General features: G+C 40.2%; 2 protein-coding genes across 3 annotated transcripts; one reads left to right on the top strand and one right to left on the bottom strand.

Annotated features, from left to right (window-relative positions):
* Window positions 1-21,010: 21,010 nt before the first annotated feature.
* On the bottom strand, window positions 21,011-87,940 carry ANAPC10 (anaphase promoting complex subunit 10). Its single transcript, XM_040967095.1, has 5 exons — window positions 87,861-87,940; window positions 86,357-86,484; window positions 70,119-70,209; window positions 63,736-63,856; window positions 21,011-21,433 (listed from the first exon to the last, which is right to left on the bottom strand). The coding sequence occupies exons 2-5, from the start codon at window positions 86,469-86,471 to the stop codon at window positions 21,203-21,205; spliced, it is 558 nt and encodes a 185-aa protein (XP_040823029.1). The 5' UTR covers window positions 86,472-86,484; window positions 87,861-87,940; the 3' UTR covers window positions 21,011-21,202.
* Window positions 87,941-88,043: 103 nt separating this feature from the next.
* ABCE1 (ATP binding cassette subfamily E member 1) lies at window positions 88,044-117,527 on the top strand. Of its 2 annotated transcripts, XM_040967271.1 has the most exons (18): window positions 88,044-88,174; window positions 94,792-94,923; window positions 96,053-96,138; window positions 98,301-98,398; window positions 99,604-99,721; window positions 100,015-100,152; window positions 100,294-100,363; window positions 100,791-100,887; window positions 101,681-101,770; window positions 104,982-105,103; window positions 108,093-108,314; window positions 110,743-110,802; window positions 110,897-110,955; window positions 113,096-113,206; window positions 113,292-113,434; window positions 113,547-113,669; window positions 115,320-115,431; window positions 117,014-117,527. In XM_040967271.1, exons 2-18 carry the CDS (start codon window positions 94,821-94,823, stop codon window positions 117,059-117,061), a joined length of 1,800 nt encoding a protein of 599 aa, XP_040823205.1. In that variant the 5' UTR covers window positions 88,044-88,174; window positions 94,792-94,820; the 3' UTR covers window positions 117,062-117,527. The 2 variants fall into 2 exon arrangements, with proteins under 2 accessions (XP_040823205.1, XP_040823204.1); XM_040967270.1 differs by lacking the exon at window positions 88,044-88,174 and having other exon boundaries at window positions 94,595-94,923.
* Window positions 117,528-118,358: the final 831 nt, after the last annotated feature.

The raw sequence follows: 118,358 nt of genomic DNA on the forward strand, positions 1-118,358 counted from the left end.
GACCATTACAAAGTGAGGAAATAACAAAATGGAGTCACTCCTGCTGTTCGGCAGTTCTCTGGTCCCCGGCAGTACCCATCGGTATACATTTGGCATAGGTTGGGGGCAGAGCAGGCTGAACCAGTTCACATCACCTGCTGGCAAATCTGAGAACCAGAACAGAGTGTGGGTCGGGCCAGGTTTGGTCACATCACATACCAGTACACATTATGGCTGGGGCTAGGTGCTAGTTGGGCTGGGCTAGGCTGTAACCCTCAGCAGCCTGAGCTGAAATTGGGGGTTGGCCAGGCCAGCCAGGCTACAGCACCCCACTGGCAAATGTCGAGGTGAGGTGGGCCATGTTAGATTGGACCACAGTACCCAACCAGCACATATGAGAACAAGGAGGGGAGGGATCAAAGCTGGTAGAGGGAATGTGGAGGGCTCCCCTGCTGGACTGCCACACCCACTGTGAGTGTGAGTTGGGATGGGGGCAGACCAGACGAGGCAGAGAAACAACACATGTGGGCTTCATGTGAGCCAGATCAGGGAAAAGCCAGGCTGGGTTGACCCTTCCTACTGGTGCAAGCATAAACCAGAGTGGGTGAGGATTGGTTGGGCTTTGCTGCAGCATCAGCTGGCAGAGGTTGGCACTGGGGGCTAATTCTGTCAAGTTAAACTGCAGAACCACCTAGAGAAGGCATGATCTGGGAGTGGGCCCAAGAGGAAAATAGCGGGCACCTCCCTCTTGCATTACAACTTCCACTAGAAAGCATGAAAACCAGAGCTTGAACAGGCATAGTCAGACAGAACAGCACCCACCAGTATGTGTGTAGGCTGGATAGTGGGGCTTTTTGGGTTGAACTAGGCTTCAATGTCCATTGACATGTATGAGAACTGAATGGGCATGGGACAGACTGGAGCAGTTCGCTGTACATACTGGCAAGCATGGGAATCAGGGCAAGGGGCGGGCCTGATGGGGGTTATTTTGGGTTGCTCCAACTAGGCTGCAGTTTGCATTGGTTTATATGAGGGCTGAGTGTGTGGTGGACAGAATCAGGCTGTACTGCAACACCCAAGAGTTTGTGAGAAAGACAAGGCTGGAAACAGAACTGACCCAGCAATTGCAACCACCCGCTTACACTGGTTTACATCGGGGCAGAGTGTGTGGTGTGCAGGATCAGGTTGGGCAACAACTCTTATTGATTTGTGTAGAAGACAGGGCTGCAGACAGAACTGACCCAGCAATTGCAAACTACGAGCATGTGCATAAGCTGACTGAGACGAAAGACTGTGCTGAATCCTGTACTGGCGAGCACACACAAGAATCAGGTCTGAGATCACCTCAGACGAAGTTTCTTTAGGGATCCCTCCAACTGAATTGCTGATCTCAAAACCCCAAACATAAAGAGAAGTGTGGGTTCCATGGTCTGATCATGGAGTGCATGTGTCAAAGCTGAGCCTCTTCAGAGGCTCAGACGGGGCAGTGGACAGCATATTGAGGTGCACACGGAGATATGGCTGTCCATCAGAATCTGCAGAAGACACCTGGTACCACAACAGAGGATGAAGGACAGAACAAATCGATCAACTACCCCAGCTATGTGTTGGCAGTGAAAATCTGGGCAGAGACTCTAAGGTTGACTGTGTCAGCTAGTGGATTCTGGAGAGATTTCTCGTGCTTGGAACGGCGAGATTGGCAGCAATTCAGAACTGTTGAATTATCAAAACCACTTGAGCAGGACCCTCAGAGCATGCCCCCCATGGGGACCCTGGGTTGGGTGGGAGGTAGGGTGTGACTTCTCCCTTTATCTCCCCTTTACCCTAGATACAGAAAAAAAAATGTGGAAACAAAGGTCTTACCCACTTTCCTGTAGCCCTTGACCTTTGTGCCCTAATCAACTATGTAATGATATCAAAATAAATAATAGTTAAAAAGAGAGAGATCTGAATAAATTGTAAAGATAAGCAGACAAGTAAACAGTCATGTGAAAAATTTTCCTACAAATCTCTAACTAACTGGATAGAGCAAGCCAAAAAAGTTGTAGAATATAAAACATTGGATGATTCCACTGGCATTCCAGCTCTAATTGGCATATATAGCACACGAACTCCAAAATTACAGCACTAATGTTATTTTTATGACATGTTAATGAAAAATAGGCATGTTCTGGGCTACTAAGCAGGTTTTAACAAATTTCAAATACTGTCCCTTGATCACAGAGGAAATATTCTAGAAATCAATGATAAATGGATACTTGTAAATTGCTGTATGTTTTGAAAGAAAACACATCATAATAGAAATTAGAAAATATACTTGATTATAATGAATAATTAATATTGTATTTGATATATTCATTTTTGCATCAAAACATCCAAAGATGTGTTTGGTGGGAAATGAGCAATCCTAGGTGCACACTATAGAATAGAATGCTGAAAATCATTCATCTAAGCATTTATTTCACAACAGAAGAGGCCAGTTCAGTCCCCCAAAATAAAAACTAGTTAGATAAATTAAATCTTTGCAAAAGGAGAGGATAAAGTCAAAAGTTTGTTCTTAGAAAAGAGGGAAATTTTAAAGGTGCATACTTATTAAACATTTATAATGAATTGCATTGAATTTTTTCGAATGTTAAATCAACCACTCATTCCGAAATAACTTGAATTTAATCAGCATATTTCACTTCCTGGTGGTTAACTGGAGAATTTCATCTACATGGATTATAGGATTCTACCATCACAAGTGAAACTGACCTGTAAGATTTCTTTTTTGGGGCCCAGCGTGGTGGGGCAGTGGCGTAAGTGGTTAAGGTCCTCGCCTTACACGCCCAGGATCCCATATGGGCGCCGGTTCTGATCTTGGCAGCCCCGCTTCCCTTCCAGCTCCCTGCCTGTGGCCCGGGAAAGCAGTCGAGGATGGCCCAAAACTTTGGGACCCTGCACCCACGTGGGAGACCCAGAAGAGGCTCCTGGCTTCGGGATCAGCATAGCATCTGCCATCGTGGCTCACTTGGGGAGTGAATCATTGGACAGCAGATCTTCCTCTCTGTCTCTCCTCTCTGTATATCCGCCTTTCCAATAAAAATAAAAAATAAATCTTTAAAAAAATAAAAAAGATTTCTTTTTTGTACTTGCCTTGTCATATTTTTGTATTGAGGTTATTTGGCCCTAAAACATACCAAGTTTGAAACTCTTTTTCTTGTCATTTAAAGATTTTAATGGTGCTTTCCATGCCAAATCTGATGTCATCTTGGGCAGTGCTACATCTGAGAGTATTACGCTTTCTTCCTTCTGAGGGCTCCTTGTCGCTGTTTTAGGTGTGTGCGCAGAGGTCTTTTTTGAAATCCGACAGATTTATGAGTTCTTTCTTGTCTTTGTTTGCAAATTTATGAATATTCCATGTATTTGTGACACACAAATCAGTTATTCAACCGGACAAAGGCCAATGCCATTTTGACCTCTAACCAAATTGGAGCATTTGAAAACCAACCAAGCATGTTCATACACATCGCCACTGAAATTGCTATAGATACCAATGCCTGTGGTAGAGACACACTAGCTCTACTCTTTATTTCTTTTATCCATCAGGGAACTTTGCCAAGTTGTTCCATTGTATCCTAGTTCATTTCAACAACGACACATTTATTGTTTAACCATTTTACAATGAGAGGTCCATTATTTATACCGAATCTGTAACACATCAAAGTTTTCAGTTTCAGAGGACACTTGTTTAGTCTGTTTTCCGCATGGTGCCTGTAACCTTTATCCCTGAATTTCCGAAGGTATACCAAGAAGTTAAAGCCAGTGAATACATGGCTGGAGTAAAAAAATCTAGAAGCTATTTATGGATTCTCTACTACTTCGAGCATTTATGGAACAAAGCATCGCGATCATAACTTGTCAACAAGCAACCGTAAGTGGCGATGTGTTAGCTTGTCAGGCAGCTGTGTTTTTAAATACACATTACTATGCAGTATACCTTGTCCCAGTGAACTATTTACAAGACAGCTATTTTACAACCTTGATCATTTGAAACACACTGCATTCCTCAAAATAAAATTATTTCATTCTGCAAATCATTTTTGTGGATATAATCCTTAAATTACTTAACAGCTGTGTATGCAATCAACTGAACATTTCATGAAAATAACTTTGGAAGTAAGCTTATGCCATTTTCACAATGAATTTAAAAATATTTTAAATGCCCTGAAAATTCATGCATTACTTTTATTGAAAGACTGGAACTCTAAAAATATTATTAATTTCATTTTTATTTATTTGGAAAAATGAAAGAAAAATGAGAGTGATGTTTCATCCATTTGTTCATTCACTAAATGTCCACAATTGCCACTGCTAGCCCAGACTGAACCCTGGAGCCCAGAGCTCCATCTGGGTCTCCCCTGTGGCTGGCAGGGGCTCAAGCACTTGAACTGTCATGTGTTGCTTCCCAGGATGCAGTAATATGAAGCTAGATTGAAAGGGCGTACTTGGTACTCCTCCACAAGCCACAGTATCATTGCTGCATCATGACACCCAACTCCATATTTATTTCAAAATTACCATGAGTGGTATATTTACCAGCTGATTTTAGTTTTAATAACAGGTATATATATATAGGATGAGGAGTTAAGAAAGTGTGGTCTTGAAACAAACGGACAAATTGAACAAAGTGGGGAGGTCAAAAACATACTTCACATAAAAGACTATGTCAAAAAGTTTAGGAGTTCACTTTGGTGCAAAAAATTCTGAAATCCAAGTATGTAAGTATTCTTCAATAAGCACAAGGAAGAGGCTTGAGCTGTGGCATAGCACACTAATCTTCCACCAGTTTCTGGCCTGGGAAATCAGGAGAGGATGACTCAATTCCTTGGGATCCAGCACCCGCGTCCGAGACCTGGAGGAGGTTCCTGGTTTCAGATTGGCTCACCTCTGGCCATTGTAGCCATTTGGGGCGTGAACTAGGAAAAAAATGGAGGATCTTTTTCTCTCTGTTTCTCCTTGTCTCTTTACAAAATCCTAAAAAAAAAAAAAAAAAAATCTCAACAATATACATATTATAGGAAAAAGATTAGGTAGATCCAAAAATAACTTCCATAAAGTCTTATCTTTAATTCAACTTTCCACACACCTTTTCAAGTACTCCTGTCTATGCACACTTGACTTCAAATGATGGTGGTGTCATTACAGAGCATTAGGAAAAGCATCTTGAAAAAAATAGTACCGTGTACATGAATAACCACACGGGGAGAAACACTGTTAACCCCTAGCATCTGAAATGCATCACAGCCTTAAATTGATACAATGGAACTTCTAGAAGATAATAAATGAAAATATCTTCATGATGTTTAGGAAGAAAAAGCTAACTTAGCAAACATAAACTCTAAACATCTTGGAAAAGACTGATAAATTGGATTAAATTGAAAAAAAAATTCTGCTACTAAAAAGTTTTGTTGGAGTATAACTAAAAAATTAAAACTATATATTCAAAATATACAATGTGATATTTTGATTTGCAGATACATTTTGTAATTATTATAATCCATTATTTCATACAATTACTTTTTGTATGGATATGTGTGCTAAAAACAAATCAAAACAAAAAGCAAGCTAAGGCCCAGCGGCGTGGCTTAGCGGCTAAGGTCCTCGCCTTGAACACGCCCGGATCCCATATGGGCACCGGTTCTAATCCCAGCAGCTCCACTTTCCATCCGACTCTCTGCTTGTGGCCTGGGAAAGCAGTCAAGGACTGCCCAAAGCCTCGGGACCCTGCACCCATGTGGGAGACCCAGAAGAAGTTCCTGGATCCTGGCTTCGGATCAACATAGCATTGGCCATTGCGCTCACTTGGGGAGTGAATCATCGGACGGAAGATCTTCCTCTCTGTCTCTCCTCTCTGTATATCCACCTTTCCAATGAAAAACTAATAAAAATAAATCTTAAAAAAAAAAGTAAATTGATATGCACATATTGGATACTATCTAAAACACAAGCATAGGCATCCCATTGGCAGAACCAGCTGCTCCAGTTCCAACCCAGCTTCCTACTAATGCACCTGGGAAAACAGCAGAAGATGGCTCAAGTGCTTGTGTCATAATACCTATGTGGAAGACCAGGACCCAGGCTCCTGGCTTTGGCATGGCACAACCCAGCCATTGTGGCAGTTTGGTAAAACGAATAGTGGATGGAAGATTTCTTTCTCTAACTCTATCTTTTATACAAAAAAAAAAAAATCTCTAAAAAAACCCCACAAAACCATAAGCATAGCCTTTGAATTATATATTCAGGTCTTATATCCATATATAACAGAAATCCGCAGGCAGTTTGAGTCAAAAGATAATGCTAGATTTTCACAATCACAATTTAAGATAGCCTCAAACTGAAATCAATCACAATATCCAACCACAGGAGAACATGTAAATAGTAAATAAATTATGGCATATTCCTTTAACAGAATCTAATATGTATGTGATAACATATGTTACCAAAACCATGCTGAATAAAAAAATGCCTTCTCACACACAAAATATTTTCTACATTTGCATATATATATTTGTATGCATATATAAAATATATTACTTAAATCCATAGCATTTAACTTTAGACAGAGGTTTCCCTTGTAGAAGAGGAAGAAACTATTATTTGAGAAGGGACCCAAATGGCAGGTATGCTAATCTTTGACATGTACATGCAGGTCTACTTTTATTTATTCACTGAACTGATATTGGTGCAATTCACCATTTATACAGCTGACTGCACACACTCACACACACACACACACACTTAAAAGGACAAAAAGGGTATTAAAACCAGCAAAGAATCATAGTAGACAGGATTCAAATGCTCACATAATCACTTCTTTTTAGTTTGCAGATAATAAAAATTATTAACACATTAAATCTTTCCATTAAAATCTTTTTATTCACTAGCTACAGGAAGAGCCTATGTAAAATGATTAATATTATTTAAAACAAGAAACTCTGCTTACAATATATTTGTTTCTTTCAAATCCCTAGTATATTTCATATTCCAGTTGACATGCCATAAAAAGGGATTATAGTATAAATAATACTGTTTCAAAGACTTCTTCCATTTTGAAAGAAGGCTTTCTTACTTTGAATCCAAAAAAGTAATTAGACTTAAGAAAAGCACAAATTAGACCCAAAGGAGTCAAGTTGTGTGCCTATTAATGATGATTTTGTTTCAACACACAGCACAACATATTCCAGGAACTCACATTTTATTTTTGTAATGGCCACTCCAGAGGTTTATTTGGAAAAGTGTCTGAGGATCTTGCTTAGAGTGGATTTTTCTAAGAATTCCATTTATTATCTAACTCTCTGGAATGGAAGGATACTGGAACAATGGGCCCAAAATGGGTGGATGTTTCCACGACTCCACGGGCATTACTCTCTAGGGAGTGCCCTTTGGAAAAACACAGATTTCTACCTACCTTTCTACCCAAGGCACGTTACCAATGGCTTTGTAGATGGCCCAAATACAAATCATTTATATATGCCAAATCATAACTAAATGTTTTGATTTATGTAAAATGATTACATCAAAAATGTTATTATCCCTGTCTCTTTTGTAACTTCTAACAGTGTAAGTGTTGGACTTTCCGTTTTGTCGCTTGTTTTCACCAATGCTTCAGTATGTAAGTTCATGGCTACAAAATGGTCACTCCTCTATACAAAATAGGATAAGATTAATGTCACCCCACCTTTTCCACTTTGCCCTATTCTTCCCATTCTTAAGTTGGTTAACTTGAGTTGACATCCTGCTGCATTGAAGTCCAATTGTATCCATTTCATTTCACATATCTATTCATTTTCCATCCCTAACATGACTTCCTATTTCATACTTTGGTCTGCATGTTGCTCAGGAACTGGAGTGTAGATACAGGAAGAGTTCTCTCCAACTCCTGATGCTTCTAACATGAAGGAAATTCAGCTTGACTCTGAGCTTCTCTCTCCCAGTTGGTTCCGAGGGCAACAAACTCACCTGATACGTAAGTATAGATAGAATAGCAAGACTATGTGATTCAACTCATTTAGGAAGCCTCCCACCCCAGTGACCACAACCAGTCTTGATCTGAGTATAAGAATTCATTATTTATAAAGTGTTGTCTATCAGGTAGGAAGGCCATATTTTGACATTCATCTTGACTATCTATTTCTGAACTTGTATAGAACTTAGGAAGATGTCTTCAATGTAAACAAATTTCTGTTCTTTAACAATCTAATTGACTATACTGGTCATTGGTACTATCTGCTCTTATTAAGAGGATACCTACGCGTTTCATTTACTACCATCTTAATTATGTGTCAATGATTCTACATATTCCTAAATCATCATTACAGCTAGACTGTAAGTTATTTTCTGAATAAGAAGCATATTTTCTAATTTTAGCATATGTGCTGCCGAAGCAAGCACAACAAGCATATTTTCTACTTAATTGGACAACAAGTCTCTAGGAGCTCATGGAAAATGCACATTGTGAAAAAACTGCATGAGTTAAAAAATTTGTAAAAAAAATACACTTATCTTTTAACTCCACTTTGCTACAGACTTCTTGAAATATTTTATATTCTATACAGGATTGAATGCACTCAATTATAATATATTGATCACTTAAAATATGGTACAATATTTTGTTCCTGGAGACTATGTAAAATTGCTTCAAAAATCATGGGAAATTTAATTAAAACATTTTTATTTTGGTGCCCAAGTTTTTTCAAATCCATGCATACTCTTTTAAACATACATTTTCCATGAACTTTTTGAAGGCCTCTCAAATGTGCTATAATTTGTTATAGAACTGTGTTTATTTGATAAAGCTGACAAGTCAAATATCCTTAAAAATAAACTCTTAATATTCTCCCTTTTAAAATAAACCTCTAGAAAATGCACTGCGTTCTTTCTGAACTTGTTAAACTCCCTAAGCCAAACTATCATCTTTCTTCATTGGCTTACAGTTACTAAAATGATCAATTGTTTTCTTACTAAAGATGGACCCAATAAAACTTCCATTCCACTTATCAGAAAAAAAAAGAAAAAGAAAGAAAATTCACCCAAAGTGAACTGAGAAAGCAACATGGAAAGGAAACATGTTTGGATCTAGGAAAATAATGATGAAATTCCAAAGACCAAGGAAGGACAGAAATGAGAAAAAGTAGCTACCAATAGCTATGGTATTCAAGGCCTAACAGAGTGGCTCAGTAAAACTGTGCTGGAGTTTCCTTTGAGCCTCTTGTACAGTCTATTTCTGGGAGTGAGCATGTGTCTTAAGACTCACAGGGTGGTGTTGTAATTACTCCAATTTGCAAAATAGACATTTTTAAAATTAGGTGTACTTTTCTTTCTTGGTCAGACTGTAAACTCAAGATGTAGTTTTAGTATTTTGTGTAAGTTCAAAAGGAGAAACAAGCATAGTGAATCTAGTTAAAGAGGTGGGTTAAGCAAACATCTAAATAACATACAATTTATAAATTACTATTGCTATGCATGATAAGGTTCTGCATAATTGCTGTATTACAGTGTCATGATAGTGTGCAATAGATGGGAAAATACAGATGATGTAAAGGGATTTATTCATACACACAGAACAGTATAACTAGTTCTCATCTTCCTAAGTTCAGCAGAACCAATAAAGAGGGCAAATAACCATTACTCCCTCACAGATTTCTCAGATGCAAACCAACAATAACATCCCCAGGAACAACTGTCATCAAATATCGTTTGTCAGACACAATACTATGGGCTTACATTTATAATCTCACTTAATTCTCCAAGTTGCTATCTATGGATGAGGATGGCAAATCAAACCCACAAGCATCAATTTTTCTCTTGCAGAATGGCCATTATAAACAAGACAAAAGATAACGAAGGCTTGCTAGTGAAGATACGGAGAAAAGGGAATCCTAGTACACTTTTGGTGGGAATGTAAATAGCCTTATGGAAAACAATCTGCAGGTTCCTTAACAAATTAAAAATAGGACTCCCATATGATCCAGTAAGCTTACAACCAGGTATGTCACCAAAGAAAATGAAATAAAAATATGGAAGAGACACATGTGTTCCCAAGTTGGTTGCAATACTAATCACATGAGCCAAAAATGAAATAATCTAAGTGTTAATCAACTGACTGATGAAGAGTAGGGAGAAAAGATAGATGGGCAAAGGTTGGAAAAAAGAAATAAGTTCTTATATTTTATTACACAATAAGGTGACCACAGTAATGTACTACATATTTCAAAAATGTTGAAGATTTTGATTGGTTTCACTACAGAAAGATGGTAATGTTTAAGAAGATAGGTATCTACTCTAATTCAAATATTATACAAGCTACACAAATTGAAACAATATTGTACTTCATAAATACGCATAATTTAGTGTCAATTAAAAAACAAAAGAAAATAATTGCAATATGAAACATACTTAAACGACTAAAGTAGGGCTTTAGATTATTCATGAATAAATGCAATCTTGCCACAGTGATTTTACAAAAGGAAATATAAGATGTAAAAACATTTGTCAGTGAAAAGTTTTCCATAAAGAAATGAGCACTTCGTGCATGCTTCGGGAAGTTGAGAACTGAAACAACACAAATGTGGTAGATAACAAAGACAAATTTCTTGACTTCAAGAGTTTGAAATTTATATGGCAAAACATAAAATTAATATGGAATAGGTACATAAGTGCTGAGAGGATTTAGAATAAAAGAACAAGCAAAAACATAAGGATTAAACATTGACAAGAAAAGAGCTCCAGATAGTAATTTTTGAGTGATTCAAGTTGTTAGAGTGATGACAAGCTTTAGATAAGCATTGTGGTACAGCATATTAAGTCACTGTCTGTGACACCAGCATCCCGTTCGAATGCCCCTCCTTAGCAGCTGCTCCACCTCTGATTCAGCTTCCTGCTAATGTACCATGAAGAGCAGGGCTCATTCAAATATTTTTACCCCTGGCCCAAAAAGAGAGATACTAAGAAGTTCCCAGTTTCTAGCTTCAGCCTGACTGCCTGTTGCAACTACTTGGAGAGTAAACCAAAGGACGTAACTCCCTTTGAAATACATAAATGTTTTGGGCCCAGTGTGGTGGCCTAGTAGCTGAAGTCCTCGCCTTGAATGCCCCGGGATCCCATATCGGCTCCGGTTGTAATTCCTGGCAGCTCCACTTCCCAGCCAGCTCCCTGATTGTGACCTGGGAAAGCAGTTGAGGACGGCCCAAAGCCTTGGGACCCTGCACCCGTGTGGGAGACCCGGAAAGAAATTCCTGGATCCTGGTTTTGGATCGGCATAGTAGCAGCTGTTGTGGTCACTTGGGGAGTGAATCATCGGACGGAAGATTTTCCTCCCTGTCTCTCCTCCTCTTTGTATATCTGACTTCCCAATAAAAACAAAAACAAATACATAAAAATTTTAAAAAGACTTACTTTTTTTTTATTGGTAAGGCAGATTTATGAAGCAAATGAAAGACCCTCTGGTTCACTCTCTGAATGGCCACAATGGAGCCAGGAGCCAGGAACCTGTTCCAGGTCTCCCACATGGCTGCAAGGTCCCCAGGACGTGAGCCATCCTCTGCTGCTTTCCCAGATTGTAAATAGGGAGCTGGATAAGTATAGCAATCTGGACACAAGACATTGCCCATATGGGATGCTGGCACTTGCAGGTGGAGGGTTAGCTAATTGAGCTACTGTGTCAGCGCTTAATAAACAAATTTTACATATTAAAAAAGAGTGATGAAAAGATTACAGGCCACTTGATGTTATACATTCAAAAGTAAAAAGAATGAGGAAATTATGTGCTTAAAACAGACAACTGTATATGCTTGGCTACAGAAAACAGTCCGAGACTGAAAAACAAAAACCAAAAACAAAACTATAAAAAAGGCAAGTAAGGATGTATGGCCGTAAGGAAATACCAGAGGATTTGGGATTTATTTATACTGGCAAATTTACATCAGTAATATGGAATTAATATAGATACAGAAGTCTGTACGATGTAATAGCATTTGGATGACCTTAGTTTAGTAAAAACCAATAGTCCAGCAGCAGGCTTCCTGCAATTGACCTCAAATTGTGTAAAATAAATGAAATGAAGTGACACAAAGTAGAGAACGAATCTAAGAGGTTCAGGGCAACTGACCACAGACAAGAGTCAAAATTATCCCCCTGCCAGCCAAAATACTAAAAATCTCAACAGGAAGTGTGGAATTTTACTCTAAACTGTTCAGAGGACGAAAAAAGCTTCTGAAGAATAGATAAGTCACATTTCTTATGAACTACTGAATGCAACAGGCACTATTTTTTTCCTCAACCAGTAAAATTCCTTTGTAACTGGTAAACACCTGAGTATGTTGGAAAGTTAATAGGAAATGGCTTATTACTCTCTTTACCAAGGCTGCTTTCTACTTTGCTTTGTACCTGTTTAGCACGGGAGTCTTAGAACTCCTGCCAGCCGGAAAGCCCGCAGCTGGCTGAACTCTGCTTCAGTCCTCGGACACTTCCGTCCGTGAATGATCAATGTTTTGGTCCTGCTATAGTAAGAAGAGATCATCTGTCAAAATCTGGATCTTCAGCTACAGAATAATGCCAGTGTGAAGAGGAAAGTTAGTTCCATAATAGTCTACAAAAACAATTGAGGGAATTATTTCTTGGCCTGCAAGGTTGGGGAAAAACCCCTCATAACTCAATCTAAACGTCGGAAGAGTGAATGCATGGTGGAAGGCCATCTTAGGCTGGTCATAAAACTCTATCTGTGGAAAGTTGATGTCTACAATCTTGGTAATGACAGCAGCTGAGATGATAAATGTCAGAGCTTTAACCATAATGTGAAATACCTTTTCCTGCAATATAAGTTCACTCAGAAGTTTCAGAAGAAGGGAGAATAATTCTAAATTTATTAAACTGTAATTATGTTTATATTTGCAAACAGGATGCTTATTCTATTTATCAGGAAAGGCAAGGGAGACAAACAACGGTGAAGGAGGTAGCTATGGAGTAAAATGAGGCGACTTTCCAGCCAAATCGGAAAATGAACTAATAGCACTAAAAATAAACTTTTCATGATAAATTGCTGTGAATGATAAGACATTTTTATGTTGTGGGCTAAGGAGTTGACTAGCATTCCTTAAGTCCAGCACTACAGGGAGTGGGCTTGGGGCTAGAAGCACCTGGTCTCAGCTGTAGCCAATCTGCGCTAATGAGGGTGGTGGGGTAAAGAGAAAACAAGAAGTAGGTGAAAGGTCAAGAGAGAAGCAATAAGGGGAAGCCTCAGAGAGGCTTCGGGGAGAGACTTCCACCATCACTGGTCTCAAGTCGGTGCTTCAATCCCTCAGACCCTCACCGTATCCCACGCTACTGGGGCAGTTAGCCGTAACATTTTTAGATGTAAGATTAAGATTTTACTGTCAAATCAGCAAATCACCATCATGGACATCAACAAACAATTAATTTCTCCCTCATGATCTTCCTGTTTCCAAGGTTTTCTGAATGCAACTGTGCAAGAGACGCAACCAAAGGGCAAGACACACACAGCAGGTCCCTGCAAAGGCCTAGCAACCACGCTCCTGCAGTGACCGCTCCAGAGGCACATGGTCCAGGGCGCCAACGCAGAAGTTGTGGTAAGAAGCAGATAGTCTTGGTTTAGAAGGTGCTCAAGGTAAAAGCTCCCACATGGATTTTATTCCTTAATGCTTTCATGAACACACTGTGGGAATTTTCTCATTTGAAGAAGCCAATGAACTAAAACTAACAATACCTTACAAGTCAATTCAAATAGCCTATGATCAATATTTTAGTAGTTAACAATTTCATAGTGGATAATTTTCTAAAAACAGCAGAGAAATTAGCAAATGCTTTTTGTTTATATATATTTAATGCTATAATAGTGCATTAATCTGTACTAAATTAAGAGCCATGATAGCTAAAACAGAAGACATTGTGTCTAAAAGTAGTTTTTAAGATTTGTCTGTGTTTTAATCATTGGACCACTTCAAATAAAAACAAATGTACAAAACACCACTTGGTTCCAAATACACAAATCATGTTTCAAATTAATTGCTGCTATTCATAAAAACAAGGATAGCTTGAATTCAAAAACAGACTTGAAAAGTGAATAACCGGTTGATATTACAAATAGTTTTCCTTTCCAAAATTCCACATCTTTTAGAATGGCTTCTTTATTTACCTCTAACTTCCCAACAGGAAGTAAATTCTCCCCTCTCTATTCACCCTCTCAGTCACCAATGAAAGACCTTATTATTATTTTTTTTAATTACAAAGACTTGAATTTATTTTTATTAACATAAAAACAGGTTCCATGCATTCCACAGGCCCAGCTCCAGGAAGACACTCACTTCTCTCACTCCCATCTTCCCTCAACACTCCTCACTTCATCCTTCTTTAGCAGTATTTGCACATCATCATTTTAATCCACTCTATATTTGAAAGCTTAATTTGCTGCTAATCATAATATTCAAGAAGGTCACAAGAGCACATTTCCACTGGACTATAAACATGGACTTTCTATTTTTTTTCTGGTTTAGATGGTAAAGCTATCATTTCCCTGGTGGAGTGTGAGCAATTGGAAAGCATGACCTTCAGACTTATCTTGGTTTCCTTAGTACATCTTAATAAATACCCGATATCACAAAATAAATCACTTCAATGAAATTGGACCTGTTGGGGTTGTGCATTGATTAGCTTTAAGTATTTTTAGCTTTAATTAAGATTTTCACTTACTTTTCTTATTTGAGGCAGATTTAAAGAAAGACAGAGAATCTTCCATTTGTTGGTTCACTCCCCAAATGGCTGGAGTTGAGATGATCTGAAGTGGTAGGCAAGAACGTCTGGGTCCCCCCACATGGGTGCAGGGTCCCAAGGACCTGGGCCCTCCTCCACTGCTTTTCCAGGCTGGATAACAATTGGTGTAGCCAGAACAGTAACTGGTGCCCATATGGGATGCCAGTCACAGGCTAAGGATTAGCCTGCTATACCACTGCTCTAGTCCCTCTGTGTATTTTTTTAGATATATAATTTTTATTTTTGACACAATTTAGTTGGCGGTGGGTTCCCCCCTCCCCTCTGTTCTCTCTAGAATCATAATGTGTGTCCATCGTGAATTTTCCCAAGCCTCTGTGTATTTTTAATTTCTACATTTTAGGTAGTTTCTCATTTACTCAGCTAATAAAATAATTTCATAAGTATAAAAATTATATATGGAATTTTAAAATTAATGACATGATTTTTATAACTCATTATTAATAGTTGTATTAATTATTAAAATGGCTTTTCAAATCTTTTTGCTATTCTAAAGAATCTTATAACAATTACTTCAAATTTAGCATATTCTAGGTGATTCTTATGTAAAGCAATAAAATAAGGTCTTTTTACATTTACTAAGGTATGAATCTCATTATGAACTGTGTACCTACTGCCTATAACTTGGTGCATTGTAACTTATGTTAAAAGCTTATGAAACCATTATTACATTCATCCCCCCGAAAACAATTTCACCTTCATATGAACACATACTTACCTTTCTCTAGAGTAAATATGCAACAATGAAATGACTGATGATGAACTGGGTGGGTACTTACCATTTTAAGAAATTACCATTTTCCAAAGTGGTTACACACAAATATAACCTTACCAGCAGTATGAGGTCCAGTTCTCTCTACATCTTTGTCAATATTTGGGTTATCTTTCTAATTGCAGTAATTCTATTGGGAGATATAGTGATATTTCATGGCTTTAATTTGCACTTCACTAATGTCTACTGAAGTGGACATTATTTTTTTTTTATTTTTGATGATGTTTACATAGTTGAGAAGGATGCATGCCTATGTGGACCAATGATTGGTGTGGGAAGGGTCGAGGAATTGGGGAAAATGGATGAAACAATTGTTCTCATTTCTTTTTTTTCTTCCTGTATCTGCAGGGAGGGAGGAGAGAAGGGGAGTAGGCAGCTCGCAGCAGCCTGACCCCATCAGCCCTGGGGATGGGGGACAACCACTTGATAATATCCTAGGGGCCCCGATGTGGATGGAGCTTGTTCCAAGCATACTGCTTATGTGGTTTCAGTAGTTCTGAGATATTGCTTATTTCATTGCTCGAAGGGTGAAGAAACTCCTCCAAGGTCCATTGGTTGACATAGTCCACCTTATAGTCTCCACTCACCCAGAGATTTGTTAAATCTCGACCTGGAGAACTGTCCAATTTGTTCTGCCCTCCATGATCCTAGCCATTCTCTGCAGGCCTCAATGACCTGTCATGTCTTCCATGTGCATCCGGGCATGTTGTCCACTGAACAGAGTTCAGCAACCAAGAAGGCCCAGTTCTGTCACATGCACTTAAAGTGGAACATCTCTTCATGAGCTCACCTGCCAATCATTTATCTTCTCTGGCAATCCATTCAGTTTTTGCTCCCTTATAAATCATATTTATTTCCCGGCTTATTTTAGGATTGTAAGGAGTTCTTCATGTATTCTACATTTATTTTTTTTTTAACAATTTATTATTTATTTGAAAAGTAGGCTTACAGAAAGAGAGTGAGAGACAAAGAGAGGACTTCCATCCACTGGTAGACTCCTCAAATGACTGTAATAGCTGTATGGCTGTGCAGGGCTAAAGCCAGGACCCTGCAGTTTCTTCCAGTTTCCCAACTAGGAGTAGGGGTCTAGACCATGGGCTGTCCTCCACTACTTCTCTAGGCTCATTAGCAGGGACCAGGCTTGAAAGCAACTTGTACTCCTATGGGATGATGGCATAGCAGATGGTGCTTAACATGCAATGCCATTCTACCTTCAGACCAGGGATGGTCTCCACAAGAGGTGGCTGAACTTGTATGGACAATAAGATGCTGGACTCTATGCTTGGCATATGCTTGCAATGAGAGAATCTCAACTGAACTTGAACTGTGGCTATGAAGCAAAGTGGAGGAATCCACCATAGGGGAAGGGGTGGGGGGAATCCCAGTGCCTAAAAAACTGTGTCACATAATGCAATGTAATTAAAAAAAAATGCAATGCCACAACGCTAGTTTCTGTAAAACTAAATTTTTTATTGGATACGTAATTTGCATCTTTAAAAGTGAAACATGGGGCCCGACGCAACAGAGTAGTGGTTAAGGTCCTCGCCTTGCACGCACTGGGGTCCCATAAGGGCGCCAGTTCTAATCCCAGCAGCCCCGCCTGCAATCCAGCTCCTGGCTTGTGGCCTGGGACAGCAATTGAGGACGGCCCAAATCCTTGGGACCCTGCACCGGGGTGGGAGACCTGGAGGAGCTCCTGTGGCTCCTGGTTTCAGATTGGCTCAGCTTTAGTCATTGCACTCACTTGGGGAGTGAACCAATGGACAGAAAATCTTTCTCTCTCTCCTCCTTTCTGTATACACGGCTTTCTAATAAAAAAAAATAAATCTTCTAAAAAAAGTGAAACACAACTGCTATAGATAATTATGCTGTTAATGTAACGTACACTCTATCTATATTTTAAATGATCCTCATAATAACAATTTTTATCTATAATTTCTAGGCATTTTCCATGCCTAGAAAGAGCCATCTGGCATATAAAAATTAGGGAACTGGAGAAGCAAAAACCATAGTATTTTCTTGACACATTTTAAAAATCTTTTCTGATTCTAGAAGCTCCTTAGTAAGCCAATAGCAGACTGGGTCATGCAAATGATTAGAACTTCCCCTACTTTTTCTTTACATGTTTAAAAATCAGAGTGGTAATATTATTGCTTATAGAAGCTTTGATTTTCTAAGATATATTTTCAACTAAACCCTACTGTTTGTATGACTGAAGTATCAACACTTAGTTTGTATTTTTATTCTTATCTTCTTGATTCCTTTCCCTTCCTTTAGCGGACACCTATGTGTTTGCCTTTTTAATTATTATTATTATTTTTTTTACGAAGTCAGATATAGAGAAGAGGAGAGACAGAGAAAGATCCTCCATCTGATGGTTCATTCCCTAAGTGACCGCAACGGCCGGTGCTGTGCCAATCCGAAGCCAGGATCCAGGAACTTCTTGCGGGTATCCCACACGGGTGCAGGGTCCCAAAGCTTTGGGCTGTCCTCGACTGCTTTCCCAGGCCACAAGCAGAGAGCAGGATAGGAAGTGAAGCTGCCAGGATTAGAACCGGCGCCCATATGGGATCTCGGGGCGTTCAAGGCGAAGACTTTAGCCGCTAGGCCACCGCGCCAAGCCCTATGTGCTTTCTTTTAATAGAATGTTCTATCCTCCTTGGCAGTCCCCATCTACAGTTTACTTAATATGGTAGTTACAAGTAAGTTTTGATTAGAACTTTTTTGTTGAGTTACATATCAACAATGCTTTATAAAAAATTTATTTTTATTGGGAAGGCAGATTTACAGAGAGAAGGAGAGACAGAAAGATCTTTCATCCACTGGTTTACTCCCACAGTGGCTGCAACAGCTGGAGCTGAGCCAATCTGAAGCCAGGAGCTTCCGCCAGGCCTCCCACATGCAAGTACAGGGTCCCAAGGCTTTGGTTCATCCTCTACTGCGTTTCCAGGCCACAAGCAGGGAGCTGGATGAGAAGTGGAGCAGCTAGAACATGATGCAGCACACAGATGGGATCCTAGTGCTTTAAGGGGAAGCAGCAGCCAATTGAGTCACTGTGCCAGACCCCTACAATGCTTTTTTGATTAAATAATTATTATTTTCCATTACACTGTTTTCTAGGCATAGAGCTTCATAGCTTCATAGAGCATTCTAACCATCTGCCCCTGTGTGGGTACTGGTTTGTGTCCCAGCTGATCCACCTCTGATCCAGCTCTCCAATTATGGCCTGGAGAAAGCAGCAGCAGATGGCCCAAGCCCTTGGGCTCCTGCCCCAACATGGAGGAAGCTTCTGAATCCCAGCTGTGAATTAGCTCAGCTTTGGCCATTGTGGCCATTTGCGGAGTAAATCAGTGGATGGAATAGTTTCTTCCTCCATGCTTCTCTCTGTAATATCTGCGTTTCAGATGAAAATAAATCTTAAAAAAATATTCACCTGTTTAGTAGGAAGTTACGTATATCCTCAAATTTTTATTCCAACTGAATTTCTTTTGATTTTCAAGAAAAATACAATGGCTTCAAGTTCATCTAAAATAATATTTTTAAAAATTTTATTTGATTTAGTCTTTTGTTGTCATTTTACTGGGATGTTCTTCCCGTTTGCCTTTGGTTTTGTTGGGTGCTATTCCTCTTCTCTGTCAAGAGAACATCTTGCAGTGTCATTTGTAGGGCAGGTTTGGAAGAGGCAAATTCTTTTAACTTTTCTTTACTGTGGAAGAATTTTATTTCATTTTCAAAGACAAAAGAAAGCTTTGCTGGATATGTTATCCTGGGGTGACAATTTTTTTAAGAATCTGGAACATCTCACTTTTCTTGCCTGTAGAGTTTCCTGTGAGAGGTCTCCTCTGTGTTTAGTTGGCATTCCTTTATATGTCTACTGATTTTTTCACATGCACATTCCTAAAATGACAGGACCAAATTTTTCACAACCCATTCCTAAAATGACAGGACCAAATTACCACTCATACATATTAACCCTTAATGTAAATGGCTTAAGCCCAATCAAAAGTCATAGATTAGTAGACTGGATTAAAAAACAAAACCCATTTCTTGCCTACAGGAGACACATTTCACCAACAAAAAAATCAGTGGAAACTGTATCTCATGGATTTTGATGTATTTGTTTTTGTTAGTTTCACCTCTTCAAAACAGTTTCTTATGATTAAATTCGTTAATGACTCATAGATCATACAGTGGCATCATTTTCTTCAAGAAGGTTCTTAATTTTCTTTTTTCATTTCTTCAGCGACACATCAGTCATTCAGTAGCATGTTATTTAACTTCAATGTGTTGTTAATTTCTTTTTTCTTCCTGTTCTTGATTTTGTTTTGTGGCTTTTCATTTAATGGGATGTATAGTAGCTGTGTAATGGAGACTGACATATCTAGTAACATGTCATTTAACTTCATGGCATTGTAAATTTCTATTTTTCTTTCTGTTGTTGATTATGTATTGCAACTTTTCATTTGAGGGGATGTACAGTAATTGTGAAATGGAGACTAACATATCCAGATGTGAGAATGCAGTGTAGTATGCATTTCTGCTTCCAGACAAAGATGGACTTAAAATGAAACTGTTTACTAAATCCTGACAATAGGATGCTGGACTCTCTGCCATTGTCCATGCCGGTAATGATGGACATATGACTATGTATGAAGAACTATACTTGAGTAATGATATAGGGGAACTCAGTGGGGTGGGAGGGATTGGGTAGGGGTAACGGAAATTCTAGGAGCCTATGGAACTGTATCATAAAATGATAATAATAAATAAAATATTTATTTAAATAAATTTATTTGAAAGGTGGCAAGAGAAAAAGATATATAAACAGACAGCTCTTTTATCTGCTAGCTAATTCCCCAATTGCTGGCACCATTAGGAACTGGGTCAGGCCAATGCCCAAAACCTGGAACTCAATCAATTTTTGTCTCCCATGTGGGTAGCAGGTATACAACCACTTGAGCCATCACCTACCATTTCCCAAACAGGAAACTGAAGTTAAAAACAGCTGGGACTCAAATGCAGACAATCCAACAGGGATGTGGTCCTTCCTACGGACATCTTAACTGTTCTACCAAATGTCTGCCCCAGACTCACTTTTTAAAAAGATTATTATTATTAAAAATAATACTTACTTATTTGAAAGACACAGAGAAATAGCAAGACAGAGAGAGTCCATCCACTAGTTCACTCCTCTAATGTCCAAATAGTTTGGTCAGGGTTAGACCAAATTCAGATGCCATGAACTTGGCTCAGGTTTCCTACTTTGAGGACAAAGATACACATACTGCTGCAATCAGCTGCTGCCTCTTAGGGTGAGCATTAGCAAGAAGCTGGACAGGACAGGGAGTCTGGGTTTGAACTCAGGCACTCTGCTATGGGACACGGGCACTCCAAACAGGTTCCACACCACATTCCTCCCAGCAAGTACCTTTTTACATACATGACCTTCATTATTTATTAAAGAAAAAAGGTAATTTATCCAAATTGATATTTATCAAAGGTATAATACGTTTAAATGTTTACAAAAATGCAGAATAACTGAGGCCTTTTTAATAAAGATACTTGATATAATATTCAATAACTGGATAAAACAAAAATACGTTTAATGACATCTGTTCCATTTTAAAGTCACCTTATTGAACGATACATCATAAAATCAATAGTTGTACATCTAGGAAATTTACCAATGGAGCTCTCCTCCACTGGTGTGTATATTTTAATCTGTCTCATGTGGGTATCTCTTCCATTTTGGTGATTGGCTAGAACAGCAATCTGGATCATGAATGTGCGCGTTGGCTTCTTATGATTATCAGTTAAAGGAACATGTATCCAGCCACTTGGTTCCACCAATTCAAGTTGCTGCCAAGAAAAAAAAAAAGCTGCATTATGCTTTCATCCAATGAATAGCAATCAGAATGATGAATGTATTCTAAAATTAACTTACAATGAACAGTTTGCTCACTGAGAGAATGTCATTATGACAATAATCATCATCAACATTTGAGTACTTTTCTTGTTTACATAAACTTATATAAGTTATATAACATTAGAAAGTATGTTTCAGCAGCCTTTACAATATGTGAAATTATTGTATGATTAAAAAGTATGTATCTTTTATAACTATTATACATTTATTTAGGTTGTTCATACAAATAAAGCATTATGATGATGCTAAATGATACTGCTATCAACAAAACACATAATTTCTGGTTCTATATGTTCAGAAATGCAGGATGCTGTTAAATAAAAAAAATCAAGTTTACTGTCAACTAAATGGGACTGAAGACAGTTCTGTACCTATGACTTACTTGAACTTGGACAAACTACCCGTTCTGAATCATATTTATAAAAATGCAAATGATATTACCCATCTCATATGGTATTAGAAAGATTAAATAAGATATATACTTAAAGAAGTAAGTGATAGCTCTAAGTTGTATGAATAGGGTATTGGCATCCTGATTTTGGATGGCAAGTGTTAGCGAGGCAGAGGTGGATGAGGTATATTCCCAGGCAAGAGTTACACAGAAGTGGCAGTGGATACACTGCAGAGGACACAGAGACAGCATGGCTGTGTGGCAGTGGAGAGACTGGCCACTGGAGATCCGAGTTCTTCAGCTGAAAGATGAGATGAATGGCTGACAGAGGGGCAGGTGACACTCCCTGACATAGAAAACCAAACACCAGCCTAGACAAAGAAGGGATGTTGCCGCAGGTCTGTGTAGGAGAGGAATATACAACTCACTTCTCCTTACCCTTACAGAATGTACAGATTGGAGGGAAGCGGGCGTCATCTTGCTGGAGGCCCAGATTGACCATCAGAGCCACGAGATTAGTGTGGGGGACTCTGAAAAAGCAGTGACCTGGATGTCAGCCTGGGTTTGTGTGAGCAAGCAACTAGACTACCATACCATGGGACATCCACTTAACCCAAAGAGAGAACACATTTTGAAAGTTCTGTCAATAAAACAGGACCATGGGCCCCGCGCTGTGACCTAGGGGTTAAAGTTCTCGCTTTGAATGCCCTGGGATCCCATATGTGTGCCAGTTCTAATTCCTGGCAGCTCCACTTCCCATCCAGCTCCCTGCTTGTGGCCTGGGAAAGCGGTCAAAGATGGCCCAATGCTTTGGGACCTTGCACCCGTGTGGGATACCTGGAAGAAGTTCTTGGATCCTGGCTTCGGATCGGCACAGCACCGGCCATTGTACTCTATCTCTCTTCCTCTCTGTATATCTGACTTTGTAATAAATATAAATAAAACTTTTTAAAAAAAAGAAAAAGAAAACAGGTCCATGACTGGCTACCCTATTAAGCCACAGAGACACACTTCAAAGTTAAAAATTAGAGGAGAAAAACCAGAAGTTCATATTGAAATGCCCAATAGTAAAAGGAGATACATAAGCAACATGATTAAGGAAGACAATATGACTCACTAAAAGGAGCACAGAAAAACACTTTAATCTTAGAATGCAAAGATGAAGAGATTGAAGAGGTGCCTGAAAAAGAATTTAAAGAATGATTATAAAGCTATTCAAAAACAATGAGAAGCAAATGCAGGAATTAAGAAATCTTATACACAACAAGAACAAAACCTTTCCCCACAAGATGAAATGTTAGAAATGAAGAACGCAATATGTCAAATAAAAAATAGCAACAGACTTGGAGAGGCGGAAGAATCACTGAACTTGAAGACACATCTTTTAAAGACTCTCATTGAGACAAAAAGAAGAAGAAGAAACTACAAAAACCAAAAACAGTGCTAAATACCTATGGAACATTATTAAACAGCCTACACAAGTATCTTGGGAGTTCCTGGAAATGCAAAGAAAGAATGTATTCTTCAATATGGAAAAGAAAGGGATATCCAAGTACAGAAAGCACACAGAACTAATAGGACCAGAAAAAATCTACACCACAGCATATCACAGTCAAGTTTTCTACAGCAAAACATAAGAAAAAATTTAAAATATGGATGAGAGAACAGACAGGTTACCAATAGAGATTCTTCAATCAGACTTACAGCTAATTTCTCTCTAGAAAACCTACAGGCCAGGAGAGAATGGAAAAACATAATCTTTAAGGATTAAGTTCACCAAGAAGTAACTGTAGTAAATACATATTTACTATATATGTGCACACCCAATGTCAGACCACCTGGTTATTTAAAACAACTATTAATAGGTCTAAAGGGAGACATGGACTCCAATATAATAATAGTGGAACACTTCAACATTCTACTAACATCAATAGACTAAAAGTCAACAAAGAAACAAAAGAGCTAACTTATACCACTGATCAAATGGACCCTAATACAGAGCTACAGGAATTTCATTACACAGATGCAGAATACACATTCTTTCCAACAGTTCAAGGAAGCTTCTATAGGATAGAATGATAAGGGAATGTCAACAAACTCAAAAGAACCAGGTTCATAGCAAGTAGTGTCGGCATTACTTGCACCCAGATAAACAACCTATTAATGTTTCTCAAGGATCTAAAAAAAGAAAAAAAAAAAAGCAAACCAAACGTAAATTAGCAGAAAGAAATAATCAAAAGTAGATAAACAAAACTGAAACTAAAAAAAAGATAGAGGATGAATCCATCAGTTTGTTCTTTGAAAAGATTAACCAAAGTCAAAAATAATTGAAAAAAATTTAAAAAGAAAAAATTAACCAAAGTAACCAAAGAGAGAGGACCCGAATCAATAACATTGGAGATGAAAAGAGAAATATAACAAAGGACATCACAGATATACAAATAATCATTGGTGAGGAAGGGCTGGAAGGAATAGGCTAATAGGCTGCAAATGCCAGCATCCCATTTGAGTGTTGGTTCATGTCCTAACTGCTCCACTTCCCATCCAGCTCTTTGCCTGTAGCCTGGAAAAGCAGCTGAGGACAGCCCCAAGTCTTGAGACCCTACACCCATGTGGGAGACCTGGAAGAAGCTCCTGGCTCCTGGCTTCAGATCACTTAGCTCCCACCATTGTGACCACTTCGGGAGTGAGCCAGCAGATGGAAGATCTTTCTCTCTATCTCTCCTTGTCTCTGCAAATCTGCCTTTCCAATAGAAATAAATATTTTTTAAAAATAAGAAAATCATCAAGAGTTGATAGAAATAAGTAGTAATCATCTTAAATTACTATAAATATACACAAAAATGGAGTATGTAGAGGAAACATAAAGATGGACATATTCCATCTATTGAAACTGAGTCATGAGGAAATCGAAAATCTAAGGAGATCAATTAGGCTACTACCAAACCTGTCAAGAACTAATTTCAATTCTTTCAAATTTATTCAAACCAACAGAAACAGATGCATTCCTCTCAAACTTCTATGAGGGTAAACATCACCTTATACCTCAAACCAGAACAATGTAAGACAAAGAAAGAGAATGGTAGACCAATGCCTTCAATGAATATAGCTGCAAAAACCCTTAACAAAATATTAGCTCATACAATCTAACAACACATTAGAAAAAATCATTTACCTGGACCAAATGGGATTCATCTCTGTTATACATGGTTCAGAATATGCAAATTAATAAATGTGATATATCACATTAACAAGTTGAAGAATAAAAACCATATGATTATCTCAATAGATGCAAAAAAAGCACTGATGAAATAAAACACCCTTTCATGATAAAAAATCTTCAGCAAACTGGGTACAGGAAGATCATTCCTCAACACAATCAAAGCAACAAATGAAAAACTCAATGTCAGCATCATATGGAAAAAGGAAAAGTTGGAGGCATATCCACTAAGATCTGCAATCAGACAGGGATGCCCACTCGTACCAGGGCTATTCAATACAGTCCTGGATATCTTAGCCAGTAGCATTAGGCAGATACAAACAACAACAGAAAACAATGCTGTCACAAGGAATAAAGAAACCTAGCAATACGCTACTAATGTATTTTACTTCAAGGACTGTGCCTAATTAATTCACATCCAAATAAAAACAAGCTTTGTAGTATTTGTCATATATCCATTAAAACACTGTTGGGCTCCAAGGTTATTTCTGTAGCTTAACTACTGTGAATAATGGTTTCATAAAAGTGCAAACATAGATAACCCTTTAGCACTGTTTTAATTTCCTTCAGATATATGTATCTAGTGGTTGAGTTTCTGGTTCATAAAGTAGTTCTAGTTCTGTTTTTTGATTTTTATGTAAAAGGCAGCGAAGCATAAAGGGAGTAAGAAAAACAAAACCCATCTTTTCATAGGCAGTTGTTTTTATATTGAAAGATTTCCTTTATATTACAGAATAAATGATTAAATATCTTTCATTATTTTTGCTTATTTCTCCCTTTTTTAAAAGGTTTTATTTTATTTTTATTGGAAAGGTAGATATACGGAGAGGAGGAGAGACAAAGAAGAAGATCTTTGTCCAATGCTGCACACCCCAAGGGGCCACAATGGCCAGAGTTAAGCTGATCTGAAGTCAGTAGCCAGGAGCTTCTTCCAGGTCTCCCACATGGGTGCAAGGTCCCAAGGCTTTGGGCTGTCTTCAAATGCTTTTCTAGGCCACAAGCAAGGAGCTGGATAGGAAGTGGGGGTTGCTGGAATTAGATCCAGTGTCCATATGGGATCCCGGCACTCAAGGCGAGGACTTCAGCCACTAGGCTATGAAGCTGGGCCCTTGCTCGTGTCTTTATAAGACATCCATGGGTCTGGCATGATAGCGTAGTGGTTAAAGCCCTCACTGGGATCCCATATGAGCACCTGTTCTAATCCTGGCAGCTTCACTTCCCATCCAGCTCCCTGCTTGTGGTCTGGGAAGGTAGTCAAGGACAGCCCAAAGCCTTGGACCCTGTACCTGCGTGGGAAATCCAGAAGAGGCTCCTGGTTTTCGGACTGTCTCAGCTCCAGCCGTTGTAGCTGCTTGGGGAGTGAATCATCGGAAGGAAGATCTTCCTCTCTTTTTCTCCTCCTCTCTGTATATCTGCCTTTCTAATAAAAATAAATAAATCTTTAAAAAAAAGACATCCATTAAGACTAACTGAAAATGAGTAAGTCAAAAGAGCTGAGGTTTAGTTTCTGTTACTAATCCAGTCATAAGTAATTACTAAGTTTTAAAATGTTACTGTTTAAGTGAAGATAAGCATAGAAACATAAGTGTTGGTAACACACAGTCACACAAAATGGCAAACAAGTCTCTATAGTTCCAGTCAGTTTCTCCATACACAAAATGAAGGGACAGGAGAGAACATCATCCAACGTCTGTCTCATTCAGTGAGTTAAAATAAAAGAAGTGGTACGCAAAAATGTTGGGTCCACAAAGATGTCAATATCCTCTAAAACTTATGAAACTACTCATTTACACGGCATAACAGAGTAAAAGATACAATTATGTTAAAAACCATGAGATCAGAAAATGATCCTGGATCATCTGGGTGGGTTCAGTGCAAACATGAGAGCAAAAGGCAGGAAAGAAAAAGAGATGTGACAGTGGGGGCAAAGGTTGGAGTGGCACAGCTACAAGACGAGGACTAGGGACAGTCTCCTGAAGACTGGAAAAGGAACGAGACATTGTCTCCTGGAGTCTCCAAAAGAGAATCCAGCTGGCTGAATGGTGATTTGGATACACAAGACCATTTGGATGATTTAAAAAGAAAAAGATTTATTTATTTGAAAGGCAGAATAACAGAGATAAATAAAGATAGAGATCTTTCGTTTGCAGGTTCCATCCCTGAATGGACACACCGCACAGGCAAGGCTGGATTCATATGAAATGCCAGCATTGCATTAAGCATGTTAACCTGGATTATGGACCTCTAACTTCAGTGAATACATTCATTCAATAAATTTTATGTGAGAAACAATGTCCTAGGGCCATTTTATTCACCACTGAATATAATGAAATGTATTTCCAAAAAAATTACTTAAGGAAGTACAAAAGATATCTAAGTACACTAGCAATTCAACAGTCTTAAAATAGATCAAAACACTAGCTGGTTAAAGACCTTCTAGCATAGGCCATATATATTAGGCCACAAATCCCAGTTTCAAGTACATTTAAAAAGTCTGAAATGTTACCATGTATCAGACCACAAAGGAATAAAACTAGAGACCAGCAGCAAGAACAATGGAAGATTCACAAATACATTGAAATTAAACAGCACACTCCTGAATGACCAATGGGTAATGGAAGAAACCAATAAGAGTATTTTAAAAATTCTAGAAATAACAGAAAATGAAAACACAACATATCGAAACTTGTGGGAAATGGCAAATGAAGTATTCAGAGAGAATCTTACAGCATTATGTAATCAATTTAATAAAAAAGAAAAATAACCACCAATCTCCTTTAAATTCTGTGCGGAACTTGTAATCACTGAACAATGCTGACCACTGAATACCAGTCCATGCAAAAGCTATGGCTCGGGGTTTCTCTAGCAGGAGCATATCCTATTACCTGACATGATGATGACGGGTCACTTTAGGCAGGTCCATGACATCAACTAGCACATGAGAGAACCATATCCAGTGGTAGATTCTGTGAGGGATGTGTGGGCCAAACCCCATGGAAATACTAGCCCCACTGGTTAGCTCAAGAGTTGAGGTGGTGATGGACTAAGCTAGGTGTGACCAATGAGCCTGCCATCACTCACAGGTAAAGGAACCCACAACAGTCTGGACTGGTGAAGGCAGCAGCACCCGAATGTGCATCCTGAATATGGTGTGAGGTGGGTCGGGCTGCAACGTTCACCAGCTCATACAAGGCCAAATGGAAGGCCAGACTATGTCGGGCACTGGCCTAAAACCCAATGGCATGTATGAGAACTGGGTCTGGTAGTGGGTCAAGTGGAGGAACTTGGGAAACTCCCCTAGCGGGTCATAGCTCCTGCTGGTAAACACATGGTCCAGACCTGGGAGTCGGACAAGCTGGGCAAAGTAGCTCCAACAGCTGGCTAATGGGTGAGTTGGTAATGGAACAGTGTGGACTGGGCAGGACCGGACAAATCTTAGCCCACAAGCAAAGTTAGAAATCAGGATGGAGCACTGGTCATGCCGAGTTAGGCTATTGCAGCTACTAGTCTGCGTGAGCCAGGGACGCTAAGACACAGTGTCTAAGGCAGGGGTTGGCACAGGTTAGGGGCTGTGCCAAGCTGAGCCAGAGCAACCACTGGCATGTGTGCGATCTATGGCAGGGAACAGGCCCAGTTGGGGACACCCTAGTTTGGTTGAGATTTCCACCAAGGAGCACATGGCTGGAATGGACTGCGTTCTGATCAGGATAGAGCTGTAGTCTCACTTAGCACTAGTGGCCTGGGACTGGACACACCAAGTCGGCCAGACTCCAACACCATCTGGTGTTCTGGAGGACCGGGATAGATGAAGGACGGACTAGGATAGGTCTCAGCCCCTACTGAGCCATGTGGGAGCTGTGATTTTTCATCAGTAGCTTTCTCTACCAACCCAATTGCAATAGAATCAATCTTTCCAAATATGCTTGACTACTGATTTCCACACTCTTTTCTTTCTCATTATCCTATTGGGTAACTCTGATCCCTTTTGTACCTTCATATCATCCTATATATAATCATGATAATCAACCCTTTACACACTGAAATCCAATATTGCTCTCCTACTCTTTTACATTTTCTGAGGTGAACAGGAGGGAAAATTCTGACAAAAAGCAATTCTCTGTCTATTCTATTTCTATTAGATAAAAAATAACGAACCATACTGACTGGTCTCACATATACAGGAGCCTGCAAAATTCCTACTATATTCTTTTAGAAAATTTGCTTTCAATGTCTGAGACAGCTGTTTCTGATCTCCTCAAATTCTAGTATCTATTCTGATCTCTAAGTTGGTACCTTATTCCACTGATAAATCAGAAGCAATCAAAACAGTATCTCATTAGCTATTATACAGTACACAGGCTCTTCATCTTTGAAGCCAGTTCTTTGATTAATTCAAAAGGGCCAATCCCTTCTACTCAACCAAAAACACTCTTCTCACAATAAACAACCTCTCCCTCAAAATAACCTCTCTCCTTCATTGGAACACTACTGCCAGCAACCAAAACAAAACAAAACAACAAGAAAAAATCCAAGCTGTGATATTTGTCATTTTAAGAGGAAAAAGTAAAAATCTTTCTCAATCTTACTTCCTTCTCTACTTTTTGCTTGAATTCTCTTGTTGCTCTTTATAATAGAACTCTTTGAAAAGTTGCACCCAAAGTCTTCCTCTAATTTCATCTGCTATTCTACATTTATCACTTTCCAATCCAAAATTTAGTTCCTCCATTGAAGCTGATCTTGTCACAGTGACTGGTAATCTGCACACTGTCAAGTGAATGTCCTCTTGGAGTAATCTGTTAAAGATATCAAAGGTAATTGCTGGACCCTGGGTTTTACTTAACGATCTAATATATTTTAAAATTTAAGAATTTTTGCATATTTTAACTTAAATACATGATTTGGTGTACCAAATATATTACATGGCTTACTAAAGATAGTAAGAGATTTTAATTACACAGAAAGTAATAGATATAGATAAATGTATGAGTTAATTAGATTAAAATGTTAATGTTAAACTAAATAATCTATATAAAACTGTGCTTAAAAATATTCCTACCTTGCTAAGATGTCAGTACTATCCAAAAAAATCTACAAATTGAACACAATTGTCACAAAAATATCAGATATTTGTTGTGTAAAGAGAAAAACAAAGTTCTGACACAATTTTCTGATTTCAAATCTTACTGCAAAGCCACAAATAGTCCAAATAATGTGGTACTGACATAAAGGCAGAAAAGAGACAGTAGGACAGAATAGAGTCTAGAAATAAACTTTTATGATAAAAAGCTTGCCAAATGTTACACACAAATTGAAAGCCTTTTACTTTTGCTAATCATGTGTTCCTTGTAAATGAGAAACAGGTCAACTCCTTGGGAGTTCCTTCATGAAAGCTGTCCCTTGTCCCTACCCTTATTTCTTCTCCTTCACTGACCACAGCTCGGAGCTGACAAACTTCTGCAGTAACTCAAAAAGAGAACTCTCAACACACGAAGCAGAAACTTCTAGAATTTTAGCCACCCTTGCACTTAGAACGGAACAGAACTAGTTAACAGCAAGGATGACCTAGTTCTAGAGGAAAAAGAGTCTAACATGATCCAAAAGAAACTTCAGAGGTTCCAAATGTGTTAAAAGGAAGGATGCCACAAAAGCAGCTTGACAAGAAAGCAGCCAACTCAAAGGGCTCCCTGTGCAGAGCAAGCTCTTTGCCCTAGCGAAAAAGGCAATACCTCAGACAGTGACTTTGAAAATCAGAATTGGTCACCCTGCCACAAGTGGGCAAAACACTCACAAATGCCTTGCAAGTCAGAAAAAGTTTCTGTTCAGAGAAACTTCTCCAGAAGGAATTCCAAAGAGAAAATATTACACATATAGCTTAAGTCATCTTAGTTACCTTTTTAAGGCAAAAAACAAAAAAAAAGAAGAGCTAGACAGAGTGCTCTAATAGTTGACATGAACAATTCTGAGTGAATTTGAAGTCAACATCCATTTCAGAACATGTCATCAAACGTCAAGATGGTAAACACAGAATAAGCAATTACAGAACTCTTTGGACTACTTTCCAGGCTAATTACATTAATTGTTAATCATGATTAAAGATTAATATGCAAAAAATGCACATCTGCTTATTAAAATTTTACAAAAAGTCTCTATTTTAAAGTCTCTATTATGTTCAATTCAATATAACAATTTTGTTGTAGAAAATTAAAAAGTCCAATCTAAGTAAAAAAGAATTAAGATGGTTAAAAGAATGTAGTGCAGTGAATGTCTGCTTGTCTGATCGACATCAAGTCAGACAAGCAAAGACCTAGATGCACATTTAACTTCTAGACAACTTCAAATAAATAACTTGCACTTGCTAAACTTCTATTTCTCCATCTATTAAGATGAATCTTGTAAAACTGTCATCTGTGTAGGTTAAAGGATAAAACTAGGATAATTTTATTCCTCTATAATTGTCACTTCCCTCACAGGAATATTGTAAGTAGTAAGAATATATAAATTTCATAATAGCAAATCCTTGTGATTCTCTCTAGTTCAAACCTTCTGATCCTTCTTACAAAGTCCACGTAATCTTAGAGGAAGTGTCCTTCTATAGTGGCCTCTGTACCATTCCCATCTTCAAAGATTCTTCAAACCCCTCTCCTCTTTTCCCTGTCTCTCTGGAGTCTATTTCTTCAGTGCTCTACTCCTCACACTCCTGCCCTAGAAATACATTCACAGCACAGAGTTTAATTTGCATAAGTATCCTATCCCATCTTTTTTAAGTTCCTGACTTGAGGTACCTTAAGAGGTAACATGCTGATGTGTTAGTCCATTTTCTGCCATTAGGATAAAATTACTTGAAGTTCAGCACTTTATTAAGAAAAAGTTGATTGAGCTCAGGGTTCTAGAGGTACAATGATAGTATGACATTGGAACACTTGTCCTTATGATGACTTCACAGTAAAGGGCGTTACTAGTGTTGCGAGCAGTACATTAAAAAGATGGATTCACGGAGGCAGCGGCTCTCTTCTTAACAACCTATTCTAGTCTGAACTCATTCAGTCCCTCGTGACCTGGACTGATCTCTTCCAAGGGTGGTGTTGCCATCACCTAACTTCCTTCCAGCAGGCTCAGGTCTCAGCACCGGCACACAGGAGACCCAGCTCCAGAGATAACCCATATGCAAATCACAGCAGCTGATAAATCAACACTGCTCTCCTTTCCGGATGCAATACCTGAAGGGATGAGCAAGCGTACAAGGTTCTACAGGGGAGGTGCAAAACGGGATTCTTCAAGAGAAGCGACATGAAGAGCCTCTAGATTGCAAAAATCCCCTCTTATAAACTTAAGCTTGTTGCAAATCAATGCTTCTAGTGAAAATAACTATAAAGAAAACATTTTAGAACAACATCGTTTAGCGATCTCAGAGGGTTTCTGCAGTAGTGAGGACTAGTGGAAGCTAGGATTCTAGATAGGAGAGAATGTCCAAGAAGGCCTTTCTATACCCACTTGAACCATGGGAGCATTTGTTGATTCTGGAAAAGGGTACAATGCTGAGAACTGTAATTCTGCCCAGGTAAAAGGTTGATTATTGAAACACATAGTGCCATACTAATGATTTTATTATTTTTTTCCAGAACAGACTCAATTAGAGTCTTCAAGGGATTCAATTACACAGCCTATTTTCCTGTGGAAATAAGCATTACATTCTAAAGGTGTCTATGTTGGAAAGCTGAAGTATTAGGCAAAGAGTCTCTGAATCACTGCACAGCTCCTGGAAACTTTGCTGAACTGAGAGGTGAGGACTAGGAATCTAGAATCTGCCAAGGGGAAGGATCAGTGAAAGCACTCAGTGGTCATACAGGGTTAAAGAATACAACAGAAGAACCTTGCCAAAACAGCAAAGTAGACTGAACTCAGGAGGCAACAGGGAGAATCAACCTGCCTAGGAGATGAAAATGAACTCTCATTAAAAAAGAAGAAATCTTGTAGGACAAATCCGACCAAAAGAACAACAGTGTGGGACACAAATGCAATGCATACTGACTGACACTATGGCATAGCCGGTTAAGCTGCCACACTCCTTGTCGGGAGGTTGGCTCCAACTTTATCTGCTCCACTTCTGATGGCGCTTCCTATGCAGCAGATGATGGCCTAAGTAGTTGGACTGCTGGAGCGCAGATGGGAGACCCAGATGGCGTTCCTGGATCCTGGCTTCAGCCTGGGATGGCTGTGGCTGTGGTGCCCTTTGAGAATGAACTGGGCAGAATCAATCAATTAACCAGTCAGTCTCTCCCCTTTCTCTCCCTGTGTGTCAGCGTGCAGGTGTGTTATCTCGCACTCCGTCACTCTGCCTTTCAAATCAGTCACGCCATCCCTTAAAACATGTGAGCCATATATACGATTTAAAAATTTCTAGTAGCCATATTAAAATAGAATTTAGTGAAATTAAAAAAGTAAGTTTATATTTACTGTATCCAAAATATAATCAATTCAACATATTAGCAGTATAAAAAGTTGTCAATATTTTTAATTGTAAGAAAGATTTTCTTATAGTATTTAACAGACAGGAATCCTCATGGTTAACATTATTAAGAAATAAAAAACAAACATTAAAGAAATAAATGAAAAGATAAGGAATTTCATCTGAGAGCTGGAATATATAATTCAAGAGTTAAAAACAAAGTACTTGCAAAAAGCAATTCATTAGAATGCTTTAGTAGATGATACATGATCCAAAAAGTGGACAAATTCCTAGAAAAATAAAATTATTGAAGCTAGAAAAAAATAGATAATGTAACATACTTTAAAAACCTCATATAGCTACATATCAATTGATAATTTTACCAGCTGTACTGACTTCTTTCAGCCAATGAAGAAATAACATGATGTTAAAAAGGCTTACAGAGAATGAACAAAAACAACTGTCAATTATTTTTAGCAGCTCACATAACTTTGGTTAAAAATTTAATGATAAATTGTAAGAAAGAAAAATTATAGACCAAGGAACCAAATGTAATACTATTATAAAAAGGGTAAGATTACTTCAGGTATGCAATCAAGCTAATTCATTTTGTTAATAGTAAAAAAGAGAAAACTCGCATAATTATTAGCTCGCTAGATGCAAAAACAAATGAATAAATAAAAAGAAACCACAAAACTCAGTAACTATGGTTTTAAAACAAAAAAATAGGAAGAGAATTTATTTATCAGAACGACCAATAAAACAGATGAGAGTTCAGAAACCTACACATTGGCAGTCATCTGATTTCTTTCAAAGATAACTTGAAATGAGCAAAATTTCTTAACAGAAATGAATTGCTCAAAAGACAAGAAAATAAAGACATAAAACTAGAAGAAAAAAAATTTTTTTTTTTTTAAAGATTTATTTTTATTATTTTTTCATTGGAAAGGCGGATATACAGAGAGGAGAGACAGAGAGGAAGATCTTCCGTCCGATGATTCACTCCCCAAGTGAGCGCAGCGGGCCGATACTATGCCGATCCGAAGCCAGGAGCCTCTTCAGGGTCTCCCACGCGGGTGCAGGTTCCCAAAGCTTTGGGCTGTCCTCGACTGCTTTCCCAGGCCACAGGCAGGGAGCTGGAAGGGAAGCGGGGCTGCCGGGATTAGAACCGGCACCCATATGGGATCCCGGGCGTGCAAGGCGAGGACCTTTAACCCACTTGCGCCACCGCGCCGGGCCTGAAAAAAATTTTTTTAAGAAAGGAAAACCAATGATACAATACAGGAGGTAGCATACCTAACAAATGTGAAACCAGAAACACAGAACAGAGAGGAAAAAAACAAATTAATACATCAGAATGCCTCGCAGGCCTGAGGGACAGCACTCACCAGCCAGCATAATTAAGGCACTGTGTGCACTGTAAAGCACAGTATCATGGAATTTCAGAATACCAAGGATAAAGAGGTGCTAAGAGCTTCGAGAAAGAAAAACAGGTCACACACAAAGCATCAGAAGTCAAGAGCGGCACTGTCTTTTTCAACATTTACAATGAAAACCATGAGGCAATGGAGAATGTGCTTAAAGTCTGAGGGAAATCATTTTCAAGCTAGTCTTCCATACCCATCCAAATCCTCCCTCAAGGGGAAGATTAAAATAAGGTTTTCAGTCATGCCAGGTTCCAGCAATATACCTCCCATGTGGTACTTGTATTCCACCACACACATACACACAAAATGAAGTAAACCAAGAAAGATAAAAATCTGGGATCCAAAATTTAAGGTGAATGAGACCCCGGGGATGAAGCTGATGGAAAGGCAGCCTGAGGGGTCTGCTGTGTTAATCCAAGAAGCCGATGCTGGAAATGGAAGGCTTTTTTTTTTTTTTTAAGGAGAAATATTTGTGAAAGAAAATAAAGAAGGAGCCAGGAGAGGCTGAAAGAGTGGCCAGACAGCAATGTGGGTCTGACCTCAGGGGAAGAAGGCAGCAAGGAAAGCAAGCCGGGTTGGACATGTGTTCAGTCCACAAGCCTGCCGGTCAGAAGACTCCACGTCTCCCAGGCAGGAGCCTGCTGTAGTTACTGGCTGATCACATGGCCCTGGCAAAAACAATCTGGTGGCTTTCACAGAGCAGCAACTGGAACCATCAGTAAGTTTACTCCTTGTGATCACAGATCAGAGAGGAACATTCAAACTGCCACCTCAGGTGACTTTGTAACATGTTACACTGTCTTGTCTACAGGTCATTTCCAAGTTGCCCTCCCTGCTCTGTTTCTGTTTAGGTGGGGTACAGGGAGGCATCTTCATGCAAGAGGTGGGGGGCACAAGTAAAGCTTCAGCCAATTTGTTTTTGACACTCCTGTCGGGTAGAATGATTTATAGATCACACACATTGCCACCTTTCACTGGCTGACCTGTTGTCCCAGGGCAGCATGCAGGCCTCTCGCTGCTCCTTTTTCCCAGGATCTTCCTGCAGCATGTTTAACTCCCGGGCCAGGGATATGCTTAACTCTAGATGAAGGGCACCAGCTTCTTCCGCAGGACATACACAGCTCCAGGGGCGGCAGTGAGGACGGCCATCGAGTCCGGTTAGTCTTCTTGGGTTCTAGCTCAAGCTCATGACTTCTAGATTGTCTCTGTTCTCTACAACTCCACAGATATCTTCTCATCAACTGTCTGCTCTGTGGGCTTCAAGCTTATTTGTTTCTTCAAATATGAAGATAGCCCTATAGGATTAATTTAACAATTTCCTACTTGCAGAACATAAAATGCCCGGAACATATTCAGCATATATGATTCCACACAACAGTACTGCTTCTCTGATGCAATTTTCACTGACATTCTGATAGGGAGCTAACCTGGAGGCTAAAAGGCAAGGAGCTAGGGGGAAAATGTGGGGCTGAGATAGCGCGTATGTCTGGGCTGTTTCAAGGAGATAATTATATCATTTCAACAAATGTCACACACACACACACTACACTAGAAAGATAAAGAAATGGAAATCTATGAAAAGAAATGGTGCTGTAAAACTAAATCTTGATGTTTTCCAGGTATATGTTGTCACATTTTATACATACAAATATCACTTAGAATTACACACATCTGCTATGTAAAAGTAAGGGCTAATGTGGTAGCATAGCAAACAAAGCCTCATCATGCAGCACCAGCATCCTATATGGGCACTGGTTCATGTTCCCACAGCTCTACTTCCCATCCTGCTTCTTGCTAACGTCCTGGGAAGGTAGTGGAGCATCGCCCAGGTCCTGGGCCCCTGCACCCATGTAGCAGACCCGACTCCTTGCTGCAGCTCCTGGCTCCCTGTTTCAGATGGCCCAGCTCCAGCTTTTGCAGCCATCTGGGGAATGAATCAGCAGAAGGAAAATCTCTCTATCTCTTCTTTATTTTTTATTGGAAAGGCAGATATACAGAGAGGAGAGAGAGAGAGAAAGATCTTCCGTCCGATGATTCACTCCCCAAGTGAGCGCAACGGCCGATGCTATGCTGATCCGAAGCCAGAATCCTCTTCCGGGTCTCCCACGCGGGTGCAGGGTTCCAAAGCTTTGGGCCGTCCTCGACTGCCTTCCCGGGCCACAGGCAGGGAGCCAAAAGGGAAGCGGGGCTGCCGGGATAGAACCGGCGCCCATATGGGATCCTGGGCGTGCAAGGCGAGGACCTTAACCACTGCGCCACTGCGCCGGGCCCTCTATCTCTTCTTCTAACTCCACCTTTCGAATAACCATCTTTTAAAAAAATGAAATGTCGGGCCCGGCACTGTGGCCTAGCGGCTAAAGTCCTTGCCTTGAACACACCGGGATCCCATATGGGCACCAGTTCTAATCCCGGCAGCTCCACTTCCCATCCAGCTCCCTGCTTGTGGCCTGGGAAAGCAGTCAAGGACAGCCCTAAGCCTTGGGATCCTGCACCCACATTGGAGACCAGGAAGGAAGTACCAGGCTCCTGGCTTTGGATCAGCGCAGCACTGGCCATTCTAGTCACTTGGGGAGTGAATCACCAGACGGAAGATCTTCCCCTCTGTCTCTCCTCCTCTCTGTATATCTTACTTTGTAATAAAAAATAAATGAATCTTTAAAAAAAATTTTAACAATTAAAAAAATGAAATATAAAGGCAAATATCTCCCTCTCAAATGCGCTAAGATAACTAAGAAGATTACTCCCAAGGAATGAAGTGGTGGTATGAGACAGGGAGTCAGTGCTATTGAGACAGTGCTATTGTAACCCATTCATGTATTTAACCTATTGTACTTATTTTTACTGTAGAAAATAAATTTTAAAAGTAAAAATTACTATAATTGAAAATATAAGACTGAATCAACAAAAAAGAGGGAAAGATCTGAAAATACCATATCTGAATTGCACTGAAGTTCAAAAACAGGAATTGAGCTATAGCTTGGCTGCACACGCACAGGGAATAAAGGCCTAACGACATGTCCATAAAATGTTAGGGCAGCGGGCCTGGCGTGGTAGCCTTGCAACTAAAGTCCTCACCTTACACGCCCAGGATCCCATAAGGGCACTGGTTCTAATCCCGGCAGCTTTGCTTCCCATGCAGCTCTTTGCTTATGGCCCGGGAAAGCAGTTGAGGATGGCCCAAAAACGTGGAACTCTGCACCTGTGTGGGAGATTCACAAGGGCTCCTGGCTCCTGCTTTTGGATCAGCACAGCTCTGGCTGTTGTGCCTGCTTGGGGAGTGAACCAGTGGATGGAATCTGACATTCTAATAAAAATAAAATAAATCTTTAAAAACAAAAAGATGTCAACACAAGCAAAGGCGGCAGAGTCTAAGCTCAGCTTCTGAGCTGCACACATGGCTCTGTGTCTCACACTGAACAGGATCCCTAAGCTCTGTGTATGTGTTGGAGAGAGCTAAGTTCTAAGCACATAACTGAAAGAACTGCACAAACTCCAGACTACAGTTGCAGAACTCCTGCCGCGACACAGGAAGTTTGACTGATGCCATGTCCTTGATATTCCAGATAACAGAACCGTGTAAACGAAATACATGACAGCTGTTCCTTTTTTGCAAGTAAAAAAGTACAAATGAAAGTTCATCTTTTACTTTAGAGCAAAAAGGAAATAGAATTTGTAGGCAGGGTAGGCATAAATGCTTATATCTATATTTAGGTAAACATAAATTTAGACTTTTCACATGCTTGAATAATTAAGGAATAGCAAATTGAAAAGTACACTGTCTTCTTTTTTTTTTAAATTTGTTTATTTTTATTTGATGATACAGTTTTATAGGCTCTGGGATTTCCCTTCTCCTCTCCCCGTTCTTCCCATCACCCTCAACCAAAAAAAGAAAAAGTGCAGTTATTCTATCAGTATAAATTTTGAACAGTAAAGAAATATCTAAAACATGGAAAGAGGAAACTAGTATAATCAGTTCTGTATTGAAGAGATATGGTTATAGGTTGGTCTATCACTAGATCATAAGTCACTGAAAAATAGATGGAGATAAAGTTTTAGAAATCACTGTAAACCACTGTCTATGTAACTCATTTAAACACCAAAAAAATATTGCTCTTTAAGACCCAGTTGAATTAGAAAGATACATGAAAGTAATGTTCAGTATAGCAATGAAGGCTTTAAAAATATTATCACTCATTTAGGCTGCTGTGAAAAGGAGTGTTCAAATGTAACTAAGGCAGTACCTACACGCAGCAGGTGGCACAGCCAACAGATATTTTTGATTAAGAGACAACTCTTCCTAGAGTAAAAAATAAGTCATACGCAAAGCATCAGAAATCAAAAGTAGCACTGTACTTCTAAATATTTACAGTGAAAACTATGAAATCTTTAAGAATGTGTTGAAAATTCTGGGAAAAAGCTAATTGCAAACCAAAATTTCATACACAGTCAACTAACTGAAAGATTCTTACTTGCAAGGTTATCACAATTCCATGGGGGTAATGTGTAAATGTAAAATTGTGGTTGCAAAACTGTAATTCAAATTAGTTAATAAAAGAACTCTGAATGGGACTGAGCTGAAAAGTACAGGAACCATTTAGGAGTGGATGAAAGAGACATCCACCAAACAATTAAGGCTAACACCATGAAAATTCTCTTACTTCAGATTTTTAATTTTCTTTTTTTTTTTAACTTTTTCCATTTTTAAATTATATTTTTGACAATCTTTACGTAGTTAATCAGGGTAAAAAGGTTCAAGGCTATTATTTCCATATTGCTTTCTTCATGTATCTGAGGTAAAGGGGGACAGCAAGGGAGAAGCCCGACCCAGCCTCCCACCCCAGGTCCTGATGTGGGGCATATGGATTTTTAATTTCCTATGAGATAATGATGGTTAAGAACCACTAACACTTTCACAGCACTCTTTGCCAGACACTGTTTTTAGAATTTTACCAGCACTGATTGATTTGAATGTTTCTCTTTTTGAAAAACATTTATTCTTCTTGAAAGAATTATATAGAGGAGGTAAGACAGAGAGAGCTCTTCTGTCTTCCGGATCACTCTCCAAACGGTCACCTTGGCCACAGCTGAGCCAGTCCAAAGCCAAGAACCAAGAGACTCCTCTGGGTCTGCAGCATGCATGCAGGGCCCCAAGGACTTGGGCCATCCTCTGTTGCTCTCTAAAATCACTGGCAGGGAGCTGGATCAGAAGTGGAGCAGCTAGGAACTGAACCAGCACCCATATAGAATGCCAGTGCCACAGGCAAAGGATTATCTTACTACACCACCATACCAGTCCCTTATTCCAAATTTTCAATACTCCTTTAAAATACACTATTTCAAAATAATCTTCCTTTTAAACACAAGAAATCTGAGACACATAGAAGTTAATTTTCCAAAGTTCACGGTCAAGTGGCAGAGTAAGAACTCAAAAGCCAGGTGACTCCAAGGCCTATGTCCTTGGATATTTATCAGTTCCACACTTGATCCTAGCCAAAACGTGGAGAAATGATTGGATTTTTTCAATTCACTAAATAAAGGCATATCCAATTACTGAGAGTGGTTAAAGCTCTCATGGTTAAAGCTCTCACTTTCATGATATTACAGACTAAAGCACACCACCTTTCACTTTGTGGCCCTACAAATACATTAGCAAATGTCAAGGCTGTGCTCCTTTCAAGCACCATGTTCCAAGCACTCCACTTATTTTACTTCCAGTCATTCTAGCACTAGAACCTTAACTTAAATGTTGGGCAACTGAAGCTCATATGCTACACAGTCATCTCGCTAGTAAAGAAAAGACTCAAGGTTTGGAAGTAATCTTGCCCAAACATTGAACATCATGAAACAGTAGTCTTAATGTATGAGTGTGAAATAAGGATGAGAGTATATTCTCAGAGGAGTATATCTTGAGTAAATATTAACAACTCAAAAATCTCATGTATGCTTCACAGAGATGTGAGAATTTGGAAGGAAAGAATAAACTAGCTCAAGTGTACAAAAATCTTGCAATAGGTATCGTTTTCTATTGGGTACTGTTCACAGAAATAAAGTACAACAATAAAACCGTTGAAGTTCCTGATACAAATCTAGGCAAAGGTGAATATTCTTATACACCTATAGTTACAGTAGAAATTAAAACTTAAATATCTCTAGTATTCGCAATAATAGGAGTTCCAAAACAGCTGAGGTAGCCTCCCACCCCCAAGTTGCCTGTAAGATCTATGATTTCCATAGGACTCATATTTACTGCACAATTAGAGTTGCTTCTACAGGCCCAAAAATACTTTCCCAAACCCTCATAACTTGTTGTCAAATGTTTTGAGCCAAATCTACAGCATCTATGTGAAGAAGAGTTACAGTGAAATTACACAATGTACTTTGGAGGGAAAAACTATACGTTTTATTTTACATGAATTTTTAAAAGCATTAAACTGACTCCTTACTTATGGCTTAGTCATCATGAAGTATAATTTCATTTTGATGTGAACTATCATCCTTTTGAGAAAAAAATGTTAACTTGTTTCTTACAACTGCCATCACAACGAGTAGAACAAGACATTTCTGCTCTATTCTCACGCACCAGCAACCAGCCCAGTGGGGCAACGGCCCTGTGCCAGGTTGCCCTGCAGCAATTAGGCTTCATGGCAATCAGGCTCTTGAGGCCTCTAGAAAACTCAGTGCTTTACTTCCCCTCCCAGGAGGCAGAGGCAAGGTATATTTTGTTTAGATAACAATGTCTTCTATCCTCTGGACTGAAAGAAAGATTAAACCAACTAGAAAGAAGCAAATAAAGGAGGTCCTATAAAGGATCTTAGTAAGAGTCACTGTTCACTGGACCGAAGTATAAAATCTAATAGATGGCTACTAAGATGTACTTATCTCTATTCTAATGATCAGAAGAGCAACGATTAAAAGTATCATACCGGTGCTGTGAAGTACAAGGAAGTATTTTAATTGATCAGGAAATTCTGAGGCAAACAAACTTAAAATTATACCTTCATGCTAAACAGGGAAAATGTTCAAAAGCCAGCTCCAGAGAAAATTTTTTTTTTACTCTTTTATTAATGCCTACATGTAAAATTTCTAAGAAAAAAACTAAAAGATATTGGATAATTCCAAAAAGTCCTATGGGAGACTGTGGATGACTCCCATTTTTTTCCAAATACAAGCCTGAAGTTACCATTGTATGGTAAAAATTTCTTTTGTGTGTACAAAAGTTGTGCGTATGTATTTACGTGTATAAAAGTATATTAATCTGTGTGTGCAGAAGTGTATGTATTTGTGTGTGTAAAAGTCAATATACTAGACTACATTTTGCAAGCTTGTTGCAGGAGTCTAGTATGATACTGAACAGAAAAATAGAAGTAGAAATGAGTTAAATGAATACAAAAATGAAAAATTATTGTGAGAGTCCAATATTTGGCATTATTTAAAGGTTCAGTTGAAAAGTTGGATAACTCAAAACAATAGTGTAAAGGAGCCATATTTAAGAATTTGAACTTCAAATGAGACATGTCATTATATTATTTTTGTATGTATCTGGCCAAGAGACACTCTACTTTCTAAATCAGACTTAGCAAAAGGCAATTTTTAAATCAGTCCTACTTCACACATATCTTCAACAAAAGTTTCTTATTTCTCACCTTCCATACTTTTCTAATTTCATTCATTATTCTACAGTCTGTGAACATATGAGCCTTTATTTCTGGATGTGCCGCAGTGTAACATCCATCAGTAACAATTTGTCCTATAAACAGAGAGCCTCACATATTGAAAATATAAGGACCCACAAATGTTTCACTATACTCCGAAAGCAGTCTTTATTCTGAGAGCAAGTTTAAAAAAAAAAACGACGTGTGAAGAGCAGACACTGATGTTCACACAAGCGCACTGCAGACAGCCCAGCAGGCGGCTCTCTGTTTTTTTTGGATTGTGTGTTAGAGTTGCTGGCACAATGGAATTTCAATACCATAATTGCTTATTGCTCTGTGTATCTTTAAAATAACAGGTAAAGAAAAACTGAACCATAAAAATAACAAAATAAAATGTTTTCAATTCTTCTTTCAAGCTATGTAATTTATAACCATTACACAAATAGAGAGGAAGCACAAGGGGAGGGGGGGATGGAGAAATAAAGTCATGTTCCAAAGGTTCGGTTTACAAGGACCTCACACAAAGTTTTTTTTTCTGCAACTCTTACTAGAAACAGAGTTATTTGCTAAAAATGCACGAGCTGCCAAGAGCTACGGTCCATCTAAAGCAAAATGCTTAAGATAGAAATAGCATGTTAACAATAAAAGGGGGGTAGAAATTAACATACAAATTTCTGTGAAATCTATTAAAAATATGATAAAGCTTTGATTTTGATGTTTTTATATTCAAAATAATTGTAAAAATAAAATCTAGAACACTGTAATCAAACAAAAAGAAGTAACCAAACTTCAGACTTTCTAATTAAACCTTTTCCCCCCGCTCCTCTACATTATTGGGAATTCAACACTAGTCTTGGTTCACATGATAGAACAATGGGAAAATTTTCCGAATGGTTGAACACTCACCCTGACAAGTGTGGAGAGCCAACTACAATACATTATATGGTAGCATAACCTGCCACCCACGTTGCTGAGAGAACAGCTTTCAAACACATGCACTGGGCTGTCAAACCCCAAAATCCCTTATTACACACTGTCTTTCTTACTCTAGGTGAAATATACCATTGATTCTTTCCGTTATAAATCTTTTTTTATTACTATTTTTGAAGTTCACTTACAATTCAACTGTCATTTTCTGACAATGTTAAAGATGCTTTTTTTTAAAAAAAAAAAAAACCAAACGTATGACAGAAGAAAGTTATTACACTCCTACATAAAATCAGCTGTACATTTTCTTAGGGTTATTTTGGGGATCTATATCACCCAAAATGAGAGTTAAGACAAAACTCCTTTTTTCCCCCCTTTTGTACGTTCAGAAAAGAGCTCACTGCAATAATGTCTATCAACTACGCACAAAATAACCTACAATACAGAATATGAAGGGTATAAATGACAAAAACATGGAAAGGAATTACTTTTCTAAGATTCAAAAGATATCTTTTTTTTTGGAGACACAGGATGGCTACAAATATTTCAAAAATTTTATTTCTAATATTTTCTCAGATTAAATTCTCTCTAGAACATTTCCTCGTATTCTTTACATTACTTTCCCACAATTCTTGCCCACCAAGACCCACCTCCATCCACAGCTGACTAACTGAATCACAGAATTCCAGGACAGTTACAGTACATAACAGTTCTTCTGGGGTTTTCATTTGCAATCTTGTTGGCACAGAGAATTTTATTTGTAAGTGTTTCTATTATACTGACAGGGTCAGTTAGTCCTGTGAAGTACTGGTCCTTCTGCCTCATAGCTTGCTGGATTATTGAAGTGGGACCTGTTCAAAACCTATAACTGCATGCAGCCAGTTAACCTCAGAGGCTCAACAGTGTCCACCTAATGGAAATTAAAGTTTATCTTAATAAAAACTATATCAATGCCGTTTGCCCAAAACTGGTAGCCTATTACTTCACAGGAACTCCTTATTTCACCACATTGAACTTATTTGTAAGTTTTCGTACATAAGTAACACCAAATGATTATATTTTATAGCCCACCATAAAAAATGACATTCTGAGAACAAAATTCAGCTATTATGCCTACATTTGCTTACATGCTTATGCAAACAAAGCACATGAATCCTTTAGTATTCTATATGTCATGCTCTTAGCGAGATTTCTCCCAAGTTATAGAAGGCGCTGCTGTACTCCTGTAAACTAATATGAAAAAAAAAGTATGCTTTACTTCAGATGCTAAAGTTAAAAAAATTTCTAAGTTGTCCAGTATCGTTTATTTTTTACAGAAACAGAAAAACCTCTTTGTATTAATTATTTACTACATTACAGCTAATACATGTATTCGGCAAATTTTCTTTTCCTTAATTGTCTCAGACTCTAAGGAGACAGGTGTTTGTCATTCCTCTTCTAGGTGTAAGAAAGCTGATGTTTCAGGGCAGTTAAGCTTATCTCCAAGCACCACACAGTTAATCACAGGCAAACTTATGATTTGAAAACAGATCAGTCTAGTTTGCCAAACTGTGGTCTTTCAACACCATTTGACCTTAGGATGACATAACCCTTTGGACACCTCCCAATGTCATCTTGTAATAAGTGGATCACAGAATATTGCCAAACTCCAAAGCCATGCTACAAAAGAACTGTATGTAATTATTAAACTGAGTAACAACTTGAAGAAGATTAATGAGTAAAAGATATTCTGGTATTCACATAATTACATCAACACTGAAGTTTTATTAGTGCTAAAACAACACTCCATTTTTTTTTTCATTTAACTTCGAAACAAATACACTCTAAACATGTGAGTGCACACATCATCTTCTATACCTAGGCTCGCTCCAACATGTACCTGCTCATACTTTCATTCATTCACACTGTCACAGACCAGCACTCACAGTTTCCAAGGCAAAGTAATCAGCCATCATGCCAAGCCGCAAAGAGGTGTAGAGCTGTCTTAATGCCACAGGTGTTAAGTATCAACTTCTTTGCAAAAAGGGATTTTAAAAATAAGCTGAACAACTTTTTAATAACCACGATTCTTAAACTATCTGATCTAATATGCCAACTTAATTTATGTTTTAACAAAAACTGAATTTTGATTACCTCTAGTTTTGCTTTAGAAAAAATTTAAACAGAAGTAGTTTTCTCAATTATTACGCCAAACTGTGCTGAAAACAAATGCCGATGGCTGGAACACACCATGACCATTCCTAAAACACAACTAACTTCCCTGCCTTCACATAGGCTACTGTACTCTCGGACTTTCATTCACCAAATAAGAGAAAATTTGGAAAACCACTTGTATAAATATAATAAGATATGTCCTGAAAATACTGGCTTAGCTAAAAGTCATGATAGTTAAGAAATACATATATATACACACACATATGAGTATATATATGTATTACACTTAATTATTTTAAAAGAAAATATCCCAGAGAGCAAGTATCAAGACTAACAGAGGTAAAACTCCAATGTTGTTCATATAATCAAGCAAACTTTACTCATTTATTAGTAAATTATATAAAAAATGAGTTCCAGAAACATAAAATTCAAAAACAGAAAATAAAATAAAGCTTCTAAATCAGTTAAACTATGTTTAAAAAGAAAGATCTCATATATTGACACAATGGATCAACATATTCATCAGTGGGCTTTACAACATTAACTAGATAATATCAGAATATTTTAAATCACACAGGAGTTTGCATTAGCCTACCTATTAAGATGTCTACCTCCCCTATCCAACACCTGCGTTTGCTTTAGCACTTCAGCTCCTCACTCCAGCTTTCTGCTAGTGTGGACCCTGGGAGGCAGAGCTAATGGCTAATGGCTCAAATGGAGACTGGGATTAAATGCCTGGCTGTGGCCCACGAGCCATGATAACCAGTCAGTCAGTGGGAGCTGTCTGTGGCTTGCTCCCTCTCCCTCACCTCTAACTCTCACTCTTCTCCCTCTTCCTGTGCTTTCCTGCCTCTCAAACAAATATAAGTAACTTTTCTGTGCTAAGCTATTACTTTACATATGCCACATGACAATAACACTAAGGTTGTAGCCTCAAAGTATTAAATTTGTGTATTTAATGCAATGTTGATAGAAATTTCACTAAAAGACAAAGGATGCTGAGTCAACCCACAGGGCACGTTACATTCTCAGTCCAACTGTGGATAGATACTGAAATGCCACATACCAACATTAGTAAGAAATCCTCATTCTTAGATCTGATAGTGGGCAAATGAATCCAAAACATCCTATCTCCTCTTCTTTTTCACTAGCTCATGTTTAACATAGGTAACACCATCGTCTAGCACTTTCCAAGTTTATGGATGATAGATGAGTAAGGATAAAGCAAGCAGCCATTACAAAGCTAAAGGGGAAAAGCACTGTGCCAGAACATAAGCATTGGCTGAGAAGCTACTCTGTATCTACCGCAGGTATCTTTGCACAGTACCATGAAATAATCATCACTACACCCCGGACATTGTGATGCTCATCTTTTAAAGGAAATAACCAGAGATTCAGAACAGACACAGAATTTGCCATGCACCACAAAATTAAAAGGTGACAGTACTCAGATTCCAACTCTATTCTGACAACCTCCAGACCCTATGATTACAGCAGCATGTGGCAAAGACGATCCAGAAACATTTGCCTTTCTCTGGCTTAGGACTCATCCTTCTGCTGCGCTTTGAAAACAATATTTGAAACCCAGATTGCAGATTATGAAACAGAATGGGTTTTCCTCCTGTAAGCCAAGGTTAGAGAACTCGGCGTTCAATAGTGAGCACAATATGACTCTGGGGGAATATCACCAAGCTTCAAGTGACTAGAGCCTCAAGTTATGAGGAATTCAGTGAGTCACGGTAATTCCACACTACTGATAATCCTGGTCTTAGTCAACAGAAAACTTTCAAATTTGAATTCCATTTTTTGTCTTAGGCATTCCTTCCCAATGCAAGGCAATTTTTCACATAAAATTAATACTTTAAATCAATGCTTTTTGTGGATTTCCTTCAGAGAAACAATAAAAATTATTTAACTGATACTGGTAACGTTTAATAACTAGGTTTAACAAACTAGTGGAGAATGATTTTGACTTGATTGTTGGTGGAAGGGCCCAAGAAGGAAGAGACTTGTCAGTTTTCAGTTTGTTCCTACTCTCTCAAATGCCTTCCCACCCTACTAACTCTGAGCTTATCACCTTGGGCTTAAAAGAGGCAGGTTCTAGTCTCACAGATGTACTAGACTACACTGCATCCCCTTTAGTCATGATTTTCAATAAGATCACATACTTACATCATAAAGAGGGGTTTACAGAACAGAATCTATTGGAGAACCACATTGCCTTAAAAACTCTTCTCTGCTAAAGCAGATGTACTTCACTAGCTTTAAAAGAAATATCAAGGACAACTGCAGAAAAAAAAAATCACACAAGCATTAACTGATCACTGTGTGCCAGTTATAGACATGAGGGTGTTCAAGACATCAAGAATGTATATATTTCTACATTTTATTTTCTAAATGTGGCTAAAAATACTAGCAATACAACAAACGTGGCTCTTAACTACAAAAAATAGTAAACTTAATAAAATTAAAGAAAAAAAAAGATGTTACAACAGTTACCACAGAAATACAATCATCTGGAGTTGCTACAAACAGCCACATGTCAAAAAATTGGAAAATTTAGAAACGGATAGATTTTTCGACACATGGAATGTACCAAGATTGACTCATGAGGACATAGAAAAATCTAAGCAGATCAACAACCAAGACAAAGGTTGAATCAGTGATTTAAAACCCCTTCCAACAAAGAAAAGCCCATGGCCAGATGGCTTCACTGCTGAATTCTACTAAACAATAAAAAAGAATTAATTTCAGTTCTCTTCAAATTATTCCAAAAACTGAAAGGAAGGGAAACCTCCCAAACTCTTTCTATGACAGCAAAACCTTAATTCCAAAACTAGAAAACGATACAACAAAGAGGCCCATAGACCAATATTCTTGATGAAGATAAGTGCAAAATTCCTCAACAAAATACTAGTTAATTGAATCCAACAACACATCAGAAGGATTACTCACCAGGACCAAGTGGCATTTACTCCTGCCATACAACATGTTAAACATGTAACTCAATAAATGAAACATATCACATTAACAAACTAAAGAATAAAATGCATAGAACTTCCTCAATAGATGTAAAGAAAACAACTGATAAAATACAACATCCTGGCCCTGGCACAGTAGCCCAATGGCTGAAGTCCTAGCCTTGCATGCACCGAGATATCATATGGGTGCAGGTTTGTGTCCCGGGTCCCTACTTCCTATCCAGCTCTCTGTCTGTGGCCTGGAAAAGCAGCAGAGGACATCCTAAAGCCTTGAGATCCTGCACCCATGTGGAAGACCCAGAAGAAGCATCTGGCTCCTGGCTTCAGATTGGCTCAGCTCCGGCCATAGCAGGCACATGGGAAGTAAATCAATGGATGGGAGATATTTCTCTCTGTCTCTCCTCCTCTTCGTATATCTGACTTTCCAATAAGAATAAATTCATCTTTAAAAAACGACAAAAAGCCTTAAGCAAACTGGGTAAAGAAGGAACATCTCTCAACACAATTAAGGCAACGTACAACAAACCCACAGCCAGGGCCATTACTGTAAGCTAAAATGCTGGAATTATTTCCATCAAGAACCAGAATCAGAGAAGGACCGCTCATTGCCATCACTACTATTCAACATAAATCTGTATGTATTAGCCAGAGCCACTACACAAGCAAAAGAAATCAAATGGATAAAATGGGAGACAAGGAAGTCAAATTACCCCTACTTGCAGCTGGTATGATGCTAAACGTGAGAGAAACAGAAAGTTCCTCCCAGATGACTGGACCTCTAAGAATGACAATGCTGATTTTCCACCTGCCTTTGTACCTACGTGGGGATCTTGGAGCAAGCTCCTGGCTCCCAGATTCGGATGAACTTAGGTCCAGATGGTGAGGCCATTTGGGGAGTTAACCAGTGGACGGAAGACCTCTCTATCACTCTCCCCTCTCTTTAAAACTTTGACTTTCACATACAACTAAATAAATCTTAAAAAAAATAAAATAAAAAGGTTGGCAATCGTCTCAAAAAGGCAAATATACATTCACTGATTTACATCTAATTTGTACAACAGTACAGAAACGTAACACATTTGAGCAAACTGACTTTCTGAAATTTGGTTATTGTTTAAGCTCTTGTCTATATTTCTCAGGAACAGAGGGTTTTACACTTACTATTTGTTTAATCCCTTATTTAAGCAGAGGGTTAAGTTCATGATTATAATATATCTTTATATATGTTAAACATATCTTGATAATAGGATGCTGGACTCTCTGTCACTGTCTATACCTACAATGTCAGCATACACTCAGAGCGCAGAATAATGGGCTTAGGACTGCTTATGAAGGACAATACTATTGTAATGATATAGGGGAAATCAGTAGGAGGAAGGGATTTGAAGAGGAGGGAAGTAAAATCCAAGAGCCAATGGAACTGTATCACAAAATAATAAAATAAAAATTTAGACAAACAAAGTAAATTGAAAGCATGTCATGGTAAAAATTAAAAGAAAAAATAGGGCCTGGCTCCACAGCCAACTGGTTCAAGTCCTTACCTTGTCCACACTGGGATCCCATATGAGTGCTGCTTCTAACCCCAGTCATTGTGGTCACTTGAGAGTGAATCATCGGACAAAATATCCTCCTCTCTGTCTCTCCTCCTCTATATATCTGCCATTCTAGTAAAAATAAATAAATTTTTTAAAAATTCAAAGAAAAAGAAGTAAATGTAAAAAAAGTGAAAAAAAACTCTTCAGTGACTCATAGATCACACAGCAGCATCATTTTTTTCATGAAGGTTCTTGATTTTCATTTCTTGAGCCACATGTTAGTCATTCAGTAGCATGTTATTTAACTTCTTGGTGGTGTCAATTTTTTTTCTTCCTGTTGTTGATTTTGTTTTGTGGCTCTTCATTTAAGGGGATGTATAGTAGCTGTGTAATGGAGACTATCCTATCTAGTAACTTGTCATTTAACTTCATGGCATTGTAAATTTCTATTTTTCTTTCTGTTGTTAATTTTGTATCATGACTTTTCATTTAAGGAGATGTACAGTAGTTGTGAAATGGAGACTAACATCCAGATGTGAGGATACAATGTAGTATGCATTTCTACTTTCAGACAAAGATGGACTTACAATGAAACTGTTTACTATATCTTGACAATAGGATGATTGATTCTCTGCCATTGTCCATGCCATTAATCCAGTCTACTAATCTATGACATTTGATTGAGTTTAAGACATTTATATTCAGAGTTTAATATGTTTGGATGAAACTTTGGTCCTGTCATTTTAGGAATGGGTTGTTCATTGATTTAGTCTTCTGTTGTCATTTTACTGGGATGTTCTTCCCATTTGCCTACGGTTTTGGTAGGTGATATTCCTCTTCTCTGTCAAGAGAACATCTTGAAGTATCATTTGTAGGGCAGGTTTGAAAGAGGCAAATTCTCTAAGCTTTTCTTTACTCTGGAAGAATTTTATTTCATTTTCAAAGACGAAAGAAAGCTTTGCTGAATATGTTACCCTAGGCCGACAATTTTTTTCTTTTAGAATCTGGAATATGTCCCTCCATTCTCTTCTTGCCTGTAGAGTTTCCTGTGAGAGATCTCCTGTGAGCTTAATTGGCATTCCTTTACATGTCAGTTGATTTTTTTCACATGCACATTTAAGGGTCTTTTCCTTATGTTCAATTGAAGAGAGCTTGATGATGATCACTTTTGGTTAACCCTGTTGGGAGTTCTGTGTCCCTCCTGGATGTTGTTTCCCAATTCTTTCTCCATATTAGGGAAATTTTCCTTGATAATTTCATTAAATACATTTGCAAACTCAGCTTATCTTTCTGTACCTTCTGGGACTCCCATAACTCTTATATTTGGCCTCTTAATAGTGTCTTTCAATTCTTGAGTACTTTCTTTGGCCTGATCCTGCCTGCTTCCAGCTTTTTGTTTGCTTCCCCCTAATGACTGGAAATACCTTCCAATTCTGAGATTCCTTCTTCTGCTTGCTTCATTCTATTTTGGAGACTCTCCAATGTCCTTTTAATTTGCTCTACTGTGTTCTTAGTTTCTGATATATCAGCCTTGATTTGTTTTATTGCTTCCTTAAATTCTTTGAATTCTTGTATGTGCTTCTCATTTTTTATCAGAATCTTTAAAATGAGTTTTCTGAATTCTGTGTCCCCCATTTTCTCGATGTCTTCCTCAGTTAACTCTGAGGTTGGCATAGGGTTTTGCTCCTTTGCAGGGGAGTTTTCAGTAATATTCATTATGCCTTTGTCTCTTCTTTTGCTCTTGATCATTGTACTTCTGGTTAGCAGAGTCTTCTTCTTGGGGCAGGTTTCTAAGCTGTGTCACCCACAGGTCTCCAATGGGGTTTTACTTATTGCAGTTGGTACATGGCTCTTTGCTTGCAGTCACTTGTGCCACAGTCTCCAGCGAGTTGCAGGTCTGGGTTCTTCTGTTAGATTTCCATCGTGGTCTTCGCAGCCCCAGCTCCTGGATCACCACTCTCCTCCTCCTGTGATACCGTGCTGAGGCTGCACCATTGTCTGTACTACATTTCTCCCACTTTCGCTTGGAGCAGGTCCCAGGATTAGAGAGACACCAGGTGTGCTACATAATTAGATTGTTGGTGGTGCTGATTTTGTCAGAACCTGTGGGACATTAGGTCTGGGTGCCACATGGACCTATTTTGACCCATACAATGCCACAGTCAGTATTATTTTCCTGCGGGACCAGTGTAATCCAGTGATCTCAGTGAGTTCTCGCGAGCTTAGCACATACACAGTTCACTGTTGTCCCTGCAGTCCCAAAGCTATTGCCACAGTGTACAAAATGGCACCTGATGCACCACTACAGTTCTTGATCTGCTTTCTGTCAGATTCGAGGGCTACCCAGACCTGTCCTGGGTGGAACCCATAGAATGCCACGTCATTGCAGTTCACCGAGTCAAAAATGAGCTCACTTCCAGCTCAGAGCATGCTCAGTCCTTTCCCTTGCCCTTTCCTCACGCAAAATGGCACCCAATTCAGCTCTAGGGGGCTGAATGGGCTATGAAATCCACCCTTTCTCACACTGCCCATCTGAGACCTGCTGCTCTGTCTCTGCTCCTCAAATCAAATGGATCAGTAGGATGGACAGTTCTTTGTGTGGGTCCACCTCCCAAGCTCCCAGTGAAAGTCCCTTCCCACCTGGTTGCTGGAGTTCCGGCTGCTGGTGGAGTTCAGATCGCTGTTCGCTGAATGCCGTGCTGGAGTATCAGTCACTGCAACATCACACTGCTGTGCCCGCTGCTTTCCTGCGTCTGTCAGTCTCCAGGTACCCCTCTGCTGTCGTTCTGTCCTTTCCTATTTCCTGAAATATGTCCTCTCTGCTTCATCCTGATTAAATGTTTTTCCGTCCATTTACACGTGTCCTTACCCTATTCTGCCATCTTGATTCGCATCAACTTTTAACTTTATCTTAGGTACTCACTGATAGTGTAAAATCTTCCAATCACACGTTATAAAACAAGAACCCATCCCAGAATCATCTTATTTGGCACAAATACGCATTCAGCAACCCTAATCCAAAAATCAGAAATCCAACATGCCCCCAAATCCAAAATGTATGGAGTGCTGACAAGATGCCACAAGTGGGAAATTCCACACCATTAACCTTGTTCCATGCACTAAACTGTGTAAAATATTGGCAGGCTATGTTTCTAAGGCATACACAAAACACAATTAATTCTGTGTTTAGACTTGTGTCCAGCCCCTATGATACCTCACTATATGTACACAAATATTCAAAACTCTGGGAAAAATAATCTGAAACCCAAAATACTTTGCCCCTTTTTCTTTTGATAAGGGATATTCTACTTGTGCTGACACCTGCGTGACATTCTTCTCTACTGCTGCTACATCTTCCACTTACTTTCTCTTTACACACTGATGATTCCCAAATCTGCACCTCTTACCCAGACTTCTGTGCTTGGATTTAGACCTGCATACCTGACTTCACTAAAAATCCCTCCATTTGAAGAAACACCAGAAATCGGCAATCAAAATCAAAGTTAATCTCATTTTAGCACCTTTGTCTCCACCCTACCCTTTTTCTACTTCTGGTAAATGGCAACATTCTACAGCCCTCCAATCCTGAAAAGAATTCTAGAGGTCCCCTTCGACTACTGGAAGACTATTCGTAGTCCCAGTACATGCCAGGTGCAGTCGCTCTCAGATCCGTTTCCAGCTCCCAACTGCATGCCCTCCTCTTGAGCCCAACCGTCCCAGCCTTAGTGAAACGGTCACATGTTCACCTGCTCTTCACCACTTCGCAGCCGAGCATCCCCATGATTGTTCTCCACCAACGTATTCACATCTAAACTCCCAGAAAGCCTGACAGTAAGCTCAAACTGACTTTTACCTATATGTTTCCACTGAAATAAACACTACATTTTCCTCTCGTAAAGAATGTAAACTCTATGGATAGGAATCCTACCACAGTAAAGGTGCAAAGAGAATAACTACTACAATCTTTCTTGTCAATCTCTCACACCTACCAGCTAGGACAAGTTTCAGCTCTGCTGATTGCCTACGATGCCTTCTCATTGGCTTTGGTATCGTCATATGCTTCATGGGCTGCTTGAATGGCTCCACTGTATTCTGCACCTAATGAGGCTTTACATGTATCAGTGTGAGTCAGTGAAACCACCATCTATTTTAGAAACATTTCCCAAATCACAGTTAATGATATTCTGTTGTGCTCCCATAGCCCCTAATGTGTACTTACCAGACTATGACATAACTGTTTATTTGCCTGTCTTTCACCAGACGATGAGGAAGTTAAGGTCAAAACTATGACTCTCTCTGTTGTATACTCACTAACCAACATAATGCCTGACACTGAGCAGGCCCTAAACAAATATTTACAGAATAAGCATGACTATTTGGACTGGGACTGCCATGAAATAACCTATAGTTTAATGGATACACGAATATTTATCTCATAAAACTATAAGCATATTCTTGTGCCCAGTGCCAATGGCTAAACACTTGTCTTGCATGTGCTGGGACCCCATATGGGTGCCAGTCATGTCCCGCTTGCTCTACTTCCCATCCAGCTCCTTAACTTGTTGCCTGGGAAAGCAGCAGAGGACAACCCAAAGCCTTGGGACCCTGCAACCATAGGAGAGACATGAAAGAGGTTCCTGGCTCTCGGCTTTGAATTAGCTCAGCTTTGGCCATTACAACCACTTGGGAATGAACCAGCAGATGGAAGATCTTCCTCTCTGTCTCTCCTTTCTAAAAGTTTGCCTTTCTAGTAAAAATGAATAAATCTTTAAAAAGTATATGTATATGTAAGTGCTATTCTACCATAGAATATATAAGGATACTTCAAAAAGTTCATAGAAAAGCTAGTAAAGAAAAGTTTGTCTTGGTACAAAACAAGTGAAATGGCCATTTTTTTTCATAGAAAGAATTTTCCATGAACCCTTTTTTACTGTCAAAGGGAAATAAACAAACTTTAACTCTATTTTGGACATTAGAAAAAAAAACAAGCATAAATAAAATTTTCTAAAACTTCCACCTATTACTTTTAGGGAGGGATACAAAGAGATAGTTTTTTCTGGCCTAAAAATTACATGTATCACATCAAGACCTCCTATGTTGAATTCAAATATTAACTGAGTTATTTTTAAGAAATTAATTTTAAAACATTTTCCTTAACCTAGCTACATTCAATAAAAGTGTTTTTCCAAAGGCTCAATAAATTATACTGTCTTATCAACCAATTTGTTTGTAGATACTGACCAAGTTATTCCACTTCGTATCAAAATGTTTAACAAAGCCCCTTATAAAAAACTAAATATAGGTAGATCTTAAGATCAACTGATAGAGTCAGCGCCTTTGTCTACATCTTCTTACTCTACCACACACATTAGTGGAACTGAAATTATGATAGTAAATATTATTTTAACAGAAGGACTGACTTACTAACCACTTCTATCAAGGTACCATATATGGACTCACATGGCAGCGCTAACGATTTAAAACACAAGTAGGGAGCCAAACGCTTGTCCACATGGAAGAAGGGAAAATAGCATCACAGCTCTCCTAACAAGGCTCATTTCAAAACTTCTCCACAAAGTAAGTAAAAGTTGTTAACCCTTTATTATCAAATTCACCTACAGTGTCCAACCCTGTGCACCAACAGTTTTTCATCCTCTTGCAGCCATGAATTTTGAAAGTGAAGTGCTAATAACTATGACAGATGCTGAAAACACCTGTTTAACAAGCTGGTTTGCATGCACAGAATATTGAGAGTTGTCACAGTGTAATTATTAGTCACTTTAGTTTCATATTTAAGCACGAAAAGCCTACAAGACTTTTTAAAGAAAAAAAAATCACGTAAATCGAAAATTTTTCTTGAATTTCAGCTGGAGGTGCTTTCTAAAATATTAAAACTGTCACAGCTTTGATATAATATTCTTTGGTTGCTTGCTCTACATGACAAATGTTTTTCCTCACATTTTTTTTTCTGAGAATACAAGAACTCCAAGTCAAAAATATAACACTAAAACACAAAAATTTAAACATTTTTAAGTCTTAAAAACACTGTATTTGCAAACTTCTCTTGCATGACATGACTTGCTACACAAAAGTATTTCATAGATATTCTGAAAAAGTAATGATATAAAGAATGAAATGCTTATTTCTTCCATATAAAAGTCTCTTCTAAAGAAGCAATAAGTTACAAATTCATTATGAATTGTTCCTAAGTCCTATTTGTGAGGGATGGAGAATTGTGAACAGAAGAAAACAGAATGAGTAACATAAATAAACATACATGAATTCAACTTCGGCACCAAAAATACTTTTCTTGGCCAAACCCAATTTTAAGATCTTGCAGCTATTCATGTGTTGAAGTTAAAATATATTTTCTAGAATAGTAAAGAAGTACCTGATTACTTTGTAGGGAATTTTTCAATTGGAAACAAAAGATCTAGATACACTCATGCTTTGTAACTGAGTTCAAGGGAAAAATATGACAAAAAAAGAATAACTTGCGATAAACAGCTTTTCTCACTTTGAGATAATTTTTAAGTTACCATTTCAAAGCAATAATAAAATTAAATCAGCATTTAGAATATTTTAAGTAAATAAATTTATACTTTCTAGTTTAAAAAAATAAATCTGATTAAAACGTTCCAATACACATAACACCCTCCAGTGGGCAAGCATCCATGGAAAAAAATAGAAAAAGATTAGTTGGATTTTCCATTCAAGTAAATCAATCCTGTAGCTAATGAAATGATGGCTCTACAAACCTCAAAAAAGTTCACACTATTTTAACCACTTGTCTTAGTATCTGAAATAGAGGCAGCACTGATTTCTTTTAAATTCACATTGTGCAGTAATGCAAAAACAAAACAAACACACACCTGATCTGCTTCATCTTGCCCTAACAAAATGCTATCCCACTTCTACTTAACACATAAACAAAAACCAGAATAAGCCACATATAAAGATGTACAATTAAAAGGACTAAGCACTAATATTTTAAAGCAATATTCAAAAATTATGGTTCCTTAGTGAGAATCAGGCAGAAAACAGTATATCCATTAAGATTTTCTGGAAAACAACTTACATTATCACCTGGTAGTATTTAGTATTACTAGTCTCATGAGGCTATGTGGTCTCTACACAGAAATATAAACATGCAGATAATTAAGAGACTATCTGGAAGAATTATTTTCCTAGACAGTTAATGTTTCAGCACTTACATGGCATAACTGAAGAAAGGACCAGATGAGAAGTACTCTATTAGATTCAAATATCATTTGATGTTTCTCCTATTAATCACTCAAAATACTTTCACAATGTTAGTAAAATTTACAACAGAACACAAGACATCTTTACTATATAAATCTAGAAATAGTCCATAAAAGGGAAGCTCAATCCTCAAGGAACTAGTGCAACTCTGACTACAGTTCTTGAACTTACGAGATCGCAGTGACATCTAGTGGACATTTCCAACACATAGCACAGAGAACCAAATGGCCTGGGAATAATGGGACATACCTTTGTTACAAAATAAGACAACTCTACTGGCAAAGACTCTGCAGTATGAGCAACCCAAGTATTTGAACAATTAGGAGATGTTTTTTAACGTCATCAGAGCACTCCATGCCAACTGACCAGATATAAGTCTAAAAGGGCTGTTAATTAGTTCAACAGAATCATGACCAGGAAAATTAAGTGAAAATGTTCTAAATGAAAAGAAGCATTGGAGTGACTGGAGGAACTCAGCAAATACATAAACAGATGATTTGTCTCCAAATTTACTCAAGCACAGGTACCTGTTCGCTAAGTATGGTTTAAATAAAAAGAAAAGTCTGTTTTTTATGATAATTTTTCAAAAACTTAAGTTACAAAACAAAACTTCTTTTAAGAATAAAGATAAGCATATATAACATAAAAACTCATCTCAGTACCATCCTTTTGGATATTGGACTCAAACGATGGCAGAACATGACCATCCAGCATGCCTGCCCCAACACTGGGCAATACACGAACAATTATCCACATGCAAACAATATATCTTCACAAAAACTGAAGAAACCAAATGAGACCTTATGACACCTGGGTGTAACCAGAAACTTTAAAAAACATAGTGTGGGAGACGTGAAGGCCAGCAGTACGTCACCCACGTTGCCTCTTCCGTAGCTAGGCAGCACAGATACCCTTACATGGCAGGGGGACATGGACACATGAAAGCCCAACCCCAGGCAACTGCAACAGCTCCAGAGAACAGGCCATTGCCTAGGGTCAGAACCTTCAGATCAGCTTGGTATATTCAGAATCTGGGCTTACCTTCTGTGCATGAGTCACCTCAAGCGTGAGGCACCCCCTAGTCAGTCCCCAACACCTTTGTCATCCGTCCTGCTATAAACTGCACTATAAACTCAGCTTCCAGATGAGCCTCTGTGGACCACAGGCTTTATGCAATTCCATGTGATAGGCAAGCCCCACCCCAGTGCTACACGAGTTCCAAGGTCAACCGACAATTTCCCAGGCTCAGGCCCACCTGGATCTAGGTTAGAACCCTTGTGGGATCTCTGTGACCCCAAGCTCCAGCACAGCCAAGGCCCAGGATACTCCACTTTCAAGCTAGGAACCACAGACCCAGGCTCTTGGGCCACTTCAATGGATCCATGTTCCTTGGCTGTTTCCTCCAGTCCTCATAGGTCCTAGCCTCCATGACAGCATTCACATACCCACTCTCTCACTTGCCCTAGAACTAGATTGGATGCAGATTTTAGGCTGGTCCCTGCAGCTCCAGGCTCCATGACCACCCCACTAGACTCCAGGGTGAGGCTAAAATCCATGAACTGAGGCTCCAGAACTTCCCTGTAGACCCAGGCTCCCATACAAACTTTTATCAGAAAAATAAAAACAAACAAGCAGGCAAAACTTAAGTCAAAAGTGGTAAAAAAAAAAAAAAAAAAAGACAAAATTCACAGTACAATGCTTAAAAGTGTCACCCAGAAAGAGAATATGTAAGGCCTGGCAGTATGGTATAGCAGGGTAAAGCCATCAGCTGAAGCACTGGCATCCCATATGGGTGCCCACTGGAGTCCCAGCTGCCCAGTTCCAATCCAGCTCCCTCTTAATATACCTGGGGAAGCAGTGAAAGATAGCCCAAGTTCTGGGATCTTTGCACCCACATGGGAGACCATTCAACCTGGCCCACCCAAGGCCACTGCAGAACTTAGGAGGGTATAGCAGATGAAATCTTTCTCTCTCTCCACCTTTCTGATCGCAACTCTACCTTTCAAAAAAAAGCTTTAAAAAAAATCAGAAAATCTCCCATCAAAGTAAAACATCAAGATTTCATTGCTAAATTCCACCAAATATCTAAAGAGAAATTAAACCAACCCTTCCAAAACTCTTTCAAAACACTGACAAAGGAATATTCCCAAACTTTTTATAAGGTACAAAGTAGCCTGATATCAAAACCAGACAGAAACACAGGAAAAAAACCTGTAGGCTAATATGCTTGATAAACACAGATAGAAAAATCCTCATTGACATGTATGTAGACCATTCGCCATCATCAGGCAGGATGTACTCCAGAAATATAAAGAATTCTTCAACACGTGCAAATCTGTAAAACTGATGCAGCACAGTAACAGAAGGGATAACATGGCTGACTCAAAAGGGAAAAGAGTGCCAGAACTTAGCATCTGCACATGATAAAACACTCTAAATGAACTAGAAACCTAAACCCAAGACCCAAAATTAAGAAAACATAGGAGAATAGCTTCTTAACACTGATCTGGGCTATGATGTTTTAGATATGACCACAAAAGTACAGGCAACAAAAGCAAAAACAAGCAAACGGGAATATACCAAACTAAAAAAGAAAGTTTCTCCACAGAAAGGGGCAAAAAATCAACAGTGGGAAGAGATCATCTATAGGCTGGAAAAAATATTTCTTTCTTTTTTTCATTAGGTGCATTTATTTTTATTGAAAAAAATCAGATAAACAGAGAGGAGGAGAGACAGAAAAGATCTTCTGTCCATTTACTCACTCCCCAAGTGGCTACAACAGCTGGAGCTCAGCTAATCCAAAGCCAGAAGCCAAGAGTTTCTTCTGTGTCTCCCTCATGAGTTCAGGGTCCCAAGGCTTTGGGCCAGCCTTTACTGCTTTCCCAGGCAACAAAGCAGGGAGCTGGATGGGAAGTGGGATGGCTAGTACAAGAATGGGCATCCATATGGGATCCAGGCACATGCAAGGTGAAGACTTTAGCCACTGGGATACCGTGCCAGACCCTGGAGAAAATATTGTAAAGCCATACATGTGAAAAAGGATTAATATACAAAATATGCAAGGAATTCAACTAAAGGACAAGAAAACTACCTGATTAAAAAGTGGTTTGGGGCATGAATATTTCTTTTTTTATTATTATTAAAGATTTATTTGTTTATTGGAATGTCAGATAGACAGAGAGGAGGAGAGACAGAGAGGAAGATCTTCCGTTGATGATTCACTCCCCAAGTGAGCGCAACAGCGAATGCTATGCCAATCCAAAGCCAGGAGCCAGGAACTTCCTCCGGGTATCCCACACGGGTGCAGGGTCCCAAAGCTTTGGGTCGTCCTCGACTGCTTTCCCAGGCCACAAGCAGGGAGCTGGATGGGAAGTGGAGCTGCCGGGATTAGAACCGGTGCCCATATTGGATCCCGGGCGTTCAAGGCGAGGACTTTAGCCGCTAGGCCACGCCGCTGCCGGGCCCGAATATTTCTTTTTTTTAAGATTTATTTATTTTCGGGCCCGGCGCAGTGGCGCAGTGGTTAAGGTCCTTGCCTTGCATGCCCAGGATCCCATATAGGTGCTGGTTCTATCCCGGCAGCCCCGCTTCCCTTCCAGCTCCCTGCCTGTGGCCCGGGAAAGCAGCAGAGGATGGCCCAAGGCTTTGGGACCCTGCACCCACGCGGGAGACCCGGAAGAGGTTCCTGGCTTCGGACCGGCATGGCATCGGCTGTTGCTCTCACTTGGGGAGTGAATCATCGGATGGAAGATCTTCCTCTCTGTCTCTCCTCTCTGTATATCCACCTTTCGAATAAAAACATAATAAAAATAAATCTTTAAAAAAAAAGATTTATTTATTTTCTATTACAAAGTCAGATATATAGAGAGGAGGAGAAACAGCGGGGAAGATATTCCATCTGATAATTCACTCCCCAAGTGAGCGCAACAGCCGGTGCTGTGCCAATCCAGAGCCAGGAGCCTGGAACTTCCTTCCAGGTCTCCTACACAGGCGCAAGGTCCCAAAATTTTGGGCTGTCCTTAACTGCTTTCCCAGGTCTCAAGCAGGGAGCTGGATGGGAAGTGGAGCTGCTGGGATTAGAACCGGCGCCCATATGGGATCCCGGCACGTTCAAGGCAAGGACTGTAGCCACTAGGCCACAGCGCCAGGCCCATGAATATTTCTTAAATAAAGACACAAAGCAGCGAACACATAACCACAATGAGGTTCATAACTGTTAGAATTATCAATTATTCTATCATAAAAACAAAGAAAGATAAATGCCAATGAGGTTATGAGGAATATGGGACACAGCACACTGCTGATGGACATGTATTCTAGAAGCATTATCAGAGAAAATGGCATCTAGTTACCTCAAAAAATTAAAAATATGATCCAGCAGCATCATTACTGGTTTATACTAAAAGGCCTGACTGCAGTATGTTGAAGACATATCTGCATTCCATTGTATACCACAGCATTATTCACAACAACCAAAACCGGCAAGCAACCCAAGTGTCCATCAAGTAACAAAAGAATAAAGAAAAAAATGACATGTATACACAATGGTACAATATTCATCCTGAAAAGAACATTGTGAATGGATGGGAGGTCATTATGTTAATAAGCCAGGCACAGAAAGAAAAATACTATATTACTTCACTTATAAGAGTATGTGGAGGGCTTGGCACAGTAGCCTATTGGTTAAAGTTCTCACCTTGCATGTGTCAGGATAACATGCAGGTGCCAGTTTTAATACTGGCGGCCCCATTTCCCATCTAGATCCCTGCACATGACCTGGGAAAGCAGTCAAGGATTGCCCAAAACCTTGGGACCCTGCACCCACATGGGAGATCCAGAAGAGGCTCTGGGCTCCTGGCTTCAGAGTGGCTCAGCTTGGCTGTTGTGGTCACTTGGGGAGTGAATCAACAGACGGGACATCTTTCTCTCTATCTCTCCTTCTCTCTATACATCTGCCTTTCCAATAAAAATAAATAAATTTTAGAGAAAAAAAAAGGAGTATATGGAATCTCCAAAACTTGAGTTGATACAGTAACAGAACGATGGTTTTCAAAGGCTGAGCGAGGGAGTGGTTTGGAGAGATGCAGGTCAAGGAATGCAAACTTTCACTGTATGGGAGAAGTAAGTCCAAGAGAGCTACGCAGAGTGACAACCACACCACCACGTGTTACATTCTTCAGGGTATTAAGGGAGTATTTTAGCCACAAAAGATAAAATATGTGAGACAATGGAAATGGTTAAGTATTTTGCCTTTAGCATAAACCTAAGTCAAAGAGTTCAGGCCACAAATTAACAGGAGGTCTTTCAAAGCCAACAAGTGTTTCCCAGACTGTCTTAACAAAGTTCATTTCAATGGTCTTCTGATCCAAAAAAATGGCAAGAACCAGAGTTTCAGAAGGAAACAGTTCAAGGTCACAGAGAATATTAATGAAATGTTCATATTTGATAACTAGCAAAATCAAGATAAAAAAATAGACTCAAGAGCTGCAAAAAGTTAAACACAAAGTATACAGTGGTATACTCAAGCAACGGAGTAGAGTTCAGGATGAGAAAGAATGAAGTGTTTGCATACGCAACATGATTATCTCCAAAAAGACATAACGAGCCTATCTAAAATTCTACAACACGCAATGCTGATCCACGGAAATAAATAAATAAATAAATAAATGCAGAATAATAGTTATAAAAAGCAATGGATATAAAGATAATATGAATAACAGTTTTATGGAATGACAAAAGTGTTTACATCTTAATCGTAGTTGGGGTTACAAAGATGTATGCATTTATCAAAACCACCAAATATTCCACTCAAGATTTGTGTGTGATTGTATCAAAAATTTATCATTAAAAAGCATTAAACAAATGCTAATAATATATTATGCTGAAATATTGTGAAATTTACAGATATGTTTCTCATTTTGAAATACATGAAAAATTACTGGGATAGATGTAATAAAGCAAATATAGCAAAATCCTAACTACTGGAGGGAATCTTGGAGCTGCATTTATTGGTTTTACTGTATAATGTTTTTATCTTTTTTGTATATCTGAACATTTCCATAATGTTTTAAAAAATAAAAACACCAATCAGTATTCAAAAGAAACTAAAATTCATACAACCATGCTTCCTTCACTATTAATAATTCTCCTCTTACACAATATTTTGTTAATCTAATGCTACTACCCTGTGAAGAGCCAGACTTAAAAGATGACACATGTTAAATATTTGAAAAACATACCCGAATTTCTTGAAGATTGTGAAAATTATTTCCTACTCTGACCGAGATCTTGCTTGGAGTATAGCTTTCATCAGATTTGTAGTCTGCGTAAATGCATAATGTCTTCACTGTTGTTTTTCTCCTAAAAACAATCAGGGAAAAGCAACACACACGCTTTAGCATATGGCAAGATCTACCTTCACTTCTGATGTAAATTAGTACTAGAATTAATACTTCCCATTTCTTTCAATAACAAAAATTGAGAACATGTGAAAATATACACAGGTATTTCACTTAGTCATTTCTTACGCAGAACTTGCCCAAGAGCCAGATGCGAACAAAAGCTGCTCGACGAAGGCACAGTCGAGCCCGATGAGGTACCTAGTCTGTTTACAGATACTCAGGATTCCATCCTCTTCATCTATATTTCAGACAGATATGTTTACAACAAGCTTGGTTTTATTTACCATTTAATTTCCTATAATCAAGCTGAAAAATAAGCGAAAAATGTAATCAAGCAAAATTAAAAAACAAAGTGTAACCTATTACTTAATTCAAAAATTCAATTACGTTCTTGTTTATATACGTGTGTGTAACTGTATTTATATGTATAAACATAACCTGGAGAAATAAGCAAAAAATGTGCAATACAAAATGTAAGTAGCCAAAAAAATATGAAAAAGTTCAATTTCTGATAGTCAAAGAAATTGAAATAATTGAACAGAAATACGAGCTTTATTGTATTAGAACATATTAAAATAACAAATACCCAAATCTGATTAGAAAACAGTTTTAGCAAGTTTTATAAGGTACACAGGCACACAATTAGAAGGGCAAACAAAACAATAAACATTCTACAAAGTCCTGCGTTGCCAAACACATAGTGTAAGTATAGTAAATGTTTTTTCTGTAACTATATTTTTAATTTAACCCAGTCACTAAGTACAAGAGTATTAATATTTAAAATAACCACGCATGAGTGGGCACTTGGCCCACTTGTTAGACACTGCTCCAGATGTCCACATCTTCCATTAGAGCACCTGAGTTCTATTCCTCATTCTTAGTTTCATTTGGTGAGGCAGCAGCCAAGTGATGGTCCAACAGGTTGTCTACGTGACACCCACATGGGAAACCCACCCACATGGGAAACCCACCCACATGGGAAACCCACCCACATGGGAGGCTCCAGCCTTCAGCCTTCAGTCTGACCGAGCAAGGACTATTGTGAGTACTTGAAACAAAACAGTAGAGGAAGGTTTTCTGTCTCTTGATCAGCCTTTCTAGCACATTAAAAAATAAAAATAAAACTTGAAAATCATCATGCGAGTATGTGACTTACAAAGTAGATTGTAAGACAGCATATACAAGACTGTACGTTAAGGAAAGCAAAAAACCATTTTTAAGAAATATGAATCCTTGCTAATATATACAAAAAAAGTTTAACTGCAGTCATTAAAATAAAAAATCTACTATTTTAGTGTTGTAGACCCATGGGAGGTTTTGTTTTCTAAATAACTTTTCAGAATGAGCAAATATTATTTGACCACAAGAGGGAGAACATGGAACAATTTTTAAAAATGGATCCCAAAATTAAGGAATCTATTTAACTGTACCTTAAGAGTTAAATTCTACCAGAAACAGGCACTGTCTTAATTACAGTGGTCTCTTTGGAAAGTACTCCGGACCAAAAGCCAGTCTCTAAGGGCAGCAGGGCATATACAGCACTGAGGAGAGCAAGCTTCCACAACGTAAGCTATCCATCAGGAAGGAATGGAGCCAGTAACAGACTGCCTCAGCCCAAGATGCGAAACAGCTAGCATCTAAAAACTACACACAGGACAAGTAACTGCGGCCTGGTTTCCGAAAGAAGCCAGAGGCATCAAGTTGACATCTTTTCTGCTGGGTTAGGGAAGAAAAGCAGAGAAAGCAAAGGAACAGGGAGACATTTCAAAGGGCATCCTGAGTACAGAACGTCTTTCTTACCATGCCAAGACCAAAGATCATGAATAATATTAAGATTTTTGGTATTAAAAAAAGGCAAAAGCCAATCTAAAGGATCAGTTTTTTTTTTTTCTCAGAGTGATTCTATTTCTACATTATGAAACTGTCCTACAAATTCAGGACAACTTCGTCACCAGGTTAGCAAATAGCAAGGAGATATGGCCCAAACACAAACGCTTTATATATTCTACCTCATTTATTTCTCAACCTCGTGACATAGCAACCATTGCTATCTCCATTCACTAAATAAATATTAGCATGCTAATACCTGGCTTGAGGTAACGTAGCTCTGCAGTCGCAGTGAACATGTCTGCCTGCCTCAAGGAACCCTGCCCAGCACTGTCTTCCTTTGACCTGACTGCACTTACTCAATAGTTACTGATACAAATTTACAGTGACAGGAGGGTGTCTGCAATTCTTTACCTAAAGCATGGGCTCATATATCTCAGGTTCATACATCCCTAGAGATCACAGGTATACATTATGATATAAACATAGCCATTAGATTTGCAAAGAAACTTGACCTCACCACAAGCTTTTAAAAGTAAGATTATTCTAAAAGGTAGAGTAAAATCTTACTATTGATTTCATGGACACATTATTATGCATATCTAAGGGCTACAGTATACTATTTAAATACTACTATACAACCTGTGATGATCAGACCAAGGCAACTGGTAATGTCCATCACCTCAAGCTTTTATCATTTGTCTTAATAACACTGAAAATTCTCTCTCCTAGCAAGCTTTAAATACACGATGAAATGTTCTCAACCATGGTTACTCCCCTGTGCTACAGACCTCAAACGGTATTCCTCCTAGTCAATTGTACCCCTGGGTCCTCCGTCAGCTCCCTCAGCCTTTGCTATGCACTATTCTCCCCTTTAGCACTATTAGATCAACTTTATCAGCCTCTACATATGTGAGTGCTTCAAAAACTTCATGAAAAATGAAACAAAAAGCTAACACACATTTTTCACAAACCTTGTGAAATACCCTTATGTTAACTGGGAACACACAGGAGTTGTTTTTCTGTGCTTTATTCCTGATATTTCTTTTCAGTTCCATCCATATTGCCATAAATATCAGGATTTTACATTCAGGCAATCTCTGGACTGCAATGAAGAGAGGGAGAAGCCAAGCAACTTCACTGAGTTGATGACAGAGCTACACAGCAAAACATATTCCAGAAATCTCCAGGAGGTCCCCCGGAGTTGGCCTGATCACCTCTAGTAGGTCAAACACAGCAGCACAGGGACAGAAAAATTTGGAAGGAAGGGGAAAGTCTGAATTAACAAACAATTCCCAGGGCTCCCAAAGCAAAAGTACAATCTTCTTCGAGCATCTATGGCTTTCATTTAAGACCCCCAAAAAGCCATGTCTGAATAAGGAAGCTAATCTTGTCCACCAGAAATTATCTTAGAGTGCCTGACAGGGGTTATTGCAGGTTGCTCTGACCAGGCTGCAGCTCTCACTGGTTTGCGTGAGGGCCAAGTGTTTGCTGGGCAGAATCAGGCTGTACTGCAACACTCACTGGTTCGTGTGGAAGACAGGGCTGGAAATAGAACTCACCCAGCGATTGCAACCACCCACTGACTGGGACGACAGACTGTGTCAGACCCTGTACTGGCAAGCACACACAAGCATCAGGTCTGGGATCACCTCAGACAAAGATTCTTTGGGGATCTCTCCAATAAAACTGCAGGACTCAGAACCCTAACCATACAGAGAAGTGCAGGTTCCGTGGTCTGACCATCGAGTGCAAGTGTCAAAGCTTAGCCTCCTCAGAGGCTTAGACAGAGCAGTGGACAGTATATCCAGGTGCACATGGAAGATATGGCAGTCCATCAAAACCTGCAGAGGACACCTGGTACCACATTAAAGAATGGAGGACAGAACAAATCGATCAACTACCCCAGCCAAGTGTTGGCAGTGAAAATCTGTGCAAACGAAGACTCTAAGGTGGACTACGTCAACCAGTGGATTCTAGCGAGACTGGCAGCAATTCAGAACTGTTGAATAATACAAACCATTTGAGCAGGACCCTCAGAGTATGTCCCACATTGGGGACCTGGGATGTGTGGGAAGCTGGGTGGGGCTTCTCCCTTTATCTCCGTTTTAATCCCAGATACAGAAAAAAAAAATGAGGAAACAAACAAAAAGCTGTACATTCAAGGTGTATTACCTGCACAATTACTTCGCCTTTCTAGATCTCAAATTGAAATATATATATATATATATACATATAGTATCTATATCTTGGAAGGTTGTTAGGAGATTAAAAAAAAGAAAACATATATTCTCTAAAGTTTACCTGTGTACTGGTTTCTCTTTTAAATAAAAATGGAAATTAAAAAAAAATAAAAACATTTGATTAAAGGAAAGTACAAGCATTGGTATAGCAATTAAGTTACTATTGTGATGCTTGTGTCCCAAACTGGAGTGTCTGATTTTAGTTCCAGCTCCACCGCTTCTGATCCAGTTGTACCCTTGTAGGCAACAGACCTATCCTGTCACCACATGGGAGATCTCACGGCTGGTGATAAGACTGGAGCAAGGTAACAAGTTAACTGGTGTCCATCTAAGTCCATCATTTGAAAGCACTTAATAAATATATAGCTATTTTTATTTTCTCCTATAACTCTTTTTTAAAGCTTTATTTATTTTTATTGGAAAGTCAGATTTACCGAGAGAAGGAGAAACAGGGAGACAGATCTGTTCACTGGTTCATTCTGCAAGTGGCTACAATGGCTGCAGATGAGCCAGTTCAAAGCCTCAGGAGCCAGGAGCTTCTTCTGGGTCTCCCATGCGGGTGCAGGGTCCCAAAAGCTTTGGGTTGTCCTTGACTGCTTTCCCAGGCCACAAGCATGGAGCTGGATGGTAACCAGCACTCATATGAGATCCTGGTGCACACAAGGTAAGGACTTTTGCCATTAGGCTACTGCACTGAGCCCCCAAAAGTATTTTCAAAACTGAAAATGTCCTGAGAGCTTTTAAGTCAAAATCATTTTTTCCAATTATAAGTACAAATTTGTGAAATTACAGGAATGCTCTAGAGCCAAAGCATTTATTATCATCACTCCAGTTTAACTTGCCACAATATATTAACACATTATATTAGGTCTTAGCAAACCAAATAAGTAAACTGATACTTTTTGTTTTAAAATAAGTTGCTTTAAAAGCCATGTTTGAAATATATATATTTAAAAGAAACTGCAAGATATCATAAGATATCATATCACGGGGCCGGGCGCAATAGCATAGTGGTTAAGGTGCTTGCCTTGAAAACTCCCAGATCCCAAATGGGTGCTGGTTCTAATCCCAGCGGCTCCACTTCCCATCCAGCTCCCTGCTTGTGGCCTGGGAAAGCAGTTGAGGACGGCCCAAAGCCTTGAGACCCTGCACCCACATGGGAGACCCCGAGGAGACTCCTGCCTTCTGATCGGCATAGCTCCAGCCGCTGTGGCCGCTTGGGGAGTGGACCATTGAATGGAAGATCTTCCTCTCTGTCTCTCCTCTCTGTATAGCCACCTTTCCAATAAATAAATAAATAGTAAAAAATAAAAAAAAAAAAAAAGAAATTCACAAAGATTCAGACAGATTCAACTTATGATGCGTGCAATCTTAGGATGCCCGAAGATAACCTCCATGACTTAAGTTTATACACAGGGCCCAGCACAATGGTTCAACTGGCTAGTCCTCCCATTGCAGGCACCATCATCCCATATGGACACTGATTCATGTCCTGGCTGTTCCATTTCCCATCCAGCTCCCTGCTTATGCTCTGGGAAAGCAGCAGAGGATGGACCAAAAGCCTCAGGACCCTGCAACCACCTGGGAGACCCAGAAGAAGCTCCTAGTTTTGTATTGGCTCAACTCCAGCATGATAGCCACTTGGGGAGTGAACCAGCAGACAGATCATTCTCTCTGTAAGCCCTCTCTGTAAATCTTACTTTCCAATAAAAGTAACCCTTACAGATAAAAAGAGAGAATTCATAATACAGGACATTAATTTTTATTGTCTTTTTAAAAGAGTAATTTCACTTGAAAGTGATCTTCTGTCTGCTGATTCACTCCCCAAATGGCCATTATGGCCAGGCTTAGCCCAGATGAAACCCATGAGCCTGGAGCTTTCTCCAATTCTTCCCCCCGAGTACAGGAGCCCATGCACGTGAGTCATCTTCCATCACTTTCCCAGGTGGATGAGTACGCAGCTCATTTGGAAGTGGAACAACCAGGACTTGAACTGGCACTATATGAGATGCTGGCATTGTAGGCAGAGGTTCAACCGACTAAGCCACAATGCCAGCCATTAATTTCTATTCTTTAAATTTCATGTAAATAAAATTAATCCTCTTGCTCATTTATATCCCATAGTACAAGAAAAAATTAAAAATATATTACCTGAATTGGATGTTCACTAAATGAGGCTGGGAACCATCTGACTGCCAGTAAGTTTCCAGATTGTCATCTCGTAACTGATCCACTCCAAATCCTAGCAACACCAAAAAGTGGCAATTAACTCTCACGAAAAAGAAAGAGCTCTATAGCCAAGCTGTACAGGTACTTACATATATCTGTCCAGAAGTGTAATACATTTAAATTAACTAGAATTTTTATCCAAATTCGATCTCAGAAATCACACCTGCACACACAAAATTTCTGGGAACCAAATTTCTGTGGTTGCTGACATCAAAAAATAAAAAAAATAGTTTCTATGCTATATTCTACAGCTGAAACATATTCAAACCTGATTTCGTAGCTTCTACACTCCTGAAAAGATGACCCCCACATTCTGCAAAAACCTTGTAACAGGTTCTAATAAGTTCCTTGTGTCATACTTACTGTGACAAGGAACAAATCTTTTTTTTTTTTTTTAATTTTTATGGGAAAGGCAGATATACAGAGAGGAGGAGAAACAGAGAGGAAAATCTTCCGTCAATGATTCACTCCCCAAGTGAGCGCAATGGCCAGTGCTATGCCGATCCGAAGCCAGGAACTTCTTCAGGGTCTCCCACGCGGGTGCAGGTTCCCAAAGCTTTGGGCCGTCCTCAATTGCTTTCCCAGGCCACAAGCAGAGAGCTGGATGGGAAGTGGAGCTGCCGGGACCAGAACCGGCGCCCATATGGGATCCCAGCATTCAAGGCGAGGACTTTAGCTGCTAGGCCACACCACCGGGCCCAAGCAACAAATCTTAAGACATTTTCAAAAGATATACTCCTTTTGAAACCAAGCACTTCAGATTAAAACTTTTATCTTTAAAAATACTTCTTTATTTTAGAAGTCAAAGTTACAGAGATATAAGGACTAATAAAGACAGAGGAATCCTCCCTTGTCTGGTTTACCCCCAGGTGGTGCAAAGACTAGTGCTCGACCAAGCCAAAGCCAAGAGCCTAGAATTTTATTTGTGTCTCCCACGTGAGTGGCAGGGCTCCAACCGCTTCGATCACCTGCTGCTGCTATGCCGAGATCAGTAGTAGGGAACTGGATGGGAAGTGTGGCAGCCGGGACACAAACCCTCATCCACATGGGATGTTGGGATTGCAGCATGTTTACCTGTAATGCCACAATTACCCAACCCTATCACTTACCAAAATGAAATTTACACCCATACCTTCTTGCCACTGTAGAGGACTGAAGTTGAACTACACCGTTTTTCCCTAAAAATTACAATTCATATTAATTCTATAAATGTGACTGATTTGATGGTAAAGGGTAGATGCTTCAAAAGAAGGGAAGAAATTGGTTGGATTTACATTTGGGGGCTAGATGACACATTAATTATGGCTCCTATTCAAAAGGTACAAAAGAACATAATAAAAAGTCACTATTCCCCATCACCTTGTTCTGCTCTCTGAATCAATGTTACTGGTGTCTTGCATACGGTTGCACAGATATCATATGCACAGATACCACAGGTCTCATAAGAGTCTCCAAAAAACTCATAAGGATGTTTGAATTGTGCAGCTTTAATGTTAATGGGCAATAGATTGAGGGTGGAGCCTTGCTGTGCTGTGACTGACAGGTGGGTCCAGTGGAAGATGCATAGTTTGTTAAGAAGCCTTGGTGAGTGGTTCTCTGGACTGGGTTGCTTATTCTGAGCTGAACTCAGCCTGGTCCTTGGCATCCCAGCTCAACACGTGACTGTTCTCCACATGCACCATGAGCAGTGTCCACACAAGCCACCTATCCTGAACTGTAACCTCCAAATTATAAGCTGAAATAAACTTCTCATTGCCCAAGAAGCACTGCTTGGATATTTTGGCTAAAGCAAGGAAAAGGTGACTACCACCATATACACAAGCAGGCACACAGGAATCGCCATTACAGACGATGGCACATTCTACACAGTTCTGAAACTTATTTGGTTTCCTTTTTTTTTCACTTCACCTACCTGATGTGGAAAAATCATTACACATCAACAAATTAACACTGTAATACCAAAGTAAGCAAATAATGATATCAGATTTACTATATGCCAGTTTGATATTTTTTAAGATCATAGGTTTTTAAAATTTATAATGAAATAAGAAAAATCTCAAATTCATACTAAGAATCACTACTAGACTAAACAGGAATCAAGACTGTGTTTGATTTGTAGAGGGAAGTTCCCTCTTCCTGCTCCTGTCCAGGGCATGCTAAACACACTCGCACACAAACACTCTCTCTCAGACCCCACCAGGATACCATCTGCAGGAGGATGCTGGGCAAACCATCCTACCTCTGGAGCTGAAAGGGAACCAACTCTGGGCACTAAGAGGCTCTAGCTGAGCACCCAACAGACTGCTTCCTTCACCCATGTCCCACCACCCCTCTCCAATTCTAGGAGGTACAGACAAGGGAAAGTTCAGGCTCCTTCCTCAGCCCAACGCAGTCACGCACCACCAAGTCAGGATGCCAGAGGCCTCCTGGGTCCTGAGGAGCAGCAGTTCCCACCACAGGACATACAACCTCAGTCACAAAAGGGGGCCACATCTGGAGTACATGCAGAACTACAGCTAATTTCCCGTTAACAGCATTTATACTTAACCATCTTAACAACCCAAAGCATGAAGGAATTTGAAAGATAAATTATATTAAACACAACAACAAATTATCTTACTTACAAAATATAAACCCCCTTTGTCTAATAATTTAGACCCACACAAACATTTTTCCTGAAAGGGAGGTTCTTGAGTATGGGAAGGGTAGGAGAGAGATCTGAATGCGAAAGAGAACTAAATTATCCTCTAAAAGTACAGTCCACTTGTTTAGAATTACTAACAGATTAGGGATCACCTTGCCTACACTGATGCCAGGCAAGAAAGAAAATCAGAGCAGGGAAGCATTTTTGTTTCCCCGGGAAAGGACTGGCTCAAGCTGATGACTGTGGCTGATACTGGCCTGGTGTGAAGCTTTCAGAACTCGAATCCAGAACCCCAAGGTGGGTGGGAGGTAGAGGTGGGGCTGAGATACAGCGGTAACTACTGCAGGAGGGGCCTGCAAAAGGAAAGGGTGTGCTGTGGTGTAGGCAGCAGTGTTGGTCACACTGCTCAGGGCATTGTCACTAGGCTGAAACCAAAGCCAAAAACAGTCAGGAACCTCGCACGCATGGCTGACACCAGAGCCAGAAGCACTCATTGTACTCAGGGGGCTGATCACATCACTGGCACCGCAGCCAGAAGTGTGTCTTCCTCTCAGGACACTGATCATATCACTGACACCAAAGCCAAAAGCAGTCTTTGAATGAACTGGCAGCTGTGATAGAGGTCACTGTGTAGGTGGCAGGAGCCCGGCTAGTGGAGCCAGGAGCAGCTGAGGGTTGGAGTTGTGGCTAATGCAGCATGCAGCTTGCAGCAGTGTTTGGCCAAGGGTACAGGTGCAGCAGACCTGTGGCTGCCAGACACAGGCTTTTCAGTTAGGGTGGAGGAAAGCTGGTCATGGTGGGGCTGGTGGAGTTGGAAGATGCTGCAGCTATGGCTCTGGGACCAGGTGGTAAAGGGCCATCATTTTCACTTCTGGATGAGGTCAAGCATGACTTGAACATGGGGGGTGCATGAGCAGGAGCAGCAGGGGAGTCAATCTTAGAAGGTGGGGTACTCAGCTTGCCTAACAGCACCCATGAGGTTGGGGCAGGGGTAGGAGGCAGAGCCTATGGCAAGGGGACTTTGTGGCATCAGTGACTAGCTTCACCTCAGAAGAAGAAATCAGCCCATAAAAACAGCCTACCGATTTGGAGCTAAAGAACTGACTAGAATACACTGAGACCATGAAGAGCCAACAGGAACCATTAGGCAGGCTATCTTTGGAGGTGAAGAGGTCACAGCAGCTGCCACTCCAGCATGGTCTGGGAAGGCTGGGGGGCAGGAAGAAATCTGCCTCTTCACCGGGCTCTCTAACTGTGGTCTTTGTGCAGGCCCCAGAGGGCAGCTGATGATGACATACTGCTGGCAGCAGGCAGGGTGAGCGCAATGGGAGGCTGCACACTGGGTGGGCATCCGGAAAGCAGTCTTGTCCTGCAGGAACTTGCTAAGCCACTGAGTCTTTCTTTCCCATGTCATGGCCAGGGTAATGGGACAGCCAAGCTGTGCACAGAAGGCAAAGTCGGTGGGTCTGCTCTCCTGGAAAGCAGCTTAGCAAACTTCCTTTTATGCAGCCAGGGGCTGGCAGGTGTGGGTGGGGAATTCCCCAAGACTAGTTTCCTCTCTGCCGCAGTACTTATGGCTCTTTCTCCCTGGGACTCCTTGTCTGTCACCAAGGGAAGTGACATACTGGAATGATGACTCAGGGCCTCCTCTGTTTTATTTGCCCACCTTTCCGGCATCTTAGGGCAGGAGGAGCCCATGCTGGAGAAGGGCGTGAAGTGGGACAGCCCTGCTTCCTTGGAGCGCCTCCAGTGGAACTGCAGGAGCTGCTAATGGCACTGCCAGTGGGCACAGGGAGGCCAGCTGAGATGGTACTCACTACAGAGCTCACAGAATGGCAGGATCTCTTATTCAAGTCAGTGTGAGCTTTGAGAACAGGTCCCCAGGTCCTTGCCAGCTGAATGTCCCTGCCCACTGCTAGCAGGACACCCTCCTTCACTCTCCAGGCCAGCCAGGTCTTCTTCCATGGTTCTTTTCTTCTTCCTCTTCTCATCTGCACCAATACCTAGTGCCCTTGGGTGCAGTCCTTAGCTGACTGCCAGGACAGGTTGGTACTGATGATCTGCCCAGGTCTCTGCCGCGAGTCAGCCTGCAGCCCAGAGGGGCAGTCTTCACTGTGCCAGAACAACACACCATCTGGGAATTATGAACAGACGGCACAGGATTCCTGGGACTGTCATTCCAGCACACAGTGGGAAGGGCTCGCACGAGGGCGTATTGTAGCGGCTGGATCAGGTAGCGCCTTTGAGGCATGGTTACAAATGGACTGGATGAAGTCTGGTGATGCCGGTGGGCAGGCCTTCTAGAGGGCTGGCAACCAGAAGGGTCAAGGCAGAGGGCATGTAGGCAGGGGGCATTGGCAAGTGCAATGGGGCACAGCTGGCAAGGCAGTAGCTGAGCGTCTGCTGCTGGTCCTCGCCCTTCTGGGAGGGCACAGAGTGCGGCAGGCCAGATCTGGATAGGTAACTGCCCATGGGGCATAAATGGGCACTGTAGGTTCAGTCACATCCTAACACAAGGGTCCGCAGGTTCAGGGAGATTTCCCTTACTGCAGACTTGGTTGGAGTCGAGGCAACCAAGTTTGGCTGAGGCCCTGCATTCTGAATGCCAGAGAACAAAGGGAAGCAAAGGCGTGCAGTAGTCTCCCACCGCATTCCATTCCCTTCCTGCATGGCTGCACGGGCCTTGATGCTTGCTATATCCTGCCCAGGACAGCTGTGGATCATCCATTATGCATGTTACATAGGAATATATTAGCTCATCTAGTAATCTATTAACTCATATAATAACTCAATTAACTAGACTTTTAAATAAAGATTAAAATACATTATTGTGGGCCCAGCATGGTGGCGCAAGTGGTTAAGGTCCTCGCCTTGAATGCCTGGGATCCCATATGGGCGCCGGTTCTATCCCACTTCCCTTCCAGCTCCCTGCCTGTGGCCCGGGAAGGCAGTCGAGGACGGCCCAAGGCTTTGGGACCCTGCACCCGCGTGGGAGACCCGGAAGAGGCTCCTGGCTTTGGATCGGCATAGCATTGGCCGTTGCGCTCACCTGGGGAGTGAATCATTGAACGGAAGATCTTCCTCTCTGTCTCTCCTCCTCTCTGTATATCTGCCTTTCCAATAAAAAAATAATAAATCTTTAAAAAATAAATTTTAGGACCCAGTGCAGTGGCGCAAGTGGTTAAAGGTCCTCGCCTTGCATGCCCAGGATCCCATATGGGTGCCGGTTCTAATCCCGGCAGCCCCGCTTCCCTTCCAGCTCCCTGCCTGTGGCCTGGGAAAGCAGTCGAGGACGGCCCAAAGCTTTGGGAACCTGCACCCGCGTGGGAGACCCGGAAGAGGCTCCTGGCTTTGGATCGGCATAGTATCGGCCCGTTGTGCTCACTTGGGGAGTGAATCATCGGACGGAAGATCTTCCTCTGTCTCTCCTCTCTGTATATCCGCCTTTCCAATGAAAAAATAATAAAAATAAATCTTTAAAAAAAAATTTTTAAAAAATATACATTATTGTAACGGCATATAGAATACACGGTCTAGAAATAACCTATTTAACCACAATGCTGTAGGGCACTTAGATTATTGCCAATGTTTTTTTCTTTTTACTACAAATACCTATGTTTTCAAAGCATTTTTTAAAGATTTCTTCATTTCTATTGGAAAGGCAAATTTTACAGAGGGAAGGAGATACAGAGACAGATATTTTAGGTCTCCCACATGGGTGCAGGGTCCCAAGACTTTGGGCCATCCTTAACTGCTTTCCCAAGCCACATACAGCTCTTTTCTAAATAAGCATTGTAATCCACTTGCTCCATGTTCAAGATTTGTGTCAGTCACCTCACTGTACCTACAGGCAGCTGGGAGGTTTTCCCAGGGAAAAGGACATGTGAGATGAATTCTGAAGTCCTGGTTTGCTAGGTGAAGAGATAGGACCAGGTAAAAGGACCAGGAGCAAACAGGAAAACATGCCATGGCAGGCAATAGGAGACAGCGTGAGTCCTTGTGGGAGCTAGAGCCAGACTGCAGTGTGGAGCAGGAAACGAGCCTGAGACGTGAAAGGATCCATCTCACACAGACTCTTGGGCAACAGAATAGGGAGTCTAAAAATCCTGAAAATTCCTAAAACTCCAGAGAAATTGGAACAGTTTCCAGTGCGTAAGCCACAGGATCAGCACCTTTACATAGACTTGGATAGATTCCTCAACATCAGAAGAAGAGAAAGTCATGTGGTACAATCAGATGCAAAAGACAACACTTAGAATTAGAGCAGCAACCGAAAAGTGTGTGGAAATTTGTTTGGGATGCAGGCACCTGACGGAGCAGTTAAACTGATGGTTAGGATGCCAAAGCACTGTATCAGAGTGCCTGGCACCAAGTCGCAGATACAGCTCTCACCTCCACTTGCATGCTAATGCAGATCCAGCTCCCTGCTTCTGGTTGGGGAAAGCAGTAGAAGGTGGCTCAAGTCCTTGGGCCCCTGCACCTACACAGAAGACCTGGAAGGAGCTCCCGGTTCCTGACTTTGAATTAGCTCAGTTCCGACCATTATGGCCATTTGGTATGTGAGCCAGCAGATGGAAAATCTCTGCATTTCTCCTTCTCTCTGTAATCCTACTTTTCCAGCAAAAAAAAAAACAACAACAACAACAACAAAAAAAACAGTATCAGAAGTGAAAAATTCCTTAAGTGTATTCATCAATAGACTAAATAAAGCCAAAGAAAAGGTTAACAGATTGGAATGTAAGCCAATAAACACCTTAGCTGAAACAAAAGTGGGAAAAAATAGAATACTCAAAAAATTATGGGAAATTTGACCTGGGGGCATGGGTGTTCAACTCTCTCAGCCAGTGGCGGCCACTGGGGGGATCCAGGCTGGATCAGGATCAATGCTTGGAGTCCTAGCCCCAGCCACTTCTGCCAGGTGGTGGAAAGATCCTGGGCTTGTCTAGGTCCGAGAGATTTCTCCTTCCACAGTAATTATACTGTGGGCAAATCTTAGGTAGCTTTAGGCAGGCGTGGGACCTTGGCTCTGCCCACCACTATCATTTTGGAGGAAGGAGCTCAGGTTAGTTTGACCTGGATGCAAAGGTGCTCGAACCTCTCAGCTACGTGGCGGCCATTGGGAGAATTCAGGATGGGCAGCCTGAACACCAACAGTGCTGAGAGAAGCCCACGGGCTGCCCGGCAATGCATTCTGGGATTTCGGGGGTGTGGGCTTACAGGCAGTATGAGAGATGGCACAGGTGGAGATTAGCAAGGACCTTAGGGTCAGGTCCAGGTGAGAAATGACTTCTCTGGGACTTCCAAGGACAAGGCCATTCTACTTGAAAAACTACAACATGGAACCCACCAGAGTCAGAAAAGGGAACAGGTTCTGTGAGGCATAGCCATGAAGTCAACAAATACGTCAGTGAATCAGGTCTGGGGGTAGGTAGTTCTACAAGGGAATATGTGGGCTCACCCAAGTGAAACAGCAATCTCCGTTGGCTCGTGCAAGAACTGTGGCTGGGAATAGGTCTGGTTGGGGAGCTTAGGGAATGCCCCAACTGGGCTGGAATTCCCATCAGTAAATTTAAGTGCCAGAATTGGTACACTGTTCTGGGCTGAACATGGCTTCAATTTCCCTTGGCACCGGTGTGGCTTGGGTCTGGGGAGGGCCAGGCTGGGCAAGACTCTAACACCCACTGTAACTCGTAAGAGTCAGGGTGAGTGTAGAATGGGCTGGGCTAGGTCTTGGCTCCCACTGAACCATGTGAGGGCTGTCTCTGGACCAGGTATGGATGGGCCGCAATACCCAACAGTAAGAACCAGAAACAGTTTGGGCTGATTGGGCAAGGACATTGTTTCTGCATGGAAAAACAGGTGGACAAAGTCAACCTGGGCCAGGGACCCACCGGTATGCACATTATCTGCCACTGGGAGGAGAACAGATAGAGGAGTTTGATGAACTCCTTTGTCAGCTTGCAGCTCCTGCAGTTAAGTGCAAGAACCAAGGCAAGAAGCAGCCCAAATCAGATCAGGTCACAGTTACCTGCTGGCATACATGTGGATGGATCAGGCTGGGCGTGGGAACAGGCTAGGCCAGTTCATAATATCACTGGCAGCTCCGAGAACCAGGATGTGGTACAGGAGGAGCCGAGTTGGGCCATATCACCAACCAGTGCACACTCAAGCTGGGACTTGGAGCAGACTGGAAAAAGCTAGGCTGCACCACCAACCAACACAGGCTAAAACTTAGGGCAGATTGGCTCAAACTAGGCTGAAGTACCCACAGGTTGAGGCTGAGAAAAAATGAGCCATGTCAGTCTGGGGGTGGTGGGTGTCATGTCGGGTCTGTGAGCCCCAGGGGTGGGGGGTCTGGAGGGCCTGCATCTCAGGTCCTTGGACCCACCTGTGCACTGGGTGTTGGATCTGTGAGCCCTATCAGTGGGGGTTCCAGCATGGCTCACTCGCCTGGCTCAGGTCCATGAGCTCACCTAGGAGAACTGATCCTCCTCAGTGTAGAGGATGGAGTGCTAGATAGCAGAATGTGGCGCTCATGGAGGACATGGTAGCTCACTGGGGTCCCCAGAGGACATGTAGTGCCATAGCAGAGGATGGAGAACAGAACATATGGACAACTATCCCAGCCAAACAATGATAGCAAATATCTGGGCAAAGGAAGACTATAAGGTCGATGGTGTCAGCCAATGGACACAGGAAGGGATTCCTCATCCACAGATCGGCGTGATCCAAAGCATTTTGAAACTATCGCAGCTACCTGGGCAGAACCTTCAGAACATGTCATTGTGATCCTGGATTGATATTGGGTGGCCTTTCCCCGTCCTTGGGTACAGGGATAATTGGAGGGCTGGATATGCTAAATGTCCCTATCTCTCCCCTCCCCTCAGAAATTGGAAGAAGAAATAGAAAGCTTGGAAACAATGGTCACACCCACTTCTCCCTAACCTTAGATCCGACCCACCTGATCAACTATGTAAACATCATCTTAAAAAAAACCTATGGTGCAATTCTAAATGGCATGGCAAATTTAAATATCCAAGCATATGTATAATTAGATTCCCAAATTCCTAGATAATTAGAGAAGGGAACAGACAAAATACTTGAAGAAACTGTACCAAACATTTTTATAACTCTTGAAAAGCATCAAAACAAAGACTAAAAAATTTTAGTGAACCCCACACAGGAGCAATAATCACACAAATGTACCCATGTGCACGCACACACATTTCATATATAAACTGCTGGAAGTCAGAGAAAATATTGAAAGCAGCCACAAAAAGTCACATTAATTACAGCAGACTTCACATTAGAAACTATAAGCCAGAAGATACATGAAAGATATCTTTAAAGTATTAGAGGGGGGCCCAGCATGGTAGCCTAGTGGCTGGGGTCCCCCGCTTGCTTACACTGGGATCCCATATGGGCACCAGTTCATGTCCCAGCTGCTCCACTTCCCTTTCAGCTCCCTGCCTGTGGCCTGGGAAAGCAGTCAAGGACGGCCCAAAGCTTTGGGACCCTGCGCCTGCGTGGGAGACCCGGAGGAGGCTCCTGGCTTTGGATCGGCATAGCATTGGCCGTTGCGCTCACTTGGGGAGTGAATCATTGGACGGAAGATCTTCCTCTCTGTCTCTCCTCTCTGTATATCTGCCTTTCCAATAAAAAAATAATAAAAACAGGTCTTTAAAAAAAAAAAAAAAAAAGAGAGGGGTCCTGACTCCCTGCTTCAGACTGGCTTGGCTCTGGCCACTGCGGATGCTTGGGGAGTGAACCAGCTGATGCAGGGTCTTTTTTTCTGTTTCTCCTTTTCTCTGTAGATCTGGCTTTGCAATAAAAATAAATAAATCTTAAAAAAAAAAAGATAAACTATTAAATGCAAAAAAAACCTGCCAATTCAAAATTCTATGCAGGGATAACATGGTACAACAATGAAAACCAAGTGAAGATGTTTTTCAATCAAGCATGGCTAGTAGACTTGTAATATGTTAAAGCTTTCCAGAAGAAAAAATAAGGTACCAGACAGAAATCTAGATTTACTCAAAGAGATGAAAAGTTCCATAAATTAAAAATTTTAAGGTAAACATAAGACATTTTAATTGCCCTACAGAATAAATGATTTTTAAAAACAAAATGACAATGGTAATATTTTGGGTGCAAAGCATGAAGATGTAAACTATATGACAAAGGCATTAAGGCTGAGAGAGAGGAATTAAAAGCATTCTTTTAGAAAATTTGCATACTATTCCTACAATCCCACACTATTACTTGAGGGTAAACTGTGATCACTTGAAACACACTGTAATCCTCAGAGAGCCACTAAAAGTTTTCACAAAGAATAACGTAAGATAATGTAACTAAGGGGATACAGGAGAACCAGAAAATACATTCAATTCATCCAAAAACAAGCAAAAAATAAAGAGGTAAAAACAAACCAGAATAAAAACAAAACAAATTGTAACATGGGTGATTTAAAGCCGATTGCATCAATAAATACATGAAGTGTAAATGATAACTGCTCCCAATAAAAGAAAACAAAGCAATATTCCCTAATATGTTGTTTAAAATATTTTTATTTATTTGAGAGACAAACACAGGTGAGACAGAGAAAAAAGGAACATGCCGATAGCCAGGAGACTGGCGATGCCGGGAGCTGAGAACTCCATCTGGCTGTCCCACGTGGGAGGCAGGAGCCTTAGCTCTCAGCCAGCATGCTGGCTCTGGCTCAGCCAGGGTGCCCATTAGCAGGAAGCTGTAGTCAGGAGCTGCAGCTGGGGATGGAACTCAGGGTCTCTGCTGTGGGATGCGTGCATCCTCATAGGCTCTCACCGAGAGGGCCAAAAATGTGCCCTGGGTAACCCACCATAAATCAAAAGATAGTTGCAGTTTAAAAAGCAAAAGGAAGAATTTCTGACTTCTGGTCTGACACATAAAGAGCTTGGAAATGTCACATCCTTCCAACAAGAAAAAAAAAAAAAGGAAAAATTGAAAATCAATAATTCCTAGGTCTAACATAAAACTGAGGTCAGAAATCACGGCTACAGCCAGCTCACTAACGCCAGACATGCTGTGTGCACTCCTTTGGGAGATTAAAAACTCCTGGACCACCAGTTCAACATGCTAAAAATAAAAATCAGATGATCTGATGAGTAGAAAAAGCACTGATAAAATTCAGTACCTATTCAAGATAAGAACACAAAGGGCCTGGTGTGAAGGTGGCTCAATGACTACATCCTCACCTTGCAAATGCCAGGATCCCTTACCAGTGTCAGTTTGTGTCCTGGCAGCTCTCTGCTTACACCCTGGGAAAGCAGTAGAGGATGGCCCAAGTCCTTGGAACTTTGCACCCAGATGGGAGACCTGGAAAAGGTAGCTGGCTCCCAGCTTGGGAGCAACTCAGCTCTGGCCACTGCGGCCATATGGGGAGTGAACCGGCAAATGGGAGATCTTTGTGTCCATCTCTCCTCTCCATAAGTCTTACTTGCCTTTCCAATAAAAATAACTAAAAAAACAAAACAAAACAAAACAAAACAAAAGCTCACCTCACACCAAAGGGGGAAACTTCCTCAACTTGAAAAAGCACATCTACCAAAATAAATAATAGCCAACAACTTACTTAGTGCCCTAAGAGCTGAAAAAATACAAAGCTATCCAGTTCCACCAACTCCCAGTCAACATCTTCGAGCTTGAAATTTCTCTGAGCTTGAGTGCACAGACTGGAAACGCTTATCAAACTTTGGGATACATACATGAGAAAACACACACGTACCCTGGCAAAAGTGTTAACCTCCCAAGAAAGAGGAGAATTTTATATGCTTCCAGAAAGAACAAAACCAAACAAAATGAATACAGGCTTCCTTACCTGCAACATGGCAAAAGAGGACAATAAAACAATATTCACGACTTTTTGAGAAAAACAAAACTCTCTCAAAAATTCCTTATCAAGAATACAGTAAAATTATTTGGGGAAATGTAATTACTCAAAGAAAAATTTTTTAAAAAATCACTACCCTATCTTGAGAAATAGCCATCAACATCCAAAAAAGGTAATTAAATGACAACTGAATTATAGCAGAGATACAGGAAAAGAAAGAGACTTTATGACACATGTCATTAAATCTAATTAGATGAAGCAACTGGAAAGAGACAATCTATAAATACATTTCATTAGACTTAAGCCATTTACACAAACAAAAAAACACTTCAGTCTGGCCAAGGGCTTCCTTCTGTGAGCTCTAGGGCCTGGGACCTCATACCAGGGGCTGGCAGAGCGGGCCTGGGGACTTGTGCATGTGCTTGGGTCTGATGGGTGGGTTGCGGCGTAAGGCTCCAGGTTGAACAGCTGTAGTGTGCTAGTGGGCTGGGCTTGGAGATTCATGCACTTGCTTGGGTCCTGGGCAGATGGAGGGGTAAGGTCCCAGGCCAGCATGCATGCCAGAAGTCCAGGAATGGGAACTCATGCATGAGCTTGGGTCTCAAGTGGGTGGGCAGGGCTACAGACCAGCGTACCACCTGACCAAAAGACCAGGCTGGGAAACCGAAGCGATCTTGGGGAACCGAAGTGATCCTGGGCATGGAGATTGTGGATTGCTCAGGGAAGATGATATTGGGATTGGTGGGCAGGGAACTGTTGGGAGTATGTTAACAGAGTATGTTAACTCTGTTCAGAGTATGACTTCTGAGGGCCTTCTGCTGACAAGGACACTATACTTGCAGGTAAGCAAGGGGGCTGAGACCAAGAAGTTTCAAGAGGGGGAAGCTAGAGGACCTTCCTGGGTCAGGCCTATGCATCCACCCATGTGGAAACCTGAGCTGGGCTAGATACCATCAACCACCACTGACACTAAAATTAGGGCTAGAAAGCCTACCTGTCAGGGTTAGACCACAGCACCCACCAGTGGGTGTTGGAATAGGGGATGGGCCACATTAGGCTGGGCCACGACCATCATGCAAGAGACCTGGGTCTGGAGTTAGATCCTGTGGGGGATTTGTGGGCTTACCCTTGTGGAACTACCACATGAGCTGGTTTGCTCAAGGGCTAGGGTAGTGACAGGCTGAGCTAGGCAGGACCATGTTACTCAGTAACACTCATGGGTACTGGGATAGAGAACAGGTTGGGCTGGTCCAGGCTGCAGCACCTGTAGGTGCAACCAAGATACGGTGTGGGGCAGCTGGGCCACAACATCCATCAGCACATGCAAAGGCTGACACTAGTGGCCAACTGTGCCAAGTCAATGCCTACCGCCCACTGGCACATGTCAGATCTGGGTCTAGGAGTGGGCCTGTTGCAGGAACTTAGGGAACTTGCCTGGTGGCCGGTAGCTCCTGCTGGTGAGTACATAAGTCAGAGCTGGCTGTTGGTCAGGCCAGGCAGGACTGCTTCACTTGTCAGCATGTGTGTGGGTTGTCTCTGGGGCAATAGATCTGGTAGCGGGAGGCCAAATCATATCACAGTGGCATGTGCAGGAGCCAGGATGAGTGTGTGAGAGCCATTCCAGGCTAGGCTATTACACCTACTGGTTTGCATGAAAGCCAGAGATGGGGGAAGTTTGTACAGGGCTAAGCTGTGGCACATACCTGTGAAAACTAGGACTAGAGGCAGGCCAGGCCAGCCCAAGCTACAGCATCTATGGCCAAGGCTAAGCCAGGGGATGGGCTATGTCAGGCTGGATCAAAGCAACCACCGGCACAACGACAATCTGTGGCTGAAGCAGGCCTGGAGGGGAGCTAAGGGGGTGTCGCAGCTGGGCTGTGGTTCCCACTGGTGAGCACAACATCCAGAAAGGGGGCAGCAATGTGGGCTGGACATGGCTATAGCACCCCTCAGCATAAGTGTGGACTGGGTCTGGGGTATGCCAAACTGGGCTAGGCTCCAGCACCTGTTGGTGCTTGCAAGAGCCAGAATGGGTATAAGACTGGTTGGGACAGGTTTCGGGTCCTACTGAGCTATGTGACAGCCAAGTCTGGGGATGGACAAGGCAGGGCTGGAATGTAGCACCCAATGATAAGAACTCAAATGGGTGCGGGTCACTTGGGCAAGGCCACTATACCTGCAAGGACAGGAGGTGGGCCAAGTCAGCCTGGGCCAACTACCCACTGGTGTCTGTGAGATCTGTGACTGGAAGGTGACCTGATAAAGGAGCTTGGGGAACTCCTCTGTCAGGACACAGTCCCTGCAGGTGAGCACAAGAACCAAAGCTAGGAGCATCCCAGACCAGGTCAGGTTACAGTACCCACCAGCATATGTGTGGGTCAGGTCTGGGAGCAGACAGGCCTGAGCCAATTCATAGCACCCACTGGAAGATCTGAGAACCAGGAAGGCCACATGCACAACACCAGCCAGTTCACATCAGAGCTGGAACTGTGGGCAGTCCAGCCTAGGCTAGGCTGAAGCACCCACCAGCATGACCTGGGACTGGGGCCACACCAGACTGAGTGAAGCTGAAGCACCTGCTTGCGAATGCTGACATGAGGTAGGCCATGCCAAAACAAGTCGCAGTATTCAATAGTACATGCAAGACCCAGTGTGGCGGTGTGAGCCCAGTAAGGGGGCTATGGCAACTTCCCTGCTAGGCCACTGCTCCTGCTGGTGAGCATGAGTTGGGACTTAGAGCAGACCAGGTGGGCAGGGCTACAAAATCCGTTGACCTCCATGTGTGTTAAAAGAGTCAGGCTGCACCACAATATTAGCTGGCAAATGCAAGGACAGGGGACAAGTCCTGTCAGACTGGACCACAATACCACCTGGAGACAGCAAGATCCAGGATTGGGAGTGGACCTAGTAGGGAAACTGTAGGCATCCCTCGGATGGGCTGCAGTTCCCACTGGTGAGCATGAGAACCAGGTCTGGGGGTAGGCCTTACTGGACAGACGGTGATGCCTGCTGGCATAAAAGTGAGCTGGATAGTGGGGTCGAACAGGCTTAGCCAGGCTGCAGCACCCATTGATGGGGGACATGACGGTCAGTTCATTGAGGCCTGCAGCGGACATCTAATACCATGGAGGGCAGAACAAATTGGACAACTTTCCTGTCCAAGTTCTGATGGTGAGTATCGGGACAAGTGAAGACTCTGAGGTGGCCTATGTCAGCCAAGGGACTTTGTAGGGATTTTCTCAAACTTGCAGCAATGAAATCAACAGCATCTCAGAACCATCAAAAGCACTTAAGCAGCACTCTTGGAACACGCCCCACATCAGGGACCCTAGGATGACATCAAGTGGCTGTCCCACATCTTTGGGTACTGGTGTGGTTAGGCTGCACTACCCTCTTCCCACTCTCTTTCCCTTTCCTTCAGATACAGGAAAAATAGAGAGAAGATTGGAAGCAGCTGTCTCATCTACTTTTCACCATCCCTTGACACTTCCTGCCCCAATCAGTGGTCCACATGGGCGTGCATTCTTCTCAACTCTATATAAACGGGTCAAAAATAAAATAAATCTGTTACGGAAAAAAAGAACACATCAGTTTAGTGTACAAGGAAATGACTACCAATAGCTCTTCTGTTTTGCATTTTCTTTTTACCTGGTTTGCAAGATGAGAGTGACCAAACAGCTTGTGACCCAATTTCCCGCACTGTTCCAGTCCTTTCCAGCTGCTTAGGGTCAGCACCAGGAGGTGTCTTGTTTGGTGTGGTCATTTTTTAAAGGGTTCTATGTGAAAAGAAAGAACACACACATTACACCAGGGACCAAGGATATTTCAACAGCGGGTAACACTATAAATTAATAGATTATACAAAGACATAGTAATTACTTATTTCCCAAATGTGATTAATACAAATATAACTCAATGGTCATAATTAAAGCATCTTGTAAATTCAGTTGTTCTTTCATATATTATGACAGGAAACATGACAGAAGATACAAAGCAGCAGATGTAGTGGAGGGAACACAGGATTAACTCTAACTTCAGCCTCTCTTTAAGACTTGGAGCAGCTCTGAGTGCACTTATCTTTGCTTTCAAAGGTTTTTAACTATACAACACTACGCAATTCTGAAAACAAAGGTCAGATTGAAATATTTTTACTCCTGGAATATGTCAATATTGGTTCCCTTGTAGGTACGTATTCACGGGTGCAGAGAAGAATAACACCATCCTAGCATCTACAGCCTCACTGCACGGCCTGTGTTGTGGTGCGCTGGGTTAAGGCCCTGAACGCTGCCGAGTGAACCAGCAGATGGAAGAGAGCTCTGTAACTCTGCCTTTCAAGCAATAAGCACGTAAAACGTTTTTTTAAACTTTCAATGACATGTGCTTCTATCATAGAAGACAGAAAAAATGGCTTCCAGGTGTAGGAACTGGTTGATGTCATCTGAAAAGGTTGACTTCATTTTTCCCATCTTTGCAATTCTAATGCAGACATGAAGTTTTTCTAGGATTATGAACAACACATAAAACTTACTAGACATTGTGATACTAGCAACTGTGTATCATAATACATCTACCTCCCTGACAGCTCCCAGGAGCTCCTACAGCGTTTCCTGAGAGTCCACAAAAAGCACTTGATAGTCATTAGACAATGGCAGCCACAGGGATGCAATCTTTGAAAAGGTCTGAGATTTCAACACTCAGCACGCAACTTACTGAATGAATAAATGGACGCACGGATTCTATTTGCAAGATAAGTAAGGCCTAGCTAGAAAAACACAAGCAAGCCTCAAACCTATCTTTATTAGTCTAACGTTGACACCCCAAAAGGGAAAAAACAAACAAACAAACTCTACATTGTTGTAGAATTAACCCGTGGTCTTAGCGCTGGACGCCTCCAAGTGGATAAAACACGGAGGTCAGAAAAGGCTGAGTTCCTGTCCTCAAATAACTGACCACACACAGCAGAGCTGGGGCGAAGGGAGGCAGTGTACAGGGCAGACTTCGAGGGTGCCACTGGACACCCACCGGCGTGCTAGAACGCCTAAAGCCTCCAGGAGGCTGCAAGCGGCAAAAGCCACAGACCCGGGGTAGGACCATGCATCTGCTTCGGCTAGGTAGGGCTACGTTCCACGCCGCAAGAACCTCCGGCACTTACGGCTTGCAGATCCCACGGGCCGCAATTCCCGCTCCCGCAGCTCCGCGCCACTCCCACCCCGCCGCCCAGCACCATCCGGCTGCTCCGCGACGGCGGCTGGCGGTCGCAGGCCAATGACGTGCGGCGCGCAGGACTCCGCCTGGCGCTCGGTCGCGCGCGCGCCGTGCGTCCCCCTGTGGTCTGCGCGAGGCGGCGGCCGCACACCGCCATCTTGGCCGGTGGCCGTAGAAACACGCCGTGTGGCTGAGAAGTGAAGGCGAGAGAGCTCGCGTGGCCTCCGCGCTCCCCTCCACCGGGGGGATCATTTTCTTCAGGTACGAGAGTAGCCCCCAAGAGGCGTGGGCGTGTGCCGGCGTCTGTCCCTTTGGAGAGGCCGTGGGGACGTTCCGCGAGATGCTCGGGTTAGGCCTCGGGTGGCGGCAGCCGGCGCGTGGCAGCCGGCTCCCGGGCGACAGCTGGAACGGCCGGCGCGCCCCTCCTGCCGCTGCCGTTGCCTGCCCCTGTGGCAGTGGACAGGGAGGGTCCACCCTCGGCCCCTGCTGCTGCGTCCCCGAGAGCTCGGGAGAAGGGGGCATGGTGTCCCGCGTGCGCGTGGGCTCGCTGGGAAATGGCAGCTTTGCTCGCAACATGGGATGAAGGTGGTGGCGTTAGTCATGGCATCTTGCCGCCGCCAAGGCCAGTACTCCCCGTCCACTCCCAGGCTTTGTGGAAATGCTGGACACCCGTCACTCTGGCTTTCTGCTAGGGCGAACGGGCGGTTCTCCCACGTCGTCGCCCAGTGGGGGTAAAAGCGTTTTGGGATTCGTTTTCCTAGAGCACTTGCTTCCTTGCAGTCTTAGCCGGCTTTCCATACATGCTGTCTTAAGCTCCGTTCAGATCAAGTTTGGTGGTAGACAAGCGTTCAGGACTTCATCCTTCGTGGGCGCTTGGTGTGGTGTGAGTGACAGCCAAGGCCGAATTCCCACGTGATATGAACCGTGGCATTTCTCTCTCTCACACACTCTCTCTGACTCTCCTCTTTTGCTGGTAATCGGGGGAGTAAGGAATAATTGGCATGACAGCTGGTTTTCTGATGTCTTTCACAAGTCTGCTCAGTAGGCATTGTTTGGAAGGTAGCATTTGTGTTGCAGTTATTTGGCTAGTTTACTGAGTATATTTATTCTGTACCAATCACCAGGTAGTAATAATCAGTGTAGCTGGGGGGCGGAGGACGATGCATTTTTTAGCTTGTTTAGGTTTTGTTTAAAAAAAAAAATTGTTCTCCTTAATTGTTAAACAAGGGGAAAACTTTCCCAAAAGAACATTTAACAGTGAGGTTGTAGAGGGAAGAGGGAGACTTTGGATCGGAGTTTATACCACTCCCAACCTGCTGTGCTTTACCAGACTAGTCACTATTACTACAGCAGAGAACGTTTTGTTAAAAGACTTGTTTATTTTTATTGGAAAATCAGGTATACATAGAGGAGAAGAGACACAGAGGAAGATCTTCCATCTGCTGATTAACTCTCCAAGTGACCCTAAGAGCCAGAACTGAACTGATCCAAAACCAGGAGTCAGGAGCTTCTTCAGGGTCTCCCACGCGGGTGCGGGGTCCCAAGGCTCTGGGCTGTCCTCGACTGCTTTCCCAGGCCACAAGCAGGGAGCCGAATGGGAAGTGGGGCCACTGGCTGGGACACAAACCAGTGCCCAAATGGGATGTTGGCTCGTGCAAGGCAAGGACTTCAGCTCCTAGGCTACCTCGCAGGGCCCCTACAGCAGAGAACACTTAGTATCAGACAGCATTAGTTAGTGGTGCTCTTCTCAGCACTTTTACACTGCATAGAATAATTTTGATCTTAGACTATGGATGCTTAATGTGGAGGCCTTCCTTTTCTCTTCTGGAAGAGTGATATTGATGACCATTTTTGAATGTGTATTTTGAGCAGTTTGTCTTCAGATCTGTAATATCCTCAAATCTTTCCTTGTTCACAAAATTCTTGTTCTTTCCAAATTCCACTGTGCCACATTGTTCCCATTGGAAAAGGAAGTTTGGGAACTGCTTTGCCTGGGTTCTGGAAACTAACATGGGAATTGAATTAATAGTATTTATACAATTAATTAGTAGTAATACATTGATGTTATACATTGAATAGTAATACATTTGTATTCAATTGGATGTGATTTATTTAGTTAGTTATTTTAAATATAACTCCATTAGCCACCTCTAGTATGTTTTTATTTTGTAAAAATCATAGTAAAAAGATGTAAAAATCATCTCATACAATCACTTGGTTTTGAAGTAGTTATTTTAGTTATGTGGCATGTATAGTATGATAGCTGCTTTGTAATAATTCGAATCATCTCCTTTCTGTTAAACCTTACGAGACCTGGACTGGTTTTTAAAGTGGAGTGAGCATCTTGGTATGTCAATTCTCCCACGAGTGTGTTGTTTCCCAGAGTGATTTTGTTTGCTTATTCAGTATATAATTTAGCAAATTGTCAACATAAAATGTTGGTAATAGAAACATTTTGAAGCCATTACGGTCTATAAGAAAATTACATGTTACCTTTAAACTCACTTTTCTCACTGCTTAACTGGAGACGCTTGACCTCCTCTTATGTGCTAGGCACTAATCCACGTAGTAAAACCGAAATCCTAGTTCATGTGAGATGATGTACTTCTTGGGAAGGGAAAAAGTGCATGTTGGAGAGATGCCGAATGTTTGTGTATGAGAGAGAGAGAATATGTGCATACACGGGTGTGTATATATGTGTCATATAGTAGACAGTTGAAAAATAGAGCAAAAACGCTAGTCACAAAGGACAGCTATGTGTATTTTGAGGTAGTGTAACTCCAGAGGACTCACTGAGAAGTGGCAGTGATCATGCGATTTTTCTGGGGGTGAAAATGCTGCAGGTGGAAGAAACAGAGTGCTGACAGCCTGAAGCAAGAACGTGCATAAAGGGTGTGGGGAACCAGGAGACCACGCCGCTGTGGCCCGGCTGGGTAAGAGCTGGAGTAGCTCAAGACTTCAGACAGGGAAGAGAGGCCATTTGGTGCCTCCTTGGTTATTTGAAGAAGCTGGCTCTTACTCAGACTTGGGAAGAGAATCCAGTGCAGAATTTTTTAAGTTTGTGGAATTACATGCTTAGGCTCTCCTGGTAATAAAACTACTCAGGTTCCTATATTGAGAAAGATTTGAGGGTAGGAGTAGGAAATAAGGATAAAGCAGAGATCTGTTAGGGTGCTGGTAGACTACACTGATGGCTTAGACTACTGTCAGCACAAGCACTCAGACTCTTGACGTGTTTTACAGGCTAATGTATGTGTAAGTGAAAGATGGTTCTAAGGATTTGGGCTTGAACAAATGGAAAGGTAAAATTACAATTCAACAAAATAGGCAGGATTCCTGGAAAAATCACTGTTGTGAATTTCAAGAGCTCACATGGGAAGTGGCCTACTAGACCTTGTGGAGAAAAATGTTGGCAAGGCAAGGTAACCAGATAGACCAGATTTAGGGTTCAGAGGACATGTCCCGACTAAACCTAGAATTTGGGTTTTGCAGTAGGTAAGTTGGGTGTAAAACCACAAGACAACAGTTAAACTTAGCTTTTAAAAAAAAAGGAGGACTATGGGCTCTGAACCCCCTTTTAAAAAAGAGATCTTCCACCTGCTGGTTGACTCCCCAAATAGCCAAAGGCCCGGGTGAACCAGGCTTGAGCCAGGAGCTTCTTCCAGGTCTTCCATATGGGTGGTAGGAGCCCAAACCCTTGGGTCATTTTCCAGTGCTTTTCTCAGACCGTTAACAGGGTACTGGATTGTAAGTGGAGCAGTGGGAACACTAACCAGCTGGCATGGGAGGCTCCTGTTGCAATTGGCGGTTTTACCTGCTACACTGTGATACCAGCCCCGAAGGCCAAGTCTCAGCATTTAGAGCTTGGGGAATGAAGAGGAGTGACCAGGAAAGTAGAAGGAAACCAAATTAAGTGCCATATCCTAGATAGAATCAACTTAGGGGTTTATCTGTTAAGGAAAAGACATGATTTTCATGGGTAGTTATTAGAGTCTGTTAATTAACCATTTGATTTATCTCTGCAGAACAGTGACAGCAGATCATGTTTTTATGAAATAATGGACACTAAAGCCTGAAGTGGATTGCAGTGAAAAACAGAGAGAGAACTTTGAGTACAGAGTATAGGCAGCTGTTACAAGTAGAGGAGAAAGCAAGCAGTGGGAGATGCCGAGGTCAAGTAATAGATGATTTGCTCACTGGAGTGACCCGGTAGAGTAGCTGATGATGTAAAAGAAGGGAAAGTTTTGACAAAGGACAGAACAAATCGATCAACTACCCCAGCCAAGTGTTGGCAGTGAAAATCTGGGCAAATGGAGACTCTAAGGTAGACTATGTCAGCCATTAGATTCTGGAGAGATTTCTCATGCTTGGAATGGCAAGACTGGCAGCAGTTCAGAACTGTTGAACTATCTAAACCATTTAATTAAGCAGTACCCTTGGAGCATGCCCCACATAGGGAACCCTGGGATGGGTGGGAGACTGGGTGGGGCTTCTCCGTTTACCTCCTCATTTACCCCATAGAGAGAAAAAGAGAATGTGAAACAATGGTCTTACCCACTTTCCTTAGCCCTTGACCCTTTGTTCTCTAATCAACAATGTAAAGATTATCAAAATAAAATATTTTTTTTTTTAAAAAGGAGAGTTGTTAGACGGTTATGTCTAGAGAGTGTCTTAAATAGATACAGTTAGCCCTCCATATGAGCAAGACTTTAAGTATTTGATTCGGTATCTGAGCTCAGTCCCCTGAATCCTGAAGGACCACAGCAGTGTTGCTGGTTGGAATGAGGAGTTTAAAGGGAAATAGTGGCCAGGCTTTGTTTCTTTTGCTGTCTGTGTTCACCTGTATGGATTCAGGTGAAGAGTTGAATTTTGACCAAGAATGTTATTGGAGTATAAGTGATTGGCAGTGGAATTTAACTGGGACTGGGGATGATGCAAGTATGGTAGAGTTTAGAGGCTGATAATAGGCTTGAGAATGGGAGGATCAAAGGGTTTTGAGGTTATTATGTAATATAGGGATGAGGTGCAAGAGAAGAAATGATAGATGGGGATTGGATTATTTGAAATTAAAGTTATATGGAAGGATTGCAGTTGTGGATAATGTGTAGGTCTAGGTGTGGCTGCCCATGAAGTATAGAACAGAAAGGTACAGGAGGAATTAACAGATTAAGAAGGAGGCTGTTAATAGAAGTGTCATCTGTGAGCACACTAAAATCAGTAAGAGCAATAAGAGGAGCTTAAAAGACAAGGTAGGGCCCAGTGCGGTAACCTAGTGACTAAAGTCCTTGACTAAAGCCCAGGATCCCATATGGGTACTGGTTCTAATCCTGGCAGCCCTGCTTCCCATCCAGCTCCCTGCTTGTGGCCTGGGAAAGCAGTACAGGATGGCCCAAAGCCTTGGGACCCTGCACCCACATTGGAGACCCTGAAGAAGCTCTGGCTTCTGATCAGCTCAACTCTAGCCATGTGGCCACTTGGGAAGTAAATCATTGGACCGAAGATCATCCTCTCTGTTTCTCCTCCTCTCTGTATATGTGCATTCTGACTTTGCAATAAAAAAATAAATAAAGTGACCGCATCAGCCGGAGCTGAGCCGATCTGAAGGTAGGAGCCCAGGGCCTCTTCCGGTTCTCCCACTCAGGTGCAGGCGCCTATTTGGGATCCTGGCGCATTCAAGGAGAGGATTTTAGCCACTAGCCCACCATGCTGGGCCCAATTATATTCATATAAAGATATCTATATATACACACACACACATGAATAAAGAGTTGGGTGATCAGAATTGTGTATTTTTAGGAGTGGGGCGAGCAGATGATCTGGGATTACATTGAGGAGCAAGCTCTCTTCCTCCTCTAAGCCTAAAGATATTGATGGTGTGACAGACTTGAGGGATATGCCATGAAAGCATTCTGTCAAAATAAAAAGGCTTGGGATCCAGAGAAAAGCCAACAGAATGTCTTAGTAACTGTAGTCCTTTGGTTTCAGATTCTTTGACCGTAAATTGGAATAAGCTGCAGTGTTAACAAATGAAGATCTATGGAAAATAATGTCTACTCGAGAAGCCTACCTATGCAGCTTTAAGATCATTGCTGTAAAGTAGATTATACTATTACATATCAAGACTCATAAGAGCTTTAAAAGAACACAGTATATTTAATCTCTTTTAATTTTGTTTTTATTAAAATATATTCTTGTAACCATGTCTTAATGTTTTTTTCAACCTAGTAATTTTTGCCACCTCCTTTATTTCTGTCATCATAGTCGGATAATGTGTGAAGTAATGCTTGGTTAGGAGGAGGAAGGAAAAACATAGTTATATATGTTACATTTTGTGCATGGGTATTTGTTTGTCTGTATTCATGCATTGATACATGTTCATTACTGAGGCATTGAATCTTTTTTAATATGTCAGGTGCAAGTTCCCCATTCTTGGTTGTAATTAATTGATATTATTTCCTTATGAGTTTTCAGTCTAATTTTTCTGATCTGTTTCTTCTTCCATCTGGGTTAAATGTATAAATTCAAGGGAGAGTGAAGTCTATTGATTATTCATTATAGAAGCTGAGACTGCATATCACTTATACAGTTGTATCATTTGGTGGTATTTTAAAGTTTCTTTTAATGTTCACATCTTGTTAAGTATATTCTGAAGTATATATTCTTGTTAAGTGTATTTCTAAGTATTTCTTATTAGCATTATAGATGGATTTTTTTTTTTACTGTTTTCACTACTCTACTAAAGTCCTAATTTCCAGATTGTCATGTCATCTCCAAGATGATCATTAATGTCCTCTTGTCTAACTTTTATATCTGCCAATTCTTTACCTTAACTAATTACATAGAATTTTCCATAACTTTATTTGTTTTTGTTTTTATAGAAACTGGATATTCTTGATTTCTTAAAATTATGGCAGACAAATTAACCAGAATTGCTATTGTCAACCATGACAAGTGTAAACCTAAGAAATGTCGGCAGGAGTGCAAGAAGAGTTGTCCTGTGGTTCGAATGGGTAAGTTACTCTGTCAATCAGTTAAGGATAGTGGGTTTTGGAAGATAGTGATGTAATAGTTGCATATGAGGTTCAGCATATACTTTGTTTTCCCCATTAGTTTCTTTGAATAAATCTAGAGTTGGTTCTGAATTTCTTTCATTGGCTCTGTGACCCATCAAGCCTCTTTTTATAAACAAAGGCAAATGGCAAGTCATAAACATCTGTCTCCTTGTATCTGGGAGCTGTTAGTTACAAGACCTCTCTCTACCTCCGCTTCCACCAGTAGACAAACCCAGTGATACTCAAGGGCCCTGGATCAGATGGCATCAAATATGCTTATTTCCTGTGCATTTCCTCTTATACATGGTCAGTCATCTTTAGATTACACATGATACCTAATACAGTGTGCTGTATAAGCAGTTGCCATACTATATTCAGGAAACAACTGTGTAAAGTCTGTATTTGTCCATATGGAACAAATATAGAACAGTTGTTTCCCACAGGTATTTCCATCCTTGGTTAGTTGAATAAGCATCTGAAATCTCTAGCTATTTGGACAGATGGGAATGTTTAAAAGTTCATTGAATGTGGAATCAAACTAGAATTTAGGCAGCTGAAAGTGTTGTTCTACAAAGTCAGTAATTACCGTAAGTCTAAGAATGACTATATTTAGACTAAATTTCTAACAACTTAGAGTGGTTAATAGTACTTAAGAGCTATGTTAAGTAATTGTCACTTTATGTATGTGTGTGTGTGTATATATATATACGCACACACTTGTAATGTATAAACTTAATAAACGTAAAAGAATCTTTAGATTTCATAGGTTATTGTCTCCCATACCAAAGATGTTATTAAGCACATTTTATGAATTGCCGTATTTTAATAGTGAACTAAGCAAATATACATGACAGTTGTCTCCCTAATAAGAATATTCTGTAAGTAAAAATAAATTTACGATTTAATTCAGAAATTAATACCCTAAAAAGCACTGATTTAAGACACTGTAGTTTATGTATTTCTGTAGCTGTAGTTTTTGATAATCTGCTTCTGTATAAAAATATGGAACACGTATTACCTAAATAACAATGTTCAAAATATAAGAGTATCAGGGGCTATGGTTTAATTTTATTTTTTCCTTTACCAGGGAAATTATGCATAGAGGTTACACCCCAGAGCAAAATAGCATGGATTTCTGAAACTCTTTGTATTGGTTGTGGTATTTGTATTAAGGTAAATGATATTTCATTTATTAGATCAAATTTATAACCTGAAATTCTGATCATATTATAATTTATTTTATTTGAGAGTCAGAGACACAAACTGTCCATCCACTGGCTTCCTGCCCAAGTTCCTGCAGTAGCCAGACTGGATAGACCCAGGCCAGGAGGCTCGCTTCTGCTTCTGGACTTGTAGGGGCACGAATGCCAGAGCCATTATTTGCTGCCTCCTGGGTTGCGTATTAGCAGGAAGCTGAATCAAAAGCAGGAACTCTAGGACTTGAACCAGGCACTCTGACACAGGACACGGACATCACAGCAGTGTTTTAAGCACTGCATGAAAAGCCTACCTCAGTCCCACAGATTTTAAACAGAAATGCATTCAGACAAAGCCTGTAAAATGGAACATTATCAAAAATTGCTGCTTGTGTTGTATTTTATAATGTTTCTATTGACTTTATACGTTGATTATATAATTTTTTTTTTTACTCCCTCAAACCTTTGGTTGTGTTGAACAATTTGATTAGGCTTTTGACTAATGAATGGTAAAATTGTCATAAGATAACTCTAGGATGTTTTCTTGGAGCTAACTATATATAATGTAATAATTTGGATATTTTTATTGTAGATAATAGTATTAAAACAATTTTGGTTAGCATGTACATAGTACTATTAATTGTTCGGATAACTCATATTTTATCTTGGTTTTTAAGTTTTTGGTTAAATATCTAAAAGGATTTCAGGAATTTCTGAAGTTTCTATTGAACCAGAAAGCATTCCAGCAGATACTCATTAGTGATTCATTAAATGTCTGCCTGTGTTCCTCATGCTGAAACTCTGATTTTGAACACTATATGTCACCTGTGAATGACTTCACAGCTACAGAAAATTGAAATTCCAGAATTTTAAATAGCTAATTAATTGCATGCTAATGAGAGACATGTATACACCCTGAAATTTATGCTGCTTACAATCACCTTATATACAGTAAAGGGCTTCAAATACTTCATGGAAATGTGGGTTAAGAGATAAATTATTTTGTGTAAAATTTTTTTAAATTCCTAACCTAGTTATTAGTAATATGTGTTTTCTACAAACCTTCTGAAGATGTCCATATCAACTCTGGATATGGTTTTTTTCTTGTAGATTTAGAGAAGCTTAAATGATTTTCAGCCAGTAAACTATATATGTATATATTGATTAAGAAGGTTCTAGCAGAGATACTCTTTAAATGGAGGTAACTCTATTGGTGGAAAAGTGTACCTTGAAAAAAAGTTTGCATTAGAAGTAGTAGTTACGTCGCTTCTTGGGCTTTTGGCTGGAATCAAATGTAAAAGTGACTTTTATTAGAAAATAAAAGATTTTTGATTATGATTTCAACATGAAAATTCACTGTACTTTATATGTACAAACTTTTGAGCTGATCCCTGAGCTCATTGAACATGTCAACTAAATACATCCATAATCTGAAGTTATATTGTTTAGCTCTACTGCTGTAGTTGTCTACTTGTGAGAAAAGTTCCAATTTTTAAATGCCCTTGTTTTTCTCATTCTTGTTCTTGAACATTTACCTGATAGTCAAGTGTTATTTGAATATCTTTTCCTGTAATGACTTATTTGTGTATGTGTGAAATTGTTCAAAATTGAAGCATCTCTTTCATATAAGATATAACACAGGCACATCAGAAAAAGACATGAATCTTCAGTAAATACAAACATGCTAGTTATTGATAGACTGAAAATATTCCAGAAGTACAGACCGTGACTTTGAACAATTTGTAAGATGGAAAGGAAGGGATATGTAGGGATAGTAATAATCTAAGGAGGAGAAAATGTTCATTACTGATAGAACATGGAGCCATAAATCAATTTTTTTGTCTCTTAGCTTTCTCTGTTTGATTAGGGAAAAAATGGAAAACCTCTAATTTTTTCACTAAGGATTAAACATTTATTAAATGTCTAAGTGTACAAATCACTTATGGCATATCATATTAAGCAATAATTCTGGCCTTCAAGAACCTCAGTCCTTTGAGTAAATAAGAAAAAGAAATAGTACTTCACATCTTTATGAAACTCCTATGTTTGAAAATTGTTTATAAAATATTCTCTATCCATTCAGTAATGTGTATATTTCTATAAATTAATACAAAATTAATTCTTTATCTTAAATAACAGAAATGCCCCTTTGGCGCCTTATCAATTGTCAATTTACCAAGCAACTTGGAAAAAGAAACAACACATCGATATTGTGCCAATGCCTTCAAACTTCACAGGTATATATTCAAGTCAACATTCCTCTTTACTTCAGACAAATTAAGAGTAAAATACATTTAGACTATTTGGAGAAATGTTAAAGTGGAAGCAGATGGTATTGATAATGCACCAGAGAAATAGTATCAAGAATCACTCTGTATTTAGCAGTTGATCATTGTAATATTTAAAATATGCTGGTGACTTCTAAAATTAATGGTCATGTTTCACCTTAATTTGGGTGTTTTTCTGCACCTTAATGACTTGAGTAAGTCAATGGTGATTCTAATTTATGCATGGTATTCATTCACTATTCATACTGGTTATGCCCAGATAAGTTTTAAGGAAATTTGCCCTTTTTTAAGATTTCTTTATATGTTTAAAAAGCAGAGATACAGAGAAAGGGGAAAACAGAGGTCGTCCATTCACTGCCTCACTTCCCCAGTGGTCACAGTAGTCAGGCTGGACAAGACCAGAGCCAGGAACTTCATTTGGGTCTCCCACATGGGTGTCAGGGACACTTGGATCATCTTCCCTCGCTCTGTCAAGCCAATGGCAGAGTTACACCAGAAGTGGAATTCCATGGGATGCTGGTGTAACTGCTAGCAAGTTGGCCATTATGCCAAAGTGCCAGTCCCCGTTTTGTTCAGGCCTTTCATCTACAGTTCTTCAAATGTACACTCTGAATTTGGTCATGCATTATTAAATCATACACAAATTCATACTCATAAGTTTTAAGCTGCTACACATTAATATTTTGAATTTGGGATTCTAAATTTTACTACTAAAAAGAATTTCTTAACCTGCCAGCACATAGAGGCCTGCTGCAGCAGGGAGAATGAAGTGGAATATTTCTGGTTGATCTGGCACTTCTCTCCTTGTAAGTAAATGGCAGGCCAGGAAAAAAAAAAAGGTGAGGGTGCACCTGCTATGGAATTTTGTACCAGAGCATTTTGTTGTACTTAAAATTGAACCTTCTGTAAAGGAAAATGTTACTTTATAATCGAAATTGAAAAAATGAAATTAACAGCTGATTATGGATGCATATCTAACAACAGTTTAGTTAATCTGGCTGGTGGTTGTTTCTTCTACTAGGCAATAATATCTGACATCTGTTTTTTAGCTTGTTAGTGGATGTGTGTGAAGTGCAAGTGCATTAAAATACATGATTCTGGTAATATGTGCTTTTTCTTCTGAATTTTTATTATTGTTTGTGTACTTACAACAGGTTGCCTATCCCTCGTCCAGGTGAAGTCCTTGGACTAGTTGGAACTAATGGTATTGGAAAATCAACTGCTTTAAAAATTTTAGCAGGGAAACAAAAGCCAAACCTTGGAAAATACGATGTATGTATTATAAAATCTTATAAAAATTAGTACCTTGGGCCATTTTGATGTGATTTTTTTAGGGGAGGTAGATTAAATTCTTGTTTTCAAGATTATTTCAACTATTTCAGAATAGTATTCTAAAACTATGTGTTTTTAATTAAGGTGTATTAGTATTACCTAAGTGAAAAATCTGTCTCCTAGATTGGAATTATTCTACTTGGATATATGTTCTATTCTGTATGACATTCATTTGGTCTCTTTTTTTTTTTATTTAATAATTGAAGTTCAGATAATTATGTGTGTATCTTTAGGATCCTCCCGACTGGCAAGAAATTTTGACTTACTTCCGTGGATCTGAGTTACAAAATTATTTCACCAAGATTCTGGAAGATGACCTGAAAGCCATCATCAAGCCTCAGTATGTGGATCAGATTCCCAAGGCTGCAAAGGTCAGTTGCTTTCCTAGGAACAATTTATGTACTGTAGATGCTGATGGTACTTTACATGATACGTGGTAACTTGCTTGACTTTGAGATCCTTTTTAATATTAAAGGAAATTAGTGACAACTGTCTCTGGTCTGTTGTGACAGGGGACAGTGGGGTCTATTTTGGACCGAAAAGATGAAACAAAGACCCAGGCAATTGTGTGTCAGCAGCTTGGTAAGTGTTTGTAGTGTTTCTGTTTTAGTGGGGCTTGAATTAAGATGATAAATATACACATTTTATGTGGATTATTGAGCTATCTGGGGAAAATTGCTGTTTAACATACTTTTTATATAACAGCCATTTCCGAATGAAGTGTCTTCCAGGCCCAGAGTGGTGACATGCAGTACTGGTTGAGCAATTCTAACCTGAAATGCTCCAAAAAATTTTTTGGAAAACCAGCGTTACAGTCAAAAGTTTCCGTTTACTGCATTAGCGATGTTCAACCACCATACTCTGCAAATATTTTTAAATGTGATAACTTAGAATTCAAATACTTCTAGTCCCAAGCATTTTAGACAGTACTTAATCAGTATACATTTTGCTTGGAAGCCTGAATGTAAAATTTATAATATTGAATACACTGCCTCTATGTTCCTCATAGATTTGACCCACCTAAAGGAACGAAATGTTGAAGATCTTTCAGGAGGAGAGTTGCAGAGATTTGCTTGTGCTGTTGTTTGCATACAGAAAGCTGATATGTAGGTTACTTTATACTTTTTATATGTCTTCATACTTAATTTAGGTTTTCATCAGTAATGCTACTAGTAAAATGGATAGTTTTCAAAAAAAATTGAAATGATATCAGATGCTCTGGTATTCCTAAAATCTCGTAAGTTGAAGTAATTGTGCATCTACTACTCTTTTTTTTGTCATTCCCCAGAGGAAAAAGCTATAATTTGTATAGGAAAGTAGTTTATGTAAAGTTCCAAAGCCTTTTAATACAAAATCAGGTATTTGTAATTTAAACTATCTTTTTATGAGCAAGACATTTAAGACAAGCTTCTCAAACAGGCTGGCAAACTTTTTATAACTATCTCAAGTAAAACGTGTGACCTTTGAGCTCACCTCAAATCAAGGTAGCATGCCATGTGAAGGGAATAAAAACAAGACATTTCCTTCCTACCTTGTGGTCTTTTTCTCTCAGTCATTTAAGCCGCATTGGTTTTCCTTATTTCTACTCTGGCATCCGTTGCTGGCTAGCCTTTCTCCCAGAATTGTATAATTCTATGCAAAAGGCTTTTTACTGTGATGCTGCTGATTTAGCTAATATAGAGAAATACTCCAAACGACTTCATTTCTCCCAAGCTCTGCATATGCTTGGTAAGAAGGCAAGCCTGCATAAATCGTTTTCTTCTTTTTTCTTTTAAACAATACGGGAATTGTTATTGGTGGTGGACTGACTGTATGTTATTAAATCAGCATTAGCAATGCTTTGCATTAACATAAAATGTTGAATTATGTTTGTCTCAATTTACTTTTTTTTTTTTTAAGTTTCATGTTTGATGAACCTTCAAGTTACTTAGATGTCAAACAGCGGTTAAAGGCTGCTATTACTATACGGTCTTTAATAAATCCAGATAGGTAAGTACAAATCTAGAATATTCTTTTGCATGGCTGTTTTTAAAATTTATTTTTATTGGAAAGTCAGATTTAAAGAGAGAAGAGACAGAAAGAGCTTCCATACATTGGTTCACTCCTCGCATGACCACAATTTCATGTTACATGTTCATGTTTTCCATCTTCTTTCTGCCTACCACTTGATTTTATCTGCCTCTTTGTATATCTGAGTGTCTCATTTGTAAACACCCCTGATTTTCAATGAACAATACTCTGAAATCTTTTTTTTTTTAATTTAATTATTTTTCTTGTAAAGGCAGATAAACAGAGAAGGAAAGACAGAGAGAAAGATCTTCACTCCCCAAGTGTCCTCAGTGGCCAGAGCTGAGCCAGTGCAGAGGCAGGAGCTTCCTCTGGGTCTGCCATGTGGGTGCAGGGTCCCAAAGCTTTCACCATCCTCTGCTGCTTTCCCAGGCCACAAGCAGAGCACTGGAAGGAAAGTGTAGCAGCCAGGATGTGAATCTTGGAACCTGGCTCATGCAAAGTATGAATTTAACCTCTGAGCATTCAGGCCAGGCCAAAAATACTCAAAACTTTACCCAAATTTTGCACATACGTATTTCTGGAAACCAGATCTTGCAAGAATCTTAGATAATATTCCCATTTTGTAAATGAAGTGTCTTAATATCTGAAAACGAGTTTTTATACATTACAGATGACAAAAGTGTGACTAGAGCTAAAGGATTTTTCCTATGTAACATTATCTGTATGATCTTAGGATCTGAAGTTTGAGGCTAAGCTTATAAATTTTGAAGGAAAGCATGTACAAAGTAGACAAAACAATATTGCAAATTTAAACCTTTAGAAACTTCAGCTGACGTTATAAAAGAGGCTATAAAAATATTTAATAGCTCAAACTCTAATAATTGCTATTTCAAACAAGCTGTAGGTAAATGTCTAAAATACCAAATATAGAAATTAAAAGCATAGTAAGTGATAGACACTTGGTAGAGATGGACAAGTTGATTATTCAAGGCGAAAAAAATCCATATTTTAGTGTTTGCTATGTATTAATGAAGTAACAGAGATAGTAGCTAAAATTTGGGAAAGGAAAATCTAAACATATTGTAGGGTTGCTGGATTATAAAATTAAATCAGAGGACCTGAAGAGAGATTTGTCCAGAGTTATAACAACATCGAGACAAGTACAATAAGTCTGAAGTATAATTTAGGCAGGAAAGAAAGAGGGGAAATTTACATCTAAGATACTGCTCAGAAAAAGTGCACATAACAGTTTAGTATATCAGTAAGAATGAAATGGGTTTTTAGTGGGAATGATAGTCTCATTAATATAAATTGCTTTTGTGCAAGAAACTGATAGATTATGTTGTGGCTTGAGATATCTAGAAGACTTGAAAAAAAAAATTTTTTTTTTAAATTGATTTATTTGTATTGGGAAGGCAGAAAGATCTTCCCTCCTCTGGTTCACTCTGCAATGGCTGCAGTGGCCAGAGCTGAGTTGATCTGCAGCTGCCTCTTCCAGGTCTCCAACATGAATACAGGGTCCCCTGGGCCTGGCTCTGCTGCCTTCCCAGGCCACCTGCAGAGAGCTAGATCAAAAGTGGAGGGGCTGGGACATGAACAAGCACCTCTGTCAGATGCTAGCACCTCAGGGTGAAAGATGAGGCTGTTGCAGCCTGGTAGCATGCTACTGGCCCCATCTAGAAAAGAAGACATTTTTTTTTCTCACTTAAGTCTATCCATTTCACATTCATGTGATATCCCATCTCATGGAAAAAGTATTCCAGGGCCCGGCACAATAGCGTAGTGGTTAAAGTCCTTGCCTTGCACGCGCTGGAATCCAATATGGTAGTCGGTTTTAATCCTGGCAGCCCTGCTTCCCATCCAGCTCCCTGCCTGTGTCCTGGGATAGCAGTTGAGGACAGCCCAAAGCCTTGGGACCCTGCACCCATGTGGGACACCAGGAAGAGTTGCTGCTCCTGGCTTTTGCTTGGCTCAGCTCTGGCCATTGTAGCTGCTTGGGGAGTGAACCATTGGATGGAAGATCTTCCTCTCTGTCTCTCCTCTGTATATCTGCTGTTCCAATAAAAATAAATAAATCTTTAAAAAAAAAATTCCAAAATACATGGGCCCAGTGTTAGTGTGACCTTCAGTGCATTTAATTATCTATATAGAATATTTTGCCATGTGGCACACTTTTTGTTGCTTTTTCATATTTGTTTCGTGTCTTCTCCACTTACGTTCTGTGCAGTCTTTTTTTGCCTTCTGCAGCAGCTAAGTGGGACAGAGCAAGTTCAAGGCTTAGTACATTACCAGAAGTGCATTAATGATTTTTTTGAGCAGCACATTTTTTCATATGTATGCATGAACTTCACATTAGCTGGTTTTGGGGCCTGGCACTATAGCCTAGTAGCTAAAGTCCTCGCCTTGCATCATCTTGGATCCCATATGGGTGCGAGTTTATATAACACCTGTTCCACTTCCAGTTCAACCCCTGCTTCTGGCCTGGGAAAGCAATACAGGATGTTAGTGCAAAGTCTTGGGACCCTGCACCTGCATGGGATGCCAGAAGAGTCTCCGGGCTCCTGGTTTCTGATCGTTTCAGCTCTGACTATTGGGGCCACATAGGGAGCAAACCAATGGACGGAAGCTCTTTCTGTCTCTTCTCTCTTTAAATCTGACTTTCTGATAAAAATAATTTTTTTTAATTAGCTGTTTTCTTCTTAGTTTAGGAAGCCATTGTTGAATTGAGTACTTGAGGCTGACATTGTGGTGTAGTGAGGTAGGCTGTCGCCCATGCCTCCAGCATCCCATGTGGATGCCAGCTGAAGTCTGGATTGTTCTACTTCAGTGCGGCTCCTTCTGTTATGGGTGGGAAGCCAGTAAAGGGTTCTTCTACTCCCTGTTCATAAGGAGACCCCTAAAATTGGCCTGGCCCAGCCGCAGTTGTTTGAGCTAGAGTGAATCAACATACTCTAGATCTCTCAGTGTCTGTCTTTTTCCTGTGTGACTGTCTTTCAGACATAAATACCTTTAAAAATGAGCATCGATATGAATATGGAAAATGTTTCATGGCTTTTGCTTAATGTTTAGCATGCATGTTTTAAATGTTTTTTTCCTAAAATTTGTAACTTTTGCAAAAATTTTGAGAGAATTTCAGCTAATTGCATATGATGTTTTAAATTTGGAAGTTAAAGTAACTTTTGATTTCCAGGTACATCATTGTGGTGGAGCACGATCTAAGCGTGTTAGACTACCTGTCTGACTTCATTTGCTGTTTGTATGGTGTGCCCAGCGCCTACGGGGTTGTCACAATGCCTTTTAGTGTAAGAGAAGGTAACCTGGACTGTTTCCATTCACCTTTCTCTTCTGTTCTAATGCAACAACGTACATTATTATTCACAGGAAGTAGTTTTGTATTTATATATCTAACATTCATCAGACATTTTTGTCTTTTGGAATTTAATCACAACAGATGACAAATGATGCTTGATTTCATTTCATGTTTACTGTGGTGCAAAAGTGATATATGATAGAAAAAGTACTTGAAATTTTGAGCTTTTGTGTTTTCCCTGCCTAGAACTGGACAGGTAAAAACTGTTTAAATAACTTGGCAGTAGCTGCAAATGTAGGTCCCTGGGAGCAGGGAGTTCTTAGGGAAGCAACCAGTTGGCCAAAGGTTTCTAAGCTGTGATATTTGGTAAGTTAGTTGCATTTCAGCTTATGAAGAATATAGATCTATTATAAATCGTGGAGCGTCTCATGTATATTCATAAGGCTCATTGAAACCGTGCTTATATAAAAAGTGTTTCTGTTTCATAAAATTTTCTATTCAGTGCATCAGAGTGCCTTTTTTTTTTTTAACATTTATTTTCATTGGAAAGGCCGGTTTAGAGAGAGCGAAGGAGAGACAGAATTCTGCTGGTTCACTCCCTAAATGGCTTCAAATGGACAGAGCTGAACCAATCCAAAGCCAGGAACCAGGAGCTTCTTCTAGGTCTCCCACACGGGTGCAGGGTTTCAAGGCTTTGGGCCATCCTCCATTGCTTTCCCAAGCCACAGTTGAGAATTGGATGGGAAGTGGAGCAGCCTGGTCTCGAACTGGCACCCATATAGGATTTAAAGTCTTAGGATTTCTCCTGTCATATGATTTGCTTCTGCCAAATCATTGGTCTTCTTGAAATTTGTCTTTGACAAGCAGATACTTTTAACAAAACTTAAAATTTCAGTTATTCCTTTCATGTTTCAAATTTGTGTATAAACTATATGCCATGTTTGTGGAGTTGAAAATACCTAAAAAGCATAATTAGTGTATTTCAATTTTCATTCATTCATTCTACTTTTTTGAAAACAGAATGTTTTTTTGTCTGCAAATTTAGCAAACGTAAAAACTGCCCACCGCTAAATGACTCTAGAAGCAAATAATAATGCCCTTGAAACTTTTCTTTCAGTTTTTTTCTCATTTTTCTTCTACTGTTTTATTTACTTTGTATTTTTGCATTTAAGCTGGCAATGTAGAACATCAAACGCAATAGTTTCTTATTTTATTCTCTTTCTTTAAAAAAATAGGTTAGATACTTTATAATGGTTGCATCTTTTAGGTGCATACTTTGGTGAAGTGATGAATATTCAGTTTTCCTGTCCATTGTGTTAAGGAATGATAACAAAGATGATTAGTGTCTTACTCTACACTATATTGAAAGTTCCAGAATGAGATTAATGTTTCTGATACTCAGCAATCACTCTTTACCATTTCAGTTAAAGAAACTGTGTAATTGACTGTAATTCAAGATATGATTCCTAGTGAGATTTGACTTGCCTTACTTTTAAAAACAATTACAGTGGATCCAGTGCTACAGCCTAGTGGCTAATGTACTCTCCTTGCATGCCAGTTCTAGTCCCAGTGGTCCTGCTTCCCATCCAGCTCCCTGCTTGTGGCCTGGGAAAGCAGTCGAGGACACCCAAAGCATTAGGACCCTGTGTCTGTGTGGGAGACCCAAAAGAGGCTCTAGGCTCCTGGCGTCAGATTGGCTTAGCTCCAACCTTGCAGCCACTTGTGCAATAAATCAGTAGACATAAGATTTTTATTTCCTCCTCTGTCTCTCCTCCTCTGTGTATATCTGCCTTTCCAATAAAAATAAATTAAAAAAAAAGAAACAGTGACAGTAAGAAGCTATTTCTTCTTTCCTTTGATATACAAAAGTGAAGGCCAAGTATATAAAAGCTCTATGAACTATGGAGCATGATTAAATTTGGGCTCTGTTTTTTAATTACAGTAAGCAGTGTGTCAGGACTATGAAGTTGACCTCTCATATTTTAAACCCTTTGGCTTTGAGTTTTTATTCCAATTTGATGAATTATCCCTCGGATAAGTGACTGCTAAGGTTCCTCTAACCACGTTTTTATATAATTTCTATTGTAGCTTTTTACTTTTTCATTTTAAATTTTTGATAGTTTAAAAATGTAAAGTTGAGATTCTGGTTAAAAAAAATGTATCTCCTGATGTATTCTGTTAGCACAGTATTCTACCTTTGGACCTGGGCCTGAGCTGTGGCTCTTAATTCTAAATGACATAAATAGCATGCGTAGCTTCTCTAATAAGAACTTGCCAGATTTCTGCTGCTTTCTCTGTTTCTCTGGGAAGCATTGACAAGGGGGATCTTTTGTTGTTTGGGAAGATGCTACCTGTGATGCTGGCACCCAAATGGTCGCTGGCTGGAGTCCCTGCTGCTGAGCTCTGTCCAGCTCCCTGCTGCTAGCCTGGAAAAGCAGTGGAGATGGCCCTAGTGCTCGGCCTCCTGTCTGCCCCGTGGGGAACTGGATAAAACCCCAGGCCCCTGCTGCAGCCTGCCCTGATCTAGTCACGGTGCACAGCCGAGCTTGTGTTGTCTTTCTGTAACTCTGCTTCTCAGATAAACAAATCTTTAAAAAGTAATAACAATTTACTGTAGAACAGGTTTCTCAGATGTAATGTTTGTTTACTTTGATTAATAAAATGTTTTTAGATAATCTTGGTTATCTTTGAATAATGAAGCTATAACCTAATGGGAAAAGAATCTTATACTAGTAAAAATCACATAATAATGAAAGAATGTGTGTTGGGGGATGTACTCGTAAACTTCCGAAAGATATATGGTTGAGCCAGTTAAAATTGTCATGCATGAGAAAATATGTCCTACATTATATGTAGTCCTGCGTATTATGAAAATTCCATAAAAATCTCAAAAATCTACACTTAGATTCCTTCCAAAAGAGCATAGAATCTTGAAAAAGTTCAGTTTCTAATTTATCTTTACTAATCTGTTAACAATATTCTTTCCAACAGGTATAAACATTTTCTTGGATGGCTATGTTCCAACAGAAAACTTAAGATTCAGAGATGCATCACTTGTTTTTAAAGTGGCTGAGACAGCAAATGAAGAAGAAGTTAAAAAGATGTGCATGTACAAATATCCAGGAATGAAGAAAAAGATGGGAGAGTTTGAGCTAGCAATTGTAGCTGGAGAATTCACAGATTCGGAAATCATGGTGATGCTGGGAGAGAATGGTAAGTTTTTCTTATTTTATGATCTGTAAGAAGTCTTTCATTCAGGAAATTATTCTCAGTCAGCCCATGAAAAATTTTGTCAGCTGATCTTTTAGTGTAGCATTACAATTTTGTAGCATTGTATAATTTAATCTTAACATTATCTCAGGTTGAGATTTGTTTCATAACCTTTGGTGAAAAGAGTTTTTTCTAAGCTGGCTTTTCTGTTACTCATCTTGTGTACTGATTAGGAAGAAAAACATTGGTAATTCATATCTAGTTTAGAATTTTTTAGCTTGGTATACTTTCATTTGGAATTCTTTTAATGGCTTATTTGTTTTTAATGGAAAGGCAGATACATAGAAGAGAGAGAAAGATATTCCATACTCTGTTTCACTCCCCAGGTGGCCACATCACCGGAGCTAAGCCAATCCGAAGTCAGGAGTTTCTTCCTGGTCTGCCACATGGGTGCAGGGTCCCAAGGTTTTCGGCCGTGCTGTACTGCTTTCCCAGGCTACAAGCAGGGAGCTGGGTGGGAAGTGTAGCAGCTAGCACATGATTCAGCGCCCATATGGGATCCTGGCATGGGCAAGGCTAGGACTTTAGCCACTAGGCTACCTCACCAGACCATATTGCCCCCCAACCACCCACCCACCCCCGCCTTTTTTTTTTTAAAGATTCATTATTCTTATTTTTCTGGAGAAGGCTATGTAAGAGTGAAAGAGATCTCCCATTCTCTAGTTCACTCCCCAAATGGCCACAGAGGCTGGGGCTGAGTTGATCCAAGGTCATGAACCGGGGGTTTCTTCCTGGTCTCCCTTGTGTGTGAAAGAGCCTAAGGACTTGGGCCATCTTCCACTGCTTTCCTAGGCCAAAGCAGGGAACTGGATTGGAAATGCAGTCATGAAAATTAGAACCGTGCAATGCCCATATGGGTGGGGTACCATTGCTGCAGGTAGAGGCTTAGCATGCTACCCCACTCTGCCAGTCCTGAAACTTATTTTAGATTAGGATGACTTACCTTTTGAATATTACCAGCATTGTTTTTTTTAAGTTACTTGTTTGAAAGGCTGCGTTAGAGAGTCTCCAAATAGCCTGAATACCTGTAACTGTGCCAGGCAAACACCAGGAGCCAGTATATTCATCCAGTCTCCCATCTGGATGGCAGGGGTCCAAACCCTAGGGCCATTCTTCCAGTGCCTTCTCGGGCACATGAGCAGGCAGCTGGGTCAGAAGTAGAGCACCCAGGAGTGCAACCAGTGTGCCTGTGTGAGTCACTGATGCCTCAGACAGTGGCTTGCTATGCACCGTAACGCCTTGCCTATATTCCAGCATTGTTCATATTAAAAGAAGGTGAATTTCAATATTTAATGATGTGTTTATTAGTTTTATGACTTAAAAAAAAATAAGAGTTGTATTCGGCAGTTTAGAACTGTAATAGAAATATTCTGCTTAATTTTTTTTTATCAGGCTTCAATTAAATGTGGAAATTTTAAATTGGATTGCAACTAATATATTGCAACTAATATATTGCAATTATACATATTTACATAAAATGCAAATGAAATGTAAGATGATGAGATCATAAACATGCGTGTTATCTTGATTGTGTACACTGATAATGCTACTAAAGAATTGTTTCCACAATCCCAGGACTTCAACTCTACAGGTCTATCCTTTGTTAAAATGGCTGTTATAATGATCCTTTAGCTTAAAATGATTCATCAGTTTGCAGAGCAGAATCCCACAAGTCCCCAGTGCTCTGGACAGCCACAGCCGGAGCAGGGGGAGCAGGAGCTGGGAGCTCAGTCTGAGTCTGCCACGAAGAAGGCAGGGACCCAACAACTTGAGCTTTTCCCTGCTATATCTCAGGGTGCACCTTAGTAGGAAACTGGATTAAACCATGGCAGCTATTCTAAGCAGTATGTGGAATGCCCTCTCCCTTGCAAGATAAGGTGTGTAACTTTTAGAATTCAGTATTGCAGGGGCCTGGCGCAATAGCATAGTGTAGTGGTTAAAGTCCTCGCCTTGAACGTGCTGAGATCACATATGGGCACCGGTTCTAATCCCGGCAGCTCCACTTCCCATCCAGCTCCCTGCTTGTGGCCTGGGAAAGCAGTCGAGGACGGCCCAAAGCCTTGGGACCCTGCACCCATGTTGGAGACCCGGAAGAAGCTCCTGCCTCATGGCTTCGTATCAGCTCAGCTCCTACCAAGGTCACCTGGGGAGTGAATCATCAGAGAGAAGATCTTCCTCTATCTCTCTTCCTCTCTGTATATCTGCCTTTCCAATAAAAACAGATAAATAAAATCTCTTTTAAAAAAAAAGAAAGAATTCAATAGTGCCATTGCATACCAGGAAAATCTTCTCCACTAAAATCATGTAGAACAGAATTATTTGCTCTTAAATGTGAAACATCTCCAGTCACTTTGTTCTCTTGCACTGTCAGGTACAGGGAAAACAACATTTATCAGAATGCTTGCTGGACGACTTAAGCCTGATGAAGGAGGTACTGTTACTGAGTCTCTTTACTCTGTTGCACACAATTTTAAACATTAAAGATTCGGACAGTTTTGAATGCCTAATGGTTTTCTATTTTGCAGGAGAAGTACCAGTCCTAAATGTCAGTTATAAGCCACAAAAGATCAGTCCCAAATCAACTGTGAGTTTTTACACTTACTATTAAAGAAAATTTTATTTATTTGCATTTCACTTAATCTTTTATTAAAATTCTTGTACAGGTTCAGTTCTGAATAGGTTTATTGAAAGTGGTTAATGAATATACTGACAGGAGATGATTTATTTCCCCTAGTAGCAGAGAGCTGTTGAAATCCACCATCTTTTCACAAAATAAATCATTAGAAATCTAATGTATTTTGTGCTACCAAAAACACCATCAGGCATGTAATAGAGTACTCTAAGAAAGAAGGCATTTGCACATTATATATACAATATGGAACCTGCATCCAAAATATATTAACAACCAAAACATGGGGGAAGCAATTCAGTACATTTGTATAGGCAACAGTTTTGTGGCTAAGACTGTAAAATCACAGGCAGTAAAACAAAACTATCCAAGTGAGGTTTTCTCACATTAAGAGCTTCTTTACAGCAAAGGAAGCATTCAGCAGAATGAAGAAACAGCTGACAAAATATTTGCAAACTGCCTGTGATAAAGCATTAATACCCAGAATATATGAGGAACTATGGAGATTCAGCAGCAAAACAATCCAGCTGTGAAAATGCATTGGCATTTTTTAAGGAAAAAAAAAAAACACATACAACCAAAAAACATATTGGTACACCATCAGAGAAAGGAAATTGAAACCACAATGAAATATCACCTTGCCTTCCGTTACAAGAGCCATGATCAAAAAGCAAATGCAGAAAAGGTTGTGGAGATAAGAACCCTGATATGCTTTTGGTGAGAATACAAATTGATACAGCCATTATTGAAAACAGTAAGGCAGTTTCTCAAAAAAATAGGTATGTTATATAACTCAGCTTTCCATCTTTGGGAATAAATCCCGAGGAAATGAACTCAGCATATGAAAGATACTTGCACTCCCATTATTAATTATAGTGCTTTTAATAATAGCAAAACTATGGGATCAACCCAGTCTCTAAGGATAAAGAAACTAATAGTGGATTATTACTCTGCCATAAAAAAAAAATGAAATCTTTACACCTGGAACAAAAATGGTAAATAGAGATAGTAGTGTTTATCTGAAACAAGCCAGAGAACATGCATTGCACATTTTCTTATTTGTACAAGTGGAAGAGAAGGGATGTCAAGTTATTTGGTATATGTTTGTTTATATTGTCTTCAGAAAATTACACCCCCTAGATTAAAATGTGCCCTCTTTCCTCTTTTTATTTTTCTTCATTAGTCACATGGGAAATATAAATTAAAGTCATAGTGAGATGTCACTTTATAACCAAAGACGGTCCAGCTGACTATAAGAATGTGGAAACCTTAGGACCTACGGGATTGCTGGTAGGGCTCTAAAGTGGTAGAGTCTCTGAAAAACAATCTGACAAGCCCTAAGGTTGGTCAGTGACCATGTGGACCAGCAGCTGTACTGCTAGGCATACACGTAAGAGTGGCTCAACGTAGGAATTGCACGTGATTGCAGCCCTGATGTCCATCAGGTAGTAAATGGCTTCACTTACAGTGAATCTAGCATTGATAACTGAGAAGCAGCACACGGAGGGCGTCTGGGTTACCGCTGAGGAATGGCCGAGATGACGTGGTGGTACTCTGACCTTCACAAGCATACCAAGTGTCATACACTTTTCTCCCTGAAACAGTCATTTCTTCATTCAGACTTTGGTTTTTTAGGATATATTTTAATTTTGTTTTAAGAGTAGTTACTGAGAGAAGGGAGTCAGAATGACAGATCTTTTATGTACTGGTTTATTGCCCAGATGGCCATGGTGGCTGGAGCTGGTCCATTCAGGAACAGGGAGTTTCACCCAGGTCTCCCTGTTAGGTATAGGAGCCCAAACCTTGGTTTTACTCAAACATATTATACTCAGGCATCCTTTGCTTTCCCAGGCCATAAAAATGGAGCTGAATTGGAAGTGGAGCAGTGGGTCTCAAACTGGTGCCCATATGGCCTGCTACTTCACAGTGCCAGATTATTACTGGATTTTAATTTGTTAAACATGATTGGTTTTAAGAATTAAAAATATAATTATTGTCTTGATGTTAAATGACAATTTTGCCCTGGAATGTAACTGTGTCACAGAGCAGGTCTGCTGAAATTTTATCATTGAAATGCATTTTCTGTTAAAAACAGGGAAGTGTACGCCAGTTATTACACGAGAAGATAAGGGATGCTTACACTCATCCGCAGTTTGTGACCGATGTGATGAAACCTCTGCAGATTGAAAACATCATCGATCAAGAGGTACTCTTAACAGTGTCTGGGTTGTTTTTGTTTTTAATTAATTTGTACTTTGAATGTTATTACATGGTTTTCTAAACTTTATTAGGTACAGACATTATCTGGTGGTGAGCTACAGCGAGTAGCTTTAGCTCTTTGTTTGGGCAAACCTGCTGACGTCTATTTAATCGATGAACCATCTGCATACTTGGATTCTGAGCAGAGATTGATGGCAGCTCGAGTTGTCAAACGGTAAATACTTACAAGTTCATTAATTTTGATTTCATCTATTAGCATATACATGTATTTAATAGGACATTTGGAGTCTTATAATAAAGCTGCAAAATATTTTGAAATGTTTTAGCTTCATACTCCATGCGAAGAAGACGGCTTTTGTTGTGGAGCACGACTTCATCATGGCCACCTACCTAGCAGATCGAGTCATTGTTTTTGACGGCATTCCATCAAAGAACACAGTTGCAAATAGGTAAATCTATTTTTTCAAATGTTCAAAGTCAGCTGTAAAGCTAATGATTAGCATATTGCTGCATTTTAAATTTTCCATTGAGCTTATAGCATTATCATTCCACTTTTCATTTTTTGAAAAATAATCAACACGGGCCTGGTGCGGTGGCCTAGTGGCTACAGTCCTCATCTTGAATGCGCCAGGATCCCATATTGGCACCAGTTCTGATCTCAGTGGCCCCACTCCCCAGCTCCCTGCTTGTGGGCTGTGAAAGCAGTAGAGGACGGCCGAAGAAAAGAATCTTCTTTTTTTCAAAGATGATTCTGTCCTCGGTGTTTGATATTCCAGACCAGAACAATTTAAACTGTGTTGATTTTAAGCACACACAAAAAAAAAACCCTTGAGGAAGTTCCGGGCTCCTGGCTTCGTATCAGCTCAGCTGCAGCCATTGTGGTCACTTGGGGAGTGAATCATCGGATGGAGGGTCTTCCTCTCTGTCTCTCCTCCTGCCTGTATGTCTGACTTTCTGAACCTAATTTTATGACTCCTAAGGTTATTGAGAACTGAATGGTTTCCAGCTGCAGTATGGAAATGTTTGACCTAGTGCATTAAGCTCTAGTCCCATGTGTTTTCTACATTTTGTTTGCTTTCTTGTTTAGATATCAAAATAGGGGTTTATTATTACAGATCATATCTTGTATAGTGTTATTTTGTGCATGCATCACAAGAAGAAGAAATCCACAGAGGTGATTTTTCAGGGTGATTTGATTGGCCAGCCTGACTGTCCTGTTGGTAACTGCATCCAGCAGTGGGTCCAGGTGTTGATTTACAGCAGAGAAGAACTTCACAGTCTCTGTTTCTTCTCATTTTTACCAGTTAGTTTGAACAGTAGAGTATATAAACCTTACATTCTAATCTGTTTATGAGAGTTTCTTCTAGTGCTAAAACCTATTAAGTGAAACCATGTGGAACAATTCACCTAAACAAAGAGCAATTACATGTCATTTCAACAGAGTATTTTCGTAGTAGAGGGAAGAACAGAGTTGCTATTTGAACAATTCATAGTAAAAGTACTTTCCCTTCTCCCCTCAGTGTTTAAGTTTTCAACTTAACAATTGGAGAATTTTATTTCTTGAAGAGATAGTTTTCTTAGAATATGATTTTGTGTGAGCTAAAATCTGTCGTGGGTAAATCAATGAATAAACTATAGAACTTTGGAAAGTTATTATTGAAACAGGTTTATACGCATGTATTCCTCTGATGCCACAGTTGTAAAATAGGTAACTTTAACTTTGTTAAATTTTCTTCTCCCTTAAAGATAGCAAGTAGTCATTAATCTCACTTGAAAAACTTTTTTCAAAGATGATTCTGTCCTCGGTGTTTGATATTCCAGACCAGAACAATTTAAACTGTGTTGATTTTAAACACAAAAAAATTATACCCAGGCAAACTTGTAATCGAAGCAAAGTCATTTCTGATGACTTATGGTGTACTGTATTATAATAATACTATCATACGCAGTGGTTATGATGCACTACAATAACACCACTACTATCCACAGTGGTTAGGATTTGGAAACTACAGGAAGATGATTCTTAGCACTGTTCACTCCTGAAGAGGGTTGCAATTAAGGGGGAAATTTAATCAAAATTGTTCTTTCTTTCCCCTCAGTCCTCAGACCCTTTTGGCTGGCATGAATAAATTTTTGTCTCAGCTTGAAATTACATTCAGAAGAGATCCAAACAATTATAGGCCACGAATAAATAAGCTCAACTCAATTAAGGTATGTCTGAAATTATGACTGACTATTCCTTTGCCATAAAAAATAAAATGCTATTTCTTTAAAAATAGTTGCAATTTTGTAAAGTTCTGAATAAGCTCCAGTGATGAGCATAAAAATCTTAGTGGAAAACCATCATCAGCGTAATTGGCAGTGTTTTATCTTTGTATCGTAATTATGTGACCTAATTGCCTTAGTCTAACACAGTGTTTTTAAAAGGCAAAAATCTGGATCATTAAAAAGAAAATGTGTTGCTATTCAAGATACTGCAATGAATCTCTCCAAGATGATTTACTTGCAAGGAAGAGTTTGGGATATGTTCTGTCTGCTGGTTCAGTCCCCAAATGACCGTGTTGCCCAGAACTGAGCTAGCCAGGTCCCCTGTGTGGGAGCAGGAACCAAGGATCCAAGCACTTGGGCCATACTTCCCTGCTCTGCAGTGGGGCCTATATGCAGATGTAGCAGCAGCTTCAGCTGCAGTGTCGGGACAGGCCTTCATCTCACAGTCTATTCTTAACTGTCTGTGTATATCCTCTGCTATAGCTGTTTACATATGCCAGTTTTGCTACTAAACCACGTGATTTGGGAAGTCCAGTGGCACAATTTTGCCATTTTGCATACTTGTACATAAATTGTATTTTTAAGTACCAAATAGTGTGTCTGCCTGCCAAATGATGTTACTCCCTTGCCAACATAAAGAAATGACAAATTGTGACTTCTAAGAACTTTCTCAGTTCTGAAAAATATTAAGCAAAATAAGCTCCAGATTTTCTCCTGAAACATTTATGACTACTTTGGATGTGTTGTGAACATGCGATTCAGTCCCCGAGTGTACCAGGTACTGACTCAGTTCTGTATCCTAACAAGCCATTACACTGAGCACTTACCGAGGTAGACTACTATGAATAGTCTTCAAACAGTATTGGCCAAAACATGTTTCATGTATATTTTGTGTAATGGATAATTGTGAGACTAACACTATTATACCCCTCAAACCAGAACTTGAAGTTCAAGCATGAAAAGTGGAATTTATTTTCCCAGAAATATAAGACATTTGACAGATTTTATATATGTAAATACACTTTGCTTGCATTGCTGTGAATGAACTAGTAACAGGGATGCAAAGCTTATTAGCAATCTTGGTTTCCTGTGATGTGCCCAGGAACACCTAGGAGGTGGTGGCAAGTGCAGTTGCTCTTTGCGCCCTGTTGTAAACACTGCTGTTAAGTAGCCCCGTGGAAAAAATCTAGCTTTAGTGGCTCGACACAATGGTCTAGTGCCTAAATCCTTGCCTTGCAAGCCCCAGGATCTCAATATGGGTGCCAGTTTGTGTCTTGGCTGCTTCACTTCCCATCCAGTGCCTTGCTTATGGCCAGGGAAAGCAGTAGAGGATGGTCCAAAGCCTTGGGACCCTGCAACCGTGTGGTGACCTCTTGGCTCCTGCTTTGGATTGGCTCAGCTCCAGCCATTTTGGCTGCTTCGGGAGTGAACCAGTGGACCTTTCCAATAAAGATTTTAAACAGTATTTTTAAAAGTATGTTTATGTGACAGAAGATGGTGCTGATTTTTGTTACTTCTTTTTTAGGATGTAGAACAAAAGAAGAGTGGAAATTACTTTTTCTTGGATGATTAGACTGAATCTAAGGATATCAAGAAGCCATTTATTAAACATTGACTGGGATTTGTCATATAAAACTTTAATCAGGTTTTGTGCCCCCACACACTCTGGAACTTGAAGTATAATTGATGCACATCAAAGCCTGTTGAATTATAAATTGTAGTGTGAACACAGCAAATGCACTTTTCTGGAGATTTTCATGATGAGGCGCTTTCTGTGCATATTCTAAAATGAAGACATTTCAAGCTGCACAAATTACCTCCAAGTTTTCATAATGTGTGGGAAGATTTTCAATACATTTAACATATTCATTGACCAAATGGCTGACCAGTGTTGCTCCCTTAAAAAAGTCCTGCAATTAGTTCCTGTGCTTGACTGGTTTGCCTGCTGACTATACGCCAGTATAATGAAATTGTCCTTATTTTCTAAGACCGTCAAAGACTCCATTAATGAGATTTGATAAATAAACCTGGGAATTCTATTTGTTACTTGTCTTCAGTCTGTGCACTATATTACTCCCAAGGAAATGATAAAAGCACCATTAGAAAAACAGATATTATCTTAGAAGCACTTAGTGCTTTTGAACATGTTGTTTCCATAATCCCTCCCATAACAAAAACTTTGTTTTTGCACTTTATAAGACTATTCTGTAACTACCATTATGCCATTTTAAGATTTACACAAGTATGCCAAGTATTACCTGTTTCTGTAAACTTCCAGAGAGACGAGCAGGCAAGGATTTTTACCACTTCCTTATATTGACATTAACGGGATTGTGGAGAACGTTGCGTATCCTTCCCTTGGTACCAGATGTGTGCATTTCTGAGTCGTGTGGAGGTTGTTCCCAAAGCTTCTATTTTTAGTTTACCTGTACAGTATAACTTCACAATTATCCAATTAAATATTTTAAGCAAGATACTTGCTGTCCCAAACCACCTAAACTATTTCAAAGGAAGGCACTGAACTGAAACTTGTGAAGGTTTAGTAACAATGGGACAAGCAAACTAGGGGAATTTGAAATTGACAGCATCTGAAGACACCTTGAAGCCAACAAGTGGTTTAACTGAGCAAGACAATCTAAACAGAATTGATGTGAATAACCTGCAAATGCTTATCTGTTCTTAAAAAAATTAAGTCTTATATGGAATTTTTTGAAAAAACGACCACCCTTTAATACCCTTCCAAAGATTGCCCATGGTTGTAATGTTCGACCCTGCTTTTTCTGTGCACGTTACATACTGTGAATGTGTACATGGTTGGTTTTGTACTTGCACAAAAGTGGGATTATACCAAGTGAGTCGTGCCTACTTTG

The sequence above is a fragment of the Ochotona curzoniae genome, unplaced genomic scaffold (genome assembly GCF_017591425.1).
Source record: "Ochotona curzoniae isolate NIBS_2020 unplaced genomic scaffold, NIBS_Ocur_1.0 scaffold_4506, whole genome shotgun sequence".
In the NCBI taxonomy this organism is placed as follows: domain Eukaryota; kingdom Metazoa; phylum Chordata; class Mammalia; order Lagomorpha; family Ochotonidae; genus Ochotona; species Ochotona curzoniae.

Bases quoted from the DNA above. Each gene is read 5' to 3' on its own strand.
- ANAPC10 (XM_040967095.1), bottom strand. From the start codon at position 86,471: ATGACCACACCAAACAAGACACCTCCTGGTGCTGACCCTAAGCAGCTG. The intron at 70,210-86,356 runs GTAAAAAGAAAA...TGGTGTTGCTAG, and splicing joins ACTCTCATCTTGCAAACCAG to GATTTGGAGTGGATCAGTTA. The intron at 63,857-70,118 runs GTAATATATTTT...GATTGTTTTTAG, and splicing joins TTAGTGAACATCCAATTCAG to GAGAAAAACAACAGTGAAGA.
- ABCE1 (XM_040967271.1), top strand. From the start codon at position 94,821: ATGGCAGACAAATTAACCAGAATTGCTATTGTCAACCATGACAAGTGT. The intron at 94,924-96,052 runs GTAAGTTACTCT...TTCCTTTACCAG, and splicing joins TTGTCCTGTGGTTCGAATGG to GGAAATTATGCATAGAGGTT. The intron at 96,139-98,300 runs GTAAATGATATT...CTTAAATAACAG, and splicing joins GTTGTGGTATTTGTATTAAG to AAATGCCCCTTTGGCGCCTT.